Source organism: Mercenaria mercenaria, chromosome 9 (assembly GCF_021730395.1).
Source record: "Mercenaria mercenaria strain notata chromosome 9, MADL_Memer_1, whole genome shotgun sequence".
NCBI lineage: Eukaryota > Metazoa > Mollusca > Bivalvia > Venerida > Veneridae > Mercenaria > Mercenaria mercenaria.
This window is the reverse complement of record NC_069369.1, coordinates 2,232,185-2,352,061: the sequence shown is the minus strand read 5'-3', so window position 1 is coordinate 2,352,061 and position 119,877 is coordinate 2,232,185. Positions and strand designations below refer to the sequence as shown.

Genomic DNA, 119,877 nt, shown 5'->3' with positions numbered 1-119,877 from the left:
CAAAATTGTAACACATTAAATCCCTTAACTGCAAAATATACACATACCATAAACTGTTGTACAGGAGGGAAGATGTAAGTAGGGTTAAAAACAGGAAATACAACTAAAAGATTCGTACTGGAATTATGGTGAAACATAATACTGCTTTGAACCCAGAGATCGTTTCAACATTGTCTAAATGAGCTGGAAATGTGTTCCACTGAACAACTACTCTATGGAAAAAAAAAAAGATTTTTTAAATGATTGGCTACAATAGATGGTATCTGAAATACCAGATGATTATAGTGTCTGGACTGTCTCCTGTACATAACGTACAATGCATTCAGTCTCAGGTACAACATCTGTATGTTAATAAATTATTTTGTAAAATAAAATTAGTCTTCTATATTTTCTTATAAATTGTGCCCCAACTGTTCTAAGGACAAACGAGGTTTCGCAAGACCGCCGGGCACGAAAATCATATTGATTGTTTACCAGGATATTAAATTTATCTACATGACCCAAAATATTACCAACTACTAGCCAGCATACGGAAGGTCAATGGCTCTATCCAGAAGCCAACCCGTGAAGAAATAATGCACGGAGGGGCACAGGCATGTGATCTTCCTCCACTTTCAAAAGCTAGAAATTTGTCCTATAATTGTGTCGGTGTGACGTTGTCCCCCGAAAAATACTAACTACTATATGCTCCAAGGTCTTACAAGCTATACATGTTAAGGAAACTGACCTAAAATTTGAAGCTAGAAATGTCTTTTTTTTAAAAAGTTGGCGTAAAATAAACCTCATACACGCACAGAACGAGTATTAAGGGATTTATTGGATGGTGCTATCTCATTTGTACATTCTTTTAAAATTCTAGGTTTAATCGGATCTGGACCTGCTGCTTTGTATGGATTTAAATTTTGAAGAATATTTCTAACACAATTTTTTATTCAGCATCACGAACGTATTGTCAGCTATAAATTAGTTCAGCCAGCGGTTTCATCTCTATTTGTATTTAAGGTGCCAAATTAGGTTATGCAAGTCAACTAGTCCAGCCAATAAACTGATGACTATCAAAACCATGTAAGTTCCTTATTCATGTGAGGTAGCTCAGAGTCCAATCTGTATTTGAGCTATAGATCTATTTTGTTTCCCATTAATTGGTCAGTTTGCTAATGTTTTTTTCTGACTTTAATATCTAAATATTTTGACATCAGTTTGTTCCAGAAAGATCACAGTTACCACACATGTGCAGTTTATAAGTTTGACATTCATGTATATTCTGAATGTGAATCATTCATCTTATTTGTTTCTTTTCTTGACACAAAATGAGACCCTTGAAAGGTTTGATAGAACTGTAAAATTGCACCTGTATTTTGTACAAGTGGCTTGGTATTTGTTAACAAGCAATTAAACTGTAAGTGCACTTATTCTATGCTTCACATCAATTCACAACGAGCATCATTAAGGCAAGTAGTTGTTACGATATAAAAGGACAAACTCTACTAAAATCCGTCCCATCAGGTCTCTCAAGACTTTGATTTGCTCTCCACGGTTAGTAACATACACATATTCTGACTGGTACCGCAAATGGCACCTTCACCAAACTACATAACTTGATACTACAACGCTCGACAAATAACTCCGATGGAAAACTAACCCCAATATGAATGGGTAGAGTGATTTTTTTCTATTGAGACGAAGCCAGTTTTTGCAAATAAACTCGACAGGTTTTTTTAAGGAATGAGTATGATTTACACTGATAACTTCTGGTCTGAAATGTTTTCAGATATTCTCTAACAATTTCTTCACTATTAAAATTCGAACAAAAATTCAAAGCTTTTTACGTAAACGTGTTTGTTAATGAACAACCTGTGAAAACCTTAATCATCTGAAATATATTAAATACATGATATGAATACAAAAAAAAAAAAAAAGAGAAAAAGACTGCATATATACGACACTGATATACTCTTTTGACGTCACGGACGAATTTTTCTCTCTAAAATATGTACGCTCAGAAATATAATTGAATAGCTCATCAGTTGCCGAATGATGTATTATACACATTTTGATTGAATTAAATATCAGTGTCTTAAGTGGCTTGGTCAAATCCGTGATTCACTAGCTCTAAGGTCAAATTGCTCCCTATTCTGCAGTAGTTCGTAACATTGTGTTGGGTCTGTGGCCTATAATACGTGTAGTATGGTCAACATCTAAAAAAATCATTAAATGCTACGAACACCTGTTCCATGTTTGCTAATTTTCTATGCATTCTGCATTGTCGCACTTTCCAGTATGGCAGTATAAAAATTGTGAAGAGTTGATTATATAAAATTATCTTTTAATCAAGTGATTTCGAATTCATATTTGTTCTCATCCCCCGACCTTGGACTAATATACGACCATCCTCAGACAAATAACAAGGTCAATGTGAAATCACTTGATTCATCATGCTAATATTATTATATGACAAATAAGGCAGCACTTATTACACAGTACAAATGAATAAATTTTTTAAAACCATTTATTTGATAATCACCAGCTTAACAGGCTGCCATTGTGTGAAGTGCCATTACGTAGTCTGTCAGAATTAGACCTTTGTTTTCTATAGAAAGATCTTTAGTAACCGCACTTATTTCTTTACCAGATTTCTATGTAAGACTACCGCTTGCAGCTCTCGATAAATCTTTTCGCAGCTGCGCGATCTGATATAGTACTGATATAGTCGTTCAACGAAGACAGGCCATTCCTCAGTTTTGTTGCAGTAAGTGTGTGACGTCGAAGTTTTTCGACCGTAAAGGCTTGTTCAAACGTGTTTCTCTGCGAAACTATGACTAACAGATAAAATATTTGTTGTGTTTTCGTGCTTGCGGGGAGAAAACACGAAGCACGAAGCTCGATAAATAAGGTATTTGCCGTGTATTCGTGTTTTCGTGTCGGCGGGGCGGAGTCACGTCAACATGACAAATAAAATGCGCCAACACGACATATTCATACCCGCCATCACGAAAACTTGACAGGTAAATTTGTCGTGTCGGCGCCCTCTAAAATATGTCGAGTTTTCGCGTAGAATGTGTGCCAACACGAAAACGAGAAGACACGAAAATTTGACGTGAAATAAGGTATTTGTCGAGTTTTCATGTTGTCGTGTTATCGCCTCGCCAACACGGAATGACAGAAATAAGCTACTATAGTATATACATATATAATAATTTATACAAGACATATGAAACATTTTCAGTTGATCAAGTGTTTGAGTTTAACGAGCATGATTCCCTATCTTCACTGTTGATAGAATGTAAATTTTGAAATACTAGCCCTATGTTCACATTTATATTTTTTTTCCGGTCTCATCTGTGTTTGAGATTGAAATTTTAATTTTAATTTTTACTAGAACTTCAAGATTTAATTCCAATTGAGACTGGCAGTCAGTACTGAATAGTCACTTAGAAACAGTTCTTATTTTAAAAACGCAATTTAGATATAAATGAAAAATAAAGTTTAATTTGCAAACTCGGCTTAGACTGAATGCTTCTGTTAGCACGGGACCTGGACGTCCGTCAGCTGGAAGTAATATGGAAAATACGACTAAATTACTTTAAAGCAGCCGTCATTTCCCCTTACATGTTTCGAACATTATGTGCATGTGTAGCGAACTTCAGGGATGAGAATTTTAATGATAACTATGTATGTATGCAAAGAATCCAAAAAAAAAATCCCTAGTTACCTGATCGGCTCAATTTATTCTGATGTATGCACAGTTTATACTACAAACTTCAACGACGTTCAAGTCATGCCCTTCCACTCCCGTGAATTCCGACCATTTGAATAACACTATATAGCAGTGAGGATTTCTTAGATATTGCTCAGCGTGGCATCTACTCACGCTTTCGTTTTCTGGTGCGAATAAATCCAGAGATTCGTTTTGAGGTAGGGTTTCGAACATTCAACAACTCAACATGTGACGAAACAACATAGCCCAACGATAATAATCTGCCATTGGCTGCAGTTGCAGATGGGACTTTCCGACTCTGTGCTGAATGTTTACTTCGTTTAGGTCGTAACGACGTTCTGCCGACTTAATTATTGCTAAAACACTTTCCCTAGAGCCAAATATTCAGATTCACACCAGATGTATGCCGACCATATTCTACAAATAAAAGAATGAATAAGATACGAACGACTTTCTTTATAGAAGTATTTTGTTACAGTAGAGTGTGTAAAAGAATCGATGGTGATTGACATCTATAAGCAAGAAGTACGTCAAGACGTTTCAGTACGAACAACAACGTCGAGTTGAGGGTTAGTTTTACGTTTCTAGTTTTGCGGCGTAACGTTCTGTACTTTTTGTAAAATAGCCTTTCTCCGAATGGAAAACTATGCTATGCTGAACAAAGAGCAATTATCAACAACTGAATATTAATCAGTTTAAAATGAAACAAGAGAGCCTCAGTGACCCTAAGCCGCTCACCTGACCTCGACTTTTAGTGTTTGACTTTGAGTATAACATTACATGACACACAGAATCGCGAATGGTAATAACTGTGTTTAACATAAAAAATATAAAAAGGACAAGTGTCCTCACTTGAACTAAATTAACGAGTTCTTATGAGGATGAAGCATGCCAAGTTTGATGGAGATCCATGAGAAGAAGTCGTTAAATGTTTTCCGTTCTTAGCTTTAGTGGCCCCTTAAAGGCGTCAAGTGCTCCAGTTTGAATAAATTTGAGAGAGAACCTTACAATGACGCCACAGTCATCCATTAGGCGGTTCATGAGAAAAAGTCGTATGAAGCTTTTTTCTATTTTAAGCTATAGCGGTCCCTTAAAGGGATCAAGCGGAATCATTTGGAAATAAAATTTGAGAGAAAAGCTTGACAGGATTCTACAAACCAAGTTTGGTGTAGTTCTGACCAGTAGTTTCAAGGAAGAAGATATTTATGTAAATTGTAGAAGATGGACTCCGGACCATCTACCTATACATAACAACAGCTGACACCGAATCTTCCGTATATAGTTCGTTTACAGCACGAGGGTCGTAATACCAGCTCTGTGTGCAAGAAACTCAGAGGGGCAGTAGAAAGTTTTTAATTTGAAAATTGTTTCAATCTATATATATGCATGGTTTATCGATAGAATTATATATATATACATCCAAATCAACAAAATATTAAACATTGTTAGAGAGATGTGAAAGGTAATCCTGTAAAAGACCGTTTATAACGACTTTCAAGTGTGTTTATTATATCACACAGTGCCCACTTTGGTACAACTTAACAATCTGTAAACGAAAGGACCGAGATATGACTGTTTGCTCAATGTACGCTGAAGTCTGACAAATCCTTAAATGAAAGTATTTTACTCTGCCGTTGACATGATAAAGATTGGGTTGATTATTGCAATGTTTGACTACAGCCGGCATTTCAATAGATTGTAGAGATTTGGAAAATAAACTGAAATCTCTTTGACAGATAAAGTCAGTTATTTCTTAAGACTTATCCTGGAGTTTGCTAGTTAAATATTGCGTGAACATTTCCCCACGGTTGTTACATGGTTGTAGGTGTCTGCGATAATGACAGAGGATACAATATAAGTACCGAAAAGGTAAGACTTTGTACTTGAATCTTGAATATCCAAATATTATTGCAGAATTATCACAGGACATGGAATCTAATGTGGTTGACTGACTGACTGATTGAGTGACTGACTGACTGACTGATTGACTGACTGACTAACTGACTGTTGCATTAACTGTATCATCATTCCATCTATTTATAACGTTAAAACAGATGCAAAAAAAAAAAGAAGACTTGATTGATCGACTGACTCAATGACTTACTAATTGATCGACCGATTGATTGACTGATTGAATAGAACAGAATGATATCGCCTGTATTTGTATTTGCTTTTTTAGTTTCAGCAGTACAAACATGATAAGTGTAATTCATTTATGCTTATTAATATGTGAGTCGATTCCTAACATTTTTCATGTCAAAGTCAAAGCTCACACTAAAAATTAAAAATTAAGTTGACCTCTATGAACTGTATAATGCATTTGCTTAAAATATTATCATTCAAGTAAACGACATGAAAGTGTTAAGTGTAACAACTTAAAACTCGCTAAAGCTTGTCAATATTACTTTATTAGTACAAATAAAAGCCCGTTACGTTATTTGATAAGCACTTTTCAAATTATTAATTGAAGAAAAGCTTGTTTGATGTAGATTATCTTTCACGATTTATTTACAAAAATAGTTCAGCAAGCATGCACAGTCTGTTCAGTGCAAGTCGTGCTTCATGCATTTTTTTAAAACCAATAATGAGTCTTTGGAAACATTTAATCGCTTTCCTTTTGCACCGTCCGAAAGGGGTTACATGTAATAAAAGAAAGACATGTCCCTTTTCTCTGCGTCTCCTGTGCCATTTTTGCTCGCCCGCTCGCTTTTGTGCTCCACCAAATTTTAAACTCCGTTTTCAAACTAGAGAAAAGCTACAATCTCAGTCATATTAAGTGTTCAGTCACAATGTTTAATGTATTAAAATGAATTTAAGAATAGAATTTGTACTTCAAATGACCGAAATAGTTATGCAATGCCCGCGATAATCTAGGCTTTACATGGGATGGGATTTTATTAACTAAATCACTCTAAATCCAAATTTACAATTATAGACTTTTATTAATCTTTAACATTAATAGGTACTGTGGGAAAGGGCAATATATGGTAAAACAAAGTCATGGGATTAATTTATTATTTAAGGCAATACACGGACTTTTTATAGTGTCTAATTGGGAGAAAGCAATTTAGCTGTAAAACCTCGCCAAATACTGTATTATTAATGAATCTCCGAGTATGGCTCAATGTATACTCAAATTTCTCTAACAATAAGTGATCAAATATGCCAAAGGAAAATACACGGAGATATTACAGACAATTTGTTTCTAATTAAAATTTTATTTAGTCAGGATTAAATTTCAGTCAAAGTGAATGGCGATATACAGTATACAGATATCGAAAAGTGTATTGAAAGTCGATGATTTATGCTAATAAAATGCGAAAGACAATGATTTTGAAATATCAGATCATATTTTATATTTAAATAATATACATCACACACTGATCGATGGAGTTACATGTTTCAGAGACATTTGTCAATAATGAAATAATACAAAAACTGAACAATTATATCAGCAACACGAACATTTCTGCGAAAATAGAGAAGATAATTGTAGACAATTTGATGGGGTAGAGCAACTGCGGTCATGTACCAAACAGTTACCGTTGAAACACAGGAAGTCTGTATTGTGTTCTTTGAAAGGCTCTCTGTCAACAAAAAAGCTAACATCCGTGTAACGTATGCGTCATATTTGTCAAGAAACAAAGAACTATCTAGAATTTCTGTCAAATAAAGCAAACGGCACATATTCACATTTGAACATAGATTAAATACTAAATTTAAACTTATGATAAAGGGTGGACTCGTTTGAACTAATTAAAAATACATGGTTTGTGATAACCAAAGAGATAACTGGATTATTACAGAAAATGACTATTGAATCGGGATTAAAACGGCTAACTGTCCGGCCCCGTTTGTTCTGTCCATTGCTTCCCAGGCTGGGGCAATGCGCTTCTGTACAAGGTTGGTATTTAGGTCTAGAGTTCGTAGCCTCTAGTTTACCTTAAAAGTTCTGTAACTACCTTTTCGGATTCGCTGTATCCGTAACAACAACCATCATATTTCAATGGCTTGTAAATAGTTGCCTCAATGACTCCTTTAATTTCACATTATGACATACAGACACTAAATAGAAAAATGGCGCGAAAAAAAAAATGGCAGTCGCATAATGGCGGATACAAATAGTCCTGTCTTTTTGCTCTGTAGAGCTATTTTCCTTAATTTCTTTGCATTTTTTTTTGCTAAAATCACATGACAGATCTATGCTTGACATGTAGGTAGCATTTTCATAATGAAATAACAACATGACAGAATTTTTCATGAAAAGTTAGATCATACACCACCACCATAATTTTGGGTCTCATTTTTAGCCGATTTTGCAGTTTGTGTGTTTGACTGAAAATATTTTTCTTGCATCAAACATGACCCCCACTTTTCTTTTGATTTTTATTTAGCACTGACAATATTCTTCAAGAAAATGTAAGTTACAGCCATTTAAAATGGGTCCTGATGTGTGCTGCGGTCATTGGAAATAGGTCAATTCTATATAGAATAAAGAAGAACATCTATTTAGTGTGTTATAACCTTATGTCAATTTTCCGTTAAGTTTCAGCTACACTATATATGACCGTAAGTGCGTAACGTATCCGTTACCGCTATGCGTGTTTACTATCACTTTACCATTACGCCGTCGCTTTTCAATAAGTCCATGTAAATGTAACTGTTTTGTTTGCCAGGACTTTGCCGATATTGTCATTTGACGAACCTTCCTGCTATCTCCCATTTTCACTTTGACCGTCTATTTTCTATTAAGTATGAATCTTTCTGTCGTTTCCGCAACTTCCATTTTTGTTTTGTTTCTGCACGTCTGCATTCGCTATGATTTGTGCTAAATTTTACTATGTATTTAAATTTTAGGCGGTCTGCAGGACTGAAAATAGAAGGAAAGTATATGCCGACAATCAAAATTGTATCAAAATGTTGTTCTTGTGACATACGTTCTAAAAACTGTTTGTTCTGTATTCTCTATACAAGAATTGATCTATTTGAAAAATACTAGAGAAAAAAGGGGGTTTTGGTACAGAGCTGACTGCTTGGAGAAGATACTGCACGTTCTCATCTTATCTCAGTTGTATTCCATGTCAATCTGTTCAAAAAAATGAAAAATACTCTTGTGAAACAAACTTAATAAATAAAAGAATGTGGAAAAATTTGATATGTTTGCCCCATTTGTATATCTTATGATATGTAAATACTATAATGATAAGATTGTGTCGTTCATAAAGATTTATTGACATAACACTCTAGTATGACAATGTTAATTTCCACACTTTTGCTCACTTATCTATGACAAAACGTAATAAAATTCCCCTTATAAATGTAGACATATGTATTATTATAAAATTTGCTGTTTTCAAGAAGCACTTAGTATATTTTGCGATTTTTTTTTCTTTTTTTTTTTGCATTGGAACACAACAATTGATCTTTTTAATAACAATAAAAACTTTAACAATGCCATTCTGGTAGACTAAGATTACTAGTATCATTTGAATTTATATGGTCAAGGGAAAGATGAACTAACATCTAATTGTGTTTAAAACTTTAATAATAAAATGAAGAATTTTTGTGCTTTGTATTTTGCAGGAATGTCGGCAGTGCAGACGTGGACGCTGTGGCAACGGATGCCTCCTAGGTACCAGTTGACTACACACACGTTTGACAACGATGCCGACGATTTTACTGTCATTGGTAACGCAACAGACAGGACACAGAGTCCTCGAACGCTTCCATCTTCGAGGCCAGTTTCTAGCGGTCGTCGGACCAGTCGCCCTGACTCCCGGTCTTTATCCTTCAGAGAGACGTACAGAGAAACGACCAGAGATACGCACAAGGACAGCTTCATGCTCTCCAGTAATCAAACTGACCTAGTTCAAAATGAAATATCCAGAGCATTAAAGCAGCAGACGTCAAAGAGTTTCTCTTTTCCCAAGAGGAACTCCGATTATGTAAGCACTTTTCAGAAGCAGAGGCGGGTCAACTCTGCACGACGACGTTTAGCGGAAGCGCCACCTTCACCTAACGTCACTGCATCACAACAGACTCCGGAAGTTTTAACTTCACCGCGCGCACACACTGCACCGCAATTTCCGGTGACAAACCCTGAAACACACAAAGAAAAACAGCCAAAGATCAGCGAAACAGCTGTACCAGATGCAAAATCATTGCGTATAAATATTAAATCAAAATCTATCGGTGAACCGAGCAAAGTGGACATGTTTCAATTTGACGATACAAAGTCAGTGTCAAGTACAACAAGCTCGGTGCATAAATCTCGTGATTCAGAAACAAAAGCGAAAAAATACGTAGTTCAAGATACAGATCGAGCGACAGTTTACCTAGACAGTGGTAAAGTAATGTATTTTGGAAAATCCAGACATGACTTAACTCAGTTACTGAAGACACAGTCATTACGCGCGGACAGAAGTAATTGTTTTCTTGCTGAAATACGTCGGGATTATCTGAAACACCCAAAATACGACCGCGGCCGCAACACTCACAAAAAGCCCGAGAATGACCCAAGACGTATTGCAAATGAAAGGGTTGATTATAACCGTAGGGTAGAACATATTCTTAATTATTACGATGAAAATGGAAATATCGCTAAGCCTTCTCAATCTCGCCCTACCTCTGGTCTCAGAGTGAAGTCACCAAAAGGCGCACGTGTAAAAGGATTATCTTTAACCCCGGCAGCCCCATCACGGCCACCGTCACGGACGCCTTCACCGGATCCCTTGGATGCAAACAGTGATTTCATTAGGTTAAACAGGCAGTTAAAGTTACATGAACGACAGTTCTACCTACGCACACCCGGCATGCAGCACGGGAACAGCGTGGCTGACTTGGATAAATGCCGTTGCAGTATGTGCCGAATGGAACTCCAACTAGCACTAGTCACCGGATTCGTAGCACACACGGGGCTTAATATGAAAGCGAACGAGGCCGTTGCTGATCCAGATCAGGCTGAGAAGAAAAAAGATACTGATTTTTCAAACAATCCAAAGGAAAAATCAAACGAATTCATTAAAACAAATAAAAAGAATGTAAACGGAAAGAATTCCACACAAAAGGTATCTTTTCAACATCCTGAGGTTGAATTAGTCGCACAAGCCCAGGAAACTAGATTCATCAGTTGTAAACTTCCGGAAGTAGATCAGGTGACTGTCAGTGAATCGGGATTTGAAAGTGCTAGAACCCATGACGTTGTTTCTACTGGTCCGGACGATATTGATACGGAATTGTGACCAAGCAGCTTACACATTTAACTTTTCGTTATTTTAAATGTACAGTGTATTTATCTCTATAATGGAATCTCATTATACTGATATAAGAGGTGTTGTACAGTAAGAATAAATTCTTCTTGATTAAAACATGGGTGTTTAAGGGAAATTATTCAAAACAGAAATAGTTTTAAGTATTTACAAAGAATAACGTGTTTAACCTGTTACTGCTACAGTTAGGACAGTCATGCTCTAACAATATTTGAAATGAATGGCGAACTATCATTAAAAAATAAAAATGATTCCCGAACTTCAAGTTATACTATCAACTGTCTACTTTAAGAACATTTGCGGAGAAGCAATCTACAAAATGTAAAACATAACGAACTGTAGGCCTTATCAAATACAGGATGTACACTCGCTTAGGAAGTTCAAGTCTTTAAAGACTCCTAGACATTTTTTATTAAAAATTTAAAGTATTAATTTAAAGGAAATATTTTTTCGCATTTTTCATGTAAAATGGAATATGCGTAAATAATGATAAGTTTACAAATGAAGGCAGATGACCCAAAATACAATAAATTTTGTAATCCGCTGGTATGATTATAACCCTTATCATGCTGTACACATTCTGCCTTTGCGACCAGTGTAGATCATGATTAGCCTGCACATCCATGCAGTCTGGTCATGATCTGCACTGTTCGCCATTCAGTCAGTATCTTTTTTGTAAGCACCCCTTTTCACAGTTAATGGTACTGTCCAAATTGAAAGATGGCCAAGTTCATTATAGAAATTTAGCAGGGTAAGGGATAATATTACCAAACCAATGGTTATAACTACTGTTTGATCCACCATCTCTATAACAACGATTTCTTTAACTTAATTGCTTGTTAAGTATCATACAATTACCGACATTAAGAGAAGTGATGCGAAAAACTGGTAGATTCATAATGCGTGTAGACGTGTTATTACGGATGGATTTACTGTATTCTGTTGATTATATTGTACCCCAAAAGGACGTACGCAAATAAAAGTTGCGGAGGTTACCAGTGCAAGGAACAAATGATTCTCAGTTTTTTTTTAATCTGTAGAGCATATTACCTTCCAGTTGCAGTTCATTTTCTGAAATCACATGATATCTCTCCTCTTGAAGTAGCGTTTTCCTTATGAAATGACATTTCAGAACTTAGGTCGTACACCGCCACAACAGTTTTGAGCTGCTTTTACAGTTCGTTTGCTTAACTGAAAATATTGTCCTTGCATGAAGCTTGATCTCCACTTTCTTTATGATTTTCATTCTGCACTAGCAGAGTTCTTCGAGAAAATGTAAGTTACAGCAAGAGGAAATACATACATTCGTATGTCTATTTTCTCCCAGGTTACAGATATTTAAAATGGTTCCTGGTAAGTGCTGCATCCATTGCATATTTCTCTTTGTATGTAGAATAAAGGCTAGATATTAAATGTTGCAATGGCGACTTTATTTACACAGGACACAAGATGTACAAACAATGTACATTAACGTTTGAAATTAGCAAACTAGACATTCAAATGTTTCATTTTACCTAAATTTATGTGTATCGCTACTTCAATAAATCCTGCTCCTGCAGTGCATTGCACCTAGGCGTATAGTGGCGGCTTAAAGAAAATAATTTTTAATAGAAGTCTCCGCGGAGCGAATAAATTAGTTGATCGCTACAGATACCTCAGAAATTTTAGAATGATCATTTTGCAACACCTTAAAGTGCACGTACCTCAATCCATAAAGGTGCTACCTCACAAATACCTCGAGATAAAAGCCAAGATGTTTGATCTTGAACAGGACAAAAAGGTTTCGATATGCTACCTATTACGTAGACCTTTAATCCAGATCATGCAAAGTTTCGTGGAAAGCTGTGGTTGTTTCATAACAAATGAATGAAGTATTGCTGTGAAATACAAAGCCTATAATAAGAAGGAGACTAATTATCTCAACTTCAATGTAACTTAATGATCGAACGTCAATCTGTTATATTTATATATAATACATAAACTTTGTTTTTTAAGTTATTCGAGTATCCATGCATGCATGAAAAGCTTAAAAAACTGGACTAGAGATATGACCTAAAATCTACAGACTTCTTAGTGTGACCTTGACCTTTGAGCATAGTAGGGGTCTTTGCCTTGATGTGATTGACACATTATCTTATCATGTGAAACATTTGTGCAGAAGTATTACTAAAATCTATATGAAGAATTATAGAGAAGACACAAAACAGACCTGATTGACCTTCAAGTGTGACCTTGACCTAGAAATTTGGGTGTTGCGCATGACACATCAACTCATACTGGGAACATTTGTATCAGGTAATGTTAAAATCTCTTGATGGGAGAGAGTTATAGAGCATGGACAAAATTGACTATTCTAACTGCTGGACCTTAAACTTGACCTTTGACATCATATCATTAGTTGGAACAATTGTGCCAAGTTATATCAAAATCCCTTGATGAATGACAGTCATGGAGCAGACACGAAACTGTTAACATTTGACCTACTAGTATGACCTTAACCTTTGAGCTAGGGTTCTGGGTGTTGCATATGACATTGTCTTATTACCGTGAAGATTTGTGCCAAGTTATTTAAATGGCATATTTAAGGACCAGACAAGAAAAATTACCAAACAAGTTTGACCTAGACCTTTGAGCTAAGGGTCTGGGATTTGCGCATTGTTTTGTTAGGGGGAACATTTATGCAAAGTAATAGTAAAATGCCTTGATGGATGGTTGAGTTAAGGAAGAATATCCTGCTGGTCTTTGACCTCCAAGTGGGACATTCATTGTTGAACTAGGGGTATGGAAGTTGTTCATGATACATTATCTGTTATATGGACTATTTGTGCTGACAAATATTAAAATCTCTTGATGGTTGGCAGAGTTGTGGATCAGACATGAAACAGAACCTGTTCATACATTGTTTACCTCTGGCTTTCAAGTGCGATGTTGACTTAGTTAGCTAGGGTCTGGGAGTTTCACGAGACACATTGTCACATTATGTATATATGGATCATTTGCATAAAATAATATCAAACTCCCTTGATGGATGGTTAATATATAGAGCTGATTGGAAACAGTTGACCTTTGACCTCAACGTGGGACTTTAATGTTTTCAGCTAGGGCTTTGCTGAAGACCCATCATCTCATTATGTGGAATATTTGTGCCAAATAACGTTCAAATCCCTCAATGGATGACAGTTATGGACCAGACATGAACATGTGGGCAGACCTACGGATGGAAATGTGCAATCACAGGTAGGAACTAAAGCTCACAGATATTTCATAGTTAAAGAGTTAGTACATACAGATATACCATTTGAGGTAAACCAAAGATTTAACAAGAACAAGCTGTTCTTACACTATACAATTTGTTTTCCTGTTAAACATGACCGAAAAGGTGACTTTTTTAATAGTGTAAGTCTCAATTATTATATAGCGGCAGACAGTACTGTGCCGAAAACGAATACAACACAAAATAAGTAAAAACAAATCTAAAAAAAATCTACAAAAAATGGTAAAGATACTGTTCTTGTAACTACCAAAATAATATACAGTTCAAAGTATGACTACATTTCTATTGAATAAGAATATTGTTGCCTTAAATTGTCCTCATCATATTTAATTGCTTTGCATCTGAACTGCAATGAGTTTATTAATCAATAAAATCACTGCTTGGGATGAATGATTTCTGAAATATACAAGTAATTACCTAGAACACATACAAGGTACAGAGAATGTTAAAGGATACTGAATACTGGACAAACCACCTTGACAAGGTCTGTGATTAAAGTACCTTCGTCCATCCATCAAGTTGAATACAAGAACACTTGTAGCGGAAACATACTGGATTGTGGACCAATGTTAACTTGTCTATCATATTTTCTATACAATGCCAGACTAGATGCAGTACAGATGTGAAAGTTTTAAGTTTGTAGTTAAAATCCGCCAAAAATCTACTAGTTTTTGTTTCAGTTGCACAGGATAGAACCAGTTACCTTCTCTTTTAACATGTAGGGATAATACCTAAAATTTCAAATCATGAAAAACAACAAGAGGGTCATGATGACCCTATATCGCTTACCTGTTAAACATGGCCTTGAAATCATCAAGATAAACATTCTGACCAAGTTTCATGAAGATAGGGACACAAGTGTGGACTCTATGGTGTTAACAAGCTTTTTCTTTTGATTTGAGTGGGTGTCCTAGTTTTTGACCCCACATAACCCAGTTTCGAACTTGGCCTACAGATCATCAAGATAAACATTATGTGCAAGTTTGTATCAAATCAAAGCATAAATGAAACATCTATATGGCTGAAACGGCCAACACAAATGCAGACAAGTGCAACTCTTAATGCCACCCCTAATTCTTGTATGTGAAAGGGGAGGGAGCACTAAAATTGTTGATTTTTTTCTTTAGCACTGAAGTGTTCCCAGATCATCAGCCAAACTAGCATGAAATTAACAACAACACAAGATGCATAGAAATCATTTTAATTTCAAAGGAAATAATCACTACCAAATAATAGAATGCTTGGCACTAGCAGAATAGTTTTCAACAGATTTTGCACATATTTCCTAAATACAGTCATAAAAACACATTTTTTAAATCTGGAATATATTTAGCATATCAATATTATGGGAAGTACAAATTAAAAACATCAGAAAAAGTAACACAGCCATTAAAACTTTACTAAATGCCCGATAAACAGTGTAAATAAGCTTTCAGAATGAACAAATAGTGTGTGGCTAGCCTCATCAACATTCTGTATTAATGCTGTTATACTGTAATTTTGTCTGTACGGGCATTCCCTTAAAGGAAACCTGGATTTTTGTAAGATCGCTTAAATCTGCATGTTCACTAATTAATTTTTATAATGTAAGCTTGAAGATCTAGTTATTACACAACATGTATCATACACTAACATGTTACTGTGTGTGACATTTAGTACAACAAAGGGACATATTTTCTATCACATGCAAAGTGAAAAGTTAATTTAAAAATAGTGTCCATTTTTTTTCCATAATGAATGAATTGCAAATCTATTTCTATACATATCTTTTAAGACAAGTGCAGAACTGCAGAAAAATCACATCAATAATAAAATATTTAATATTATATATATTGAGACTTCCAATACATAAATACACTTAAAGGAAAAGGAGATAAGAATTTATCAAATTTTTAAGTATATTCCAGTCCTATAGGTGATAAATGCAAAATAAAAGTCTTCCAGCACATTTCAACACACCCTTATGGCACAATGCTTAAAAAAGAACAAGAAATACCATTCTATGTAAATGCATTCCTACAAGACTATCTTACAGGACTGATTTGTAAAAATTGCTTAACAGCCAAATGTTAGAAAATAACATTACAATACTGCTGAAAAAAGTAAACCCTATCAAAGCACATGCCATACCACCCTGTAACACATATTTCAAAAAGATAAACTGATTAATATGAAGAAAAAAATATAGGTAAAAAGGCTTAAAACATCAACCATTACTTCATATAATATGTATCTTGCAACTGTTTATGTAAATACAAAGAAATAATAATATGATATTGTGTGCTTTACTTTACTCTGTGATAAAGCTACTAACCTACATTCAATTTGCTTGTGAAGATTATCAGTATGTGCAAAGCTGGATCAATTCTAGCAATATCTAGTTAAAAAAAAAAAGCCACTGCAATAAATATATTTCTTTTTAATAAAGCCAGACAAACTGACTGAATTTGACTGTTGCATGGTGAACACCATTCCTATTTTCAATTTAAACTTATCAACACTCCAAGAAATAATCTTTAAATGTACAAATGTATGCACATTTAACAAAAAATACTTTTAAAACAGTTCACATCTTTTGTTAACAGTGGTAAGTTATCTATCTATTAGGAAAGCAGTTGTAGAGTAAATCTCTGAGTCAGTTTTCATGTCAATGGACCATTATAACCATGAAATTCAATTACTAGTCTACCCTTTCCCAGCCGACAGCTTAAAATGATCATTTAGAACGCTGTCAACACTTTGAAGCATCTGTGTTAATAAGGCTGTGGCTCTGCTGGGGTGAGTTGGGAAGGTTTTTGTACATCCCAGAATCTCACTGAAACTTAAATGCAAGTTGTTTTGTGTCCTGTACCAGTATCTCGCAGATTCTCCTCGCATTATGCTCAACATTATGAACTTCTGAGTTTTCATATAAATGTCCAAAACTTTCAACACATTTTATTATTAAGTATACAAAAAGGTGTTTTAAAACTAGTATTACATATTGTAAATACACTCTGACATAATGTTACACATTTTAAGATTTGGAACCCTTTCCAATGCAAGTACAAGTATTCTTTCATATCTTTCCACTATCATGCCAACAAAAATGCATCTTAAACAATAGGTTAGTAATTAACATGATGCAGTTACATCCCATTTCATATATAATTAAATCATATAAATGCCATAATTCAAATTGACTATACAACAATATAAAAGAAATCAACTAACATCTGCAATAACAAACAGATATCCTCCTGTCAGTAAGTAACCATAGCAAAATAAAAAGATTATTCATCTGTAAAGTTTTCCTATTTTATCAATGATATTAACATTTCCCAACACTGAAAATATAAAAGAAGTATATTCACAGTAGTCATCATTTTATCATGTTCAATTTAAACATCAGTCAGACTTTGAATTTATCATGGTCTTAACTCATGGAGTCCTAATGGACCATATAGACCATGAATTGACCATGATCTTAATTAATGGAGTCCTAATGGACCATACGGACCAGGAATTGATCATGAGTCTTAAATTCATTGAACCCTGAAGCACCATTCCGACTAGGACTTGATAATGGCCTTAAATTCCATACAGTCCTAAAGCACCTTCCAGATCATACATTCACTACCATCTCTTATCCATGGTAACCATAGAATTTGGCATTTTCACTGATATACTGTATAAGCATTAATATTCATGGTAGACTATTTTACCAGTAATTTTCGGCTAAGTCTGTCTGCATTTCTCCAAATGTGTTTCAATGTTGGTAATCTTCAAGAGGTGTAGTTCAATTCATTGTAAAACCAATGCATAAATCAGTACTGGTACTGGCATATATACACCAAAGAAATCAATATATCCATACAGGATTATTTACAAATTTCTACAATTTTTATAAGCAGTATAAACAGACAGAATTTCAGCATTTTTTGTTGTTGTATCACAGACAGAGATCTCTGTCATTTATTATCCCACTAGACATACCCTAGCAAATAATATCCTGAAAAAGTGAGGTCAAACAATCAAAAACAAAACAACAGAGCTTTAACAACACCACATAATGTGGGGGAACACACAACTCTTTATCTATTTAGACAGAAAGTGACATTTTTTTGCACATGTAAACATTTCTGATATACATTCATATACCTAAGAGATGACTACATACAATACTGTGAAATCATTTAAATTCGCTGACATGAAATTTCGCACAAACGTGAAGGAGTTTCGCGCGGGCTTAAATTCGCGCATTTTCAATTTTAGAAAGGGAAAAATATAATCAAAAAATGATAATAGCGTGGTCTTAAATTCGCGCAACGGTCCTAGCGCGAAATACGCGAAAATTCGTCCTACGCGAATAAAAATGATTTTACAGTATTTGGAAAGTGTAAGGTTTTTCTCACTATGATAATTTAAATTCCAGCTCCGAGTCTTAAAGAATATTTACCATGTCACCTTTCATGCATTCAGCACTAGTTCTAATTTTCTTTAAGAATAAATTAAGTCAAGTATAGGTTTTTCTCCCCGAGATAATGTGAAATGGAACAATCATTTAATCTCCAAAACCTATGACCTTGACCTATATTTTAGCTTGCTTTTCACCCAGTGATTCTGTGACTACGTTGAATATTGCTTTGGTAACGTAGTCAATATTCGATGGAGTGAGACCACACATATTGATCCTTCCAGACTTCATTATGTAGATATGGTACTTCTCCTTCAGTTGCTTACACTGTTTTTCTAAAAAGAGAAAAGCAAATTCAATTAAAGCTTGCTTTATTACAGTACTCTTTTAACCTTTATCATGCTGGACATAAATGATTCTGACTTTGTGACAAGTGTAGATCATGGTCAGCCTGCGCATCTATGCAGTCTGATCAAGATCTGTACTGTTCCCCATTCAGTGAATATCTTTTTGGTAATTACCCCTTTTAACAGTTAATGGCATTGTCCAAACTGAAAGATAGACAAGTCCATTGTAGAAATATAGCAGGGTAAGGGTTAACATAATCACAATGATATTTTTAAACTTCAAATAGATTTATTTTCAGTATTGGTATCCTTAATGGGGCATTGCTCTAAAAATACAAGAGCTGTCCGTAAGACAGCGCGCTCCACTATTCGGGGATTTGACAGTAAAATGAATATATGTCTGAATAAGAGACCTCTACTTTAAAAGGAAGATACACCAAGGGGCACAATTCCATCAAATACACAAATAAGAGTTATTAGGATTGTTACAACAAATGCAGATGATGATGGTAAAGATATATTTTGAGTTTCAAGTTATTATCTTATATAGTGCAAAAGTTATGTCCAGAAAACGAGGTTTGTTAAAAATTTTAAGTATGAAAGGGGCATAATTTGGTCAAAAATACAATTAGAGTTATGGGGATTGTTACCACACATGCAGATGATGGTGATAAAGATACATTTTAAGTTTTAAGTCTTTATCTTATATTGCATTAAAGTAATATCCAGAAAGCGAAGACTGCAAAAAAAGTTTAAGTACAAAAGTGGCATAATTCTGTCAAAAATACAATTAGAGTTATGGGGTATGTAACCACACATGCAGATGATGATTATAAACAAATATTTTTAATTTCAAGTCATTATCTTTTAAAGTACCAAAGATATGTCTATAAATAAAGCTTTCGAAAAAATTTAACATGAAAATAATTCCAAGTATAAAACCTTGGTGATCTTTACCTTGGATAAAATGGGCCCAGTCCCAGTACATACTTTGTTTGCACACTAGACAATGTTTATGTAAAGTTACAGTAAGATATAAGCAATAGTAACAAAGATATGACAGAAAAACAAAGGTTGCCAAAAAACTTTAACCTTAAAAATAACCTAAGTATAACACCTTGGTGACCTTGACCTCGGGTATAATGGGCCCAGTCCCTATACATACTTTGTTTGCATACTGGACAATGTTTATGTGAAGTTACAGTAAGATATAAGCAATAGTAACAAAGATATGACAGAAAAACAAAGGTTGCCAAAAAACTTTAACCTTAAAAATAACCGAAGTATAACACCTTGGTGACCTTGACCTTGGGTATAATGGGCCCAGTCCCTATAAATACTTTGTCTGCATACTGGACAATGTTTATGTGAAGTTACACTAAGATATAAGCAATAGTAACAAAGATATGACAGAAAAACAAAGGTTGCCAAAAAACTTTAACCTTAAAAATAACCTAAGTATAACACCTTGGTGACCTTGACCTTGGATATAATGGGCTCAGCCCCTACACATACTTTGTTTGTATACTGGACAATGTTTATATGAAGTTACAGTAAGATATAAGCAATAGTAACAAAAGGGAAGCGATAGTAACAAAAGGGGAGCGGTGGTCTAGTGGATAAGGTGTCGGCCGCTCAATCCAGGGGTCGTGGGTTCGAGCCCCACTGGGGTCACGACCATGACTTCTCATATGACACCAGTACTGGTTTTTCCAGGAAGCGGACTCGAGAGTGGTTCCAATAAGCTTGAAGCTTTTATCACAATCGAGCTAAAACAAATTAGTATAAACTAAACTAATAGTAACAAAAAGATATGACAGAAAAACAAAGGTTGCCGAAAAACTTTAACCTTAAAAATAACCTAAGTATAACACCTTGGTGACCTTGGCCTTGGGTATACATTATTTGTACACTTGACAATGTTTATGTGAAGTTACAGTAAGATATAAGCAATAGTAACAAAGATATGACAGAAAAACAAAGGTTGCCGAAAAACTTTAACCAAGAAGGATCACGCCAACGCCAGGGCGAGTAGTATAGCCCCCCTATTCTCCGAATAGTGGAGCTAATAAGAATGTTTAGAACCAATGTCATCTAGTTTTATAACCCTGAAGACACATGAAGTTTCAAATCAGTATATGCCACAAACTTTAATCGGAGCCAATGCATTAGTTTTGGAGATAGTAACTTGCACACAAAACTTTAACCAGGCCTTTCTAAGTCAAAAAGGGGCATAATTTGGCCAAAATACATGTCAAGAGTTATGGGACTTTTAAGCTATACGTCTTTAAATGATAGCTATACGTACTTGCATGCCAAACTTTAACCAAGGTGTGACATCGACGTGAAGGATCTATGACTGTTTAATAACATTATTTACATCGAAATCCCTCTATGCATGAACAAGATTATGCTCCGATTAAAGTTTGTGGACAGCGCCCACCCGCCTGCCAGGACATTCCCTTAGTATGTCCCATTTTTCAAACAGGCGTATAAACAAGAGCTGTCACAGGAGACAGTGCGCTCAACTATTTCAATGCTGGATAGTGAAATTTGGCACATCTGAGGAAGCTGAAGCTGTCACTGGAATATTTAATGACTCAAATATAGATATAGATATTGGACAACAGCTTAAGTCTCAAAAATTTAAATCAGTATAAAAGGAACATAATTCATGGAAAACTTCTGCAAAAGTAATGCACCATGTGTCATATCAAGCGGGTATTTCGGAACAACTATTTTAAGTTTGAATAAAATCTATTTGGTAATCCTGGACATACAGAAAATTTTAGTGCATCACAACTTGAACTGGAAATTCTATATGTAACAAGAGGGCCAAGATGGCCCTAGGTTGCTCACCTGAGAAACACACCATAACAGTGTAAACATGTTTGACCTAGTGATTTCATAGAATCAAATATTCTGACCAATTTTCATTAAGATTGAACCAAAAATGTGGTCTCTTAAGTGTAAACAAGTATTTTCTTCCATTTGACCTAGTGACCTAGTTTTTGAGCCAAGATCACCTACATTTGAAACTGACCTAGATTTGATCAAGGCAATCATTCTGACCAAATTTCATGAACCTCAATTGAACAAGAGCACCGCCTTGCGGGTGCTGACGCTCATCTGATTTTTTTTGTATAATAGAAAAAATGTCCTACCCAGGATTTTCTAAGTCCATAAAGGGCCATAATTCTTGCAAAAAGCAGAATGGAGTTATGTTTCTTGATGTACAGAGTCAGCTTATGATGGTGAACAACTGTTGCAAGTTTCAAAGCAATAGCTTGAATAGTTAAGGAGAAAAGCTGACCTGAACATAAAACTTAACCAATAAATCTGATATTTTCTAAGTCCAAAAGGGGCCATAATTCTTGCAAAAAGCAGGACAGAGTTATGTTTCTTGCTGTACATGGTCAGCTTATGATGGTGAACAAGTGTTGCAAGTTTTAAAGCAATAGCTTTGATATTTTATGAGAAAAGCTGACCTAAACATAAAACTTAACCAAGAAATCTGATATTTTCTAAGTCCAAAAGGGGCCATAATTCTTGCAAAAAGCAGGATGGAGTTATGTTTCTTGCTGTACAGGGTCAGCTATTGATGGTGAACAAGTGTTGCAAGTTTCAAAGTAATACCTTTGATAGTTCAGGAGAAAAGCTGACCTAAACATAAAACTTAACCAGGCAACGCAGACGCCAATCAAGTGATGACAATAACTCATCATTTTTTTTCAAAAAATCAGATGAGCTAAAAATACAGCCTCTATCACATACAAAACATTTTTCTTTGATTTGTCCTAGCGCTTAGTTTTTTACTTAAATTTTATAAAAATCCAGTGTAAAATGCAGCCCCTATTGCATACACAAGGTTTTTCCTTGATTTGACCTAGTGACCTAGTTTTTGTCCCCACATGACCCATTCTCGAGCTTGACCTAGATTTCATCAAGGTTATCATTCTGACACAATTTCAGGAAGATCAGTTGAAAAATACAGCCTCTATTGCATACACAAGGTATCATTAAGATTTGAACCCGTATTCGACCTTGACCTAGATTTCATCAAGGCTATCATTCTGACCAAACTTTATAAATATCCAGTGTAAAATGCAACCCCTATTACATACACAAAGTTTTTCTTTAATTTAACTGGGTGACCTAGTTTTTGATACCAGATGACCCACATTCATACTTGGCCTAGATTTCATCCAGACAAACATTCTGATCAAATTTCATGAAGAACTGGTGTAAAATGCAGTCCCTATAGCATACACAAGCTTTTTATTTGATATGACCTAGTTTTTGACCCAAGAATACCCATATTCAAACGTGACCTAGATTTCATCAAGGCGATCATTCTGACCAAAATTCATGAAGATCAATTGAAAAATACAGCTTCTATCCCATACACAAGGTTTTTCTTTGATTTGACCTAGTGACCTAGTTTTTAAACCAAGATGACCCGTTTTCGAACTTATCCTAGATTTCATCAAGGAAATCATTCTAACAAAATTTCATGAAGATCAGTTGAAAAATACCGCCTCTATCGCATACACAAGATTTGTCTTTGATTTGACCTAGTGACCTAGTTCAGGCTGTCTAGCATACCCCGACAAAAAATTAGGGCTAATTTTAGGGCAATTTGTACAAAAAAATAGGGCTAAAATTAGGAATTTGGTACAATTTTAAGGAAATTTTAGGGCTAAATTTAGGAATTTTCAAATCAAAATATGGACTTTAAAGACCATGTAATGTGCTTACCTTTATGTGATTGACATAAAAGTAACTCAGAAATAGTGCTTTATTTACAGAAAAGACGTCTCCTAGCTTTCCACTGTTTTGAACTGTGCTAAATTGTTTTTTTCTGAATTAGAAGAACTTTTAAACAACATTTAAAACATTTTCTCTTTTTGATCATTGCAAAAGAGTTAAAAAATTAGGAATCTTTGTGAAAAAATAGGGCGTTTTTAGGAATTTCCTTTTGACTTTTTTTAAAAAATAGGAATTTTAGCCAAATTGAAAAAAAATAGGAAAAAGTAGGAATTTTAGGGACGCTAGACAGCCTGCTAGTTTTGACCCCAAATGACCCATTTTCAAACTTGGCCTAGATTTTATCAAGGTAATCATTCTGACAAAAATTCATGAAGATCAACTGAAAAATACAGCCTTTATTGCATACACAAGGTTTTTCTTTGATTTGACCTAGTGACCTAGTTTTTGACCCCAGATTACTCATATTCAAACTTGACCTACAATTCATCAAGGCAACCATTCTGACTAAATTTTATGACAAGAGGACCATGATGGTCCTGAATCGCTCACCTATCCCCAAATGACCCAGTGTTGAACTGAGTATGATGTCGTTATTTCTATTATTTGACATAGTGACCTAGTTTTTGAGCACTTGACCTAGATATCATCAAGATAAAAAATTCTGACCAATTTTCATGAAGATCCATTAAAAAATATGACCTCTAGAGAGGTCACAAGGTTTTTCTATTATTTGACCTAATGACCTACTTTTTGAAGGCAGGTGACCCAGTTACCAAACTGACCTAGATATCATCAAGCTGAACATTCTCACCAATTTTCATGAAGATCCATTGAGAAATATGGCCTCTAGAGACATCACAAGGTTTTTCTATTTTTAGATCTACTGACCTAGTTTTCGACCCCACCTGACCCAGTTTCAAACCTGACCTAGATATCATCAAGGTGAACATTCTGACTAATTTTCATGAAGATCTCTTGAAAAATATGGCCTCTAAAGAGGTCACAAGGTTTTTCTTCTTTTAGATCTACTGACCTAGTTATTGACCGCACGTGACCCAGTTTCGAACCTGACCTAGATATCATCAAGGTGAACATTCTGACCAATTTTCATAAAGATCCCATGAAAAATATGGCCTGTAGAGAGGTCACAAAGTTTTTCTATTTTCAGACCTACTGACCTAGTTTTTGAACGCACGTGACCCAGTTTCAAACTTGACCTAGATATCATCAAGGTGAACATTCTGACAAATTTTCATGAGGATCCATTGAAAAGTATGGCCTCTAGAGAGGTCACAAGGTTTTTCTATTCTTAGACCTACTGACCTAGTTTTTGGCCGAACGTGACCCAGTTTCAAAACTTGACCTAGATATCATCAAGGTGAACATTCTGACCAATTTTCATGAAGATCCATTGAAAATTATGGCCTCTAGAGTGGTCACAAGGTTTTTCTATTTTCAGACCTACTGACCTAGTTATTGGCCGCACGTGACCCAGATTCGAACTTAATTTAGATATCATCAAGGTGAACATTCTGACCAACTTTCATGAAGATCCATTGAAAATTATGGCCTCTTGAGTGGTCACAAGGTTTTTCTATTTTTAGACCTACTGACCTAGTTATTGGCCGCAAATGACCCAGTTTCGAACTTGACCTAGAAATCATCAAGGTGAACATTCTGACCAATTTTCATGAAGATCCATTGAAAATTATGGCCTCTAGAGTGGTCACAAGGTTTTTCTATTTTCAGACCTACTGACCTATTTTTTGGCCGCACGTGACCCAGTTTCGAACTTGACCTAGAATTTATCAAGATGAACATTCTGACCCAATTTCATAAAGATCCCGTAAAAAGTGTGACCTCTAGAGATGTCAAAAAGAAAAGTTTACGTATGGGCGCACGCACGGACGCCGGACGCTGCGCGATCACAAAAGCTCACCTTGTCACTTTGTGACAGGTAAGCTAAAATCCAGTGTAAAATGAAGCCCCTATTGCATACACAAGGGTTTTCCTTGATTTGACCTAGTGACCTAGTTTTTGAGCCCAGATGACCCATTTTCAAACTTAACCTAGATTTCATCAAGGTAATCATTCTGATGAGGTTTCATGAAGATCAGTTGAAAAATACAGCCTCTATCGCATACACAAGCTAAATGTTGACAGACAGATGCCGGACAACGAGCGATCACAAAAACTCACATGAGCATTGCTCAGGTGAGCTAAACAAGAGGACCATGATGGTCCTGAATCGCACACCTCTTCCTACATGACCCAGTTTTGAGTATGACGTCGTTTTTTTATTATTTGACATAGTGACCTAGTTTTTGAGCTCATGTGACCCAGTTTTGAATTTGACCTAGATATTATCAAGATAAAAATTCTGATCAATTTTCATGAAGATCCATTGAAAAATATGGTCTCTAGAGAGGTCACAAGGTTTTTCTATTATTTGACCTATTGACCTAGTTTTTGAACGTACGTGACCCTATTTTGAACTTTACCTAGATATCATCAAGGTGAATATCCTCACTAATTTTCATGAAGATCTCATGAAAAATATGGCCTCTAGAGAGGTCACAAGGTTTTTCTATTTTTATACCTACTGGCCTAGTTTTTGACCGCACGTGACCCAGTTTCGAAACTGACCTAGATATCATCAAGGTGAACATTCAGATCAATTTGCATGAAGATCCATTGAAAAATATGGCGTCTAGAGAGGTCAAAAGATTTTTCTAATTTTAGACCTACTGACCTAGTTTTTGACCGCAGTTGACCCAGTTTCAAACTTGCCTAGATATCATCAAGATGAACATTCAGACCAACTTTCATACAGATCCCATGAAAAGTATGGCCTCTAGAGAGGTCACAAGGTTTTTCTATTATTTGACCTACTGACCTAGTTTTTTAAGGCACGTGACCCAGTTTCGAAACTTGACCTATATATTATCAAGGTGAACATTCTGACCAATTTTCATGAAGATCCATTCAAGGGTATGGCCTCTAGGGAGGTCACAAGGTTTTTCTATTTCAAGACCTACTGACCTAGTTTTTGATCGCAGTTGACCAAGTTTCAAACTTGACCTATATACCATCAAGATACACATTCAGACCAACTTTCATACAGATCCCATGAAAAATATGGCCTCTAGAGAGGTCACAACGTTTTTTCATTATTTGACCTACTGACCTACTTTTTGATGGCACGTGACCCACTTTCGAACTTGACCTAGGTATCATCAAGATGAACATTCTGACCAATTTTTATGGAGATCCATTCACAAGTATGGCCTCTAGAGAGGTCACAAGGTTTTTCTATTATTTGACCTATTGACCTAGTTTTGGACCGCACGTGACTCAGTTTCAAATCTGACTTAGATATCATCAAGGTGAACATTCTGACCAATTTTCATGAAGATCCATTGAAAAATATGGCCTCTAGGGAGGTCACAAGGATTTTCTATTTTTTGACCTTATGACCTAGTTTTGGACCGCAGTTGACCCAGATTCGAACTTGACCTACATATCATCAAGATGAACATTCTGACCAATTTTCATGCAGATCCCATTAAAAATATGGCCTATACAGAGGTCACAAGGTTTTTCTATTATTTGACCTACTGACCTAGTTTTTGAGGGCACATGACCCACTTTCAAACTTGACCTAGATATCATCAAGGTGAACATTCTGACCAATTTTCATGAGGATCTCGTGAAATATATGGCCTTTAGAGAGGTCACAAGGTTTTTCTATTTTTAGACCTACTGACCTAGTTTTTGACGGCACGTGACCCAGTTTCAAACTTGACCTAGATATCATCAAGATGAAAGTTCTGACCAATTTTCATGAAGATCTTTTGAAAAATATGGCCGGCACAGAGGTCACGATGTTTCCCTATTATTTGACCTACTGACCAAGTTTTTGACGGCACGTGACCCAGTTTCGAACTTGACCTAGATATCATCAAGGTGAAAGTTCTGACCAATTTTCATGAAGATCTTTTGAAATATATGGCCTCTAGAGAGGTCACAAGGTTTTTCTATTTTTAGACCTACTGACCTAGTTTTTGACCGCACGTGACCCAGTTTCGAACTTGACCTAGATATCATCAAGATGAACATTCAGACCAACTTTCATACAGATTCCATGAAAGATATGGCCGGTAGAGAGGTCACAATGTTTTCCTATTATTTGACCTACTGACCTAGTTTTTGACGGCATGTGACCCAGTTTCGAACTTGACCTAGATATCATCAAGGTGAAAGTTCTGACCAATTTTCATGAAGATCTTTTGAAATATATGGCCTCTAGAGAGGTCACAAGGTTTTCCTATTTTTACACCAACTGACCTAGTTTTTGATGGCATGTGACCCAGTTTCGAACTTGACCTAGAATTTACCAAGATGAACATTCTGAACCATTTTCATAAAGATCCCATGAAAACTGTGACCTCTAGAGATGTCACAAGGAAAAGTTTACTGACAGATGCATGGACGGACGACGGACGCTGCGCGATCACAAAAGCTCACCTTGTCACTTCGTGACAGGTGAGCTAAAAAGGGGATATAACTCATAAAATATTTGCACCAGAATTACTGACCTTGTGTCATATGATGAGGATGATGATCTGGAAAAACTAATTAATTTATGTTTTAATTAAATTCATTGAGTATTGCCAAAGAGATAGTGGAAGTGCACCATAATTAACCTGAAATTCTAAGTAAAAAGGGTACATAATTCATAAAATATTGATGTAAGAGTTATGACCCTCATATCATATGATGTGGGTGATGATGTGGTACAACTATTTTAAGTTTGAATCAAATCTGTTTGGTAATAACAGAGATAGAGTGAAAAGTTCATAAATACTATAACCTGGAATTTTAAGTAAAAAGGGGGATAGCTCGTAAAATATAGGTGTGGCAGTGATGGTCCTTGTGTCAAATGATGCAGGCAATGATGATGAACAATTATTTTAAGTTTGATTCAAATCCCTTTTGAAATAACAGATATAGTGAAAATGAATCAAAATTAACATAAACATCTCAGTAAAAGGGGAGCATAATTCATGAAATATTGGTGTCAGAGTTATGGACCTTGTGTCATATGATGTGGGTGATGATGTGGAACAACTATTTTAAGTTTCAATCAAATCCATTCAGTAGTAACTGAGACAAGAGGGCCAAGATGGCCCTAGGTCGCTCACCTGAATAACGCACCATAACTGTGTAAACATGTTTTACTTAGTGATTTCATGAAGACTAATATTCTGACCAATTTTCATTTTTTATTTATTTATTTATTTGGGTTTTATGGCGCACCAACACAGTATAGGTTATATGGCGCCAAACAGGACTACAAATTTTGGTTCCACATCTCATTTACATCGAAATAAAAACAATTTTCATTAAATTTTCATTAAAATTGGACCAAAAACGTGGCCTTTTGAGAGTAAACAAGTATTTTCTTTGATTTGACCTAGTGATCTAGTTTTTTAATCCACATGACCCAGATTCAAACTTGTCCAAAATTTCATAAAAACAAACATTTTGACAAAGTTTCAAGAAGATTGGAGCAAAAAAGGTGACCTCTAGAGTGTATACAAGCTATTCCTTTGATTTCACCTAGTGACCTAGTTTTTGATCCTATGTGACTCTAATTTAAAATAATCCAAGACTTTATGATAACAAACATTCTGACCAAGTTTTATGAAGACAGAATCAAAACTGTGCCCACTAGGGTATAAACAAGCTTATTCTTTGATTTGACCTTGTGACCTAGGTTTTGACCCCACGTACATAACCAAGATAAGAATTCATTTGATATCTATGCAGACAAACATTCTGACCAAGATTCATGCACATCAAATGAACAAGAGTGTTAACAAGCTTTTCCTTTGATTTGTCCGGGTGACCTTGTTTTTGATCCCATATGACCCAGTTTCGAACTTGGCCTAGGAATCACCAAGATAAACATTCTGACCAAGTTTCATGAAGATAGGGTCATAAATGTGGCCTCTAGGATGTTAATGAGCTTTTCTTTTGATTTGACCTGATGAATTAGTTTTGGACCCTACATGACCCAGTTTTGATCCAGGCCTAGACATCATCAAAATAATCATTCTGTGTTTGTATCAAAATCAAAGCATAAATGAAACCTCTTTATGGCTGAAAGGGCCAATTTGAAAATAGAAAATTTTTCCACTTTTATGGGCAGTAACTCTAGAACCTACGATGGAATCGACCCGGTTTTCGAAAGGAACCGAGTTCATTTTGTGACTTAAGTTGTGTGTAAGTGTAGTTAAAATCAAATATAAAATGTCATTTCTATCATGTTCACAAGGTAAATATTAACAAAGTTTGGCTCTTTCAGGGGTCAATCAGGGACAGTAACTTCGGAGCCTATGATTGGATTGACAGATTCATCATTGAATCCAAGATTTATTGTTGTTGAAGATGTTTTGTAAGTTTGTATCAAATAAAGCCATAAATGAAGTGACTATATGGCTGCAAAAGCCAATAAGGGGCCATAACTCTGGAACCCATAATGAGATCTGGCCAGTTTTCGAAAGGAACAAACATATTCTGCTAATACAAGTTGTATGAAAGTTTGATTAAAATTGATCAAAAATTTGGTCTCTATCATGTTCACAAGCCAAAAATAGCAAATTCTGGACCTTTAAGGGGCCATAACTCTGGAACCCATAATGGGATCTGGTCAGTTTTCAAAAGGAACTAAGATATTATGCCAATACAAGTTGTGTTCAAGTCTGATTAAATTTGATTACAAAATGAGGTTTCTATCATGTTCACAAGCGAAAAATAGCAAATTTTGGCCCTTTAAGGGGCCATAACTCTGGAACCCATAAAGGGATCTGACTAGTTTTTAAAAAGAACCGAGATATGCCAATACAAGTTTCGTGCAAGTTTAATTAAGGTTGATTGCAAAATGTGGTCTCTATCGTGTTCAAAAGCCAAAAATAGAACCAATGATGGGATCTGGCCAGTTTTCGAAAGGAACCCGAGATATGCAAATATAAGTTGTGTGCAAGTTTGATTAAAATTGATTGCAAAATGTGGTCTCTATCGTGTTCACAAGAAATTGTGGACAGAGGGACAATGGATGAACGGCGATCACAAAAGCTCACACTGTCACTACGTGTCAGGTGAGCTAAACAAGAGGACCATGATGGTCCTGAATCGCTCACCTCTTCCCACATGACCCAGTTTTGAGTATGATGTCGTTTTTTCTATTATTTGACATAGTGACCTAGTTTTTGAGCTCATATGACCCAGTTTTGAACTTGACCTAGATATTATCAAGATAAAAATTTTGACCAATTTTCATGAAGATCCATTGAAAAATATGGTCTCTAGAGAGGTCACAAGGTTTTTCTATTTCAAGACCTATTGACCTAGTTTTTGATCGCAGTTGACCCAGTTTCAAACTTGACCTATATATCATCAAGATAAACATTCAGACCAACTTTCATACAGATCCCATGAAAAATATGGCCTTTAGAGAGGTCACAAGGTTTTACTATTATTTGACCTACTGACCTAGTTTTTGAAGGCACATGACCCACTTTTGAACTTGACCTAGATATCATCAAGATGAACATTCAGACCAACTTTCATACAGATCCCATCAAAATGGCCTCTAGAGAGGTCACAAGGTTTTTCTATTATTTGACCTACAGACCTAGTTTTTGACAGCACCTGACCCACTTTCGAACTTGACCTAGATATCATCAAGGTGAACATTTTGACCAATTTTCATGAAGATCTCATGAAATATATGGCCTCTAGAGAGGTCACAAGGTTTTTCTATTTTTAGACCTACTGACCTAGTTTTTGACCGCACGTGACCCAGTTTCGAACTTGATCTAGATATCATCAAGATGAACATTCAAATCAACTTTCATACAGATCCCATGAAAAATATGGCCTTTAGAGAGGTCACAAGGTTTTTCTATTATTTGACCTACTGACCTAGTTTTTGACGGCACGTGACCCACTTTTGAACTTGGCCTAAATATCATCAAGATGAACATTCAGACAAACTTTCATACAGATCCCATGAAAAATATGGCCTCTAGAGAGGTCACAAGGTTTCTCTATTATTTGACCTACTGACCTAGTTTTTGACGGCACGTGACCCATTTTCGAACTTGACCTAGATATCATCAAGGTGAACATTCTGACCAATTTTCATGAAGATCTCATGAAATATATGGCCTCTAGAGAGGTCACAAGGTTTTTCTATTTTTAGACCTACTGACCTAGTTTTTGACCGCATGTGACCCAGTTTCAAACTTGACCTAGATATCATCAAGATGAACATTCAGACCAACTTTCATACAGATCCCATGAAAAATATGGCCGGTAGAGAGGTCACAAGGTTTTTCCATTATTTGATCTACTGACCTAGTTTTTGAAAACACGTGACCCAGTTTTGAACTTGACCTATATATCATCAAGGTGAACGTCCTGACCAATTTTCATGAAGATCTTGTGAAATATATGGCCTCTAGAGAGGTCACAAGGTTTTTCTATTTTTAGACCTACTGACCTAGTTTTTGACGGCATGTGACCCAGTTTCGAACTTGACCTAGATATCTTCAAGGTGAACATTCTGACCAATTTTCATGAAGATCTTGTGAAATATATGGCCTCTAGAGAGGTCACAAGGTTTTTCTATTTTTAGACCTACTGACCTAGTTTTTGAAGGCACGTGACCCAGTTTCGAACTTGACCTAGATATCATCAAGATGAACATTCTGACTAACTTTCATGAAGATCCCACAAAAAATGTGACCTCTAGAGTGGTCACAAGCAAAAGTTTACGGATGGACGGACGACGGACGCTGCGTGATCACAAAAGCTCACCTTGTCACTATGTGACAGGTGAGCTAAAAACATAGCAACCTTTGACCTCCAAGTGTGGCCTTGACCTTTGAGCTAGGGGTCCTGGTTTTGTCCACGGAACGTCGTCTCATCATGGGTCACACTTGTGCCCAACAATATCAAAATCCTTAGATGAATGACAGAGTTAAAGACCGGACATCAATTTGCGGATGGATGGAATGACAAATCCTACAGTTTGCGAAACTGTTTTTCAACCAGTAGGGGACTAATAATTTGATCTTCATGTGTGACCTTTATCTTGGAGTTAGAGGTCTTGCTCTGGCATACAAAATCTTGTTTTGTTAGGTTGTCCTTTGAAATTTGACAACATGTGACAAAGTTCTTGGCCAGAGACGATTTTAAAACATACACACACATGACAGTGGTAACACTACATTGCCCATGATCTTTATGGAGGGGCATGAAAAACTTGCCATTCACATCTTGTAAAATGAACTTCTTTTAAACCTTTGATACTGTGAAATCATTCAATTTCGTAGGCATAAAATTTCGTGGTTTTGGTCAGAACGACAATTTTGTGGGGATATGAATTTGTGGATTTCAACTTTCGAACTTAAAATGAATGGGAATTTTACTGGTTTTGGGATTAAATTTCATGGATTGACTCAACCACAAAAATGAGTCCCCCATGAATATCAATGATTTCACAGTAACTGTTTTCATTTTCTTTTAATATGTTCCGGAGGCCAAAGTTTGGTCAGGGTGGGGATGGTTGGGATAGTGCCTTCGCCTATGGAAAAGCAAAGATATGTTAAATTTTAGATCAATCTAGATGTACAACTTAACAGGACAAGAGAGCTTCATATCATAACGCTTTTGTAAAAACTTCCAAGAAAACTGAACTTATACCTCAGTATTAACAAGGGGACCATGATGGTCCTGAATCACTCACCTGTCCCCACATGACCCAGTTTTTAACTGAGTATGACGCTGTTTTTTCTATTATTTGACATAGTGTCCTAGTTTTTGAGCTCATGTGACCAAGTTTTGAACTTGACCTAGATATCATCAAGGTGAACATTCTCACCAATTTTCATGAAGATCTCATGAAAAATATGGCCTCTAGAGAGGTCACAAGGTTTTTCTATTTTTATAACTACTGACCTAGTTTTTGACCGCACGTGACCCAGTTTCGAACTTTAACTAGATATCATCAAGATGAACATTCAGACCAACTTTCATACAGATCCCATGAAAAATATGGCCTCTAGAGAGGTCACAATGTTTTCTTATTATTTGACCTACATGAAAAATGTGACCTCTAGAGTGGTCACAAGCAAAAGTTTACGGACGCACGGACGGAGGACGCTGCGCGATCACAAAAGCTCACCTTGTCACTTTGTGACATGTGAGCTAAAAATAAGAACATACCATCAAGACCTGTGTAACTGAACATTCCTTTCTGAGTGATTATATGATCCCAGCTGCCAGGGCAACCAATTGCCTTCAACTTTTGATGAAACTGCTCTCTCATCAACAATATACGATTGGACATTGTTTTGACACAACTATTCCTGAAAATGAGCAATTAGGTTAGATTCCAGAACAATATACATCAGACAACCTGTAATGCCAGTTACGAAAAATCAATATCCTTTTTATTATACTAAAAATATTTTTCACATTTTAATGACATGGTTAAACAAGAGCTGTCTCCATAGGATGACACATGCCTCCGATGGCACTGTGAATGAATTTTTATGGCCGATGTTAGAGTTTAGGACCTTTGACCTACGAAGCTGTGTCTTGCGCGTGACATGTCGTCTTACTGTGCCACACATTCATGCGTAGTTATTTTAAAATCCATGCATGAATGACAAAGATATGGACCAGACAGGCCCATCAATGCACTTTCATGAAAAATGACCTTTAATGTCTAAGTGTGACCTTGACCTTTGAGCTACGGACCTGGGTCTTGCGCGCAATACTTCGTCTTACTGTTGTACACATTCATGACAAGTTATTTGAAAATCCATCCATCGATGACAAAGATATAGACCGGACACGCCCATCAATGTACTATCCTTTAACGTCTGTGACCTTGACCTTTGAGCTACGGACCTGGGTCTTGCGCGGGACACGTCGTCTTACTGTGGTACACATTCATGCCAAGTTATTTGAAAATCCATCCATCGATGACAAAGATATGGATCGGACACGCCCATCAACGCACTATCCTTTAACATCCAAGTGTGACCTTGACCTTTGAGCTACGGACCTGAGTCTTGCGCGCGACATGTCGTCTTACTGTGGTACACATTCATGCCAAGTTATTTGAAAATCCATCCATCGATGACAAAGATATGGACCAGACACGCCCATCAATGCACTATCCTTTAACGTCTAAGTGTGACCTTGACCTTTGAGCTACAGACCTGGGTCTTGCGCGTGACAAGTCGTCTTACTGTGGTACACATTCATGCCAAGTTTTTTGAAAATCCATCCATGGATGACAAAGATATGGACCGGACACGCCCATCAATGCACTATCCTTTTACGTCTGTGACCTTGACCTTTGAGCTACGGACCTGGATCTTACGCGCAACACGTCGTCTTACTGTGGTACACATTCATGCCAAGATATTTGAAAATCCATCCATCGACGACAAAGATATGGACTGGACACGAAAAATGCGGACAGACTGACAGACCGACAGACTGTTCAAAAACTATATGCCTCCCTTAGGGGGCATAAAAAGACAAATTGTTTCTTATTTTGATGTTGTGAGTGCTGAATTTTCATGACTTTGCTAACCTTATCTACATATGCCAGGTATGAATACCTGAAAATTATTCAAGAAATAATGTTTACAAACTTGGTTTATCATAGAATAACCAGAGTTTTGAGTTCTTATGCGTAAGAATATATCACGAAGGCCGTAGGCCTGAGTGATATACTGTTTCGCATAAGAACAAAAAACTCTGGTTATTCTACGATAAATCACACTTGGGAACTTTTTATTTGGATTCTAACACGACATACTCACACACAGTAAACCTCACTGATAAGAAACTCGGATATAAGGAACACTCGGTTATAAGGAACAGTTTTCGATTCCCCAATCTAATTCTTTCTTTATTCAATGTAAAAATCCTTGGTTATAGGGAACTTGGTTATAAGGAACACTCGGTTAGAAGGAACACCTTTTTCAGTCCCAAAGGACGAAATTCAATGGAAAACCCCTCGGTTATAGCGAACAGACATAAAGAATAACAAGAGCTGTCCGTAAGACAGCCAAGCTCGACTATTCGAAATATTGTCCCAGAAGTAGGAAAATATTACCCAAGGTTAAATATCAAGAGTTTTAAGTTGAAAAGGGGACATAATTTGACCAAAATGCATATCAGAGTTATGGGACTTGCTGCTATCAACTAGTTTTATAACACCGAAGATACATGTGAAGTTTCAATTCAATACCTGCATTAGTTTTGGACACAGTAACATGCATGAAAAACTTCAACCAGAATTTTCTAAGTCCAAAAGAGGGCATAATTTGCTCAAAATACATGTCAGAGTTATGGGACTTGAACCAGTGAGGTTGGTAATTGATCTAGAAAAAGAAAAAATTAGTTTCAAATCTATATGCCTTTTAGTAATAGCTGTATGTACTTGCACGCAAAACTTTAACCAGAATTTTCTAAGTCCAACAGGGGGCATAATTTGCCCAAAATACATGTCAGAGTTATGGGACTTGACCCAGTGAGGTTGGTAATTGACCTAGAAAAAGAAACAAGAGCTGTCCGTAAGACAGCCAAGCTCGACTATTCGAAATATTGTCCCAGAAGCAGGAAAATATTACCCAAAAAGGTTAAATATCAAAAGAGTTTTAAGTTCAAAAGGGGGAATAATTTGACCAAAATGCATATCAGTTATGGGCCTTGCTGCCATCAACTAGTTTTATAAACCCGAAGGCACATGTGAAGTTTCAATTCAATATCTGTATTAGTTTTGGAGATAGAAACTTGCATGTAAAACTTTAACCAGAATTTTCAAAGTCCAAAAGGGGGCATAATTTGCCCAAAATACATGCCAGAGGTATGGGACTTGATCCAGTGAGGTTAGTAATTGATCTAGAAAAAGAAAAAATAAGTTTCAAATCTATATGCCTTTTAGTAACAGCTGTATGTACTTGCACGCAAAACTTTAACCAGAATTTTCTAAGTCCAAAAGGGGGCATAATTTGGCCAAAATACATGACAGAGTTATGGGACTTGACCCAGTGAGGTAGGTAATTGATCTAGAAAAAGAAAAAATAAGTTTCAGATCTATATGCCTTTTAGTAATAGCTGTATGTACTTGCACGCAAAACTTTAACCAGAATTTTCTAAGTCCAAAAGGGGGCATAATTTGGCCAAAATAAAGTTCAGAGTTATGGGACTTGGTGCTATCAACTAGTTTTATAACCCCGAAGACACATGTGAAGTTTCAATTCAATATCTGCATTAGTTTTGGAGATAGTAACTTGCATGTAAAACTTTAACCAGAATTTTCTAAGTCCAAAAGGGGGCATAATTTGCTCAAAATACATGTTAGAGTTATGGAACTTGACCCAGTGAGGTTGGTAATTGACCTAGAAAAAGAATAAATAAGTTTCAAAGCTATATGCCTTTACATGATAGCTGTATGAACTTGCATGCAAAAACTTAACCAAAGTGTGACGCCGACGCCGACGCCAGGGTGAGTAGAATAGCTAGACTATTCTTCAAATAGTCGAGCTAAAAATAGGTTTCAAATCTATATGCCTTTAAGTTATAGCTGTATGTACTTGCATGCAAAACTTTAACCAGTATTTTCTCTGTCCGAAAGGGGGCATAATTTGGCCAAAATGAATGTCAGAGTTATGGTACTTGCTGCTATAATCTAGTTTAATCACCCCGAAGACACATGTGAAGTTTCAATTCAATATCTGCATTAGTTTTGGAGATAGTAACTTGCATGTAAAACTTTAACCAGAATTTTCTAAGTCCAAAAGGGGGCATAATTTGCTCAAAATACATGTCAGATGTATGGACTTGACCCAGTGAGGTTGGTAATTGATCTAGAAAAAGAAAAAATAAGTTTCAAAACTATATGCCTTTAAGTATTAGCTGTATGTACTTGCACGCGAAACTTTAACCAGAATTTTCTAAGTCCAAAAGGGGGCATAATTTGGCCAAAATGAAAGTTAGAGTTATGGGGCTTGCTGCTATCAACTAGTTTTATAACCCTGAAGACACATGTGAAGTTTCAATTCAATATCTGCATTAGTTTTGGAGATAGTAACCTGCATGTAAAACTTTAACCAGAATTTTCCAAGTCCAAAAGGGGGCATAATTTGCTCAAAATACATGTCAGAGTTATGGGACTTGACCCAGTGAGGTTGGTAGAAAAAGAAAAAATAAGTTTCAAAGCTATATGCCTTTAAATGATAGCTATATGTACTTGCATGCAAAAACTTAACCAAGGTGTGACACCGATGCCAACGTGAGTAGAATAGCTAGACTATTCTTTGAATAGTCGAGCTAAAAATTATTGAAAACCGGAAATAAACATGAGAATCGCTGATGACGTCAGAGTAATGTCTGCACTATCACGCGCTTTCATGCGCATGAATAAACACAAATGATTTCATTTCTATCATCTTTAGTTTGTTAATTCACGGATACGATAAAAAGAATATATATAATATCATCAAATTACCAAATACTAGACGATAGTAGACTTATATTTACTCAAGATTATGTTCGACAGCTACATGTATTGGGTATTTCATGTTAGCAATAGTGACGGTCACGGTCATACCATCCTAAATAAATGTGCTAATTACACATGATTAACAATGGCAAACAGTCCAGTTTACCAAATTTCCAATTGTAACAAGAGCTCGTCGAACCCAAAATGCTCCCCCGCCCCTGAAGCAATCATTTCTTGTGATGTCGAAAGTGTTGACATCAATGTGGGCTGCTTTCCATTCCCTAGGTACTATCATTTTTAAACTCTTACAAACCAATAGTCGTATCACATTGAAATTTTGCTCATTAATACAGATATGACTGAAGTATAATATGCTTATTATTTCTAAGCATCAAATAGTTTAAGAAATATAGTGGTCATCCGGGAATTCAATGAACAACCCTCGTCATTCTGACATATACTTTCTGAGAAAAAAGATGTTTATGTAATCAGAGAACGATTGATGATGGACACCTGACCATTTACATAGCCTAATAAGCCAGCCCTGACCCTTCAGTTTAGGTAAACTAAAACTGAAGCACACAAAATTTTCTGACCACTTCAACAGGACTCTCCTGAAAACTGTTATTTTATGTTGTTGAATGTTTTATTCTTATGAAAAACTATTTAAATTTAAAAACAATATTCAGGTTTGCAATGGCTCATCTTCTTTTTGATGCCATATTGTTTTTGACCAAAAGCAAATGTAACTCTCTTTCCACAGAATTAACTTGATACACAGCAGAAAAGTATTTCCCTTAAATTTGATAAATGTCTATCAGTTGACAAATGGAAGGTAAACAAAATGCTGTGCAAGTGATGGTGGTAGAGGCTAAATTTATAAATTGGTTTCATATGTTTAAATATTTAAATTTTTCAACAAAAATAAAAGTGATAAGAGCATTGCTATGTATTGTTATCAATAAATGGGAAGATAGCTGTTCAATTTTCCTTCCTGAAAGTTGTAATTTTTGGGACAATAGTTTTCTGTGTAATTCAGTAATACATGTTCATAAACATGTGAAAATTTCTAGATCCGCCCTGTTTGCCATTCAGTCAGTATCTTTTTTGGTAAGGACTCTTTTTAACAGTTAATGATAATGTCCAAATAGAACAAGGCAGTCTGAAAGACAGCTAAATCCCCCGCCACTGCTATGGATAGTGAAAGGGTAAAACCTTTGATTTTAGCTGTGACCTTGACCTTGAACTGACACGGCTGACTCATGAATTCTGCACAACGTCTTGATGAGGTGATCATTTGACCAAAGTTTCATGAAAATCCTTCAAGGGGTTTAGGAGATACAGAGCTGAAACCTTTGACCTTCAGTTGTGACCTTGACCTTGAGTTGACCTGGCTGTCTCATGAGTTCTTGATGAGGTGATCATTTGACCAAAGTTTGATGAAAATCCTTCAAGGGGTTAAGGAGATACAGAGTGGACACCAAATGGAAGGCTCAAACCTTCGACCCTTAGTTGTGACCTTGACCTTGAGCTGGCATGGTTGACTCATAATTTCTGCACATCGTCTTGATGTGGTAATCATTTGACCCAGGTTTTATAAAATTCCTTCAAGGGGTTTAGGAGATATAGAGTGGACACGAAATGGAAGGCTCAAACCTTTGACCTTCAGTTGTGACCTTGACCTTGAGCTGACTCATAAGTTCTGCACATCGCCTTGATGAGGTGATCGTTTGACCCAAGTTTGATGAAAATCCTTCAAGGGGTTTAGGAGATATAGAGCGGACACAAAATGGAAGGTTCAAACCTTTGACCCTAAGTTTTGACCTTGACCTTGAGCCGGCATGACTGACTCATGGGTTCTGCACATTGTCTTGATGAGGTGATCATTTGACCCAAGTTTTATAAAATTCCTTCAAGGGGTTTAAGAGATATAGAGCGGCCAATAAATGGAAGGCTCAAACCTTTGACCTTGAGTTTTGACCTTGACCTTGAGCCGGAATGGCTGACTCATGGGTTCTGCACATCGTCTTGATGAGGTGATCATTTGACCCAAGTTTTATAAAATTCCTTCAAGGGGTTTAGGAGATAGAGCGGACACAAAATGGCAGGCTCAAACCTTTGACCTTGACCTTGAACCGACAAGGCTGACTCATGGGTTCTGCACATCAGTCTTGATGAGGTGATCATTTGACCCAAGTTTGATGAAAATCCTTCAAGGGGTTTAGGAGATATGAGCGGACACAATGGAAGTTCAAACTTGACCCTAAGTTTGACTTGACCTTGAGCGGCATGACGCTGACCATGGGTAATCCCATTGTCCTTGATGAGGTGATCATTATGACCCAAGTTTATAATCTTAAGGAGTTAAGCAGAAAGAGTCGACAATAAAAGGAAGGCTCAAAACACTTTGACCTTGAGTTTGACCTTCTTGAGCGGAATGGCTGACTCATGGGTTCTGCACATCGTCTTGATGAGGTGATCATTTGACCCAAGTTTTATAAAATTCCTTCAAGGGGTTTAGGAGATAGAGCGGACACAAAATGGCAGGCTCAAACCTTTGACCTTGACCTTGAACCGACAAGGCTGACTCATGGGTTCTGCACATCGTCTTGATGAGGTGATCATTTGACCCAAGTTTCATGAAAATCCTTCAAGGGGTTTAGGAGATATGGACCGGACACGAATTTGTTACGGACGGAATGACGGAAGTACGGAAGGACGGACGGAAGGACGGACGCAGACCATTCCTATAATCCCTCCGCCACGGCGGGGGATTAATGATGGACCACTTCATTCTGGAAATACAGCAGAAAAAGGTTCAACATAAAAGAATGAGTATCAAATACAGTTTCGTTATTTCCATTTAATATGTGACTTTATTCATTGATGAGCAGTTTTGCACTTTAGCCTAATTATACGGGCATAATTCATCTGCCACTTACAGCTGTGCTATTTTCATCATATCACCAAGGATGTCAGTAATGAAGTGATCTTTATATTTAGAAGTGCAGACCCTTGATAATAAGTTTAACAAATCTGAAAGTAATTTATATTTTATCTAAAATGAGGCAAACACATTTATTAACTTGCTTACAAGTAATTTTAATTACCTGATATGTTAAATGAATGTAAACAATGGCTTTGAACAAAAATAGTTTTTATTGTTTTTAAATGCAATACCACAAACAAAAAGCACTTAAGTTTCATCTGGGCAACAAGATTTTGGTTTCCCAAGTAATGCTATAGTTGCAGTTGCCCCATGGGTGTGTTCTTCAAAGTTGAGCTGCTTGGGTACTTACCATTCTGCATATAGAGATTTGTTGTTAAGAACAGTTGCAACTATCCTAGCACCATGGTTTCCTGGGTTGGAGTATGTGGTTCGGACTATCAACTCTAGCTGGGAGAGGACCTTAGACTTCTTGTCAGAATCCTTAGCTATAACACACAGGTTTCCAACACGCTCGTCTAAAATACAAGTTTGTTCAATACCAAACACAGGTTTCCAATACTCATGTCTTAAATGTAACAAGTTGCTCAATATTACACAAAGGTTTTCAACACCCTTGTCTAAAATATAACAAGCAAATTCAGTGAATTTATATCTCCCGCTAAATAAGTTGCTTTGTGAATGACGGGAGTATATTTTGAATAAAATTCTATTTCCAGATATATACAATTCATGTACAAAAGAACCATGTAAAAGCTTGTTGGTTCCTATCTTATACAAAATCAAGGGGAACTAGATGATGTTTTTTTTTAGAAAAGCACATGTCTCCACAAATGCATAGAAGTAATAGGCAAGAAGACTATAGCAGGCCTTCCAGTATGGCCTTGCAAAAAAGTAGTTAGCTGTTGGATTTAACGTCGCACCGACACATGATAGGTCATATGGCGACTTTCCAGCTTTAATGGTGGAGGAAAACCCCAGGTGCTCCTCCGTGCATTATTTCATCACGAGTGGGCACCTGGGTAGAACCACCGACCTTCCGTAAGCCAGCTGGATGACTTCCTCACATGAAGAATTCAACGCCCCGAGTGAGGCTCGAACCCACATCGATGAGGGGCAAGTGATTTGAAGTCAGCGACCTTAACCACTCGGCCACGGAGGCCCCTGCAAACAAGAGGACCATGATGGTCCTGAATTGCTCACCTCTTCCCACATGACCCAGTTGATAAACATTCAGACCAACTTTCATACAGATCCCATGAAAAATATGGCCTCTAGAGAGGTCACAAGGTTTTTCTATTATTTGACCTACTGACCTACTTTTTGAAGGCACGTGACCCAGTTTCGAACCTGACCTAGATATCATCAAGATGAACATTCTGACCAATTTTCATGAAGATCCATTCACAAATATGGCCTCTAGAGATGTCACAAGGTTTTTCTATTTTTAGACCTACTGACCTAGTTTTTGACCTAGTTTTTGACGCACATGACCCTGTTTCGAACTTGACCTAGATATCATCAAGATGAACATTCAGACCAACTTTCATACAGATCCCATGAAAAATATGGCCTTTAGAGAGGTCACAAGGTTTTTCTATTATTTGACCTACTGACCTAGTTTTTGACGGCACATGACCCACTTTCGAACTTGACCTAGATATCACCAAGATGAACGTTCAGACCAACTTTCATACAGATCCCATGAAAAATATAGCCTCTAGAGAGGTCACAAGGTTTTTCTATTATTTGTCCTACTGACCTAGTTTCTGAAGGCATGTGACCCACTTTTGAACTTGACCTAGATATCATCAAGGTGAACATTCTGACTAATTTTCATGAAGATCTCATGAAATATATGGCCTCTAGAGATGTCACAAGGTTTTTCTATTTTTAGACCTACTGACCTAGTTTTTGACGGTACGTGACCCAGTTTCGAACTTGACCTAGATATCATCAAGATGAACATTCAGACCAACTTTCATACAGATCCCATGAAAAATATGGCCTTTAGAGAGGTCACAAGGTTTTTCTATTATTTGACCTACTGACCTAGTTTTTGACGGCACATGACCCAGTTTCGAACTTGGCCTAGATATCATCAAGGTGAACGTTCTGACCAATTTTCATGAAGATCTTGTGAAATATATGGCCTCTAGAGAGGTCACAAGGTTTTTCCATTTTTAGACCTACTGACCTAGTTTTTGAAGGCACGTGACCCAGTTTCGAACTTGATCTAGATATCATTAAGGTGAACATTCTGACCAATTTTCATGAAGATCTTTTGAAATATATGGCCTCTAGAGAGGTCACAAGGTTTTTCTATTTTTAGACCTACTGACCTAGTTTTTGACGGCACGTGACCCAGTCTCGAACTCTACCTAGATATCATCAAGATGAACATTCTGACCAACTTTCATAAAGATCCGACTAAAAATGTGACCTCTAGAGATGTCACAAGGAAAAGTTTACGCACGGACGGACGCACGGACGCACAGACGGACGCAAGGACGACGGACGCTGCGTGATCACAAAAGCTCACCTTGTAACTATGTGACAGGTGAGCTAAAAAGTAGGAGAAAGTAGAATATCCATACACAGAAAAGAAGGAAAAAAAAAAAGAGGGTCATGATGATCCTGGATTGCTCACCTGAGTAATATGAGCTACATGTTTCTAATGTCAAACTGATGCTAAAATATTAACAAGAGGGTCATGATGACCCTGGATCGCTCACCTGAGTAATATGAGCTACATGTTTCAAATGTCAAACTGATGGTAAAATATTCAGAAAGTTAGTAGGTCACATTCATGGTCAATGAAATTCAGTTTTACAATTTGTGTGCAAAACTGTGTATGTCATCAAAATTTCAAGGCTGTATCTTAAAAAACAAGAAAGTAGGTCAGTAGGTCAAGGTCACAGTCAAGTGACATCATATTACTTGGGGCCATCAGGTAATTATAATTAAACAGTCTTGGAAATAGGATCAGATAATTTTTTAAATATTTTTCCTATATAACTCACATAATAACTAAGTGACCCCAGGGCAGGACCTCTTTTAACCCCAAGGGCATAATTTTAACAATTTTGGTAGAGGACTACTAGACAATGCATCATACCAAATATCAAAATCCTAGGTCGTATGGTTTCAGACAAGAAGATTTTTAAAGCTTTTTCCTATATAAGTCTATATAAAACTTGGGACCCCCAGGGCAGGGCCTCTCCCATGGGGTACAATTTGAACAATTTTGGTTCAGGACCATAAGACAATGCTAAAAACCAAATATCAAAGGTCTAAGCGTTGTGGTTTCAGACAAGAAGATTTTTAAACTTTTTTTTCCTATATACAGTCCAGTCCACTTAATACGAACTCGCTTGATACGAATTTTCGGGTAAAACAAACAAAATCCGGATTCCCCAGACGAGTCCTTCTATTTCCTTGTAAAATTATTTCGGTAATAGCGAACTCGCTTTATATGAATAATCGGTAGATACGAACACATTTGGAAGTCCCAATTAGGTTAAATGTTATAATTTTCTATCTTTTGATTAGGGATGGGAACGAATACTGAAATCAATATTCGAATATTCGGTTTGACATATTCGAATATTCGGTTTGTTTTTATGGAAGCTTTAAAATCTTATTAAGTGATTGGCATATACACAACGTATTCATTTGTTTAAAGCCTGGATCATCGTACATCCTACCTAGCAAAACCCGCCGATCCTAGTGTTTTATTCACGATTCTATCTGTATAATCATGAACAGATTTAACTAATTCTGTGTTTTAGCTTCAAAATGATACAAAAACTCAAAACGATTATAATTTAGACCGTCGCAATTTTATCTAAAAATAGCAGGTCGTCCCATTTAAACACGTGACACGCTGTTTTATTACCGCTGCCATTTTGAAAATTTTCAATCGGCGTGTAAAAATCATCATGTAAAAAGCAAGTAAGGCAGACTTAAACCTCCTTGAACATGAACTTATGCATCAATCATATGTTAATTTGTTATTTCTTGATTTTATTATAAAGTACTTCAAAATTTAATTCGAATACGGCCGATGGTGGATGAAAACCGATTCAGCGGATGGTCTGAAACGTCCTACAAAATATTGTGAAAAGATCGACCATATCTACAAATTTGGTATTGTTTTCGAAAAAAAAAATCTACAACTTGTTACATAAAACAGGCGCCAATAAAAATGAACAAAAGATAAAAAGATATCACATTTACGCCTAATACAAACTGTTAATCCGTAGCGATGACCCCAGGTAATTATGCATTGCAATTTTCTTGTTAACTGGACATCTTTTGACATGCATCTGACACATTGACGCCTGTTGCAAACTGTTAATCCATAACGATGGCCCCTACCAATTATGCACTGCTATTTTCTTGTTAATTGGACATCTTTTGATATGCGATAAACAAACATGACATGGTTTTATTCTGTAGAATTAGCATGCTCATATTGCCCAAAATCAATGATACTTATTTTGAAAAAAAAAAAACAACAAAAAACAATAATTTACGAATATTCGAATTTGATTTTCATATTCGACCGATTTTCGAATATTAGTTCCCATCCCTACTTTTGATACAAATTAATTTATTAAGTCGGCGGCCATTTCGCCCTTGTTACGTTGAATATTTAATAGTTTGAAACTTTTCAGTGCTAATATTCCATCCAAGTAAATAAAAAGTGTTGAAAATAATAATATTGTTAATATTGTGCCGTGTGGTTATTGGACAATTGAGTACTTCACACTTACCCAAAAACAAGAGCTGTCTGTAAGACAGCCAAGCTCGACTATTCGAAATATTGTCATAGAAGCAGGAAATTATTACCCAAAATGTTAAATATCAAAAGAGTTTTAAGTTCGAAAGGGGACATAATTTGACCAAAATACATATCAGAGTTATGGGACTTGATGTTATCAACTAGTTTTATAACCCCGAAGAAACATGTTAAGTTTCAATTCAGTATCTGCATTAGTTTTGGGGATAGTAACTTGCATGTAAAACTTTAACCAGAATTTTCTAAGTCCAAAAGGGGGCATAATTTGCTCAAAATACATGTTAAGAGTTATGGAACTTGACCCAGTGAGGTTGGTAATTGACCTAGAAAAAGAATAAATAAGTTTCAAAGCTATATGCCTTTTGGTAATAGCTGTATGTACTTGCAGGCAAAAACTTTAACCAGGATTTTCTAAGTCCAAAAGGGGGCATAATTTGCCCAAAATACATGTCAGAGTTATGGGACTTGGTGCTATCAACTAGTTTTATAACCCCAAAGACACACGTGAAGTTTCAATTTAATATCTGTAGTAGTTTTGGAGATAGTTACTTGCATGTAAAACTTTAACCAGGATTTTTTAAGTCCAAAAGGGGGCATATTTTGCCCAAAAGACATGTCAGAGTTATGGGACTTGACCCAGTGAGGTAGGTAACGGATCTAGAAAAAGAAAAAATAAGTTTCAAATCTATATGCCTTTTAGTAATAGCTGTATGTACTTGCACGCAAAACTTTAACCAGAATTTTCTAAGTTCAAGAGGGGGCATAATTTGGCCAGAATGAAGGTCAGAGTTATGGGACTTGGTGCTATCAACTAGTTTTATAACCCTGAAGACACATGTGAAGTTTCAATTCAATATCTGCATTAGTTTTGGAGATAGTAACTTGCATGTAAAACTTTAACCACAATTTTCTAAGTCCAAAAGGGGGCATAATTTGCTCAAAATACATGTTAGAGTTATGAAACTTAACCCAGTGAGGTTGGTAATTGACCTAGAAAAAGAATAAATAAGTTTCAAAGCTATATGCCTTTAAATGATAGCTGTATGTACTTGCATGTAAAAACTTAGCCAAGGTGTGATGCCGATGCCGATGCCAGGGTGAGTAGAATAGCTAGACTATTCTTCGAATAGTCAAGCTAACAAATACTCGGTCCTTTGTGCACGATTTCGAAATAAAAAAAAAATACTTAACTGACAGGTCATGATTTAAAGAGGTGTAAATAATTTTCAACGTCTTACAAAATATACAAACTTTTATCCCTCTAACTTAAAGAATGATTATTTATTACAAGCTCCATAATAGGAATAATCCTGGCAGTGGACAGAATTTGGCGCTTTGGACCTCGACCGCACATTAAAATCTAAATTCATACAGTTTTACATTTTAAAGTATGACTTTTGTTGAGTAATTTCAATGTATCTGAATAAATTAACCTAATCAGTTTAAAACTACTAACTACTTTCATATATCGGAATCTATTTACCGATGTTACCGGTGATACTGCCCAACTTACTTGGACAAATTATCCGGGGAGTCATACATACATAAATACGAATTTCGTTTGATACGAACACATTTCCCAGGTCCGGATGAGTTCGTATAAAGCGAGTTCATCTGTAAGTCTATGTAAAACTTGGGACCCCTGGGGCGGGGCCATATTTGACCCTAGGGGGATAATGTGAACAATCTTGGTAGAGGACCATTAGATGATGCTACAAACCAAATATCAAAGCCCTAGGCCATGTGGTTTTGTACAAAAAGATTTTCAAAATTTTCCCTATATAAGTCTTTATAAACCATGTGACCCCAGGGGCAGGGCCATATTTGACCCTAGGGGATAATTTGAACAATTTTGGTAGAGGACCACTAGATGATGCTACACACCAGATATCAAAGCGCTAGGCCCTGTGGTTTTGGAAGTTTTTCCTTTCGGTTGCCATGACCAAACAACCTGCAACAGGGTACAGGAGCGGAAGTTAGAGAGACACTTATGGCTGGCTGCAATAGGGATCATCCAACTAAGTTTAAACATTCTGGGCCTAGTGGTTCTCAAGTTCTGGACTGTAGACAGTTTTCCAAGTTCTTGCCTCTGTGACCTTGACCTTTGATCGAGTTAACCCAAAATCAAAAGGAGTCATTTACCCTGCATGTCCAATCATCCTATTCTGGGTCAAGTGGTTCTCAAGATATTTATGGGAAAGAGTTTTCCATGTTCAGGTCCCTGTGACCTTGACATTTGCTCAAGTGACTCCAAAAGCGATAAGGGTCATCTACTCTGTAAGTCCTATCATCCTATGAAGTTTGAATGTTCTGGGTCAAATGGTTCTCAAGTTATTGATTGGAAACGGTTTTCCATGTTCTTGTCCCAGTGACCTTGACCGTTGAACAAGTAAACAAAAAATAAATATGGGTTATCTACTCTATATGTCCAATCATTCTATGAAGTTTCAACATTCTGGATCAAGTGGGTCTCAATTTACCGATCAGAAATGGTTTTCCATGTTCAGGCCCCTGTTTGAAGATTCTAGGTCAAATGGTTATGCAGTTATTGACAGAAAATGATGTGTGACGGACAGATGGCCCCTGAAAAACAAGATGATCATGATGACCCTGAATCGCTCACCTGAGTAATATGAGCCACATGTTTCAAATGGCAAACTGATGCAAAAATATTAGAAAGTAGGTCAGTAGGTCATTAAGATATGGTCATAAATGTGGCCTCTACAGTGTTAACTAGCTTTTCCTTTGATCTGACCTGGTGACCTAGTTTTTGATCCTACATGACCCAGATTCAACCTGGACCTTGAGATCATCAAGATTGACATTCTGACCAAAATTCATGAAGATACAGACATAAATGTGGCCTCTACAGTGTTAAAAAGCTTTTCCTTTGATTTGACCAGGTGACCTAGTTTTTGACCCCAGATGACCCAATATTGAACTCGTCCAAGATGTTATTGAGAGTAATATTCTGACCAAGTTTCATTAAGATTGGGCTCAAATTATGACCTCTAGATTGTTAACAAGCTTTTCCTATGACTTGACCTGGTGACCTAGTTTTTGACCCAAGATGATTTTATATCGAATTAATCCAAGGTTTTATTGAGAGTAATATTCTGACCAAGTTTCATTAAGATTGGGCCAAAATTGTGACCTCTAGAGTGTTAACAAGCTTTTCCTTTGATTTGACCTGGTGACCTAGTTTCTGATCCCAGATGACCCAATACTGAATTTTTCCAACATTTTATTGAGGGTAACATTCTGACCAAGTTTCATTAAGATTGGACCAAAATTGTAACCTCCAGAGAGTTAACAAGTTTTCCTTTGAGGTGACCTGGTGACCTAGTTTTTGACCCCAGATAACCCAATATCAAACTCGTCCAAGATTTTATTGAGGGTAACATTCTGACCAAGTTTCATTAACATTGGGCCAAAATTGTGACCTCTAGAGTGTTAACAGTCAAATTGTTGACGACGGACGACGGACACAGGGCGATCACAAAAGCTCACCTTTGAGCACTTCGTGCTCAGGTGAGCTAAAAACAATAAAGTAGGTCAATAAGTCAAGGTCACAGTCAAGTGACCCCTAATCACTTGGGGAGGTAATTATAATTAAACAGTCTAGGAAATATGATCTGATAATTTTTTAAGTATTTATTTCTATATAACTCATATAACAAGTGACTCCAGGGCCGGGCTTCTTTTCACCCCAGGGGCATATTTTTGAACAATCTTGTTAAGAGATCCACTAGGCAATGCTACATACCAAATATCAAAGGCCTAAGCCTTGAACTTTCATACTAGAAGATTTTTTTTCCCGCTATATAAGTCTATGTTAAATTTTGGACCCCAATGGCAGGGCCTCTTTTCACTCCAGGGGCATAATTTGAACAACTTTGTTAGAGGACCATAAGGCAATGCAACATACCAAATATCAAATACCTAAGCCTTGCAGTTTCAGGCAAGTTGATTTTTATAAGATTTTTCCTATATAAGTCTATGTAAAACTTGAGACCCCACAGGGCATGGCCTCTTTTCATCCCAGGGTTATAATTTGAACAATTTTGGTAGAAAACCACAAGGTAATGCTACATACCAAGAATCAAAGGCCTAGGTCCTGTGGTTTTTGACAAGAAGATTTTCAAAGTTTTTTCCTATATAAGTCTATGTAAAATTTGTGACTCCTGGGGCAGGGCCTCTTTTCATCCTAGGGGCATAATTTGAACAACCTTCAAAGAGGACCATTAGATGATGTCACATGCCAAATATCAAGGCTCTACACCTTGTGGTTTTGGACAAGAAGATTTCTAAAGTTTTTCCTTTTGGTTGCCATGGCAACCAGAGTTCAGCATGGAATTCAATTCTTTGAACAATTTTGAAAGGGGGCCACCCAAGAATCATTCCTGTGAAGTTTGGTGTAATTCTGCCCAGTGGTTTTCAAGAAGATTTTTTTAGAAAATGTTGACAGACGGACGACACACGACCGACATTGAGCGGTCACAAAAGCTCACCATGAACCTTTGGCTAAAAATTAGGGGTCATTTACTCTATAAGTCCTATCGCCCTGTGGAATTTTAAGGTTCCAGGTGAAATGGTTCTCAAGTTACTGATCAGAAATGGATTTCCATGTTCTGACCCCTGTGACCTTGACCTTAAATAGAGTGACCTAATCATCCTATGAAGTTTCAACATTCTGGGTCAAGCTGTTCTCAAGTTATTGATAGGAAATGGTTTTCCATGATCAGGCCCCTGTGACCTTGACCTTTAACAGAGTGACCCCAAAACCAAAGGGGGTCATCTACTCTGCATGTCAAATCATCCTATAAAATTTCAACATTCTGGGTGAAGTTGTTCTCAAGTTATTAATCGGAAATGATCTTCCATGTTCAGGCCCACGTGACCTTGACCTTAGATGCAGTGACCTCAAAAACAAAAGTGGTCTTTTACTCCATATGCTCTGCCATCCTATGAAGTTTTAATGTTCTCCAGTTATTGATCAAAAAATGGTGACAGACTGATGGACAGACAGGGGGAAAACAATATGTCTCCCCCAGTGTGTGTTTGGGTTGGGGTGGGGAGACATAAAAACTCTGATCTATAGTGATTTATAGGTTTCATGGAAATCCATCAATGGATTTCTTTGTTTTCTGGGAATTTATGGATTTTAACACAATTAAAGGGCAGTCACTGAAAAGATTCTGATGAAAGACAGGCATGCATCACCGTCCTAAAGTGTTCTTTATTTGTGTAAAATTTCATGAAGATACATCAATGAATTATTTAGTTATGCGAAAATTTATGGATTGCAAAATAATAATTAAAGGGCAATATCCCTGATTAATGAAGAGATCCTGACACAATTGCGCATGCATCATTGCCCAATAGTGTTCTATATTTGTTTAAAGTTTCACAAAGATCCATCAATAGGTCACTTTGATGCAGGCAAAAATCCCTATTTTTACCAAAAATCAAGGGGAAAAACTCTTTTACTGGATAAAGGGGATAACATTAACTGTTCATAAAGGTCATAGGCAAATTAATCATTATATGAGGTTTGGTGATTCTAGTTAAAATACTTCTTGAATTATAAGCATTTCAATTTTTTACCGAATCAAGTGGAAAGTTTCTGCTTTTACTGGGTCAAGAAAGATAATACATTATGTGAGCAAAGGTCATGTGCTAATTCATAATCATGTCAGCTTTGGTGATTCTAGCAGAAATACTATTTTAATAATACACATTTACATTTTTTTTTCCAAACACATCAAGGGTAATATTCTGCTTTTACTAGGTCATGGAATTGCGCTCTGCATGTCCTCTCAATGTGGTGAACATTTGTGCCAAGGTTCTTTAAAATCCTTCAAGCAGTTCAAGAGTTACAGAGTGGACATGAAACATAGTCATATGACCTTTGACCTCTAAGTGTGACCTTGACCTTGAAGCAAGCAGTCCAGAACATGTACTCTGCACGTTGTCTTGATGTGGTGAACATTTGTGTCATCCTTCAAGGGATTCAGGTATGACCTTTGACCCCTAAATGTGCCCTTGACCTTGAAGCAAGCCATCCAATACAATGTGCTCTGCACATCGTCTTGATGTGGTGAACATTTGTGCTAAGTTTCTTTAAAATCCTTCCAGCAGTTACAGAGCACACACGAAACATAGTCATATGACCTTTGAGCCCTAAGCCTAGCCTGGGATTCAGGCTTTGATATTTTTTGCTTTGTCATAACATACGCGCTATTTCATATACATGAGCAAGTTCCTGTTACTGGCTCGTTTAGATTCTGATAGTGTCGATTTGCAGAACAGAAACACATGAAAAATCGACAGACTGGAACCCAGGCTACCCTAAGCCCTAAGTGTGACCTTAACCTTGAAGTTATCCAGAACATGTGTTCTGCATGTCTACTCAATGTGGTGAACATTTGTACCAAGTTCCTTGAAATCCTGCTAGGGGTTCAAGTTTTTCAGAGCACACACGAAATTGCTAACTGATCGACGGACGGACAGACACTGGCGTCATTACATAATACGTCCCTTTGGGTGTATAATAATACTATGTGTAAGCAAAGTTCATATGCTAATTCATCATTATAAGAGGTTTGGTAAATATAGCTTAAACACTTTGAAATACAAGCATTTTGAATTTCGGACAGACAAACACACATGACAGAGAAACATCAGGGACAGCGTAACAGTATCCCTCTGCCTTTCCTGGGGATAACAAGTGGGCTCTATATTACACACAGGTTTCCAATGTTGCTTCTAAAAGGTAACAAGAGCACCGCCTTGCGGGTGCTGACGCTCATCTGATTTTTTTTGTGTAATAGAAATATTGTCCTACCCATGATTTTCTAAGTCTAAAAAGGGCCATCATTCTTGCAAAAAGCAGGATAGAGTTATGTTTCTTGATGTACAGTGTCCACTTATGATGGTGAAAAACTGTTGCAAGTTTTAAAGCAATAGCTTTGATAGTTTATGAGAAAAGTTGACTTAAACATAATACTCAACCAAGAAAATGATTTTCTAAGTCCAAAAGGGGCAATAATTATTGCAAAAAGCAGGATGGAGTTATGTTGCTTGCTGTACAGGGTCAGCTTATGATGGTGAACAAGTGTTGCAAGTTTCAAAGCAATAGCTTTGATAGTTTAAGAGAAAAAGTTGGCCTAAACATAAAACTTAACCAAGAAATCTGATATTTTCTAAGTCCAAAAGGGGCCATAAATCTTGCAAAAAGCAGGATGGAGTTATGTTTCTTGCTGTACAGGGTCAACTTATGATGGTGAACAAGTGTTGCAAGTTTTAAAGCAATAGCTTTGATAGTTTAGGATAAAAGCTGACCTAAACATAAAGCTTAACCAAGAAAACTGATTTTCTAAGTCCAAAAGGGGCAATAAATCTTGCAAAAAGCAAGATGGAGTTATGTTTCTTGATGTGCAGGGTCTGCTTATGATGGTGAACAAGTATTCCAAGTTTCAAAGCAATAGCTTTGATAGTTTAGGAGAAATGTTTACCTAAACATAAAACTTAACCAAGAAATCTGATATTTTCTAAGTATAAAAGGGGCCATAAATCTTGCAAAAAGCAAGATGGAGTTATGTTTCTTGCTATACAGAGTCAGTTTATGATGGTGAACAAGTATTCCAAGTTTCAAAGCAATAGCTTTGATAGTTTAGGAGAAAAGCTGACCTTAACATAAAACTTAACCAGGCAACGCCGACGCCGACAACCGCTCAAGTGATGACAATAACTCATCATTTTTTTTCAAAAAATCAGATGAGCTAATAATGTTTGTCTACATTTTTGCATGCTGTTCAAAGCATACACACTATATATATATCAAGTGCAGGCTTTCAAGTTGACCCTGATAAAAAATTAATGGCTAAGACTGACAAAATTAAGGGCTAATTTTTTAAAAGGCAAATTCGGGGTAACAATGTTTAAAAAGAAGACGATACTGGCTTACATGTTCCCCAATAAGGGACAGAAAAGGTTACTGTACAATTTATTAACGAAGTTCAGATGAGCTAAAATTTGCCGATTCTTCGTATTATATTTTATCAATGCTGTTATACTGTAATGTCATGAAAAATACAATCATACATACTATACAAGCCAAAGTTTTTACTGAACGACTGTGCGATGAAATATTCAAATCCTCGTTCATAGAAATGTCTGCAAGAAAAGGCATCTTTCTCCACATCACCAGTACCAAATCCTTGGTAAGCGCAGTCAATGAGAACAAATATCTCTTTTTCCTCACAGACATTAGCAATTTTCCCCCATTGGTTCTCAGTGGGGTCTACACCTGTTGGATTATGTGCCACAGCATGAAGAATCACAACAGATTTTGGTGGAGCACCCTGCAATATTAAATATAAACTCAGTCTTTTAAACATTTTTAACAGTGTAGAAGTAACAATATTCACCAGCCACTGCAAAATTAATTTTGACATTTAAAATAATACTCATTGATTTACTGACAAGATACAGACAATTTTTACAGTTTTGACTTATTCAAGGGCAATTACTCTGGACAGCTTTGTCACAAAGAAGTAAATGAATGACTTCAATGACAATGATGATAAAATTATGAAGGATAAAAATTTTGCTTTTAAGTAGTGGACCCGCAATGACAATCAGCAATTTTTGTTCATTTATGTGTTCTCCCCAATAACATCAGTTGCCATCAACCATTTTCTTACATTCTGCATAACATTTCAATATAACTACATAAAAGCCATAAAAAACTGATCATTATTCAAAGCAAAAGACTAAAAAAAACAACTCATAAAAAATATTTCGGTAAATAACGGCTATTTAAAAATAGTTCAAACAAGTAACTGAGTATTGCAGTGGCAATACAGAAGTCCCCTACCGGTGAAAAAACAATTTTACTTGACCTTCAATAGTGAGCTTGACCAATGACCGACAACCATGGGTTATGTGAGCGACACATAGTCTAATCATGGGGAACATTTCTGTGTAGTACTAAAAAAATCCTTCAATGCAATTAAAAGTAATTGAGCAGACACAAATTTTTCCTTGACCTTGAACTTTAACCTACAAGCATAGATCATGCGTTCACACATTGTCTCATATTGGGGAAGGTTTGTGTGTACCACTAAGAAAATCCATCAATGCATATAAATGTTATGGAGTTCAAACAATTTTCACTCGGCCTTCAATAGTGACCTTGACTTTTGACCTACAAGCATAAATCATATATGTGCATAATATAAATATGCAGATCAGTGATAGGTTAATAATATTTATTCAGAATAAATATACAAACAAATTTAGTTTGTCGTAAGCATTGTCGTAAATCATCATGTTAGCTTTCAACTGGGCATGCGCACATACAAATATTAAGCAATTGTTAAGGTATACTACCTCCTTAAATGTCAGTCACCAAGATCCATGAATGAATTACTTCGTTATGTAGGAATTTATGGATTCTAAAATTATAATTTATTGAACAAAGCCGCATCAAAAATACCTTTATTATATTTTTTTAAAATAAAGTCTTATTGCAGTTAACCACAACCACCTCACACCTACAAGGAACCTGTATTACTTGATCCCACAATCTCATATGCAATACCATTCTAACTCCTTTTTCCGCAAGAACAATTTCTTCCTGGAATGGCCTTCCCCTACACATACAGTCCAGCCTCAGTTTGATTCTTTTCACTGAGAGACCGGCAACTGTAACTTTCTAATCTGTATCTATGTTTTTAATCTTAGTACATCTTTTATCACTCTATCCTAGATAAAGTGCCCAGACTGTTGATGTAGATGTAATAGGACATTAATTCTTGGTAATGAAGTAATCCTGACAAAACTGCGTGAGCACTTGACTGCCCTTTAGTGATCTACATTTGTATACTTTCATAAAGATCAATCAACAGGTTACTTACATTCACACAATCAAGGTGAACAAGAGCTCACAGAACATGAAATGCCCCCCCCCCCCCCCCTCTGATGCATCCAGTCCTTGAACAAGGAAAAAAAAAATTTGGTCACTGTACACAAAAGTTCTACTGCTCTGTGACCTTGACCTTTGACCTATGACTTCAAAATCAATAGGGGTCATATGCTGGTCATGATCAACCTCCCTATTAAGTTTCATGATCCTAGACCCAAGCATTCTCAAGTTATAGTCCGGAAATGGTTTAACTGTACTGGGTCAATGTGACCTTGACCTTTATCCTACTAACCTCAAAATCAATAGGGGTCATCTGCTGGTCATGACCATCCTCCCTATTAACTTTCATGATCCTTAGACCAAGTGTTCTCAAGTTATCATCTGAAAACCATTGAACTATTCCGAGTCACTTTGACATTGACCTTTGACCTACTACCTCAAAATCTATAGGGGTCATCTGCTGGTCATAACCAACCTCCATATCAACTTTCATGATCCTAGGCCCAAGCGTTCTTGAGTTATCATCCGGAAACCGTTTAACTGTTCCAGGTCACTGTGACCTTGACCTTTGACCTGCTGATCTCAAAATCAATACAGGTCATCTGCCGGTCATGACTAACTTCCCTATCAACTCTCATGATCCTAGACTCATCATCCTGAAACCGTTTAACTGTTCGGGTCACCGTGACTTTGACCTTTGACCTACTGATCTTCAAAAATAAATAGGGGTCATAGTTATGACCAACCTCTCTATCAACTTTCATGATCCTAGGCCCAAGCATTCTTGAGTTATCAACCGGAAACAGATTGGTCTACATACCGATCAACATCTACAAAACAATATACTCCTCTTTCTTCGAAGAGGGGCATAAAAACTGGGTCAAGGGGTATAATACATCTGAGTAAAGGTCATGTGCTAATCACTCAATATGTCAGGTTTGGTGATTCTAACTAAACAAGAGCTCTAAAACACGAAATGCCCCCTTGATGCATTCAGTAATTGCACAAGGAACAGAAATTATTTGGTCACTGTACAAACAAGAGGACCATGATGGTCCTGAATCGCTCACCTGTCCCCATGTGACCCAGTTTTGAACTGAGTATGACCTCGTTTTTTCTATTATTTGACACAGTGACCTAGTTTTTTAGCTCATGTGACCCAATTTTGAATTTGGCCTAGATATCATCAAGATAAAAATTCTGACCAATTTTCATGAAAATCCTCTAGAGAGGTCACAAGGTTTTTCTATTATTTGACCTAATGACCTAGTTTTTGAAAACACCTGACCCAGTTTTAAACTTGACCTAGATATCATCAAGGTGAATTTTCTCACCAATTTTCATGAAGATCTCATGAAAAATATGGCCTCTAGAGAGGTCACAAGGTTTTTCTATTATTTAACCTAACAACCTAGTTTTTGACCGCATGTGACCCAGTTTCGAACTCGATCTAGATATCATCAAGGTGAACATTCAGACCAATTTTCATTAAGATCCATTAAAAAATGTGGCCTCTAGAGAGGTCAAAAGGTTTTTCTATTTTAAGATCTACTGACCTAGTTTTTGACTGCAGTTGACCCAGTTTTGAATCTGACCTAGATATCATCAAGATGAACATTCAGACTAACTTTCATACAGATCCCATGAAAAATATGGCCTCTAGAGAGGTCACAAGTTTTTTATTATTATTTGACCTACTGACCTAGTTTCTGATGGCATGTGACCCAGTTTCGAATTTGACCTAGATATCATCAAGTTGAAAATTCTGACAAATTTTCATGAAGATCCATTCAAAAGAATGGCCTCTAGAGAGGTCACAAGGTTTTTCTATTTTTAGACCTACTGACCTAGTTTTTGACCCAGTTTTGAACTTGACCTAGATATCATCAAGATGGACATTCAGACCAACTTTCATACAGATCCCATGAAAAATATGGCCTCTAGAGAGGTCACAAGGTTTTTTTATTATTTGATCTACTGACCTAGTTTTTGCTGGCACGTGACCCAGTTTCGAACTTGACCTGGATATCATCAAGGTGAACATTCTGACTAACTTTCATGAAGATCCATTGGAAAGTGTGGCCTCTAGAGAGGTCACAAGGTTTTTCTATTTTTAGACCTACTGACCTAGTTTTGGACCGCACGTGACCCAGTTTCGAACTTGACCTAGATATCATCAAGATGAACATTCAGACCATTTTTCATACAGATCCCATGAAAAATATGGTCTCTAGAGAAGTCACAATGTTTTTTTATTATTTGACCTACTGACCTAGTTTTTGACAGCACGTGACCCAGTTTCGAACTTATCCTAGACATCATCAAGTTGAACATTCTGACTAACTTTCATGAAGATCCTTGAAAAGTATGGCCTCTAAAGAGGTCACAAGGTTTTTCTATTTTTAGACCTACTCAGGGTGGTCACCAAAAATCTGAAGTAAATTTCCCTGATAATTCCCTGAATTTTCCCTGACAGAATAGTCAGTTTCCCTGATACTTTGTTTGGCGTAGCAACAATTGTGAATATAAATGTAGTAATATTATGGCCTCCATCCTCCCCTTCTAGCTATACCTTCTCCACCAATAATTTTACATCTATTTCATAGATATGAAATTATATTTATTTGTTATATTTTGAAAATATATTCATTATTTATTTTATTTTCAGAATCCTTTTTGAATAATCAATTATATAGGTAATTTAAGATCTCAATGAGCAACTTCAGTATGAGTAGTAAGCATGGTAAGTAACAACTCAAAACAGCTCAAAAAAGAAAACTTCAATACTTCAGCAGCAATGACTTACATTTCACATACATGTATGTAACATTATTTATTTTGTAACTTGTTGTGATACTAATTCCAGTGTCTTTTACTGCCTATAACATTGATTACCGGTATTCAAATTAACAATGTGATTACAGCTTTAATCAGTTATCATGTTTTAATGTAAATGAACTGAGCCTGATTTTTAACATTCTCCTTTGCAATGCCACATTTTAAGACACTACAATCTTCATAATCTTCATAATTATACTGCATATTAAAGCAGAAGGTTAAAAATAAGCCTTTAAGCATTACAAATATATAACTTTCTAAACATTATCAATGTTCTACATCCATTCAGGTTTCTAACAAGCTATACTCACAAAACTACCAGTAACTGCAGTTTTCACTTTGAATTTAAAACACTATTTAAATGCAAGCACAACTATGTTAATCAAAACAGGATGTTACGTATTACATAAACAATCCAGCACTTTAGTTTCTAATATGAGGCAGTGGGAAACTAGAGCTATCACTAAAGGTGATGAATGTACCCCCTGCATGCACTGACACAGTACATTGCAATTTGACGCACACAAGATTGCATAATTATGTGGACTGTATGTATATAGACTGTATGTATACAGTATAGTAACAAAAAACAAAGTCCCATAACTATGCAGAATATTTATCTAAAAGAATGTAACATGCACCATGCACAACTAGGGTTGGTACTGATCACTTGTGTGAAGTTTCATAAAATTGTGTGTAAGGGTTTGGTAGATTAGGCACGCACAAGACTGCATATGCAGACTGTATGTACATAGTATGTTAACAAGAAACAAAGTCCCATAACTCTGCAATTTTTGTCGCTGAAAGAACCTAACATGCCCCATGCACAACTACTGTTGTTACTGATCACTTGTGTGAAGTTTCATTAAATTGTGTCAAGGGGATGAGGAGAGATGGTGCGCACAAGATTGTGTCTATGTATATAGTATAGTAACAAAAAAACAAAGTCCCATAACTCTGCAATTTTTTTTTCTGAAAGAACCTAACATGCCCCATGCACAACTACTGTTGTTACTGATCACTTGTGTGAAGTTTCATTAAATTGTGTCAAGGGGATGAGGAGAGATGGTGCGCACAAGATTGTGTCTATGTATATAGTATAGTAACAAAAAAACAAAGTCCCATAACTCTGCAAATTTTTTTTCTAAAAGAACCTAACATGCCCCATGCACAACTACTGTTGGTACTGATCACTTACGTGAAGTTTCATTAAATTGTGTCAAGGGGATGAGGAGAGATGGTGCGCACAAGATTGTGTCTATGTTTATAGTATAGTAACAAAAAACAAAGTCCCATAACTCTGCAAATTTTTTTTCTGAAAGAACGTAACATGCCCCATGCATAACTACTGTTGGTACTGATCACTTGTGTGAAGTTTCATTTAGTTCTGTCAAGGGGATAAGGAGAGATGGTGCACAAAAGATTGTGTCTACGGACAGACAGACAGATAGACAGACAGACAGACAGACAATCTGAAACCAGTATACCCCCACTTACAACTTTGTTGTCGGGGGGTACAATAACTTTTCCTGCAGTTTTAACATTTAACTTAAAAAGAAAAATATTAAATTTAGACAAATGGATCTTCAAGATTTGACATAAAAGTTTCTTCGAAAATGAATTAGTACATTAAACTAGCATACAACTGTCAACACCTCCTTGCATTCATAACAACAATTTCATCTTTCTGGTAAACTGAGTTTAAAACTCAAGTCATGACATGGGACACCAGCATAATGACTTTGTGGCCAGTATGGATTAAAAAAGCCAGTACTCTGATCAGGAACCATCCTGTTCATTTTAACTTTCTAGACCTATGGCTGTTACAGTTAATGTGCACAAACAAACAACATGGATCCTGACCAGACTACACAGAATGTACAGGCTAGTCTTGATTCCATTACTGGTTTCAAAGCCAAAGAGTTTTCTCATGAAGTTGCTAATTTTATGGTTTTAAAAATACATTTCATAATTATGCTATTCAAGACTAATGTTAATGTTTGTTAATAACTAGCAAAAGTCTAACAAAGAAACTACTACCAATACATAGGTGCTTCTAATGCATGATTCAAATGTTGGTATACATTTTGTTAATGTCAGTAATGTACTGACACTCAATTCATTTTAGTTTTTAGTTGTGTAATAACTTCTGCTTGCTTTCAAAGTACAATATATTAGTATTTGAGCTCTGGGGCAATGGTTGCTCAATTCCATTTTAGCTTCTCTCCATTTTAGGAACAAAAACATATCTCTAATAGTTGATGAATAACAGTTTTAGAATCATCAAACAGCGAGTGCATTTGCTAAGTATAGTATTCTGTATTATATAATTATAAATGTAACTAAATATTATGAAGAAGAGAAACCACCAGTAGCTAGACATAATTATACAGTCTTTTAAATTTTTTCTTTCAATTTTTGAAAAATTCCCTGATAATTCCCTGATTTTTTCAAAATTTTCAAATTCCCTGAATTTTCCATGCAGAGAATTTTTTTTAGCCTTTTTCCCTGTTTTCCAGAGTCGGTGGCCACCCTGCCTACTGACCTAGTTTTGGACCGCACGTGACCCAGTTTCAAACTTGACTGAGATATCATCAAGGTAAACATTCTGACCAATTTTCATAAAGATCCCATGAAAAATGTGACCTCTAGAGTGGTCACAAGCAAAAGTTTACGCACGGACGAATGACGGACGCTGCGTGATCACAAAAGCTCACCTTGTCACTTTGTGACAGGTGAGCTAAAAAGATCTACTGCTCTGGGTAAATGTGACCTTGACCTTTGACATACTGACCTTAAAATAAACAGAGGTCATCTGCTGGTTATGATCAACCTCCCTAATTAAGTTTTGTGATCCTTGGCCAAAGCGTTCTCAAGTTATCATCTGGAAACAATTTAACTGTTCTGGGTCACTGTGACCTTGACTTGGCCTACTGACCTCAAAATCAAACAAAAGGACCATGATGGTCCTGAATTGCTCACCTGTCTCCAAATGACCCGGTTTTGAACTGAGTATGACGTCGTTTTTTCTATTATTTGACATAGTGACCTAGTTTTTGAGCTCATGTGACCTAGTTTTGAACTTGACCTAGACATCATCAAGATAAAATTTCTGACCACTTTTCATTAAGATCCATTGAAAAACAAGGCCTCTAGAGAGGTCACAAGGTTTTTCTATTATATGACCTAATGACCTAGTTTTTGAAGGCACGTGACCCAGTTTCGAACTTGACCTAGATATCATCGAGGTTAACATTCTGACCAATTTTCATGAAGATCCATTCGAAAGTATGGCCTCTAGAGAAGTCACAAGGTTTTTCTATTTTTAGACCTACTGACCTAGTTTTTGACGCAGTTGACCCAGTTTCGAAACTGACCTAGATATCATCAAGATGAACATTCAGACCAACTTTCATACAGATCCCTTGAAAAATATGGCCTCTAGAGAGGTCACAAGGTTTTACTATTTTTTGACCTACTGACCTAGTTTTTGTTGGCATGTGACCATGTTTCCAACTTGACCTAGATATCATCAAGGTGAACATTCTGACCAATTTTCATGAAGATCCAATCAAAAGTATGGCCTCTAGAGAGGTCACAAGGTTTTTCTATTTTTAGACCTACTGACCTAGTTTTTGACCACAGTTGACCCAGTTTCGAACTTGATCTAGATATCATCAAGATGAACATTCAGACTAATTTTCATACAGATCCCATGAAAAACATGGCCTCTAGAGAGGTCACAAGGTTTTTTATTATTTGACCTACTGACCTAGTTTTTGTTGGCATGTGACCCACTTTCGAACTTGATCTAGATATCATCAAGGTGAACATTCTGACTTATTTTCATAAAGATCCAATCAAAAGTATGGCCTCTAGAGAGGTCACAAGGTTTTTCTATTTTTAGACCTACTGGCCTAGTTTTTGACCGCAGTTGACCCAGTTTCAAACTTGACCTAGATATCATCAAGATAAACATTCAGACCAACCTTCATACAGATCCCATGAAAAATATGGCCTCTAGAGAGGTCACAAGGTTTTTCTATTATTTGACCTACTGACCTAGTTTTTGTCGGCACGTGACCCAGTTTCGAACTTGACCTAGATATCATCAAGGTGAACACTCTGACTAACTTTCATGAAGATCCATGAAAAATATGGCCTCCAGAGAGGTCACAAGGTTTTTGTATTTTTAGACCTACTGACCTAGTTTTGGATGGCACGTGACCCAATTTCGAACCTGACCTAGATATCATCAAGATGAACATTCTGACCAACTTTCATAAAGATCCCATGAAAAATGTGACCTCTAGAGTGGTCACAAGCAAAAGTTTACGCACGGTCGCACGCACGGACGACGGACGCTGCGCGATCACAAAAGCTCACACTGTCACTTTGTGACATGTGAGCTAAACAAGTCATCTGCTGGTCATGACCAACCTCTATATCAACTATCATGATCCTAGGTCCAAGCGTTCTTGAGTTATCATGCGGAAACTGTTTAAACTGTTCCAGGTCACTGTGACCTTGACCTTGATAATAAGCTATTTATAGTAACGTAAAAACAAACCAAGGGGAAAACTCGCCAAAGCACGGGAGGGGATCCAACATATGTATTCCCAAATGGGCACCGCTTAAAATCATATGTTGTGCTTCCGGTAGTACATATGTGGTAAACATTTCGCAGAAAAATACGTGAAATTTTTATTTGTGATTGAATATTGTGAAAATGACATTGTTTTGCCAAAAAATCGCGATGCAGTGCAACCGAGTATACATTACCTAGCATGTAAGTGCATTTACCTTACCTGTATTTGTAGAAACGACGGAGAAAAACGTATCCTCCGTGAAGCGGTATGACTGAAAAATAGCAACATTTTTATCAACAGGTGGAAATATGTTGTTTTGTTGTCCTGCGCCTGCTTAATTTTGCCCTCGCAACCTTCCGTATGCTAAACCCCATCCTGAAGAAAAAATATTTGGCGATCACTTTGCTAGAAATATATTTTTGGGCGAAAAACCGCATGGGATACATATGTTGTATATGGGCTACATATGTCAGTCAGGGGTGTAACTGTTTCAAGTTATCACAGTTTATAACCAATTTGAGTTACTGCGTTTACTTTCATAACTTGTTTCAGTTATCATAAAATATTACAAAGCCCTCCTGTGTCAATTCCTCATTTTGAATGTGACTAATGCAATCATTTCCTGAATCCTTGGCATTTTATCTTTCCAGCTGTGCAGTAAATTTTTTTACGCAAGGCTGATAAAGTCTTACGCAAATGGTTTTTAAGCTATAAAACTCTTAACATCCCATTATGCTCATCAGGTCATGATCAGACTAAAAGAGAATTTGATTAACCACAGTTTGCTACTAATTACACTTTAAAGGTCACTTTGTGAGAACAGTAAAAAGGCTTTTTTTGAACAACTTACCTGGGTTATCCTTATTTTATAACTAATACAGGTTATAAAATGCTTGAAAAAGTAACTGAAATAGGTTACATAACTTAAAACAGTTACACCCCTGACTGTATGTGGTGCATTAGATTCTTTAAAACTTCACAGATCTTGAGCTTAAATGGTACCTGGATAAAGAAACGAACATGAAATACATGCCAAGTATATGTCACTTCAGTCCAAAAATTATATACATTTGTATGAAAGTGATAACTTATAAACAAGCACAGCTTTAAGCTTCTATTAGATGTTTTAGAACATTTCCACTCAGGAGTCAACGCATCTCTCCTAAATCCGCAGGCGTTAATGTGGTGCTTATGCGTGTTGACATGTGAATGTCGGAAATATGCATGTATAGTTTCACACACAAACCCCTTCAGATTTATGAGAGATGCGTTGACTCCTTAGTGGAAATGTTCTACAGCATCATATGTAAAATTAAAGCTGTGCTCGTTTCTAATGTGTTATCCCTTTCATATACATGTATATAATTTTTGGAATAATGTGAGATATACTTGGCACATATTTCCAGTTCAATTCTTTATCCAGATACCATTTAAGCTTAAGATCTGTGGAGTTCTAAAAAGTCTAATGCACCACGTATGTAGCCCATGCACAACATATATATCTAATTCGGTTTTTTCGCCCGAAAACATTTTTCTAGCAAAGTGATGACCATAATTTTCTTTTTCCTGGGTGGTGTTTTGCATATGGAAGCTTTCGAGGGCAAAATTTAAGCAAGCGTAGGGCAATTACAACATATTTCTATCTGTTGATAAAAAAATTGCTAATTTTCAGTCATACCGCTTCACGGAGGATAATTATTTCTCTGTCATTTCTACAAATACAGGTAAGGTAAATGCACTTACGTGCTAGTTAATGTATACTCGGTTGCACTGCATCGGGATTCTTTTGGCAAAACAATGTCATTTCCGTAAAATTCAATCACACGGGAGGGGATCCAACATATGTATTCCCAAATGGGCACCGCTTAAATTCGTATGTTGTGCTTCCGGTGGTACATATGTGGTAAAAGTTTCGCAGAAAACAGGTGAGGTTTTTATTTGTGATTGAATTTTACGGAAATGACATTGTTTTGCCAAAAAATAAGCTTATATGGTATCTGGATAAAGAAATGAACTGGAAATATGTGCCAAGTTTATCTCACATTATTTCAAAAAATATATACATGTATATTAAAGGGATAACATATTAGAAACGAGCACAGCTTTAAGCTTCCATATGATGCTGTAGAACATTTCAACTAAGGAGTCAACGCATCTCTCCTAAATCCGAAGGGGTTTATGTGTGAAACTATACATGCATATTTTCGACATTCACATGTCAACACGCATAAGCACCACATTAACGCCTGCGGATTTAGGAGAGATGCGTTGACTCCTGAGTGGAAAGGTTATATAACATCTAATAGAAGCTTAAAGCTGTGCTCGTTTATAAGTTATCACTTTCATACAAATGTATATAATTTTTGGACAGATGTGACATATACTTGGCACGTATTTCCTGTTCGTTTCTTTATCCAGGTACCATTTAAGCTCAAGATCTGTGGAGTTCTAAAAAAAAAAATCTAATGCACCACATATGTAGCCCATATACAACATATGTATCCCATTCGGTTTTTCGCCCAAAAATATATTTCTAGCAAAGTGGTCGCCAAATAGTTTTTCTTCAGTATGGGGTTTAGCATACGGAAGGTTGCGAGGGCAAAATTAAGCAGGCGCAGGGCAACAAAACAACATATATCCACCTGTTGATAAAAATGTTGCTATTTTTCAGTCATACCGCTTCACGGAGGATACGTTTTTCTCCGTCATTTCTACAAATATAGGTAAGGTAAATGCACTTACATGCTAGGTAATGTATACTCGGTTGCACTGCATCGCGATTTTTTGGCAAAACACTGTCATTTTCACAATGTTCAATCACAAATAAAAATTTCACGTATTTTTCTGCGAAATGTTTACCACATATGTACTACCGGAAGCACAACATATGATTTTAAGCGGTGCCCATTTGGGAATACATATGTTGGATCCCCTCCCGTGCAAAGGGATAAATACTGTCATACAATAACTTTCTGCTGACCATAATCATGTTGCCTTAAAATAACAGGATTAACATAAAGAAAATTCGTGCCAGTGATGCCAGCCATGTAAATATTTACATATTGTTCAGACAATCTAGTCAAATATCTATGGAACCAACATACCTACAGCAACCTTTACTCAAACAGTAAACTTGGACCCGAATTGAACTTGGGAAAACATATAGAATATCAATAAAGCTGAGTTTACCTTTAAATCCTCTATCATGCCGTCAATATCAAGATTCAGGGTATCTGCCTTCCAGTATCTGTATTCAACAATGTTGGAAAATCCTGCTGCCTTGAACACTCCCTTATGGTTACCTAAAATTCATCAGATACTTCATGTATAAAGTAAGGAATCAGTCACAGAACAAGCATATTTTATCACAACAATATTATCATTTTTATAACAAGTGCTGTCTGATGACAGCACGTACCACTTTTCCCTGTGCTTGACTCTGAATTAGAGCATTGCCAGTAAAAACTTTATAAAACTTTAACCAAAAAAAAGGAGCATAACTCTGTAAAAATTCAATTCTAACATGGCTCGATTTGATTTAAAGTTAAACAAAGAAGGAAATCAAGCTCTGTATATTCTGTGATAAACAATGGTTGACCGGTAAGAGAGCTTTATGATGTCAATTATGATGTCAAATTGCCGCATGACGCCCGATACATTACTCCTCGGGTAAATGAAGTCCAGCATAATATTTATTAAAATATGTCGATGAGCATGTCAGAATGAAAACAATCAATGCCTTCTTGTGATTTATCGTCTAATTTACCACAGTCCATCGTTCAGATGCTTCAGTATTTAACCATTCGGGCTAATGCCCTCGTGGTTCAATTCCTACGCATCTGAACTCTAAACATTAAATTTAGACGATAAACCACTTGAAGACCTTGATTATTTGTTAAATCAAAGTTATGGTAGTAAATAACTATTTTAAGTTTCAAGTCAAAAGCTTTGACAGTAACAAGAGATATTTGACTTTATCAAAAACTTTAACCAAAAAATTCTAACTTAAAAAGAGGCACAACTCTGTCAAAATTCGAACAGAGTTATGTGGATTGTTTCTCATGGTGTAGACTTTGATAGTAAATAACTATTTTAAGTTTCAAGTCAATAGCTATGATAGCAACAGAGATATTTGACTTTTTGAAAACTTTAACCAACGGCAACGGCGACACCAATGCTGGGGCGAGTGCAATAGCTAGAGCTACCTTTTCCTCCAAAAAAGTGAGCTTAAAAGAGGGCCCTGATCCTAATACTTAAACGGCTTATCATAGCTAGCGTGAACACTTTTGGTTGAGGATCATGCAAGGAAAATATTTGTTTTTTTAAACTGGGCTAGTTGTTTCTTACAAGACTTTTTACATGTTCCTATACACTGATATAAATATAGGAAATATATACTGTGAAATCATTTAAATTCGCTGACATGAAATTTCACGCAAACGTGATAAAGGACTGTTTCGTGCAGGCTTTAATTCGCCCATTTTCAATTTTAGAAATGAAAACATATAATTAAAAAATAATAATAGCCCATCGGCCCTAGCGCGAAATACGCGAAAATTTGTCCTAGTACGCGAATAAAAATTTCACAGTAGCTTCTCCGGTCCAAATCAGTTTATTAGACTAAAATATCACAGCCGCTTAGTGAGACATGATAACAGACATCTGAGAATACAGTCAAATTTCATTCACTTGAAATGCACAATATGTTTAAGTAAAAATGTTGATGCAGGATGCCGATGGCAGACAATGGTGGCCAAACTATCTGCCTATTCCATTAGCTCACTCTGAACCTCTGGTTCAAATGGACTAACAAACAAAAACATGTTATGCATGGATATAAACTAGCTACTTTTATTTAGGGGCCCAGGCTGTCAAAAATAAATGTTTAACATTAGGTATATGGACATTTTCTCCAACAATTTTGGGGCACAGCCCAAAACCTAGGGGCTATGGGCTACTGGGCCCCTGCTAATTTATATCTCTTTTATGTAGAATACTGTATTTTATACTTGCCCCATGTTGGTTTTGACACATAAACAGTGTCACATTGTAAGTGTTTCTTTGCAAAGTCAGCACACAGTCTGATAGCTCCAGTACCACCAAGGGACTGTACTCCACCTACCTACAAAAAGGTAACAAACATGTCACATTAATAATTACACTCATAAACCTGTACCACTCAATCTGACAAAAGTTCTCGATCTTCCTAAAAGTTAGATCCGATGACAGCCCATTCAAATTCATCTTTCTGTACAATCGGATTTCCAATATTTGCTGTGTTTATTTCCATCAATCTATTTTTATTTGAACCAATCAGATGACTCGTTTCAACAAGAGTTAAGCTAAATGGGACTGGACCCAGATTTTGGCTAAAATAATTTTTCTATAGAATAAAATTTTCATTATATTATGGATATAAGAACATGAGATTTTGTTTCTAAATTTATTATATAATATCTTTAAAAAAATTTGCAATCAAGAAAAAAATCATGCCAAAGTCGGGAATCAAACCTGGATATTAAATATTTTTCCTGTCTTCTTGACCAATACACCACAGAGGAACACAAACTTATCAATGGTTAAATATAAAGCTTTATATTTAAAGCATTTTTACCTCCGGTACCCCTTACTGCACATCAAGCTTGTTTATCTGTGATAGTTTGAAGCATATCATACTATTAGTGTGGGAGGAGTTGGACACACAAGATTTCTGGATGCAAGGACGAATTGGTGTACGTATGTCATACAGACGTATGGACAGCAACAACGCTATATGTCCCCCGCATAACAAGAGCTGTCTGTAAGACAGCGCGCTCCACTATTCAGGGATTTGACAGTAAAATGAATTTATGTCTCAATAAGAGACCTCTACTTTAAAAGGAAGATACATCAAGATAAAAAAGAACCTACTTCTCAGAGGGGCTAAAGTTATGTCCAGAAAACAAAGTTTGTCAAAAAATTTAAGTATGAAAGGGGCAGAATTTGGTCAAAAAGCTGAGTTATGGGAATTGTTACCACACATGCAGATGATGATGATAAAGATACATTTCAAGTTTCAAGACATTATCTTATATTCTACTAAAGTTATATCCAGAAAGCAAAGATTGCCAAAAAACTTTAAGTACAAAAGGGGTATAATTCTGTCAAAAATACAATTAGAGTTATGGGGATTGTAACCACACACGCAGATGATGATTATTAAGAAATATTTTTAATTTCAAGTCATTATCTTTTAAACTACCAAAGATATGTCTATAAATGAAGGTTTCGGAAAAATTTAACATGAAAATAATTCCAAGTATAACAACTTGGTGTAACTGGCCCAGTCCCTGCACACACTTTGTTTGTATGCTGGACAATGTTTATGTGAACTTACAGTGAGATATAAGCAATAGTAACAAAGGTATGACAGAAAAAACAATGGTTGCCGAAAAACTTTAACCTAAACTAGAAATGTGTCCATGGGACACAGATGCCCCCACGGGACACAGATGCCCCCACTATATGACAAAGGACACAAATTTTTTCCTAGGTCAGGGGGCCATAACTCCTACAAAACTGTATGATTCGGGACGGGACACCCCAGGTACACAACTGCACATGCTGACCAACTTCCTGTACACTTTGGTGACTCTAGGTCAAATAATTTTGGAGCTAGGTGCTACATAACATTAAAATGACCAATTTTTAACTAAGTCAGGGGTCATAACTCCTACATGACTGAATGAATCTGGACGCGAAACCCCAGGTGCACAACTGCACAAGCTGACCAACATTCCTGTAAACTTTGGTGACTCTAGGTCAAATACTTTGGGAGCTACGTGCAACACAACATTAAAATGACCAATTCTTTACTAAGTCAGGGGCCATAACTCCTACATGTCTGAATGAATCCAGATGCAAAACCCCAGGTGCACAACTGCACATGCTGACCAACATTCCTGTAAAGTTTTGTGACTCTACGTCAAATACTTTTGGAGCTTAGTCTAATAGGAGCGACACAACATTCTCGGAAGGACGGACGGACAAGGGCAAATCTGTTATGCCTCCCCAAAAGTGGGGGCATAAAAATAACCTAAGACAAGAAGCTGCGTTCAATAAACGCTTGATGCCCCCAGTGGCATCCTTGTCGATAGATTTTGCACCCAAGTCAAAAACGAGGTCAAGGTCAAACTGAGGTCAGGAGATGTTTGAAGATGAGGAATGGTCACAGGTTACATCTGTATTAGTATCAATTCATTCTTGTAAGGGGTATTGATGCTAGACGAAACGGTCCCATTTGGTTAACCAAGAGATGGCCCATATAAAGCAACCTAAGTCCAAAATGAGGTCAAGGTCAAACTGAAGTCAGGTGATGTCTGAAGATGAGGAATGGTCACAGGTTACAACTTACATCTGCATTAGTATCAAGTCATTCTAGTAAGGGGTATTGATGCTAGACGAAACGGTCCCGTTTGGTTAACCTCGTACGGACGCACAGACGAACGAAGGAACGGACTGGCAGGAGTGGACAATCACCATATGCCTCCTGCATCAGTAGATGCTGGGGGCAAAATAATAACGGTTAAACCAGATGAGGAAACAGTGACCTTTAAAACTGTTGCTCTTATTCGATGGTGGTTTATAGCATTAGTTGGATTGTATTTTATGCAGTACCTAAATTTTAACACCAAGACACAGCTTGTCTCATTCATGATTGTACTTAAACTTGATTTTGGTATATTTTCTGGTCCTTTGGGATCAACAAGTTAAATATAAGTTCACTTACCCGGGTGTAATCAATATCTTTTTCACCCAAAATAAGATGACATGCTGCATTTCTGAAATCAGGAAGACCGGCAACTGGAAGATACTCATGGTTCAGAGTGGTATCTGTAGCCATCTGGGCTTCCACCGTGTGCACAACTGGCAGAACCCATGGTTTCCCTTCTGCCGTTCTGTATGCTGGAAAAAAAGAAAGTGGTATCATTTACAGAATGATAATTTGTCCATTTATAGACTTTTTAATTAATAAAATTTGTAGATTTAAAATGGTTGACAATTTTGTAACTACAGCTGTTCCTAAGACAACACACCCTGAATAAGAGCTTAATATTAAAATAATGCCAGTGTAACGATTACTGAATGCATAAAGAGAATTCCATTAATATGTAAATCTGTAAACCTGTCAATTGTCATTGGAGTAAAATGACAGTATACAGGCGCAATAAATCACCTTTGGTGATAAGCTAGCTTTTCACCGACGGGATTTGTGTGTGTCTGTCCGTGTGGATGCCAGTACATGGCACTAAAACGTTACACCAGTAAAAACTTGATAAAACTTTAACCAAAAATTTAACAAGAGGGCCATTATATTATCATTATTATTATTATTATGTTATCAGAGATGCAATCATTACAAATACTTTGTTGTACCAGAACATGTTCCCAATGGTTTTCATTGGGGATTTCCTAACAGAAATATGCAGAATAAGTTTGGACGTGACGGGACAGTGACAGTCAAAAGTTATCACGCTGTCCTGAAACGTCTTATTATTTGGACCAAATAACCATGAGCTATATTAATTTCTTCTCAGGACATCATCAGTTTCTCACGAGAGTCAGTGAGCCGATATTGCAAGTCGACCTGGTTAGGTATACAAATGGGGTTAAGCCATAACTTAATGGACTTGACCATCAGAATATAAAAATAGCGTCAGTTTAGTAACTTATGGTAGCCAGAACTACAGGAATTTGGAAAATGTTAATAATTAGGTTAATACATTCATTTATCATGTTAATAACATTTAAAAATTGGATTACAGTAATCTTTAGTTTCCAACACTTGACGCAGAACAGAAATATGCAGAATAAGTTTGGAGATGACAGGAGAGCGACAGATCAACTCAAAAGTTATCACGCTGTCCTGAAACGTCTTATTATTTGGACTAAATAACCATGTGCTACAAAGTGCAACTTCTCAGGACGTCATCAGTTTCTCGGGAGCCAGTGAGCCGATATTGCAAGTCGACCTGGTTAGGTATACAAATGGGGTTAAGCCATAACTTAATGGACACGACCATCAGAATATAAAACAAGAGGGCCATAAAGGCCCTATATCGCTCACCTGTCATCATTGCACTCAAGGACAAGAAGGTCAAAAAATCATAATCGAGATCAATCAAAAGAATCATGAGAAAATATAGTTGAAATTTTCTTTAAGGTACAGATATGTCAAAAAACACCAATAAACTGGAGGTACCATCCATGTTGTACCACAGGAAAGTGGTCTCGGTTTTTCCCTACAGCCAATAATAAAAAAGTAACTAAATAAGCTATTTATAGTAACATAAAAGGGAAGTAATTAAAAAAAAAAAAGTTATTGTAAGCGAACAAAAGAAGGATCTGTCAAATAAAAACAAGAGCACTGCAATGCAACGCAAATGCAGAGCAATATACACACAAAACAAAGTGATATGACCTTTGACCCCTAAGTGTGACCTTGACCTTGAAGTGAGCCATCCGAAACATGTGCTCTGCACGTTGTTTCGACAAGGTGAACATTTGTATCAGGTTTCTTTGAAATCCTTCAAGAGTTACAGAGCGGAAGGGAAATTGCTAACCAACAGACAGACAGACAGACACCAAGGCGATAACATAATACGTCTCTTAGGGCGTATAAAAAGGAATCGAGATCTTATGGTGATACAAGTTGTGTGCAAGTTTGGTTAAAATCAAATCATAAATGAAGCTGCTATTGTGCAGACAAAGTCAAAACTCTGGAACCCATTATGGGATCTGGCCAGTTGAAGAAAGGAACCAAGATCTTATGGTGACACAAGTTTTTGTTCAAGTTTGATTAACTTCAAATCATAAATGAAGCTGCTATTGTGCAGACAAGGTCAAAATAGCTAATTCTGGCCCTATCAGGGGCCATAACTCTGGAACCCATTATGGAATCTGGCCAGTTCAAGAAAGGAACCAAGATCTTGTGGTGATACAGGTTATGTGCAAGTTTGGTTAAAATCAAATCATAAATGAAGCTTCTATTGTGCAGACAATGTCAAAATAGCTAATTCTGGCCCTTTCAGGGGCCATAACTCTGAAACCCATTAAGGGATCTGGCCAGTTCAAGAAAGGAACCAAGATCTTATGGTGACACAAGTTTTGTGCAAGTTTGATTAAATTCAAATCATAAATGAAGTTGCTATTGTGCAGACAAGGTCAAAATAGCTAATTTTGGCCCTTTCAGGGGCCGTAACTCTGGAACCCATAATGGGATCATACCAGTTCAAGAAAGGAACCAAGATCTTATGGTGATACAAGTTGTGTGCATGTTTGGTTAAAATAAAATCATAAATGAAACCACTATCGTGCAGACAAGAAATTGTGGACGGACCAAGGGCGATCACAAAAGCTCTCACCTGTCAGGTACGTAGTGACAGGTGAGCTAAATAGCGTAAGTTAAGTTATGCAGGCTGTAAACATTGCCCGATTGGGCTTTCGACATAAAAATTAATATTTCTTGAAAAATAATGAAGGTATTTCTTTCTAACTTGGTCCTTTTATTAAGCATAACATATGATGCATATTAAGATAGAAATAACTTTGTTGCCTTCACTTTTGTTAGAATTACCTTCCTTTTTCAGATTTTTATGATGCATACTTTCCCGCCCACCCATTTCCAATGCCCAATTTTTATATTTATGTTGTGTTTAATTTGTCTGAAATGAAGACAGATGTATTTCAATGTGTTGTTTACACCTTTGTTTTGCTAGTATTTGTGTTGAGTTGCAGCTTTAATAGTGTAGTTTAAGCAAAAGTACATTAGTTGTGCATGAGCTTTGTATGTATGCAATATGTTATTTATGTTTGCTATTTTATTTTGCTCATTCTCCTATGCTTATGCATGTTAATATTGAAACAAGCTTTTGTTTACATATTGTAGTGATAGTGAAATATCGAGTGCGTTTATCAGTTTAAAATAGACTCTGATATGTATCTCACATGCACTAACATTCCAGTATTCATCGTGTTAAATGTTATAGTGTTTGTATATTGATGTAGCTTGTGAAAAAAGTACAATTGACAGTTCACAAAGAGACTATCATGAATATTTCATTGATAGGTATACAAGGATCATTCAAGCACATGTGTGCTAGTGCGCAGTTTAGCTTTTTATCTTTGTGTTTGTGCAAGAAGTGATATTGACACTTGAAATAGGCACAATTTGACTTTTCAGTGATGTTTGTGTTCATTCGAATTAGAAATATAATTATTAATTCACATTGATATATTGGTGCAGTTTGATATAAATCACCTTATAGATGTGATGTTTCATAGCATTAGCATGTAATTGTATCATGATATATGTGTATGCGGGTATATCAGTATTCAACTGATTTATTAAATAATTTGTCTTCCCGTACTTAATTAATTGTATTGGTTTGTCATCTTTACATGCTTTAGTGACACGTTTGCTGACATTAAATTCCAGTCTTTTTCATCTGTGGTTTCTTTATTTATTTGAGTCTAAAAATAGGGTTTTAACTTAGAGCATTAGAAACCCATTGAACCCTTTCTTGTTTTAAACTTAGCCAGGGTTTTCCCTCAGAAATTTTGATAGGGGGTCATTATGACCCCTTCATGTTTGACTTTGGGGGTCATTTTCATATATCTTGTACTTGATCCAACACTGTGTTATAAAGATATAATAAGGCAACCAATCAGAGGCGTCGTTTCAGGTCCCTCTCAACAAAGGTTGTCAGACTATTCCCCCCCAAGATGATTCCCCCTCAAGACAATTCACTCCCGGACAATTCCCCCACAATGTTATGTAAGGGTGACAGTTCCCCCTCTCCATATTATAATATGTTTAAAGGGTTGTAAAGTTTATTTAATATGGAAAAATCCTATACTCCAATACTGTATATTTAACAAGAGCTGTCGGAGGACAGCAACGCTCGACTATTCAACAGCCTTGTCAATTGAATGAATACAAAAGTTGAAAAAGGGGCATAATTTTGTAAAATGCAAAGTAGAGGTATTGAACCTCTGTACTGCATGTCATATCATGACAGTGAACAAGTGTGTGAAGTTTCAATCCATTCCAATCTGTGGATACTGAGATACCAGCTTACATACAAAAACTTAACAAAAAACTGCTAAGTGAAAGGGGCATAATTTTGTAAAAATGCCAAGTAGAGTTATGGGACCTTCACAGTGCATGTTAGATCATGACAGTGAACAAGTGTGTGAAGTTTCAATCCATTCCAATTAGTGGATACTGAGATATCAGATTACATACAAAAATTTAACAAAAAACAGCTAAGTCGAAAAAGGGGCATAATTTTGAAAAAAAAGAGAGTAGAGTTATGGGACTTGCTTAGTGCATGTCAGATCATGATAGTGAACAAGTATGTGAAGTTTCAATCCATTCCCATTAGTAAGTACTGAGATACCAGCTTACATACAAAACCTTAACCAAAAATTTCTAAGTCGAAAAAGGGGCATAATTTTGTAAAAAAGCAAAATAGAGTTATGGAACCTGTGCAATGTAAGTCAGTTTGTCACAGTGAATAAGTGTGTGAAGTTTCAATCCATTCCCACAAGTGGTTACTGAGATACCAGCTTACATACAAAACCTTAACCAAAATCGGGACGCGGACGCCGACGCGGACGCGGACGCCGACGCATGGGCGAGTGCAATAGCTCACTATTCTATGATCAATCCATTCCCATTAGTAAGTACTGAGATACCAGCTTACATACAAAACCTTAACCAAAAATTTCTAAGTCGAAAAAGGGGCATAATTTTGTAAAAAAGCAAAATAGAGTTATGGAACCTGTGCAATGTAGATCAGTTCATCACAGTGAATAAGTGTGTGAAGTTTCAATCCATTCCCACAAGTGGTTACTGAGTTACCAGCTTACATACAAAACCTTAACCAAAAATTTCTAAGTCGAAAAAGGGGCATAATTTTGTAAAAAAGCAAAATAGAGTTATGGAACCTGTGCAATGTAAGTCAGTTTGTCACAGTGAATAAGTGTGTGAAGTTTCAATCCATTCCCACAAGTGGTTACTGAGATACCAGCTTACATACAAAACCTTAACCAAAATCGGGACGCGGACGCGGACGCGGACGCCGACGCATGGGCGAGTGCAATAGCTCACTATTCTATGAATAGTCGAGCTAAAAATAAATAGAACAAGAGCTGTCGGAGGACAGCAACGCTCGACTATTCAACAGCCTTGTCAATTGAATGAATACAAAAGTTGAAAAAGGGGCATAATTTTGTAAAATGCAAAGTAGAGGTATTGAACCTCTGTACTGCATGTCATATCATGACAGTGAACAAGTGTGTGAAGTTTCAATCCTTTCAAATTTGTGGATACTGAGATACCAGCTTACATACAAAAACTTAACAAAAAACTGCTAAGTCAAAGGGGCATAATTTTGTAAAAATGCCAAGTAGAGTTATGGGACCTTCACAGTGCATGTTAGATCATGACAGTGAACAAGTGTGTGAAGTTTCAATCCATTCCAATTAGTGGATACTGAGATATCAGATTACATACAAAAATTTAACCAAAAACTGCTAAGTCGAAAAAGGGGCATAATTTTGAAAAAAAAGAGAGTAGAGTTATGGGACTTGCTTAGTGCATGTCAGATCATGATAGCGAACAAGTATGTGAAGTTTCAATCCATTCCCATTAGTAAGTACTGAGATACCAGCTTACATACAAAACCTTAACCAAAAATGTCTAAGTCGAAAAAGGGGCATAATTTTGTAAAAAAGCAAAATAGAGTTATGGAACCTGTGCAATGTAGATCAGTTCATCACAGTGAATAAGTGTGTGAAGTTTCAATCCATTCCCACAAGTGGTTACTGAGTTACCAGCTTACATACAAAACCTTAACCAAAAATTTCTAAGTCGAAAAAGGGGCATAATTTTGTAAAAAAGCAAAATAGAGTTATGGAACCTGTGCAATGTAAGTCAGTTTGTCACAGTGAATAAGTGTGTGAAGTTTCAATCCATTCCCACAAGTGGTTACTGAGATACCAGCTTACATACAAAACCTTAACCAAAATTGGGACGTGGACGCGGACGCCGACGCGGACGCCGACGCATGGGCGAGTGCAATAGCTCACTATTCTATGAATAGTCGAGCTAAAAACTTATATTTGATGCATTAATTTGGTACCCAAAATAAGGAATTTTTTTATGTGAAGTAGTAGCATTTTGGATAAGTAGCCATGGCTGAGAACTTAGTTATTTTTAAAGCAATTTATTTATTTGTTAACGGTATCTATAATGGAACCTCTATGCAAAGATGTATGTAAAAAAAAATAGAAAATATTTACATTTAATAAGGTAATCTGATCGTCAAAATAGCATATTTTTCTATGTGAAAATGTGGCATTTTCGGGGAACGTGGAAATCATAAAAGTGCTTAGAACTTAAATACACTTAAAGCAATTAAGTTAATTTTTGTATTTATCTATAGAGAATTAACCTTTATGCTACGACATATATAAAAAGAAGTAAGAAATATTTACATTTGATAAGGTTGTCTGATCGTCAAAATAATGCTTATTTCTATTTAAAGTTGTACTACTTTGGATAATAGCTAGCTAGTGCTATAAAGCATTAAAGTATCATTTATAGCATTTTCATTAGTGTTTTATATACATAATTATTTTACATTCTTTCTATTTTTATGTAAGTAGTTTATATATTAAACTATATTATAAAGTGGGGGCATAAAAACGAAGCTGCAAACATGAATTAAAAAAACGATGAAATATCAATACAATTTTACAAGTTGAAACGTCCTTGGAATTCACCATGAAATTTATTAAGGATGTTACATGTGTTGGTTTGCTTTCATTCCAGAAAGCATGGAGTAATAGTATTTTCTCTGGATAAAAAGTACTATATCCTTACAATACAGGTTTTGATAAATTTCTTACAAGAAGAAGTTGATTGGCATTATCTAATTTTGGTTTATCACAATTTCCAACAAGTGTTTCATCAAAAGTATCACACAAAGTCAGTAATGCTGATAATTGTCATTATACATGGACGAATTGTTATATTGTTTATAGATATCATAATCCTAACACAACAACAACAACAACAACAACAACAACAACAACATTTTATTCAGCATTAAACACCTGAAAGGTGTATATAGCCAATAATTTACAAACATATACAATTGTGAACTTGAAATGATGCATTAACACCATAAAATATAAAAGAAATTTGTCAGAGAAGTATAAATCATACTATCCATCCTTTAAATTCTTGAATTATTTGCGAAGTATATAAATTTTGCTAAATTATTTACAGTACTTTTATTATGTTCGGACATAAGGTTTTCAAATTTAAACATATTTGGCCAATGACAATAGTATCTTTTAAAATATTTCTGTCTTAAATTTCTGAACTTGGGACAAACTAACAAAAAATGATATTCATCTTCTAATACGTTCATGTTACAATTGTTACATAATCTGTTTATTCTATCTATGTTATTATATCTTCCAGTTTCGATGTTTAGACTGTGCGAAGAAGTTCTGAACCTACTCAATGCAATTCTGAAACGATTGTCTGATATCAAATTCAAGTAGTTTTCAAAAATAAAATCGTGTTTAAAACACGCATACGATATAAGCCGTCTAGAATTGTTGATACTTGCATACCACCTCTGCATATAGATGTCAAGAATACGTTGTTTAATAACCTGAAAACTGACATTCATTTGTTTCTGGCTTAACCATACATTTGACATTCCTATTTCATCAAGCAATTGTTTTATGTGATATGCCCAATTTGAACCATTATAATTATTTTGATTATCCGCATCAGTACTTAACATGCTGTACACATTAAAAACTGTACTATTTTCTGGTAAGTTTAAGATTTTAAGCCAAAATTTTATCATAATTATTTGCCTTTGTACATACATCGGGTATCTACCGAGCTCCCCGTATAAACAATCCCGGTTAGTCGATAATTTTACCCCGAGAACTTTTCTACAGAATTTGGTATGAATAAGTTCAATATCTTTACCTTCATGATAACCCCAAACCTCGGCACTATAGTTCATAATAGAACTGACTAGACTATCAAAAAGTTTACATTTTTGGGATGCTGGTAGTTCCACTTGATTACATACGATAAAAAGATTATGTAATGAGAAAGATGCGTGTTGTGCCAAGCGTTTCTGTGTACGATTCCAGTTATTATTTTTAAAGAAATATACCCCAAGATACTTAAATGATGTAACAATATCGAGCTTAACGTTATTTAAGTAAAAATCATACGTTGTCCCCCTATTTCCCGATTCAAATATCATGACTTTAGTTTTATTTGAATTTATTTTCAAGGACCATCGATTACAATAAGTTTCTAAGTCATTTAACATAAGTTGTAGTGATTCTGGATCTGTCGCAAACAGTGCAGTATCGTCTGCAAACATAATAAGGAAAAACTGGATTTCATTGACACTAATTATCCCATCTAACACATAGAACACAATTAAAATGTAACAACAACAATATCATAATTGATTGATCAATGTCAGCTTTGATTACTGTTTACAGCTGGTAATTCAATCAAGAGGTGTGAAAGATTGACTGGTTACCATTTTGATTAAATTTGTTTATTGCAATAATGTCATTACGCGATTCTGGTAATCAGCACCTTTCAATCGAATTGAGAAGTCAAAGGAACAATGATTTGTTTGTATGTATCCCTTAATTATTATACATTTTAGGGTTTTTTTCTGGAATAAAATATCCCAAAAAGGTTTGAGATTTATTTTGTACAAGTACTATTTCCTGTTTCATGTGTAAATAATCCTTCTATAAGATGGAAGTATTTATCATATTTTACATATATATAAAATCAAATAAAGCGGATGCAGTGGTCCTGTGAGTAATAATTGTCCGTAAGTACTGACCTGGCACTCATTAATCTTTGCCAATATTTTCTGGCGTTCTCATATTTTATGCGATATTTGTGTCCTGAAAATATCTAAATTAGTTAAAATAATGGATACAGTTAACCAATGGCACAGTTAACATAATTATTTAAAAATCTCTTTTTGAGTCTTTTGGCTGAATTTTGTTCTTTAATAAGTGCATTAGTTATCGATATTATACTCTAGGATTATAATTATTTTCAAGACACCTCTTTCCATTCACATTCATTAGATGTTGATAATTATATACTGACGAGATAAAGAAACGCCTCATTGAAATTTGGCGTTATTTTTTTCCTAACGCTTTTAATTGTTGTGAAATGTAGTAAATCTACGTGTACTCTGACCGACAAACACAGTGAACAAAAACTCGCGCGATTTCATTCAGCCATTTGTTCACTTCATGTACCTGGTCATGATTTCCTCGTGCAGTCCGTGCATGTAAACCATGTGGTTTGATTGAACGATTTTTGCACATGTACATGTGTAATACGACACACAACCATATTTTCAGCTATTCTCTGAAAAAAACATTAGTTTTCGTAATGCCGAGGCTGAATTCTGAAGAGAGGGCTTAGGTTTTGGCTATGCTTGAATGTGGGCGAACGCAGGAACAAGTTGCTAGACGTTTTAACGTCTCTTGTTCGACAATTGTGCGTCTTATTCGACGTGTTAGAGACACGGGAACGTCTATCGATAGACCACGTTCAGGTAGACCGCGTGTAACGTCAATACGACAGGATAATTATATACGTCAACGTCATTTACGTGACAGATTTGTGACGGCGCAATCTACGTCACGTATAGTTGTAGGTAACCGTGGACGTCCAATTAGTCGACATACAGTGAGAAAATGACTCAGAGAACGCGGAATTACCTGTCGTAGGCCCTACCGCGGTCTAATTCTAACGTTACGCCACCGTCACCAACGTCTTATTTGGGCCCGCAACCATCGCGGCCAGCGTTGGCAGAACGTAGTGTTCAGTGACGAGTCGCCTTTCAACTTGTGGAACGCCGACGGACGTATCCGTGTCTATAGACGACGCCATGAACGCTACGCAAACAATTGCGTTTTGGAGCACAATCGTTACGGTGGAGGTGGAGTAATGGTGTGGGCAGCAATCAACCATAGGTTTAAGTCCCAACTCGTCGTTTGCCAAGGTAATCTCACAGCCAGGCGTTACATCGACCAGATATTACGTCATGTAGTTGTCCCTTTATTCCGTCAACGTCAAGGATTAGTCTATCAGCACGACAACGCGCGACCTCATGTTGCACGCGTCACCAGGGACTTTCTACAGGCTAGAAACATTAATGTTTTACCTTGGCCGGCGTGTTCACCAGACTGCAATCCGATTGAACACGCGTGGGATTATCTCGGACGGCGGTTACGCCAACGTCAACCCCAGCCAGCAAACGTCCGGGAACTGGTTGCAGCGCTGCACCAGGAGTGGGCCAGAATCCCACGGTATCTGTTACGCAACTGGTGCGGCTCTATGAGGCGTCGTCTTGCTGCTGTGGTTGCTAGCAGAGGTGGCCACACGCGCTACTGATTTTTCTAATGCAATTTCTCCGACCGGGCTATTAAAATTCAAGATTTAAGCTTAATGCGACAATGAAATGATTTCTTATTGACCATAAATCCTTGTAAAGCATCTAATTTGCGAATGGAATTGTTCTTTTCTAATTTTGAATCACGGTTAACGAAAAATTGTATACCAAGTTTGAATGAGGCGTTTCTTTATCTCGTCAGTATAGATATTGAAAAATCCGCAGGGGACTTTGTCCTACACTCAATATACAGATATAAGAAAGAAGAACCTTGGTAATACACAATGGCCCACTATTCAGAAAAATAATAATAATTCAATGTCTTCGCAAAAAATGCGAAGCTGCTTCTTAAGATAGCTATGTTTATTAAAGAAACCACACAATATAGAGTCAATACACTTAAAAATGATACCACATAATATACCCTGCCGCTAATGTACCAGAACAAAAATTTTCCGGGGAGCCTCCCCGTACCCCCATTATGGGAGGAGGTATCTCCCTCCAGTACCTACCCCACCTTTTGCGGCCCCAATATCAAACACCTTCCGACGCCCGTCCTAAGAATATTTTCACAATGTCTAACTAAAAAATATAGATAATAGAATAAAGGATATAAATATAATTATCCAATGAACTGTTAGTTACCAGGTCAAAGAATAATAATTTTTTCATGTAGAATAATAAAAAGCTCACCTTAGAACAAAATTAGTAAAAAAAAAGAAGATATTTTTACATCAGTATAAAGAAAAAATAATATAAATAAAATAAGGTGACAATTCCCCCCCCAGTTTGGGGGGGGGGGAATCGTCAGAGGGGAAATTGTCAGAGGGGGAATAGTCTTGGGGGTGAACTGTCTGGAATTCCTCAACAAATATGGCTGCTTTCATGCATGGCTGAATATGTCAGCTCAATGAAAAATAAATGGATAAATTGGCTAGATTGTAATATCTTTCTTTAGTTCAAGGTTTGTTAAATCTGAATAAGATATTTATTAATTGAAATTAGGTATTAGCACTGTAAGGTGACAAATAATTCCTTAAGGGCGTCAAAACTGGTCACGCGAGGATAGTGTTGCAAAATTTTTCGCAGCCCGATAAGAAAGAATTGTTTTGAATCTTTGATACATGGCCAGCATTTCATTTCGAAGCGATTAAATGATATATAGGGATATATGAATGTTTACATTTTCAGTCGAGGACCTTTCAACAGGGTTTTCCTCCATGCAGATGACAAGAAAAATGTAATCTTTGTTGATGCACCATTTTGTTGAATGGTTTACCCTGTAAAGAGACGTCGATATCAAGCCGATATTTAAACCTAGAACGCAGTCTACCTTTACTACTTCATACCTATGCGCGAATCGGTACTTACTTACAATATCGAGTACGAAAATTTGTGTCGTCTTAATTTCGGCCGGTAGTTGAGTTGCGTCAACAATGACGCTTTCAGAATTATTTTGAGGGTCATTTTGAAAATCAGTGTGCTAAAACGCACAAAAATATGCGTCAAGGAAAACCCTGCTTAGCATTAGAATATTCTTTGGACTTAAAAAATTATGCATCATAAAAATCTGAAAAGGGGGAACAATTTTAGTATTTTTACCAAAACTGAAGGCAACCACGTTATTTATTTTTAGGCAGTGGCTAGGGTTACGGTACCGTAATCCTAGCCTCCGATTCTAGGATTACGGAAGTTCCGTATTTCTAGACAACCCTACGAGAATAGGCTAGGATTACGGAAGTATTTAAGAGGAATAAAAATATACATGTTAGGACATGTGTAAATGATATTGTTAACTTACTTGTTTCACTTAAAATAGCAATTTTTCATGTCTGCCATATTATTTCGTGTTATCGGTCCGCCATTTTGGGTTAGTAAAATATAGGTAGACAATTATTTATGCACTTGATGAATTGTTATGTATGATAAAAGTTCAATGTTTCAATTTTTACATAATTGTCCAACTATATCCGGGCCACATGACGAGGAGGTGCTCAATTCATGGCTCATTTCTTTTTCTTTTCAATTTCCATAAAAAATAATCGTTCTTTTTTTCTCTCTCTTTTTTTTTTTTTTAAATATTGTAATTTTGTTTTTGTTTAGATTACGTTAAAATTTCAGTCATGATTTTGCATTTTTTTCTTTCAATTTTAATTGTTCTTCTCCATTTTGTTTCTTTCTATCTTCATTTACTAACTCAAAATGGCGGATCGATAACACGAAAAATAATAAGACAATCATAAAAAGTCGCTATTTTAAGTGAAATAAGTAAGTTTAAAACATCATTTATGCGTTTCCTAACATATATATTTAATTCCTCTTAAATACTTCCGTAATCCTAGCCTATTCTCACAGGGTTGTCTAGAAATACGGAACTTCCGTAATCCTAGAATCGGAGGCTAGGATTACAGTACCGTAACCCTAGCCACTGCCTTATTTTTAATTTGTATCATATGCAATACTTAATAAATTGACGAACTTTGAAAGAAATATCTTCGTTATTTTTCAAGAAATACTAGTTTTTCTGTTGAAAGCCTGATTGGGCAATGGCAGCCTGTTAATTGTTATCATTTTGGTAGCCAGAACAGGAATTCTGAAAATATTAACCCATTTAATTCATTCATTTACAACATTAAAAATTGGATTAATCATTATTTCCCAACACTTGACGCAGCCGCGGTGAGAAAACGTTGATGAGATGTGTCAGTGAAAAAGATCAAGATTGTACATGGGTACGAAAATAATGAGAACGAATTATAAAAGCAGAGAAAACACGTTTACATACCGCCTACACTGACATTTACTTTGTCCGGGTGTGTATCCTTGTTGTATTCATCTATCATAGCAAACACCTCCACAGGTGAAGCAAGAGCAATTTCCTCAAATCTCGAAGCCATTTTCGCAAGATGGGCCGAAAGGTCAAGGTTAGGTCAATGTTGTCAAGGTGTGATGAACTTCCGATACGACTTCAAACGCCTAATATTGATAGGAATATTTCGGTAGTTCTGCACGTTCGGATCGAATGAACATTTTCTACAATGTAGAATTTTATTAAACTCTGATTTTTCAAACTTCAAAATATACTTAAAACTTCAGAAAATAAAAAAGATACTGTAAGGAGCTATACTGTATTTGTTAAATTCTTGAAATATTCTTTTCTAATCATCCTCACGCTTTAGAATTATATGTCTTAATTTTGAATGTTTAACGAAATCGGAAATCTTTGCTTTTACAGAAAGGTTAGACCTTTTACAATGAAAGGTCCGGAAAACTTCTCGGAGTTACTGAGATATTAATGGAATTAATTGCCCTGTTTGAGGCCTCTTCTACATTTGTGTTATGAACGCATGTGTAATACGAATTCTGCATGGTGTTAACGAAGAACCTAACTTTTTTCTGTGAAAATTATTATGTTTCTACTATGTTTTGTTTGAAAGCTACTGACAAAAAATAACGATTTCGGTCCGGAAACTACTGGGAAACCAGTAAATGTTTTTTTTATTAATGAATTTCAAGATCTTACATGTAAAAAAAAAAAAACCACAAACAAATAAAACATAGCCCTGTGTGTAAAGCCATAACAATTTCTAGTTAGTCATCAACTTTTAAGTATGCATGTCCAATACAATATTTTTCCCCCCAAAGAAATCGGATTTGAAACATAAAATGTTGTTCTATAACTTGTTTTAACAACCGGTAGTTTGCACGTTATTAATACGTTCACCGATCGCTTGATACAAATCATAGGCCCTACATTCAATAGACGTACAGTATTTTTGGGATTACTTAAAAATAATTTAAATTAGATCTACTGTTCTCTGAGACTGTCATCGCTTGTTTCCGTTTTGAATCAATGCCCGATTTCCTTTGGCCATTCGGCGTGGTTGGGTGGGATTTTGAATTTGTGATTAAACCAGTCTTTTCGCTCCGTGTACTCAGCATACACAAATGTTGGTTAACCGTTTTTACAGTTTTTTGAATACTTGTCTGTCCTTTGTGAAATATAGTCTGTTAATAATAATACCGATGCTTCTATGCTGTTATCTTTTGAAGCAGTTTCTATCAACTGTTCTGTAAAAGCGTTCATATCGCTTGATAAGGACATTTAGAAAACTCAATCTATCCCTTTCATTCCATTTACTAAATTCCCTTGTTTGATAAATGCTTTTTGTACAAGTATCAACAGTTATGTCGAATGATATGGGTGCTTGGTTCGAGTACTCATTATTACCATGCACTTTTAAGTTTTTCCGAACTTAAAATTGCTTTATGACGTTATAACATATTCGATTAGGCTTTAAAATTCTCCATTATGTGTAAAACATATAAAAGTGCCTTTGTCGCTGTTCTCCGATCGACCATTTTATATATACACATATATTTGGACTTGCAAATGTCAATGAAATTAACTCCAAAACGGTAGCTTGTATAATCCATAGATATCCGTCTAGACGGGACATCATTTATGACGTCATTAAAATCCAGGTCCGTTATACGCTCGTTTTCAATATAATCACTCCTCTGTCCGACTCTACAATTTTTAAATCTCCTATCCACATTATTCGTCGTAATTGTGAAAACTGCCTAATTTCGTCTTCTATCAGACTGAATATATCTTCATCGTACAATTCATGCATTGGCGATCCATCTTGTGGTAAGTATGTAACTGCTATATACCAGCCACTATCAATTTTAAAGAAGTCTTTTGTTAATTTTATCCATAAAACAGCGACATTATGGCTTTTTACAATTTAACCGATTATTATGCCACCGCTTGATCTTTTTGCGCGACGATGCCGAACCTTTCTATAGGATAGTGTATCGGATTGCTATATCCACATAGGTCAATTTTAGAATTTTTATTCGTCCAAGTTTCATATAAACAAACAATATGATAATTTGAGATAAAATCAGCAAATTCACTGCATGACAGCTTCGCTTTTGTCAATCCTTCTATGTTCCATGATATGATATCAATACCACTCTCATGTAACCCCTAGACCCGTGCCTCTGGTTGTGACGGAGGTATATATTCGTTTCCATCGATATAAAGTTTATCGTATCTGAAGTATGTCTTCTTTCCCGCCGTCCTTGCATCCTTAAATGCTTTACTTAGCGGCTTCCTTTTATCGGTAATATACTTTGGATATTGGAGACTGACCCCTATTAGAGACTGACCCCTGTTGGAGACTGACCCCTATTGGAGACTGACCCCTGTTGGAGACTGACCCCTATTGGAGACTGACCCTTGGAGACTGACCCCTATTAGAGACTGACCCTTGGAGACTGGCCCCTATTAGAGACTGACCCTTGGAGACTGACCCCTATTAGAGACTGACCCTTGGAGACTGACCCCTATTAGAGACTGACCTCTAACGTGCTACCTTTGAGATATCTTCAAGATTACTGAATTTAACTATTTACTTTAGCAATTATATTTGATTAATGGAAGTGTTGGTACAAATATAAAATTGCGAATATTTTACATGTCCCTTGATTACTGTAACAGAAACAACAAAAAATAAATAGCAAAAAGCATAATGTAACCCTATTTTGCAAGCGACTGATCTACGCCAAGTACACTAAGTACATCGAGGTATGAAACATGTCATCTTATGTAGACAGAACATAATTTTTATTTTCGAGAAATTGTTTTGTTACCTCAAATATACCTGTCATGAAAGTAACACCATCTAGCGTCACAGCAAAGAAAACTATTTCACACGAAATAAACTCCGAAGTACATGTAGTTTAAATCCGAAATTTGGCATAAATAGTAAGTTCAATTGAACATAGTATAATATAAATTATGTCAAACGTTGAGATATCAACTTTGTCAAACATTCAAATACCTGGGGGTTGATTCACAAAACTTCACGTTTGCAAGATTTTTCGTATATGTACTGATTAAAACAGGTAATACTTAAAATTTGCTCTTAAAACTTTCTACATTACATATGGAAACTTTTTTCTTTTTCCTTGAAGCTATCGAGAGTCTGTGGGACGCCATCCCGCCCCCACACACACTTTTATGTGACTGCAGATAATGGTTTAATTTATTTCTGATTTTTTTTGTATTGATTCAGTTGCTAAAAACCCGAGTTGGAAACAGGAATAACATTGAAACTTCAACATCAAAACATCTTTTAGCTTGCGGCTCAAAAATAATTGTCAAAAATTGTACATGAAAGAACACACTTCTGCAATTTAGGCTCGTCAAGACAACAATTGTCTGAGAATCAGAGAATCACTTATTCAGTAAAAGGTGTTGTTCAGTTGGAAGTCATGTTACAAAATATAGTTAGTTTATTTACAATTTTAAAGTATTCAGCCCCAAGTTACATTATTTAGGTATTCTGACGGTCAAATAGTAGTCTTTGGTGTGCTGTATTGTTGGATTGTGCAGGAAAAATATTTGTCATTTGAACAAAATTATTTCTGGATAAGTTCATTTATGTCTATTTGCTTTCCAGCTAGATATATTTATATAGTGTACATATTACATGTATATAACTTATTTTCAGTGTTTCATTGTTAGTAAGTTTATCAGAAAAAAAATACCAAAATTGAACCAAGGAATTATCAGATGTTAAACAGTGGCACAAATTAGAAGTTAATTATCTCCTTTTAATTGTTTACAATGCTTATATTTCAGCTTTTAAAACTTTCATTGAGGTCTTTGGAGCTTGGCAGTAAAATTTTCATGTAAAAGTAGTTTGACAGGCATTCTTAATTGCAATAATTTGTTCATAATTATGTATTTAGGCTTTCATTGTCTAAAATTTTGTGAAAATAACCAAAAAGTGGCATTCTAAAGATGTTTTACAGTCATTTATTCGAGAGTAAATCAAGAGGAAATTTAATTTTCTTGGCAAGATATCATTCCTCTTATTTACAGTTGCATCATTTTTGCAAGTTTTGCTGTCTTTAACCTTTACCCTGCTGGCGGTAGGCGATTCTGCCTTTGCGACCAGTGCAGATAAGTGTACATCCCGCTATTTAGTCAGTAAATTTTAAGTGAACACCCCTTCGACTAATAAATGGTACGATAGACCATTCCTTTTTAAAAATTTAGTAGGGGAAATGTTAAGGTAATAACAGCTTGAATGTATGACCCTGTGGCCCAAACTGACCTGACGAATACAATGTAATAGAGGTCTGCTGGGAAGACCTTTAAGGTATATGATAATGCTTATAGCGTGTAATCTCTATCTAAATATAAGCTAATGTTCATTTACTGCCTATTAAATGCTAAAGTCACTTTCAGTAGTCCCTTAGGATGAGAAAATGCGCTGACAAGGATGAAAAACACTGTTTTTGTGAAGGGTGGGGAAAAAAATCTGCACCCTCCTGCAGTGTTTATGCTTGATAGTGCAAGTATGTTTAAAGGGGGTTGTGTGAACTCAATACAGGAGGAGTTTTGTACATGTGGCATCAACATTGACTTCATAGTGTTCATTTAAGTGAGCAAATGCAGTTTTATTTCATATTTTCAATACAGTTGCCCTTAGACACTGTGACATACTATACATAAAATAGTACAAGAGTAAAAATAACACATCTTTAAAATTATTATAGCTGAATTGCATGTATACTCAAATTTTATATTCTCTTTAGATCATGTATTTTGATTGAAACACGCATTTGGATTGGTTGAAAAAAAGTATAGGGAAACCCGAAAGAGTCAATGAGACATTAGCTAATTGGACAGAAAGAGTAATGTTTGTGTCAAAATCAAGCAATACAATGTTTTCCGTGAAACTTAGAATATTTTACAAGTGTCTGACTAAATATTGTTATTTTAGAATAATACTACTTTTTTCTGTGTCTGACATGTAATCTTATCAAAAGAGTTATATTTTAATTGTAATCTCTCGTTTTTGGGGTATGTGCCAGAGTATTTCTTATATCCGAAGCCTTCCGAGAAATTAATAGTAGTTCCTGACCTATTGGATATACGCACGCTTTGAGGAGTGTATGGTAAACTATACTGCCTAGAGGTAAACTAGGTTTAATGTGTACTTTCAATGCGTGTGCACTTTCAATGTGAGAGAATTTCTCCCAGACTCGCATGCAGTCTAAAGGTAGCAGGAAACACTTGGATTCGAACATTTTGGGCACGTCCAGGCTTACATGTAGCGAGTCGTAATATTGCACTTCCCTAATAGAGCAAATCTGGTGGCCTTTAAAATTGTGTGCATGTTTTGTGCTTTTAACTATGATAAGATCAAAGACTCTCGTACAAGAATACACGAAATTATCAAACGAAAGTTTTACACATAATATAGCATGCCAAAATAATTTGCACTTTTGAACAGCTGCAATGATCCCGTATGCAGGGACAATATGAAGTCCAATTCTTTACCCTAAATTTAATAGTCTACTGAACTCAGGATTTAATAGAAGGGGCCTACCATCCGTTTTTTTACAAATAGCAAATGTTCCGAGTATCAACAACAACATGGACCCATCATGATAGAATATCTCGCGCATAGATGACTCATCGATTCATATAAAGCTAGCACATATTTACACTGACATCAAGCTGTTAAATTTCTAAAGAATTAACAATCATGTATCCCTTACTTTAAGTTACAGACATCCAAAATACGATTCGAATTATTACAAATAAGACGGGTCAAATTCCGAAGTGACCCTGCTACTAAAGGTAAAGACACCAGTGAACATTATAGCTGAATTTAAAACTATCCGTTCAAGAGAGTCTTTTTCGCAAAATCCTCATAGAATTTTATTGCAAAGGAAAGCAGGGCTTTAATTTTTGAAAAGGTCTACTATGTGTTCCAATAAATTCGCATCTAAGGCTGGAAACTGTCAAATCGAAAGTGTACCTTAAAACGAAAGTAGATGTTTAATACAGACATGTGTTTAGGAATTGTGAATATTTTTGTGCATACAGACTACGTCAAATATGAGTTTTGATTTTAATTCATATATACTAACCTGAGAACGAGTACAGAAGTTATCAGTTAGCTTTGATTGTGTCGATCATTTAGATAAAAAATTTATGGGTGGTTATGGTTGCTTTACTGTAAATTGTATAGGGTACATATTTGACGATTATTTAAGATTTTATCAGAAACAAAAAACCTTAGTCTGATACTCAGTTCAGTCCAATTAGCTAATATTCAAACAAGCACGTTTAACCTTTTAGATTGTGAAACCATCACAACTGATACTATTGCATTAACATAACATAATAAGTCACTCAGTGAGTAATGTAAATAACTCTCATAAAAGGATTAAATGCAGGTGAATGGGAAAGCAAAAACAAAAGATGTTTTGAGCGGTTGAAAAAGGTAAGTGCTTTCTTGCCTGATCCGACTATTTATTACCAGTCATTAAAAACAAGCCGAAGAATTTTTCACTTATGAACGTTTCGTTATTTACAAACACCAACCCTCTTGAACTCGAAATATGTTGACATTATTAACACATATGCAAGAGCATGTAGACTTACTCCCATTGATAAGGATAATAATTATCTAATACTGTATGTTAAAAACAATCAATATTAAAACTCAAGATACTCATTCAACTGTATTTAAGTATTCTTTCTAAAGCTTTTCATTCTTACAGACATTGGGTCATCCGTTACCACGGGTCGTGAAGTATTCATTGATTACAGTAAGTGAATTATAGCATTAAAGTATTGATCCTAATGATAACGCAACTAAATCCCCCATTGGGTGAACGCACGTATTGGTGACTATATACTGATAAAGGTTTCTTTACATATATAATTAATAGTGTACGTCATGTGTGCGTACACTCAATGCGGTATTGCGACAACTGAGAAGCATTAACAGTTGGACGGCTCCGTGCGTTTATTTACATTCTTAGCTTTGGAAGATGGTCATGTTTGTCACTACAACGTTTAATCTCTTCGTAGTGACTATTGCCACGACTTCACGGTCCTCAGAATCGATAAATTATTTGCTTGCGTGTATTTCCGGTTTGTTAATTGTTTGTCAATTTTTGTGGTCCCTATCCATACATATCACACAAACTTGCTATATGATCGTTAGAAGCGACATTTTGGAATTCTATTTAACTAGTTCTGTTTTTAACTACGTATTTTAATGATGGCCGTCGCGGTGTCAGTACGCTTACTTCATCACTTACCTCACGATTGGGTTCGGCTGCTCGAAGTGAATTCTCACACGAGAAATGCCATCCACTGGCTTACAGACATCGTGGTTACTTAGAGCACTTCACACATTAAAGCTGAGTCGCAATATAATGTGTCGTGTGGCGTTGATATCCGACAAAAGAGCTTTTTTTTACATTTACTAGTATTTCTGATTTGTGAAATTCGACACCCGATGAAATATCATGTACTTAATCTTGCTAGCCGAAGACAGGAGAAGATTATTAACATTCGGTACATGAGATATTCTGTTACAATTTAATATTACGTTGAGCTTCGATGATTTCGTAATGGTAAAGAAAATAAATAAAATTTACTATAATCAGGGGATTTATTTCGGTATTAGATTTCATTCTGCAATATAACTTTCTGACTACAGTAGCCTGATTTGGGACAATCATACAGAAATGTATTAAAGCAACGGCAAACTAAGATTAAAATAGTTCCATTTAACGAATAATAGAATTTAATTTACGTGAGCTTCTTTACTAACAGTGACACGCTTAACGCACTGATGGTACAACGCATTAGTACCAAACCTGCTTCTCGGTAGAACATCATATCCCCTTTACAGGAGTATGCATATATATGTCAGTTATGTAAATCTATAGCTTAAATTATTCAATGATCACTAATCAGAGCGACCAATTACCTCTTACGTCTTTTGTATTAGAAATAGAGTTACACCAGAATACTAAAAGTATTACCTACCGGTCAAAGCTTACTAACCATAGTATTTTGGCCGTTTTGTCTAATGAACCACTCAGTTTCCGATAAAATACAAAATGTAACGTATAAATACTCAAGCAAGTTTAATGAAAGCAAATACAGTACCTTTTAGACATATATTTTGAGAGAAAGACAATAATCCTTAAGTGATTCAAATCTTCTTTACTTTTCTCCGAAATCTGTCAGATGAATAGTGTGTTGCATTTAACCAGAAGACCTTTCACTCTACTTTTTGTACAAGTGCCACAGTCATTTGCAAACGAATTCATGCTTCAGAAATTCAACCCGTTCTCATTTACATCAGTCTATAAAAATGCGGTTACTTTCAGAAGCTCGGGATATTTTTCAATCAAATAATTGTAAAATGATACACTGTTTCTCTGATCTCTCTTTGAGTATGTTAACGATGGACAAGATAACTGTATATGTACCACATTACCCTATGTAAGCCCGAAATCTGGTTGAACCCGATAATATTTGTGGTGTTTCAGATATTTACAAAAACTGCAAGTTGAGAATTCTAAGTCTTCGTACAATGTAGACAAGTGAAAAATTATTTTCCCAATCAAAATGACAATTTCAGCATTACATAACTAAATTAAAATAACTTCTTAAAAAAATCATGATTGATTGAATGTATATAAAGTGATTTTTGTGCAGGAAATCCAAATTAGTCAATTTAACTTTGCCAGAATTAAAAAAAAAATCACCCTTTTATCATTATACTAAATTTCAATCTGAAATCTGTACCTGCAATCTATTGTGTTTAAAAACCCATTAATGCAGCAACTTAAGTCATCAACGGATTAATCAATAACATGGCAACCCTAAAATCTCAAATGATTTGACAAATGCTAGTTAGCTTTCATCCTGTCATAGGCCTGCAAAAATCTACACATTTCTTATTCTGTCAATTGAACAGCACCATTATTAAAGTAATTCACAGTTACTCTCTTTATAAAACTATTGAACATTTTTAGAGGAAAACACATTTTCAAAGGGTTATACATGTTCTTCCTCGAACAAAGGATTGAAACTGACTGCATCCAAAGTGAACCCGAAATGCAGCCTTATACTTCATGGGTGAACACTGACAAGTTGTCCCTGGAGACCAAGATGTCTACAGACTGCTCAACACTAACCTCCCCTGACTGTAAGGGATTCTCCAGGGCTCCACGGTTGTTACAACCGAAAACAAATATGACTACTGACCTGTACAAGTCAGGAGGAAGATTTAAAAACCATGTGAAGGCATTACACTAGTTTACAAGAGGAAGATGACTAAGGCATTCAGCACAGCTTTGCAATGCCATATGAATGCCAACTTCTCGGAATACAAAGAACCAAACGTCCAATTGCTTGAAGAATGGAAATTCTGGGTAAGACACTCCACCCCCAGCTTTGCCATTTCCACCGACTAAGGAAAGAGACGGAAGCATCTTGGCTCTGAATTGGCCGAAGTTTAGACTCAATCAGTGGGCGGTTACAAATATGCTATTCCACTGTGAGTATGGAAGGAACATTCATTGCGATTATTAAGATAATCGGAAAGAGATGACCTTAGTCGTGATAACTCAGGATTCAGCGCATATAAAAGTTCTTATAAGTCGCACAACGTAAAAATCAAACAAGACGACATGGTGAAAAGTGCGATTGAAAAATATTTAAGATTGTGCAACGATGAACATATCAATACGCCATGGATCGCACAACTCTAACCATGCCAGCCACAGAAGCCGGCAGAAGTCATCTAGGCTAGAGTTTTGAGTGTGAACTTGAACCTCTCAATAGTTAATGAACCACGGTCAAATAAATGATGAAGGCTGGCTGAAAGTAAAGGAATGAAGGAAGCATGTCTGTGTTGACAGTCTGCATAGCAAACTACGGACACATGCCCTCTGTCAGTGTGTAAGAAATGGAAAATTTATCGTACCCAGTTGCACTAAACAAGGAACGATTGATCAATGACGTTTACAACAGTTGTGATACAAATCACTGAAAGTGATGCACACTTAGACACTAAATCATGTGGAAGAACGACTTTCCTGTCAACACATGTGCAACTCAATTCGCATGCGTAGAGCCATTTCAGACGACATGTTCCTGGCTAAATACCGCAATAGAAGCAAAATAACCAACGCATTCATGTCAGATATTTAAGACCTAAGCATATGTAAGAAAGACGGGCATCAAGCTATAAGGAAATCTACAAGTGTCGATGCACTGTGCTTTATATGAAGATTCTTTAAGTGTGCCGTCCTTCCTACTATCTCTTTCCAATCAAACCTTGTGGCAGAGGTCCAGTCCTGCATATACCAACAGCAACTGAATATGGACATAATGACACAAATACGCTCAAAAACTTAGTGTCTCCTCTATAGAAGAATGTGTCTTTTCAACTGAGAACGCAGAAATATCGTCTGGAATCGCTCAGAGTACCTCATTACCGAATGGACGAATTACGGCAGTCATGTTAGAGCTGACATGCTCCATATGAGCATGACTAACAATGGAATTGGGACTTTGCCATACAGAAATGTGAACATTCGATATGAAACGAATCTGAAATCTTATCTCAAACACATGGATAGAATGAAATTATCAAAAGACACAAAGCTGAACTATATGCAGAAATTTTAACAAGGAAGGAATCTGACTACAAAGGAAAAAATTAAGGAAGAAATACAAAAAAACTGTGTAGTCATTGAAATTCCATTGCCGTTACTGTGCCACCAAGAGACCATTATAATAGGCATTATCATGAAAATTACCCGCAGGATAGATGTCCGGTAAATGAACAGGTTCATGCACAGGCGTAAGACGTACCCCTGGGTAAAACAAGACCCTGTCTGACACCATGTAACTGAACCTGGTGATTTACAATGTCATCTATTCTGACTGCACAGCATTTTTGTGTATTTTTCTGATATTTTCAAAATAGACCCAAGCCAAATTCCTATTGCAATACCTCATAAAACTGAAATTCTTGGACACTTCTATGTTAACCTGTACTTTTCTGCTACATCTGTCAAATGAATATTGTAATACTCTAATCCAGAGTGTCAAGGGTCGCCTTACTTTGACAAATCACAAATCATCCCGCAAAATCCGATTGTGTTCGAGCCTTGCTCGAAGTGTTGAATTCTTCACACGAGAAAGCCGTCCAGCTGGCTTACAGACAGTCGGTGGTTCTACTTAGAGGCACTTCACCATTAAAAGCTGGAAAGTCGCAATATAATTGTGTCGGTGTGGCGTTATATCCGACAAAAGGAGCTTTTTTTTACAATTTACTAGTAAGTTACTATTGCGTGAAAAGTTGAACCCCGATGGGAATATCAATGGTAGCTTTAATCTTGCAGCCAGAGACAGGAGAAGAGTATTACACATTCTGTGTACATCAGATATTCTTTACTAATTTAATATTTCTTTGAGTTCGATGATTTCTAATTGTAAAGATAATATAAATAGAAAATCTACTTAATCAGGGGGATTTAATTTCGTGTATTTGATTTCATTCTGCAATTTATAACTTTCTGACTACAGTAAGCTCTGATTTTGGACATATCTGGACAGAAATGTATTTAAAGCAACGGCAAACTAAGATTAAAATAGTTTTCCAATTTAACGAATAATATAGAATTTAATTTACTGTGATGCTTCTGTTACAGAACGAGGTGACAATCGCTTACGCACTGAGGTACAACAGCAGTTAGTTACCAAACCTGCTTCAGAGACATCATTATCCCCTGTTACAGGTATGTATGCTATATATGTCAGTTTATGTTAAATCTATAGCTTAAATTCATTCAATGATCAACTAAAATCAGAGCGACCAAGTTACCTCTTACACGTCTATTTTGTATTTTAGAAATAGAGTTAACCAGAATGCTTAGAAAGTATTACCTACCGGTCAAATTTACTAACCCGATAGCATTTTGGCCGGTTTTGTGATCTAATGACCCAATCAGTTTCCCATAGAATACAAAATGTAACGTATAAATACATCAATGCAATGCTTTAATGGAAAAGCAAATACATGTACCTTTTTAGAAATATATTTGAGAGAAAGACAATAATCCCTTTTAAGTGATCTATTCTTCCTTTACTTTTCTCCTGAAATCTGTCAGAATGAATAGTGTGTTGCATTTAACCAGAGAGAAGCCTTTCACTCTACTTTTTGTACAAGTCCACAGTCATTTGCAAACGAATTCATGCCTTTCTAGCAATTTTCACCCCGTTCTCTTCATTTACATCAGTTCTATAAAAAATCGGTTACTTTCAGAAGCTCGGGATATCTGTTTTCAATCAAATATATTGTGAAATGAGGAACTGCTTTTCTCTTGGATTCTCTTCCTTTAGTTTGGTAACGATGGACAAATAACTGTATTTATACCTCATTACCTATGTAGCCCGAAATCTTGGTTGAACCCAGATAATACTTTGTGGTGTTCAGATATATTAGCAAAAACTGGCGAAGTTTGGAATTCTAAGTCATTCATGTGACAAATTGTAGACAGGTGAAAATATTATTTCGCCGCAATTCTGAGAATGACAATTTCAGCATTAGATAAACTAAAATTAAAATAACTTCTTTAAAACGTATGACTGATTGAATGAAATAAAGGTTTTGTATTTTGTGTAGTGATAGTAATCTAAAAACACAAAATTTAGTGCATATTTAAACTTATGCCAGAATTCAAGAAAAAAAAATCAACCCTTTTATATCATTATATCTAAATTTCAATCTGTAAATCTGTATCTGCAATATATTGTGTGATTTAAAAACCCATTAATTGGCAGGCAACTTTTAAGTACATGTCAAACGGTTAACAATATACATGTGCAGCTCCTTAAAATCTTCAAACTGATTTGACAAGTTAAGACTCTTAAAGCACTATGTAAGGATAAGGACGGGGGCATCAAAGCTATAAGGAAAGTCTTACCAAGTGTCCTGGATGCGACTGTGGCTTGTTATGATGAAGACTGCTGTAAGTGTGCCCGTCACTCCTACGTATGCTCTGGTTCCAACTCAAACTTCTTGTGGCAGAGGTCCAAGTTCCTGCATCACTACCAGACAGCCAACCTGAATATGGACAATAATGACAAAATTACGCTACAAAAACTTAGTGTCTCCTCTATAGAAGCAATGTGTCTTTTCACTAGAACGCAGAAATGTGCGTCTGTGAATCGCTCCATGAGTACCTCATTACCGAAGAACGAATTACGGCAGTCATGTTAGAGGCTGACATGCGTCCATTGAGCATAGACTAAACAATGGAATTGGGACTTCTGCCATACAGAAATGTGAACATTCTGGTGTGAAACGATCTGAAAAGTCTTATCTCAAACACATGGATAGAATTGAAAATTATCAGAAAGAGTACCAGCAAAAGCTGAAACCATATGCAGGAAATTATTTAATCAATGAAGGAATCTGACTAAAAAAGGAAAAAATATAAGGAAGAAATACATAAAAAAAACTGTGTAGTCCATGATTCCAGTTGCCGTCTCTGAACTGGTGCCACCAAGTAGGACCATTATAAATACGGCATTATCAGTGACAAATTACCCGGCCAGGATAGATGGTCCCGGTAAATGAACAGGGGTTCATGGCACAGGCGTAAGACGTACACCTCGGGTAAAACCAAGACCCTGTCTGACACCATGTAACTGAACCTGTGTGCATTTACAATAGTCCATCTATTCTGGACTGCACAGCATTTTTGTGTATTTTTTTCTGATATTTTTCAAAAAGACCCAATTTCCTTTTCAAACCTCATAAAACTGAAATATTCTAGCCACAGTCATGTTGACCTGCTACTTTCTGCTCACATCTGTCAGAATGAATATTGTAATACATTTAATCAGAGTGAAGTGGTCCGCCTACTTTTTGTACAAATCTACAAATCATCACCGGCAAAAAATGATTTCCAGTAATTCTTTTACCCCCTTTCTCTTCATATACATCAGTTCTATAAAATACTGCTATCATACACTAAGTAAATATTTCACTAAATTTTACTGTTGGAATTAAAATTTTGGTTTTAAAACTTTATCATTATATGAAGACACTTCCCTTACAAAGTTTCTCAACACCTGATTTCTAAAGGGTCATGGAAATTTTCCATGTATTTTTGTAAGATTATAAAAGTTTTATTACAGTGGTTATGAACCAATTTTTTAGTGTTCAGCCCTTTTAAAGCTGAAGTCTCTGCATTTTTCTTTGATTCTGATGCTGGGGAAAAAAATTCAAGATAAGTAGTTCTTTAACCAAACTTGAACTAAGCTTGTTGAGAATTGTCTTCTGACCTGTTCCCTCTGCAAAGTCATTGACTACATGTATATATCGGTATGTGGGTTTTTGTGTCATATATATTTTCACGAGCATGCTTGTATTTTACATATTGTGTCTTTTTTTTCAATTGCTTACGTACGGAATTCACCCATTGGGGATAACCTTTATCTACACTCTCCTGTTACTTTGACACATGATAGGGATACAGGAAAGAGAACAATTATTGACTTTTAAAATGAGCTTGTTATTTTTCAAAGTGATTACATTTTGTACACAGAACAACAGTTTGCAGTATAGGCCAGTCTATCTTGTCTGTTTTTTTTTCTCTATAAGATAAAATGCATGTTCAAGCTTACGATCTTGATAGTTGACTCAAATATCTATTAACATATACATATTGAAAATTTACCATACTACAACTCCCTGCAAAATTCTGCACGAAAATTCGTTTTTATATACGTTCGATGTGTTAAGCTTTGCTTGGTGTGTTGCATCACATTATGAGACGCTGTTTCAAAACCTCATAAACATTCATGTGATATATGGAAACCACGTGCACACTCTGAAGAGCAGTCTTGGAGTGATAGGAAGGAATTTCGTAAGAAATATGTAGGGTATATATTATCAGCTAAAATACTTATTGCTGTACTGCAAATTTTAAATTGGTTATTTCTAACTTTCAAGTATGTACAAAATGTATACTCAGAAATTTGAGTTTGCATATAATTCAGATGCCATCTTCTTTCTCCCTTGTATATTTTACCCATGCATGATCGTAAGAGGCGACTAATAGGGTCTTAACACTTGGTTTTGCAGTAACACTGTGATTCCAGCAGGTATGCAAATTTTGATTCCATACCTCATGTTTTTATTTCGATGTAAATGAGATGTGGAACCAAAATTTGTAGTCCTGTTTGGCGCCATATAACCTTTACTGTGTTGGTGCGCCGTAAAACCCAAATAAATAAATAAATAAATGGTATATATATTGGATAATTCATTCACTGAATTAATAATTAATTCATTCAAAAGCAAAATTCGTTCTTCACTTCGTCTACTGTTAACTCCTAATTGTATAATTTCATTCTTGGAACACATTTTAATGATGATGCAAATATTAGGTCGTTATTTTGTATTTTATCTGATTTCGTATTTTATATAATGTACAGCAAACATATAGACTAGCAAGTACAAATAACATTTTATAGAAATATGTAGGGTATATATTATAAGCCAAAATACTTATTGCTGTACTGCATATTGTAAATTGGTTATTTCTAACTTTCATGTATGTATATTGATTGTTGAAACTCAGAATTTGAGTTTGCATATAATGCAAATGCCATCTTCTTTCTCCCGTATGTACATATTGGATAGTTAATTCACTCAATTAATAATTAATTCATTCAAAAGCAAATTTCGTTCTTCACTTCGTCTACTGCTAACTCCTAATTGTATAATTTCATTCTTGGAACACATTTTAATCATAATGCAAATATTAAGTCGTTATTTTGTATTTTATCTGATTTCGTTATTATATGATGTGTCAGCCTGCACACAGCAAACATACATATAGACTAACAAGTACAAATAACATTTTAAAGCTTACACGTAATTAAGGTAGAATTTAGAAGGATAACTGCAATACCACTTCCCGGCCACATAGAAATTACAAGACCAGATGATGTTAACTACAGTGGTCTGTTTGGGCCAACGTTTGATCCCTATGAACGCGAAAGCGCGAAGGTACGATGGCGAGAACACGAGGCAACGCTTTGACGATTGTGACCGTACGATAGCATATCTTAGCGCTTCCTGCTTTGTCTTCATTGCGACATGCTTCTACATCGCTGTTTTGGCAGTATCTTGATTTTTTATAACTAGTACAGCAACCTATACGATACATGTCAAATAAATGTTAGTGTAGATCTGTGCTATTTATAACCGAGATAGCTCTAGATCGTGGCTTTGTCAAATGGTTTCACTTTGTTGTCATTCGATGTAGACAATTTATTTGCATACTGAAAGCTCTCCTGTCCATATTATATATTACCTTATATACCATTCAATACAAGTTGTCGTTTTACGTTATGTCCCTATTATACGTTTGATCTTGATCACATTTTATTGACTAGAAAATGACGAAATAGTGTTCAGAGTAGACGTTTTTGCTATTTTGATTAAAGTTTGTTTAGTTATACACTATGTTAGATTTTAATGTGTTCGAATGTCAAACCAGATGGAAACCTGCGCATTTATCATTATGTATTTGTAGGTAGATGTCTTTGTTTTACATTTAAACAGTTCAAGAATCAAATCATAGGATACTGTCACTGCTTAAAAAAGCTCTCATAAGGTGACCAAACGTGTCTTATATTGAAGTGTGCTGGTTCAAACCAATCTGTCGGGTTTGACCAAAGAACCGAAATTGCTCTAATGGTATCATTTTGATTAGCTAAGAAAGTCCGTTTATCCCCGAATCCACTAAGACTGCCGCAAAAAGTATTTTTCTGGGAATATCAACGGACTTTGACCTATGACTTTGATCGCTGACAACCTAGTTCGCACCTCACTGGACACCCTATATGTATAGGCCTGTTCGTTTCCAACGAAATATTATTTTCGACAACTGGCATCAGGGTATGGATATGACATCTCAAACTTGGCCTAAACTGAAGCATTCGTACCCAGATGCCCGTATCGCGTTCACTTCTTTCTTTGCGAAATTTACGTTACCACCAAATTGCACCAATTTTAGGAGGTTGAGCTTTGGTTATGGACCGACCGTTAAAGATTCCGTTCTTGTTCTGTCTGTGTTAATTGTAATTTCCATGTAGCCGCGTTCAAACTTCCATTTATGCAAATTTGAAATGAAAAATAAATTGCAAGTTAAGAACAAATGAGTAAGAGAAAAGTTAAAACCTGCAGGTGGAAAACTGTATTTTTTTTTTCGGTGAAATCAATTTGTTATTTGTAGTTACGCGTAAGAATGCAATTTACACGCATGAGCGTAGTAATAGACCTGTAAGAGATTATCCGAACAGTGACTGTAGTTTGCAACGTTTTACACATTTTTAATTTTGGGGAGTGAAGTTTGTGATAACAAAGGACAAAGTTCACTTTAGCCTTATATGGCCTATGCACTTTTGAAAATTTTCAAATTGACTGTAATTTGCAAGAACTATATATTGTTTGCTACCAAAATGTCTATCTACTATAAGGAATTTAGTTTTTATAAGTAGATTTATTATTTTGTTCACAACATGTCAATGAATATTGCTGAAATCGCAGAATTTTGAGAAAACTGGCAATTTTTACCATATTTAGGTCATATGGGAATGTTTTTAGTAGTGAGCACACTCGAGGACCACAAAAATATTTTGACCATTGGTCCACCTTATTTCACAGAATTTATGGTTATTTTTTTATTGTGGTCGACGGCTGTGCTCATAGTAAAAATTTCAGATATGTTTGAAAATTAGATTAAAAACTGAAGGTTTCCCATACCCATAATGTTAAAATTATTTTCAGGTATGTCTGATATTTTCTTCTATAATGAATTTATTGTAAAATATTTTGTGCAGTTTGATAAAACAATACTACTTGATGAAAGAAAACATGTTATTTACTAAATTTACAGACTTTCTGTTTTTAGGCCATTTTGGTGCAAAGGTGAACCTTCTCCTTTGAAATGCGCAATATATCAAATTTTTATTGTGGTGGATATATAAAGAAATCACATATTTCCTTTAAATTAGTTTAAGTATATGTCATTAAGAGCGAAGTGTATGAATTTTGTTTCAGACGCAAGCTACACAGAAGACCAGTCTTTTTTATCTGTCGGTGGAGATTCGAGTACTGCAGATGAAGATATACTTCCTGAAGGAACAAGCGACCGATCGCAGGCGGTACTACACGGAGTCCCATCAGAAAGAATGCCAGGCCAAACAGGAATGATGGACGAAGTTGACGGATCATCTGAACAAATGCTAGCTATTTCCAGCATGGACAATGACAGAAAAAACGATGCAGCTGGAGAACTTCCCACTCGTCGAAACCACATCAGTATTTCAGATGATAACGATTTGAGCATGGATACCTTTCAACTGACTTTACGTACTGGTGCAGAAAATGCTAATGATCGATTAGAGTCAAGACCAGACACACTCGAGGCAAGCAAAGATGTGCCAATGCTTTCTGTGAGATCATTTGAGGAAGATGAAAGTATTGAAGTGTCTGCAGGTTCACTTGATCCAGACCAGACAAATCCAAAATACATACAGTCAGAATCCGGTCATACAACGCCGTCAGAAAACACTCCAAGTCCTGACAGAAAAGTTTTTCTTCAGAATCAGACTGAAGAACTTCAGAATAAGACTGATGACGACAAAATCTTTTCACATGATTCAGGATTACATTCTGGTACGTTTTATACAGGTATATAAGCGTAAAATAGTAATTGTTTTAAGGCAGTGCTCTCGTAATGACAACTAAAGCATTCCCTGTGTGTGTTTTTTTGCATACTCTCAGTTTTACGGAAAATCCGATACACGTTCAGACTTATTAAGACGGAAGAATGCCGAATCGCCCCACGAGAATACATAGTCGCATGGAAATCACCCAGTGCCGTTATGGGTCCAATAACTTAAATATACATTGTAGTTTCTTTACTTAAGAGACGTGTGTACAAGTTTGCATAGCGCCTTTCACTCAGGCAAATTTCAGTAGGGATTACACTTTAATATTTCAAAATATTTGTCATCAGCACAAAAAGTGGTTAACTGCATGGATGAATCGGTTAACCGCTTCATGCGTTGAGGAGACGAATTAACGTCCCTATTCCAAAAATAATTAGATCATGGCACATATGTCATCTATTCTACAACATTACGCCAAGGTGACAAATTAATGTCCCTGATCTAGCATTATTAGAACATTGCACAAATGTCATCTATTCCATAACATTACGTTGAGGTAACGAATTAATGTCCCTTGTGTAGTATGATTAGTACGTGACAAATATGTCATCTATTATATGACATTTAGCTGAGATGAACCATTGTGTCCCTTGTCTAGTATACTAGTAATTAGTACATGGCAAATATGTCATCTTTTCCAAGATAGTAAATTTGAAAATTACTTGTTATATGCACCATGTTTGTTTTAAGACCAGTTTTGTTATAGTGTTACTACTTTTTATTTGTATTCCAGAAACTAAGCCTGTTACAGTAACATCTGGACTTTGTGCAGCATCAAACGCTGATAATGAAAAAGATTCTGGTTCTTCTAGAAATGATGAAACGAAACAATCTGAGGACGCAAAAAGTGGACTTGGAGCCTTTATTTCCATAGTTGCTAACTCTATTTTCAATAGCCACTTAGCATTCAAGTGACTGATATACATGTTGAGTGATATTGTTTTAAAATCTGTTCAAGGAAAATTATCAGATATTGCAACCTTTGTTAATCGACGCGTTAAAGTAATTTACACATTATAGTATTACTTGAGATTTTATCCCTTGTTGTTTGCCACCATATTTCATTATAATGAGATAATTTTTTGATGAGAAATTATACATTTTAGAATTTATTTTTCTATAGTAGTGATACAAACATTTTTGTCATTTGTGTAAATATATACTGAATTTTAATTTGCGAAGGTCTGGCAAACATTGTTTGCTTTTAACTACCTTAGATCAGGCCCGGGTCCGGGCCGAGGAGGCACGTGCACATCCCCCCCCCCGCCCCAGTTGGCTGAGAAGTGACCTATACTCATCAAAGATGCACCCTACTATTTTGGCAAAGGAATATTTTTCTCTCAAAATTTAGACCCAGAAACGCACCAGAGGCCACCATTTCATACCTGTATTTCAAAATTTTCCAAGCGGAGAGCACCCTGACCACCAAATCAAGAGGGGAGTAACGTACCCCTACAATACCTCAAAATTTAGACCTAAAAATGCACCAGAGGCCACCATTTCATGCCTGTATTTCAACAATTTCCAGGGGAGAGCCCCCTGACCCCCCTAATATCAGGGGAGTACACCCACCAATAAATGCACCGAGGATACCATTTCATACCTGTATTTCAAAATTTTCCAAGCGGAGAGCACCCTGACCACCAATCAAGAGGGGAGTAACGTACCCCTATAATACCTCAAATTTAGACCTAAAATGCCCCGCGGCCACCAGTTTCATGCTGTATTTAACATTTCCCAAGATGCCCCTGACCTCCCTAATTCAGAGAATTTACCCCGAATAATGCACCGAGGTACCATTTCATACCTGTATTTCAAAATTTTCCAAGCGGGAACACCCTGACACCAAATCAAGAGGGGAGTAACGTACCCTACAATACCTCAAAATTTAGACCTAAAATGCACCAGAGGCCACCATTTCATGCCTGTATTTCAACAATTCCCATGGGAGAGCCCTCTGATCCCCCTAATATCAGGGGAGTACACCCACCAATAAATGCACCCGAGGATACCATTTCATACCTGTATTTCAAAAAGTATTCCAGGGGAAGACACCCTAAATCCCCTAACATGGGCAAAGGCACCCCTCCAGTACCTTGCTATGCGGTTACGTTTTAATTCGTTCAAGACTGTTGGCCCCCAGTCAAAAATTTCTGGATCCGGCCCTGTAGATTAGATATGTATTTAAGTTAACGCCCTTGGTGGGATGAACCAAGTTGTGAATATAATTATAACAAATTGTATGCCATATGTTTTATTTGAAATTCATTTGTTTGCACGTTCAAAGCAATGTGCATTTTTTTAGATTTATCAAGGTTGTAAAGTGTGAGGTTTTTCAATACAGTTTTACATAACGTTTAGAAAAAACATTGACCGAGTGTTTGAATCCATCTATCAACTCTGCAAAACAGTATGCAAACATAACAATTAGAGAAGCGTCTTTCTTCAGGTTCCGCCATTTGAAAATGTTCTCAATAATTTCTAACAATCTATGCAATAAAGTAATGCTAAAAATAACGTATGCTTATATTGTACCATATAGCCAAACTATTCCACTTGCTGTGAAAAAAAGGTTTTTTACCCTTACTTTTGGCTGGAATTTTTTGTTTTAAATTGTTGCCAGTAAGATGTGCAGTGGGGTAGGGATCGGTAATTTCAAATATCTACTTGGTTCTGATATTTTTCTGACTGATATATATATAATAATAACTTACAACTGAAATAAAAGTTTTCAACATAGCACTTTATGTTATCTAGGAAATATAAATTAAAACAAATAGAACTAAAAATTTCGAAATTCATCAGTTTTAAATGTTTTTTTTCCCTAAATAAATCTCTTAGATGCACGATGACCCCAACTATTTTTCTTTCCATTTTGAATCATTTTTACGAGTCATAAAAAAGCAAAATATTTTTAAAATCTTAACGGCAGAATTTCTTTTGTATATTTAAATAACGGTAGAAAAAAACGATCCTACATCCTTTAACAATTAGACAAACCCTAAATCCTGTTTCTGGTGCAAAGTCACTAGAATTAATCAAGATGGTAATTAAATAGTTCAAATATACATTATAGAATATGGACTAAAATTTAGTATAAGACAGTCTTTAAGTGCCGCGTGGCGGTCGTAAATGTCTCCATACTTGGTCTCGGAGATGTCAGTGTGGTCTTTTCGTATCGCGGAGTACATTATAATAATTATGATAATGATAATAACATCTTTATTTGTAGCAGTTAACGTATGAAGATATAGATCAGTACAAGTTCAAATGATATATGTTAATTTTAAATGTGGCCTTCTGAACAACAACAACACTAACAACAACAACCAAATACAATTTACACTATCACATAACCTAATTAATATCACATTCATTCTTAGACAAATACCCCTTAAAATAGATATTGCCTTTAAGTATCCATTTATACAATTTCCATTTAGGCAATCAATTAGTGACATAATATATACATGCATAATTATATTATAATGGCATAGTTATAATTCAGCTGATATAAACAAAGAGATTCTTTAGGCAGTCAGCTGTAAGATATAATTTTTATATTTCTTTTTAAAAGATGTTAGAGAACATGTGGAGCGAATTTCATTTGGTATTGAATTGCACCATTGTAACAAAAGTTTTTTTGCCATAATTTGTACGATGTTAAGGTATAAATGTGTCATTATGAGCAGCAGATCTTAGATTGTATGTTTCATTGCTGGAAAAGGTAAACTTTCAGAGATATATCAAGGTACTAAATTGTTGCAAGCTTTGTAAATAAGACAGCCCACGTGGAAGTTACATCTTTCATTAAATGACATCCACCCAAGTTCTTTTAGCATATCTTTTGTTCTTGTTTGGAATGTTTTATTCAAAATTATTCTTGCAGCTCTACCTCGAATTTTCATTATTTTCTTTAAAGAACTCTTATTTCCTTGACACCATACAGTACAACAATAATCAGATATTGACATTATAATAAGCATTATAGAATAACTTTTTCATTTCATCTGTCAAATAGTACGATATACGTCTCAACAAAATGCTATATTTGAGTTAAGTTTAGTGCAAACTGTTTCAATTTGAACATTCCACGACAATGTGCTGTCTATATAAACACCTAATAATTTTTGCTCCTTGACATTTTCTATTACTTGCTTGGAAATACTTAAAAATAATTCTTTACAATTTTTACTTTTTTTTGTTTAATACACAAAACCATGCATTTTGTTTTCTTTGGATGAAGTGACATATTGTTTAAATTGCACCATTGTTGCACAACATCAAAATTCTGCTGGTGTTTAGTTTGCATGTTTATCTAAATCATAATCTGATTCATACATAGTAGAGTCATCAGCATAGAGGTCTATATTTCCACTCTTTGAGGCTAAAGCGATATCATTGATATATAATAAGAATAAAAATGGGCCAAGAATAGAACCTTTACGAACACCAGATTTTAGATTTGGTGTTTCTCACTTTTATCATTTGGGTTCTGTTTGATAGATATGATTTGAAAAATTCAACACTTTTATCTGAAAAATGATTAAGTTTCAATTTATGCAATAAAATATTATCAAAGATCAAAAGCTTTTCGTAGATCTAAAATTACAGTTCCGACATATTTACCAGAATCCATATCTGAAAAGCCCTAGTTAGTGTTGTATGACATGAATGATACTGTCTAAATCCTGACTGAGTTTTGTGGATGACGTTAGTTTTCTAAAAGAAGGAATGGATCTGATTTAAAGGTCCGTTACTAAGGGAAAGTGAGTTGGCAGTTTTTTTGATAGCCAGTGCATAGTCTTCTGCAAGACACTAAATAATGAAGATTGGCAGGTCAAGATTTACAGAAGGTCTTTGGAACTCAAAGAAATGTGTGTGTATTATGTTGAAATTTCAATGAATCGACAGAATGACCCCCAGGTCTTTTTAACTTTCTTCATACTTCATAGAAAAATAATTGTACATATACTGCGATTTATTTCGAATTTCTACATACCAACTTTCATTTTCCAATAAAATGAAAAAGTTTCTGTGCTTTTTAAAAGAAATTAAAATGTTCACTTTCTTTAGTATTGGACCTTTAATATGTGTCTCTCAAATATTTTGGAAATGGTTGGCAAAATAGATATTGGCCTGTAGTTATTTTGGTCTTCTTTATCACCGCCTTTGAATATTGGGAGAACGTAAGCCTCTTTGAGAGCATCGGGAAATAAACCATTTACAATGCTTGTGTTTATTATAAAAGCAATCGACGTTGTAATATGGTCACAACAGTAGCGCAATATATTTGGGCCGATTCTATTCAATCCTGTTGATTTATGCACATCTAATTTATCAATATATTTTTTAACTTCGAGAGGTGTTAAAGGTTCAATAACAAAATATGTATGGGTGTTAAGTTTACTATCAATGAAGTCTTTACGGTTTGAGAAATCTGATTCTACAAAAGTTGTTTTCTTAATAATTTGATATATTGGTGAAATGTTCATTTAGCATATTTAATATATTAGTATGTACCTCTATAACTCGACCATTACTCATCAACTTAGCTGGTAATACTATGCCCTCGTTTACAGTACTCATGTTTGAGATATTTCTAATATTTTTCCAAAGATAGCTTGTGCTTTTGCTTTCTTTTACAGCCTGATTGTAAATATCCTTTTTCCTTTTCTTAATCATCGATGAAACCTTAGTATAATTACGCAGAATTTTTTACTTTTTTTAAATTTTTTATTCTTATGCAGGTGGTCTCTTTGAAAAATCGCATGTTTTATTTCTTCATAAACCATGTTGGCTGAGTATCACGCTTAACTGTTTTTGTTTATAAAGGCGCATGTTTTGAAAGAACATCATTAATAATATTATAGAATAATTGTAAAGACAGGTTGTAGTGCAGCCGTATGATGACTTAAGTTCATAAAATCGTGCCATTTGTGGGAAAAGCATCAAACTTGGTACAAATGTTACCGGGTAAAATATACATAAGAAAACGAAAGGAAATTGCTGTAGGTTAAAGGTCAGTAATTCAAATCCTTCTTTGTTTCATATAAAAAACGACAACTTCATATCGTCTTTACGTATCTTTAAGAACATCACTTTTTCTACACTATTTTTCATGAAAGTTCTATCACAAATTAACGAAAAAAATGAAAAGAAAATATGGGGGTTATGTAGTTCTAGTGAAATGCCAGTCAGTTGTGGTCTGCTACCCTAAAAATGGCGCATATTTACTCTCGTCCGCGCAATAAACACCTACTTCCGGTTTCGATCTGCAAAACTTGCCATGTGGGGTGTATGAACATGAAAACCGTCTCATTTCATGCAGAATGTCTTCTAGTAGTGAGAAACGGTGATTAAAGCACTCGTTCTACACGAATTTGCGCAAAAAATGGGAAAATTAGGATTTATTTATTATGGACTTCTTTCGACTACACCACGGAAGCACATTTTCGACCGAATTACTGACCTTATTCCTGTAATATGCAAGATGGCCGATTTGTCGGCCATTTTAAAAATGGCCGCCAAAATCCAATAATCTGTTATCATGCCAAATATTTCTAAACTAAATCCGAAAAGAATGCTCAATATTTACACAGTTTGATATTTAAGGCTGCATACTGTATTTTCTGACACATATTGGATGTTTAACTGTGTTATTAAAATGGCCGTCAAAAGTAAAATGGCCGCCAACATATGAATATAGAGTAGTGATTTATTTCATGAACCGAAGCATCATTATACTGTAAATTAAGAACATATTGATCATGAGTATGAATTTTTAAGAGAAATAATTAAAAACAAATCTTGTCATATCTGTATGGGAATGATGATAAAGACACAAAACCAATTACATAGCCCGTTTCAGCAACAGACCTAACATAACTGTTTTATGTAATTGGTAAGGAAGGTTGAACACTTTATGTAGCAAGATATATACATTTTGGGGTCATCCGTTGTTTTAATATCAATAGAGAGTTCATTTCTAAAATTTACTTCATCAAATTCTTTAAACGATCTATAAGGTGGACGGATAGCTCAGTGGTTTGCACACTGGCCTTCCAATCCTGAGGTCGGAGGTTCGATCCCCGGCAGCTACTCGGGAATTTTCAGAAACGCTTTTCAGTCTTTCCCACCCAACTAGAGGCGTACTGGTCAGGAACCCAGGCAATCCTTGCGTGTTATCAGCGCTATACACTTAGCACGTTAAAGAACCAGGCTGTCTATTCGCAACGAGCTAGGCTAAGTTAGCCGGACAAGCCTGTATCTGATTTCTGGTCTCTCTGTCATGGGGGCTTTGTCTCACTCTGTCACTCTGGTCAGATCGCTCTGTGTCTGTACTAGTAGAGGATGAATTATGCGCCCTGTGTGGCTGCATTTGAACTATGTAAAGCGCCTTTGAACGTGAAATTGATCATGAAAAAGGCGCTGTATAAATCTAGTATAATAATAATAATAATTATAATATAAGTTATAGTTTTATGTGTTTCATTTTGGTTTTTAGTTTTTGTATGTTTAAATGATTTTGTAACACATACAGGGAAGTGATCACTTATACTATAAGCGGGTACTAATACTTTGCATCTAGTTGTGTAAATGTAATCAATGATAGACGAGCTGTCTTTTGTAACATGTGTCGGTAAGTTGACTAATTGTGTCAAGCCAAATTTCAATGACGCATCTTGCCTTTTTTCCCCGCCGTTGGCGCAGGAATATAGTTTTGGCGTTGTCCGTTCGTCCGTCCGTCCGTCTTTCCGTCCGTCCCGTCTGGAGCCATATCCAGGTAGTGGTTGGGAGTATTTAAATAAAAGTTCATATACATGTTCACCACAATAGGGAAATGCGGTCCGTCAAGTTTCAGTCAGATTGCCTATGTAACACTAGAGTTATGGCCCTTAGAAGTTTCTAGGGTTAACTATGTAGGGTACTATAAATATGGCAATTTCTGCTTCATAACTTGTGACATATTTGACCTAGAACTAAACTTAAGCTGAATTTAGATCACAATAATGTGGTAGTGCACACACAATTTCGTCAGGATCTCTTTTGTAAGTTCATAGTTATTGCTCTTTTTGTACATAACAAACTAACAAATTGGTAGAATTTCATTAAACTTCTTTCATTCTTTTCCATGAACATTTATTATAAACATGTGAAGTTGTGTACCTACACCCCATCCGCCCTGGTCATACCACCTCGATCCTCCGCCCAGTCATCCCCATCGCCCCGATCATGCATTCCCGCCCCCCTCCCCCCAACATTTTTTTTTCCATTTTTATTTTCCATCAATATTTATAATCAAAATATGAAGTTTTGTACCCTCACCCGGTCAACCCCCCCCCCGCCCCCACCCCCGCCCCCCCCCCCTAAAAATCCATTCCTTTAAAAAACATTTTCAAACTTTCCATGAATGTTTATTTACATGTGAAGTTGTAACCACACCCATCCACCCCGCCACTACCCACGTTCCAGATTTCTTACTTGATTGTGCTGTCTTAAGGACATCTGTCCTTTTAAGTTCAAATGTACATGTTAAACAGCGACGCTTGGTGCCAATCTACTCGAATACAATATTTCGATCTAGTTACACTTCAAGCTCATATTTCAAATAACTCCATATAATTATAAAAGCTAAGCTTATTACACATTAGTCAGGATCAACATATTATGTGCACTTAAAACATTCGTTTTCTGTTAAATTGTTCTTGACTAATGAAATTGTTTGCTTCTTAGTAACATCCTTAACTTTTTGCCGGATATATTTTTTGCCATTCCTCACCACAAACTCTTTCGACGGGGATACCAATTCACCGTTGCTTGTTAATTTGAGAAAATGTCTGATACTTTGTTAGGTATGTACTTAATGTTAATGTCCCAAAGAATATGAGTTTCAAAATTTAAGCGATCAACTTTATCTAGTGTCTGTTCAAAAGTGTCTATCCATAATTGACTTGCATCCGGAGGTCTATATACAAACATTATAAGGAACGGGTTAGAATTATCATATGTTACTTGAAAACAGATTGATTCAATATCTCGGTGTTCGAGATCAGCACGACGTATATATGGTACTTTATTGGCTATATATATATTAGTATACCTCCACCTTTTTTCTCAACCCTGTCTTGCCTTTCACAAGTATAATTACTTATTTTGAGATAGCTGTCGTTTATCTCTGGTGTCAGAAAGGTCTCACATAAGCCTAAAACGTCTGTGCATTTATTTGTACCTAAATGATATCGTATCTGATAAAGTTTATTAAGGACATGTCTAATATTTAAATTGGCAATATGTAGCCCTCGTTTATTATATGAAAAGATGTTCGTATCATCATCATCATCATCACCATCATTCATTTTATCTGCTTAATAGGGACCGATTGAACCAGCGCTTGAGAGGTGTTACATTTTTCATTACCTCTCATGAACATACTAAAACAAATCGAGTTTGCTATTATCTTCATTCGTTGCACTCTATGCTACCAAAAGCATTGCAGTATATTATTTCAAAGATATGGAATTTATCAACCCACCAAGGGCGTAATTCTGAAGCTTCATTTTCATTTGAAATGAACATTTTAATCCGCCATATTACACAGTCATGTTATCTTTCAGTACACTTATACAAAAAGATGACATATACCTCTGTATCAGAGTTTGATATTATACAATTATCGACTTTTTCATAGGTTGATATCAGGATTTATCAACCCGAAAAGAGTTATATTCACCGAGCCGAAATCCTGATATCAACCTATGAAAAAGTCAATAATTGTTTTATTACATGAATAAATGTATAGTCAGTCTTGTTATTACAATTGTATCTTTAATAAAGAAATAAGGAATAAATTTAGCCCAAATCAGGCTGATACTGGTTTTCCAAGCACCTACTTCGATCTATTTTTATTTTCGTACTATTTATAACCCAAGATAAGTTCCGCCTTATCACCCACATCATGTGACACAAGGTGCATAACTCTGATACCAAGTTTTCATGAATTATGTCCCCTTTTACTTAGAATTTAAGGTTAATTTTGATGTATTTTCACTATATCTCAGTTATTACTAAATGGATTTGATTCAAACTTAAAACAGTTGTTCCACCTCATCACCCACATCATGTGACATAAGGTGCTTAACTCTGACATCAACTTTTTATGAATTATGTCCCCTTTTTACTTTAAATTTAAGGTTGATTTTGATGTATTTTCACTATATCTCAGTTATTACAAAATGGATTTGATTCAAACTTAAAATAGATGTTCCACCTCATCACCCACATCATGTGACACAAGGTGCATAACTCTGACACCAATTTTTCATGAATTATTCCCCTTTTTACTTAGAATTTAAGGTTAATTTTGATGTACATTTGTATATTCACTGTATCTCAGTTACTACTAAATGGATGTGATTTAAACTTAAAATAGATGTTCCACCTCATCACCCACATCATGTGACACAAGGTGCATAACTCTGACACCAATTTGTCTTGAATTATGTCCCCTTTTACTTAGAATTTAAGGTTAATTTTGATGTATTTTCATTATATCTCATTCTGATTGGCTTAGAGCCAAAGGGAAGTAACCTCTTTTTTAACTTTTGTACTGAGTTTCTTCCCCTTAAATTCCAGGAATTAGTCTATTTTTAGAAATCCTATTTTTAGATTTTCATTTTTTTTTGGTATTTTCTAACTTTTTTATTATCAGTCCTATGTAAAAAGTAAATACATTTTTCTGTGGTAATATGGGTCGGTAAGACATTTTTTTGTATTCACTTTTAGTGTATCTCTAATATTAGAGATTTTTTATATTTACCTCATCCCTCATCCAGGGCACATAATTATATTAGTATTACTTATATATGGAAGCCCAGGATGAAGTACTCCAAAGACGAGTAAACTTCTTAAGTTAAGTATTAAGCTTTTTTGACATTTTTATATTATTCTAAGTATTTTTAAGATTACTTATGGTTGCCATTCTTCTGTGACAAGACCTATGGTGGGGGTATGAGTCACTCCTGTGACAGTTCTAGTTGAATCTGTTAGTTTAAACATATTTTTATTCAGAAATACATGAAATATTTACAATATCAAGTTTCAGGAATTAGACAGAAAGCTATATAAGCTTACGGTTGTCCTCTCCTTGAATCTGTTAATCATTTTACTTTCTGTTATAGAAACGGATGGAATGAATATAAAAATGTCTGGAACTGTATGGACACAGTTGAAAACATATCTGGCATTAAATTACTTGACATTTGTATTAGTACTGATCTCAAACTTGTAAGTGGTAGAATGGGACAGGATACTGGTAACGGTAACAGTGTAATCGATTATGTATTGTTATCATATGACCTATTTTCAATTGTTAGTAATATTGTTACACACGATATGCATTCGTTAATTTTCACCTCACGCATCTTTAGGTAGTGGATGGTTTTTCTTTTCATACAAAGATTTTTCATGCACTGATAAAAAATTGTTATTCTTTTCTTGATCAATAAATACATTTCAATATTGATATAGTTATAATTCAAAATTTCTACGATTTTTAAACACATCTGCTGTCCTGCTGCTACATTATGCATATAAACAAATTTATTTCTAAACTGTGGGATAGTCTTTTTTTTAAGCAGAAGAAGACACAAAGTGAACTGACGCAGTTAAAATCATTATCAGATTACAGTTTTGACAACAACTTTATATCTATTTACGTTTTTCATGGTCTTAGAAAAATCGAAATAAATAAAAAAGATATAGTATAACATTAACAGACATTAAAACGATTTTATACCCCTAAACCAAGAATAGAATGTTCCTTCATTAATAATCAGCCACGTAAACGCTTGATAAATACGGGCGTCAAGAGACTGTAATTTGTTTGAGAGATAGTAATTTTGTTTCCATTTAGACAATTTACAGAGTAATGGACTTTTTGTCCCAGTCGCACAAATGTTATTGATATAATCTATTTTTAGATTTCCTTAGATTATTTAGTTTTATTCCGTGTTCTATTTAATATATAAAGCTTTTTTGACCCATGACAAAAGCCGTACAGTACCGCACATACATTTCATTTAAGGAAACTGCTCTACCTTCCAGTGCTAATTATTTTGTACGTTTTGTTCAACAAATTTATTGGTTTTATTGGTTTTGGCATTTAATTCTCAATAATTTATTAAAGTCAAGAGTTTATATATAAACAAAGGCCTAATTTGGCAATGTAGGGTACTTTTTCACATTCTTTACTCCTTCCACCTTTTTAATTCCTCTGTTTTTGGTTTTTGTTCTTGCTCCGTTTTGTTTGCAATGTTCCTAATGAGTAGTAGGCCTTGTATTGATTTGCAATACTGCCCTGTCCTGATTGGGTCTTGTACCCCTTGCAACTTACACAGTGTAAGCAAATTCATAGTATTATAGACAGGTTTTTTTTCTTCTAAAACTGTGATTGCTTGTTCACGGTATATAATATGAAAGTCTATATTAAAGTCATTGAATCAACTTGGCTTTAAAGTGATAACTTTGGAAACATGGTGAGGGCCAACAATGGGATTAGATGCGCAACATGAATTGACTTAAATTCACCAGTGGTGTCTTACAAGATGATGTCTGACTGTGTTTATTGTATATTTCGTTTTGTCATCATCGTTAATATGGTTTACTTTCCTATATTTTGTAGTATATGTACACATCTATACATACACTGCTATAGGGATGCGGTTTGAGGGGGCTGCGTCCTTGGAACGTGGTTTTTCCCATTTGATATTAAAACTTGTGTTTTATGTTGCTGTTGCTGTTTTAATCACTTGCTATTTGTCTCACTGATTGTGTTATCCCAAATGAATCAAAGACAATTGAAATGTTTTTTTTTTTCACCATCCATAGTCTTATATACTAACACTATCTCTTTTAAACGTTTTTAGATAATTCTTCTCAACAGTATTCATTACTTGACGTTGTTTTTTTTCCGCACAGTTTTCATTCAGTACTTTGTGGTGGCCAGCTTTCCCGTACTTTCAGTACTTTGACTTGTAAAATGTAATCAGAAAAAACGAAACAGACACTGTTATGGAATAATGATTCTTTTATTTTTTTCCTGATGCACTAGGTTGTAAATTATTCCATACTGAGTAAATTGATGACTATTTGACGATATAATCACAGAAGACACTAGTTTAGATCAGAGTATTGAAAATATATCGAATATATTATAAAGCAGAGCTTTTGAATTTTTTGTAGGTCAAATGATAAAAGAAATGAATCCAAAACAAAAGAGAAAGTTTTAAAGCCCTTGGTATGATAATGACTGTGAGACTGTTCGCCGTGTGAAAGATCGATCGGCCAATATCGGCGAATTGTTTATTACTAAACGAAGGTTGTTTAGAATAGCAAAACTGATAGCACGGACTAAATTTGATCTCGATAAAAGAAAAAATACATAGTTTTGCTACAGGTTGGCCTCAAAAATTTTAGTCAGAAATAGAAACATTAGGAAAAGACACGAGGCTAATTCTATCTCGCTTGAAGAATTTTACGATTATTTCATCACTATGCAAATGACATTTGCTTATATGAGTGCTTGTGTGGAAGAAAATATGTCACGCAATGGTTTTAAATGTTAATAATGTTGAACAATTAGTTGATGAAGTTGTACAGGCAATATCATCATTACAAAGAGTAAAAGTGGGGAAAGATAAATTGACCCAAAATGTTATTGAATGTAACATGCATTTTCACATATACTGTGTAACTTATAATTCATTTTCTCATCTGAGTATATCCTCAGACATGTCTAGAGTATTATTGTACCTATTCGAAGAAGGAAGTCGAACGATGTAAATAAATATAGAGGTATAACTTATACTAGAATATTTTCTAAGATATTTTCAATATTACTCGTTACACGAATACGTAAGTAGGCTGATGATAATGAATATCTCTAACGATCACTTGGGCTTAGAAAGAGAACTTCTAATTCGTTTTGAATTCTGTGATTAATAAAATAATTAAACATGACGAAAGAAAAGGTACTTAGTATTTGTTTTCTTTAAAAAAAGGCATTTACTTAAGTTTATAGAAATGGTATTATGGTTTAAAATTATAGAATATAGAGTTTCATCTAAGGTTGTAAAATGCTACAAAGCATCTAAGGTTGTAAAATGCTTCAAAGCATCTAAGGTTGCAAACTGCTTCAAAGCATCTAAGGTTGTAAAATGCTACAAAGAATGTATGTATGTATGGTAGTGTAAAATTATGTGTAAGAGTAATGAGTGTTAAAGAAGGGGAACCACTCTCTCCTCTCTTTTTGTACCTTTCGTTATAAATAATATGAATGAACAATTAAATAATAATTGCGCAATGATACTGTCATGTACTTCAAGAAGAAAAAAAGAAAGGTTTCAAATACTCTTAAATTATATCGGTATTGCAGAGTGGAGTTTAACAGTAAATGTTGACAAAACTGTTGCTATGGTATTCAAGCAAAGAAGTAGAGTTGAGAATGCTGAGCTACACTGAAACAACAAAATATTGAAGGTGTTACAAACTTTTATTATTGAAAGCATGTAGGTATACATACAAGTGCGTAACTTAAAGTTACAACGCACGTATTTACACGCCCTGGTCACTTTATTAGAGCAGAAACTCAATAAGGAACAAAAATGAGCTCGTTATCTTTCAGAAGTGAAAATATTTTGCAGGATTACGCAGAACGGCAGATTGAAGTATTGTCCGTTGTAACATGTCTGTTTTTTTTCTTTTATAGGATAAAATTAATGTTCGAGCTAACATTGTATCTGTTAACACGAAACGTCAGTTTTATACGTGCGGTGCGTTAAGCTTGATTGGTATTACGAGATAGTGCGCTGTATCAACACATTTTCCCATTATGAGACCTGAAACGTCATAAACATCATAGATACATGGAAACACGTACAAGCTCTGAGGCAGTCTTTGATGATAGGAAGGAATTCGTAAGAATATGGAGGGTATTATCAGCCATATACATATTGCTGTTCCTGCAGTTTTTAATTGTTATTTCTAACTTCATGTTGTATATGATGTTGAAATTTGAGTTGATATAATACAGATCCATCATCTTTCTCGCGTGTATATATATATATATTGGATAATTACAATTTAGATATAAGACCTCACTCAAATGCAAATTTCGTTCTTCAAAATGCGTTCTTCAATACGTCAACTATTATCTCATAATTATGTAATGTCATCCTCAAAACACATTTAAATCATAATGCAAAAATTAGATCGTTATTTTATCTGATTTCGTATTTCATATAATGCATATCAACCTGCACACAGCAAACATATAGACTAGCCAGAACAAATAACATTTTAAAGCTTACAAGTAATGAAGGATACCAGCAATATAACTACCCGACCACATGACCAGATGCTGTAAACAACGGTATTTTGTTTGGGTCACCGTTTGCTCCCGAAAGCGTGAAGGTACGATGGCGATAACACAGAACAGTGGGGTTACGATGGTGACATTACGATATCGTATCTTCGCGTTTCGTGCTTTTCCTTCATAGCGTCATGCTTCTACATCGCTTATTTGGCTGTGTCTTGAATGTATTTACCCCGGTTCAAGCATTTATAACTAGACTGTATACCTATACGATACGTGGTCGTATATGTATTGGTGTAGACCGTGCTATGCTAACCGAGTAGCTCTAGGACTCGGCGCTTGTCAAAGAGTGCCATTTTGTAGTCATCAGACGTAGACATTATTTCTGTCGTATCTAAAAGCTTTCCGTTCCTATTATTAATTCGTGGGGGCCTCCGTCCGTAAAGGTCGCTGACTTCAAATCACTTGCCCCTCATCGATGTGGATTCGAGCCTCACTCGAAGCGTTGAATTCTTCATGTGAGGAAGCCATCCAGCTGGCTTACGGAAGGTCGGTGGTTCTACCCAGGTGCCCGCTCGTGATGAAATAATGCACGTAGGGGCACCTGGGGTCTTCCTCCTTCATTAAAGCTGGAAAGTCGCCATATGACCTATCATGTGTCAGTGCGACGTTAAATCCAACAAAAAAAAAAATCAATACGTTGTACAAGTATCATACATACTTGTCGTTTAGGTATAGGTCCCTTCTACCGTTTGAGATGATGTTCAAATAATTGTTTTCAGGCAATGGCCTAGAACATAACCGGGTAGTGTTCAGACGTAGAAAATAT

General features: G+C 35.8%; 3 protein-coding genes across 3 annotated transcripts; 2 read left to right on the top strand and 1 right to left on the bottom strand.

The window, feature by feature from the left end:
* The first annotated feature begins 5,369 nt into the window (after positions 1 to 5,369).
* LOC123547696 (uncharacterized) lies at positions 5,370 to 11,418 on the top strand. Its single transcript, XM_045334960.2, has 2 exons — positions 5,370 to 5,587; positions 9,302 to 11,418. The coding sequence occupies exon 2, from the start codon at positions 9,304 to 9,306 to the stop codon at positions 10,957 to 10,959; it is 1,656 nt and encodes a 551-aa protein (XP_045190895.2). The 5' UTR covers positions 5,370 to 5,587; positions 9,302 to 9,303; the 3' UTR covers positions 10,960 to 11,418.
* A 4,027-nt stretch (positions 11,419 to 15,445) lies between these two features.
* Positions 15,446 to 84,956, bottom strand: LOC123546382 (aspartate aminotransferase, cytoplasmic-like). Its single transcript, XM_045332602.2, has 8 exons — positions 84,791 to 84,956; positions 71,250 to 71,425; positions 68,495 to 68,603; positions 66,671 to 66,783; positions 54,234 to 54,489; positions 41,672 to 41,837; positions 34,070 to 34,212; positions 15,446 to 18,991 (listed from the first exon to the last, which is right to left on the bottom strand). Exons 1-8 carry the CDS (start codon positions 84,900 to 84,902, stop codon positions 18,831 to 18,833), a joined length of 1,236 nt encoding a protein of 411 aa, XP_045188537.1. The 5' UTR covers positions 84,903 to 84,956; the 3' UTR covers positions 15,446 to 18,830.
* An 11,553-nt stretch (positions 84,957 to 96,509) lies between these two features.
* LOC123546383 (uncharacterized) lies at positions 96,510 to 104,707 on the top strand. Its single transcript, XM_053550704.1, has 3 exons — positions 96,510 to 96,657; positions 103,002 to 103,619; positions 104,409 to 104,707. The coding sequence occupies exons 2-3, from the start codon at positions 103,133 to 103,135 to the stop codon at positions 104,588 to 104,590; spliced, it is 669 nt and encodes a 222-aa protein (XP_053406679.1). The 5' UTR covers positions 96,510 to 96,657; positions 103,002 to 103,132; the 3' UTR covers positions 104,591 to 104,707.
* Positions 104,708 to 119,877: the final 15,170 nt, after the last annotated feature.

Coding starts and splice junctions, on each gene's coding strand:
- LOC123547696 (XM_045334960.2), top strand. CDS start 9,304: ATGTCGGCAGTGCAGACGTGGACGCTGTGGCAACGGATGCCTCCTAGG.
- LOC123546382 (XM_045332602.2), bottom strand. CDS start 84,902: ATGGCTTCGAGATTTGAGGAAATTGCTCTTGCTTCACCTGTGGAGGTG. Junction 66,784..68,494: donor TGTGTCAAAACCAACATGGG/GCAAGTATAAAA, acceptor GATGAATTTTAG/GTAACCATAAGGGAGTGTTC. Junction 18,992..34,069: donor CAGTTACACAGGTCTTGATG/GTATGTTCTTAT, acceptor TTCTCTTTTTAG/AAAAACAGTGTAAGCAACTG.
- LOC123546383 (XM_053550704.1), top strand. CDS start 103,133: ATGCCAGGCCAAACAGGAATGATGGACGAAGTTGACGGATCATCTGAA. Junction 103,620..104,408: donor TGATTCAGGATTACATTCTG/GTACGTTTTATA, acceptor TTTGTATTCCAG/AAACTAAGCCTGTTACAGTA.